The sequence below is a fragment of the Tamandua tetradactyla genome, chromosome 10, assembly GCF_023851605.1.
Source record: "Tamandua tetradactyla isolate mTamTet1 chromosome 10, mTamTet1.pri, whole genome shotgun sequence".
Lineage (NCBI taxonomy): Eukaryota > Metazoa > Chordata > Mammalia > Pilosa > Myrmecophagidae > Tamandua > Tamandua tetradactyla.
The window spans coordinates 43,707,995-43,852,173 of record NC_135336.1 but is presented as its reverse complement, the minus strand read 5'-3'; the positions used below and the strand labels follow the sequence as shown (position 1 = coordinate 43,852,173).

At 34.7% G+C, this 144,179-nt stretch overlaps 1 pseudogene; it reads left to right on the top strand.

Moving 5' to 3' along the window:
• Nucleotides 1–59,075: 59,075 nt before the first annotated feature.
• LOC143647641 (L-threonine 3-dehydrogenase, mitochondrial pseudogene) lies at nucleotides 59,076–109,422 on the top strand (annotated as a pseudogene).
• Nucleotides 109,423–144,179: the final 34,757 nt, after the last annotated feature.

The following is a 144,179-nucleotide window of genomic DNA, read 5'->3' as shown; positions in this document are numbered from 1 at the left end:
GGCTTTGTATATCCTATTAGATCTACAGATCACAGGTAAAATGAATGGCCATACATATTTTAACCTCAAGGACATTGAAAGTCTACAATTCCTTTTTGAGTCAAATGATTTATATTATAGTCACTAGATAAATGGGCATGTTAAAACTGATTCCCATTAAAATTTTGAGATTGAATGCTTTTATTACTTATTGATCTTTTTCATGAAAATGAAATATTTCCTGATGTCCCTAACTAGATATGAGCTCTACCACTTGTATTTTGCTTGCAACTATTGAAAGATTTATTTATCTCATTGAAAAGTAGCTATTTCAATGGGGTAAGGACTTCTCTTAACCCTCCTACCAAGTTGTAAGCTCATGTATTCTGCTATAGAAAGAAGGCATTGGATTTGGCAATATAAAATAAAGACTTAAATCGCTACGCTCCAATATATGCTCCTTGAGTAGCTTCTCACATAATTCACCTGAACTGTATTCTCTTTATCAGTAAAATTGGGTAATAACCAAATCAGAAGGTCCTTATAAGAATTTCATGAACTGAACTATGGAAAACATTTATGATCTATTCAAATATTCAGTTTCAATGATTACTTAGCTAGAATGGCCATAGCCTATACACCCCTAAAGAGAAGGATAGAAAGATCAAAGGTGATGATAGAGCTACACAGAGAAGATAGGATTTAACAAATGAATATAACTTCTGAATCATTAAATTGATATCTATTTTAGACTCCAATATCTTAGAGCAGCTTGAAGTAAAAACCTAAAATTGTGGAATTGTAACCCATGCCAAACTCAGAAATATGTTCTACAACTAATTGAGGTGCTGTGGTTTGAAACTTATTGCTTTTTTGTATATATGCTATTTTTCACAAAAAAAGAAAAAAAAAGTTGATTGTGATTATAAAAAATGTGCATGCCTTCTAGCCTCCTGTATTCTGAAGCAGCTAGAAGGAAAAATCTGAGAGGATTGTATGGTAACCCTGACAAACTCTGGGATCTGTTCTGTAGCTACTTGTTGAAAATATCGCTTTTGTCTTTCTTTGCTTTGCTTTGCATATATGTTCTATTACATAATAAAAAAGTGAAAATAAAAAAGGAGAAGATAGAATAAAAATCAAGGAACTAACCGTTCATCTGGAAGGATTAGAGAAAGAATAGCAAACTAACATAAATGTAAACAAAAGGAAATAAATAAAGGAAATTAGAACTGAAATAAATGAAATTGAAATTATGAAAACAATAAGGAAATGAAGAAAACCAAAAGTTGATTACTTGAGAAAATCAATAAAATCAATGGGTTCTTAGTTAGGTTAACCAAAAAAATAGAGAGACAGAGAGAGACATAGACAGAGAGACAGAGAGACAGAAACATAGACAGACAGAAACATTGACAGAGATACAGACACAGAGAGATTGCTATGCGATATGGTAACTTCCTGCTGCAAAATCAATAGAATTATCTCACTCCAATCTTTTTACCCCTTCCTGTTTTGATTGATGAAGTTTCTAGCCTAGCCTAATCACTCCAAATGTGCTAATTCTCTCTTTTAGTTAAATGAGAGGTTGGCAAAATTTTCTGTAAAAGGCTAGATAGCAAGTATTTTAGCCTTTGTGGACTATGGGAAATCTGCTACAGCTATCACTGTCACATGAAAGCAACCGTAAACGTTATGTAAAAAAGTGAGTTTGGATGAGTGCTAATAAATTTTATTTACAAAAAGGGTTGCGATCTGGATTTGGCTGTTCTCCACCTTAAATCATAAGGCTCTCTTTCTATTGGGTTATTCTTAACTGCAATAAGATGCACTATAATTTCAGCCACGTTTAAGGGCAGTTTTACAAAAGTTTGCCCAGTTAGCAATTTAAGAGTTGTAAATCAACATTAAAAAAAAAAACTGTAAAATATATATCTACTCTCTACTACTGACAAATATAGCTTCCTAAGAAGTTTGAAGGCAAAATACGAATTTAGAATTTGTGGTCATCTTGGAGTACTACAACAGAAACTGTGGTTGAGTGAGGTATTGCTATATCCATCCTCTTTCAAATCCCAGCTCCCTCTTTCTTTCTCCAGGATATAGGCTCTCCTCTGTTCATGTATAGAAGATTATGGATTTCTCTCAAGAAGACCAATCTTTGAGATGAGTATTTTACAAGATCTAGAACAGGTGAGAGAATTCCAGGCCCCAGATACCTATACTATGGTTGAGAAAATATAAGTTGGTCCCTGGATGCTCACATCCTCTTGGCCACATGATCTCCTTGTAAACCCAGACCACAGCCAGAAGTGCACCCACCAAAGCCTGGTCCAGGGCAGGGAGGCTATTGCTGGTTTCAAGGAGCATTAATTGTGACGTGTTTCAGTTCAAAGGACGGAGATTAATTTTTGTGTCCTCAAAAATTATTCTTGATAAGACTTGATAGGTGTTATTTTCCATTTAGTTTCCATTGTTTTACCCTAGTTTTTTTCTTGGCAATGTCACAAATTGTAAATATATTTTATATATTCATTTGCTAATATATCTCTAACACTGTATGTTCTAGTTTGCTAGCTGCCGGAATGCAATATACAAGAAACGGAATGGATTTTAACAAGGGGAATTTAATGAGTTGCTAGTTTACCGTTCTAAGGCTGCGAATTAAAACAAGTCTATAGAAAAATCCAATCAAAGGCATCCAGGAAAGACACCTTTGTTCAAGAAGGCCGATGAAGTTCAGGGTTTCTCCCTCAAGTGAGAAGGCACATGGTGAACACAGTCAGGGTTTCTCTGTCAGCTGGAAGGGCACATGGTGAATATGGCATCATCTGCTAGCTTTCTCTCCTGGCTTCCAGTTTCATGAAGCTCCCCGGGAGGCATTTTCCTTCTTCATCTCCAAAGGTCACTGGCTGGTGGACTCTCTGCTTTGTGGTGCTGCAGCATCCTCTGCTCTCTCTGAATCTCTCATTCTCCAAAATATTTCTTCTTTTATAGGACTCCAATAAACCAATCAAGACCCACCCAAATGGGTGGAGACATGTTGTCCCTTAATCCAGTTTAACAACCACTCTTGACAAAGTCACATAAACCAGGGAGATGATCTCATTACAGTTTCAAACATACAGTATTGAACAGAGATTATTCTACCTTTATGAAATGGGATTTATATTAAAACATGGCTTTTCTTAGGGGGCATACTTCCTTTCAAACCAGCCCACTGTATATAAGTTACATTTGGGAAGGGTCTTTGTCTGTTTGATCACCACTACCTTGACAACATATAGTAAAATGATGGGCATGACATAAAAAGCACATAGTAAATATTTGGTGAAGAATAAAAAAGGAAAGAAGAAAAGAAGGAAAAGGAAAAATTATAAGAAATCTAATCATTTATATGCCTTGACAATATTTATGTAACGCCATCCTTTGTTTCTTAGCATTTAATATATCATCCTATACCCATGAAAGCAATGGAGAGAGTAATCAATGTTAATACAACATTAAGTGAGATAGTGAATAAATAATTATCCCCAATTCCTATAATCATTTTAAATAATTCAGCATCAAGAGGGCCAGTTTCAAAGCTTAACTATTTCTACATTAACTAAATTACCAAAATGCACAACATTTTGAATTAGATAAATATCGCCAATGTCAGTACAACTACAATTCTTCATTCACTAATTCATTCATTCATTCCTTCCTTTATCTAAGGAATGTTATTTGAGGGCCTGGAATTGCTTTAGATATGTGATATACCAGTGGAAAAATAAAACACATGTCCCAGGAAGCTACATTATATGTGAGTTTGTGGAGAGTGGATAAAAAATTTAAAAGACACATTATAAATCATTAAATTAGATAATTTCAGGGTGATTAGTCATAGGGAAAATGAAAAAATAGCATAAGGTAAAGAGATAATGTGATATGGGATACACTTTTGAGTGTTTGTCAAAGTAGATTTTTTTAAAGTGACATTTGAGCAAAAGTTCAAAGGAGGTGACAGTTATTTTATATGAGGCTGAGCAGTTGAGAAAGAGAGAAGAACCAGTGGAGAGCCTGAGGTGGAAATAGTTTGGCATTTTAGAAGCAGGAGGATGGCCTGTCTGGTTGAATAGGGTAAAAATGCAGGACAGTTATGAGTGGAGTTTGGAAAGTGCTTAGATTCCTAGGCTATTCAAGCAAATATCATGCAAAGAATGACTTAAACAATGGGGCTTTAATGGCTAAGAGTTTTGAGGTCAGGAAAAAGTCCAAATCAAGGCATCATCAAGGCAATGCTTTCTCCCTGAAGACTGTGGCATTCTGGTACTGATTGCCAGTGACCACTTTCATCAAGCACATTGTAGCCTCTCCTGGCCTCTCAGTTTTCTTCTATGTTGAATTTCACTGTCTCACTTCCTGTGACTGCTTTCTGTCTGTCTGTACTTCATTCTCCTCATAAAGGGCTTCAGTGATAGGATTAAGATCCATCCTGATTGAGTTGGGCTGCACCTTAACTGAAGTGAGCTCATCAAAAGGTCTACTTACAACAGGGTCACATTCACAGCAGTGGATTAGATTTGAGAACAAATTTTTCTTCAAAATGCAATATCCGGTTACAATGTCCTGAAAGCCATTATTATCAAAATTGGTAATAATACTCAGTACAAAGTCTCATGAAAATGTGTTATGGGTCTGTTCTGCCATTTGTAGCACAATTTCTTTCTGTCTTTGGGTCTTTGAAACCAAGAGCACCAGTTATCTGCTTCCAGTACACAAAGGAGAGACAGCCACAGGATAAATATTCTCATACCAATAAGAAGACATTGGAAGAAAAACATGGGCCATGGACCCAAACACTTATGAAATCCATAAGGGTAAACTCCACTGGATTTTAAGTTCTGAGTGTCATTTATGGTTAGAGATTTTGACCTCCTCATAAAGCAGCACCCCCACCCCTTCCAAGTGCTCTTCCTGAGCACTAGGGTAAAGGCTCCACCCTCTCTGAGTACTGGGCTGGTAGCACTCTGCTTGAAAAACACAGTAGAAGGCCCACCCACTCCAATGCTGGGACAGATGACCTGCTGCCTCCAAGCACAGTGTAGGCTTGGCCTTTCGAGATACCTGTATGCACCTGCAGTCCTGGTTGTGAAGAGATATTTTCAGTCCATACCTCAGATTCAATGGTCTTCCTGTTGAAGTCATTCTTCCTTTAATTTGTACCTTCTATCATTTTCAGTCTAGGCTGGCAGTGGTTCCACTTATACACATTTTCTAAAAAATAAACTTGTCCGTTATGTATGTAGTTCACAGAGGTCCAAAACAGCAGAAAAAAAAAATTCCTGTTGATCCCTCCTGAATATCTGCATTACAATCCTGACTTCCCCTGCAATAGCTCAGCCTTATTCTTTCAGTAGTCATTCTCCAGAAGCTTATGAAGTCCTTCGTAAAGCCTTTTCTAGTCCCAGTCACAGAGTATACTATCCGGGTACTCAGAATTTGCTAAATCAAGAATTCCAGGTCTCTTTGTCTTTTGTTGTTCTACACCTCACTTGGAAATCTCCTCAGCTAAATATTCATGTTCATCACTTTCAGTTTTCTGCCTTCCATGTGGCATTAGAATTCAATTTTGCTAAGTTCCTTACCCCTTAGGGACTGCCTTTCCTTCTATTTCCAACAACTCATTCATCATTTCCTTTTAAGATCTCAACAGAAGTAACTTTAGCATCCATATTTCTATCAACGGTCTCTTCAAAGCAATCTGGGTTTTTTCTGTGAAATATCTCAAAATTATTATAGCCTCTATCCATTATGCAATTCCAAAGCTGTTTCCACATTTTAGGTATTAGCAATGCAGCACTCCACTCTCCTTTACCAATTCAGTTTTAGTTTCCTTGGTTGCTCAAGCAAATACCATGACATTGGTAAATAATGGGAAAACAATAAATAATCATTTATTAGCTCATGGCTTTGAGCCTTACAGAAAGCCCATATCAAGGCATCATGAAGGTGTTTCTTTCTTCTTAAGACTGGCATTCTGGCCTGGTTGTCAGCAATCTTTGGTAGCTGGCTTCTCTGTAACATAGCAATGCACATGGTGGCCTTTCCTGACCTCTCCCTTTTCTTCTGAGTTCCCTGACATTCAGGTCCTGGCTGCTCCCTCTCACTTTCTTCCTACTTATCTTAGTTTCCCTCTTCTTATAAAAGGATCAAGTAATATAGTTAAGTCCATGTTGGGACACACCTTAATTAAAGTAAGCTTATTGAATGATCCTACTTACAATGGGTTCATACCCACAGGAATGGATTAGGTTTAGGTTTAAAATAATGTTTTTATGGGGTAAATACAGCTTGGAACTACCACAGAAAGGTACTAGGAGTGGTGTCTGGGAGGCACATCATGCAGTGTTTTGTAGCTTTTTGAGTATTGCTGCACTTGACAGTACAAAAAATTTTGAATTAGAATATGTTTGCATTAGAGGTGTTTCAAAGATAATTTGACCCAACTCTTTACTTTACAGAGAGGTCAAGATGCATACTGAAAGTCATATGGATAATTTGATGGGTGCTGGAACTGTTCTGATACAACCATGTGACCTCCTCTATCCTAGTCAATATGTTGGTGCTAGAGCAGTGGTTCTTAATTTTAAGATGCATTAGAATCATCTCTAGGGCTTATGAAACACAGATTGCTTGGCCCCATCCCCAAGGTTTCTGTTTTAGTGAATCTTGATTAGGTTGATTGAGGCCTGAAAATCTAGATTTTTATCAAGTTTTATCAAGTTCTCAGGTTCTGGGGACAACATATTGAGAACCACCGTTCTAGAGCCATGTTATAGACATATCAGAAGTATAAGAAGTGCTATGCATTTTGATTCCTCACTAATTGCTTCTAGTTTTTTTAGATTAATCACAATTTTATGGAAATTCTGAAAATGTTCTGTCCTGTTCTACATCAATACAATATATTTTTATTTAGAATTGATATTCTACAACTTGTAGCATTGTACCTGTTTTTCCATCAATCCGGCTCCTTCAGTAACCTTTCATTTTTCTAACTATCAATCTCTAGTTCCCTATTAGAGAAACATTTTTGATCACATTGAAACATAATTGAATCAGAGATATAGAAAAGGGATATATGACTTCAGATATATGATGTTGGGCTTCAGATGTATTTTCTGTCCCCAAAGTACACCACTTCTCCCCATGCTTTATGCTTTTAAATTCTCTTGAGAGTGCATCAGGATAGTAAAAATGCAGCAGGAAAGGAAAGACTATTTTTCTACAATAGAGTATATAACACGTCTCTTCCTGAAGATTTGAATATATCCAGCTTTGTGTGGATTTTTATCTCATTATATAATACCATAGGAGCCAAACATCAACGAACATATATAGAAAAAAAAAAAGCAACAGGAGTCCTGAGAATTATACATGTGAAGAATGAGAATAATCTCAAACCAATCTGATAAAATTGTTTTCTGAGTCTCATGGGTTGATTCCAATTTTCTTGGCCAGACACTTTGGACAAATTTTCTGACTTTCTTCCATATTGAAATCTGGAGCTCTGAATACAACAAATTTTGAAAAATATTTACTTAACTGGTAACTGAAAATCACCATTGGGCTACTTATTCTTCCTCACCATTTTAAGAATGTGTTTGTTTCACTTCTTGCACATTCTTGCCTTTATCTTTTACTAGGATATTTGCAATGTTCCACCTATGGGTTCCCTTTAAACTATGACTTAAAACCATCCTTTGATTAGTTCTTAATCATATGTCCAGATTGTGCTTTTGAAACCTTTTGCCAGGAAAGATTAGAGATGAGAAGTTTTAATTTTCAATTAAGAAGTTATATATTGGGCTTCTATACTGAACTTCCTCCAAATACTGCTTGCAAACTGAATAATTCCTTCCTTATCTCTCCTTTACCATATTTTAGTATACAAACATATACACACACAAAACACACATGCACACACACACACACACACACACACACACACACTGCCTGAAAATTTCCTTAGCTGGAGCTGCAAGATAAATTTTCTACCTTCTAATTTGCCATATGCAAGAATTTAGTATTTTTCCACCACTACATATCACTGCTCTTCCAGACTAATCCCCCATTACTAACAAAAAAATTGAGATTTTTTTTAAGTTTTATTGCAGCATCCCAATTTTAAGTATGAAGGTCTCCATTAGTTTTCTCTGCAATGTTATAAACACTGGGCTCTTCTCTGATGTTTTCATATGAAGTTACTCATGCAACCACATTTAGCTGAAGGTTTGGCTGGGCTGGAAATTGCAAGGTGGTTTCTCTTACATATCTAGTTATTGGTGCTAGCTGACATGAGGAGTAACTTAGTTCTCTATGTAGCTTATAACTTTCCAGACAGAAGGAGCACTTACCTATGTGGTATTGTTTGGGAAACATTTGAAGAGGAAGAGGAGAGAAATAGCAAGACATCTTGAAGCTGGTACTCTGGAAATTGCAAACTATCACTTAAACCACAAACGATTATTCAACATGAATCACAAAGTAGCTCAAAGCTAAGAATGGAGAAATAGACTTAACCTCAGATAAAAAGAGTAGACTAGAAACTATTATAGTAGTTTATACATCTAGCATATTACAAGCTAAATAGCACACACCATATAAGAAGTTCTGCATATTTGGATTGTAAGAATACATGGCCATTAAATAATCTACCACAACCCATTAACCAAAAGAAGCTTTCCCCAGGAAAGAAGCTTACTAAAATCCTAGAAAAAACAGGAATTATGTGACTCTTTATAAAAAGCAAATTCAGCTATAGGCCAAAGTACTCTTTTTAAGGTAAGATCTAGTATTTCTGTCAGCCCTTTAGATATGAGAAAGAACTTTGTTATCAATGTTATTGCTTTCATCTCTTGCTCTGAGCTTTTATGGCACAAAACATGTTCAACCATTTCTTCTTTATAATAAAATAGTATAAAAATTGTGACTTAAAATTCAATAGTACTTCTGTAATAATATAACAGAATTTTGGATGTAAGTTAATTTTATTGTACCATTGATAACATTTACATATTTTTAGTGTTCAATCTTAAGCATTTCTTCTTGATTAGATCATTACAGAACTACATTCAAGTGTGTATGTGTATGTGTGTGTGTTTCTGTGTGTGTGAGCTCATTCATGGTGGCATAAATAAGAATATTATCTTTGTAAATCATACTGATTAATTATATGCAACTATAAAGTGATTATGAAGAGAATTCTGACTCTGTTATTAATAAGATATTTTTAAGTCATCATCCATTTTAAAACAATTTATTTGATAACAGTACATTCATCACAAAGGTAGCGTTGGCACATTAACCATTGGTATCTAAAAGAACATTTCAAAAGAAACATGACATATCTTCCTTTATATTCACCCATTTTTTATAAAAAAATATAATTCTGATTTAAATTTTTTCCTTTTAAACTATTTTATCTGTGGAATGCTCCAAAACTACTTACAAAAGCAAAAATAAAAAAAAAGAAGGAAGTAAAAACAAAGAAACATATGTTGTATAAAATGTGTTTCACTTAAGTTTTTTTGAGAACATGTTTTGTGATTTTTATGGGTAGCACTAACTGCTGAACTTACAGAGCTACATTAGGACATTGACTCCTGAGCAAAGAACATATTTTAGCTTCTTAGGCAAGTCACCAAATAAAGGGCACTCATATTTATATTAATTCTTAACATGCTTTTTTTTAATATCCAAAAGGTTCAATAGCATTTATACACCTCATATTTGAACTCTAGGATAAAATCTCCTATTCAGTTGCAACAGTTGAATTTAGATATCTCATCTTGTATTTGGTGTGTGGATTATCTCTCAAAGTGCATTGATCTTCTTTCATTCAAACATTCATGTCAATAGTGCAAGAGCTCCCCATGGGAATATGTTTTGAATCAAATTAAATCAAATAAATGAAATGCCAGTGGGTTTGAGTACAGTCTACCTAGTTTGTATAGATAGATTTTGATTCTACTTTGAAAATCAAAGTCATAAATAGCTCCTAATGGAAAAATTCAGCCGATTAAGTCGATTAAGTTTTGTCAAATATTTATCCAACAGGACATTGATAAACTGCATTGCTTTCATAAAGTTGTTCAAAGCCAAAGATTAAAATTTGAATTTGTTGTGATAAGAATTTCTACAAATTTCAGTATTGAGACTATATCATCAATTTCAGCAATATTTAGTAGAAGTCATTTACATGTCATTTAGAAAATAGATTAGGGTAGAAATGTGCAGTCTATCTTGCATTTGCTGCTATTTAGCATTTCCTGAGCACCCTCCAAAAGCTAGGGGATGTAAGAAAATATACAATAAAATGAGCTTCCATGGCTTGTGCTACATATATGTAGATAATTCAAGGAGATATATAGTGTCTAAAGAACTATTCTTTACCTGTATTTTAAAATATAATACCCTTGCATTTATTTCTTCATGGAAATTATCTATTTTGTACGTCTGTTAAACTCTTCAGTATGAGTTTGGAACTTAGTAAAAGGTAACATATGGGGCTGAAGATCAGGAAAAAGATATGAGATATAGATGTTATTATAGGCCAAGACACAGAAATAATAATAGATAAAAGTACAAGTTTTTGATCCCTTATATACTTTTTATATTTAAAGCTGCAGGGAAAATTATGATCAACATGAAAAAATATGCACAGTAATTAATAGAGCTGAGAAAAGTCTCTGAGAAATACCAGCACATAAGGGATAGAGAGAGAACTAGGATCACATAAAGGAGAATAAGATGGACAATAGCCAGAAATAGAGGATGGAGCTCAAACATACATAATATCAGTGAAGGGAGGTGAGTGAAGGAGTCAGCAATGGCTTGTACTAGGTCAAATTAGATTTTTTATAGACTCATTTTAACAGCAGAAAGTGAATGATGAATTGATATGGTTTCAATGGAGTCTTTGCCTACAGCATATTATTTAAAAGGGTGTTCTAGCTTGCTAGCTGCTGGAATGCAATATATCAGAAACAGAATGGCTTTTAAAAAGGAGAATTTAGTAAGCTGCTAGTTTAAAGTTCTAAGGTCAAGATGATATCTCAATTAAAACATGTCTATAGAAATGTCCAATCTAAGACATCCAGGTACCTTGGTTCAAGAAGGCTGATGACATTTGGGGTTTCTCTCTTGGCTGGAAGGGCACATCATGCAGTCTGGATAGCCTTCTCTTCCAGCTTCTTGTTTCATGAAGCTCCCTGGGAGTTGTTTTCCTTCATCATCTCCAAAACTTCCTGGCTTGTGGACTCTCTGCTTTGTGGTTCTGCAGCATTCTCTGCTCTCTCAGAATCTTTAGCCTTTTCTAAAAATGCTTCCTCTTTTAATGGATTCCAGTAAAGTAATCAAGACCCCCTGGAATGGGTGGAGACACATCTCCACATAACCAAATTAATACCCACACTTGATTGAGTCATGCACATCTCTGTGGAGATAATCTAATTAGCAGTCCAACCTATAGTACTGAGTAGGGTTTACTCTCACAGATTGTTTAGGATTAAAACATGGCTTTTCTAGGTGCATAAATCCTTTCAAACTGACCCCAAGGGGCATAAAGAGAAAATCAAGAGATATAAGAAATTTATGACTGAGAAAGGGTTGGAAAGGTGGAAATGCCAGCATGAGGTGTAGATTGGAGAAATTATATTTTACTTAAAATCTGCTCGGAAAAGTTTAATAGTGAAGAGTGATTGAAGACTGTATAAAAGAAATATCAAAGACTTAAAAGTGTGAAGGGAAGAGGAATCATTAAGACTTACTGATAGAGAAACAAGAAGTATTTGATAAAGCATGCTGTTTGAGTGAAGATTAATAAAGCAAGGAAGTGAATCAATTAGTTGATTAATTTCAATGATATAAGATGTTATAGTAAAACTGCTGATTGCTTATTCCATATCCATTCTCTAATTCTACCTTACTAGTAAAATCCTTGTATTATTGGGGATAACAACATGTCTATATTAAATGCATTTTCCAAACTTTTGCATGCATCTGAATGGTCAGTAAGTTGTACCCATAAGCAGTTAGTTGAGGCTTCCAGGAAGGCTTTTTAAGGAGGATAATTTAACTATGACACTTACTCCAGTTATTTTCTCCCAATCTTGCTTTTCTTTGACTGAACATGGGTAGATCTGGCAACTACATTGTGATGATGAGGATGGGAGAAACATGCTGCGATTAGATCTTAGGTTACAAGGAGTTTTGCACTTTCATATAAGTCATAGACCAAAGGAAAATGTTTCTCTTGGCTAAGTCACTTTTTAGGTTGGACTTTGTCTATAAGAAGTCCAATCTAATGTACAGAAGGAAGCATATATTTAAATTTACAATACTGAATGAGATCATTAGGTTAGTGAGTTTAAAATGTGTATATATATGTGTGTGTGTATATATATATATAATGACCTGTTTTAAAATTATTTTACAAATTGGAAAATCTGAGAAGTAATAAGTAGTCTGAAGGGAGGCAGTCTTACTGACCACAAAACTAACTGCTATCCCACTTCCTAAATATTGTATTTATGATTTCTGAATTATGTTTAGTTTGTTTTCTTTTCTTTTTGTCAGTCTCAGGAATTTGTAAGTATCAGCAAAGTGGTATGGGTTATTTGGAGCTGTAAGTACCACAGAAAAACACGTTCTTAAGTCTAATCCATTCCTGTGGGTATAAACTCACTATAAGTAGGGTGTTTTGATGAGGATACTTCAGGTCCAGTGTGACCCACCTCATTCAAGAAGGGTCTTAATCTTATTACTCAAGTTCTTTATAAGTTGAAGCAAGACAAAAAGAGAAAAACAAAGAAGCAAGAAGCTGAAATCAACAAAACCCACAAGTAAAAGGAGAGACTGACAGATGCCATTTTGTGCCAGAGGGGATGAGGATTGCTGGCAGCTGGTCTTCTGGAAGAAATATCACCTTGATGATGTCTTGATCTGGATATTTTCATGGCCTGAAAATGGTAAGCTAATAAACTGCCATTGCTTAAGCCACCCAACCCCAAGATATTTGCTTGGAACAGCCTAGAAAACTAAAACAGATTATAACAGTGAAAAAAAAAGGGGGAGGTGGGGAACAGGGAAAGGCAACATTCATAACTTATTATATATAACATTTTGTTTTGTGCCTTTTTTTCAGTATATAGATATTTCCTTTTACTTTCTAAATCTATTAAAATAGACAGAGGGAAATTCCTGAGATATCTGAACTGTAATCCAGCTTGATCTCTGATAATGGTTGTAGAGCTTTTATCTTTTTTTTTTTTTGATATTTTTAGCTAAGAAAACAAATAATAGACTTAGAACAACCAAAAATGGATATCTTGGTTAGCTTAACCATAAGCATATTTAAATAAAGTATCCAAATAATCGTTGTAAAGCTTGTGTTTGCTCAGCAAGTTTTGTATACTAATTCAAAAGTAAGGCAGTAAGAAAAAAAAATCTACAAATTCATATAGCAGAGTTTCTTACATTCTAAATATTAAAGACTAACTTAAATACTATTTTATCAGCTGTCAAAACTGTGAATGTTCTCAAAATATCAAGTAGAAAGTTAATACAAATATCTACATTGTTGTGGTAATGACCTATGTTACTAAACATTTTCCTGATTTCAAGAAAATATGAAGATACAATGTTTTTTTTTACAATTGACATGTAAAAATCTTTAGCATCTTAGTTGGCTTATTCATAAGCATATTTAAATAAAATATCTAAATAATTGTTGTAAAACTTGTTTGTATAATGTTTCATAAACCAATTGAAAATTAAAGCAAGGAGAGAAAATTTAGTTACAGATATTCTTAAGAAATTTAAGAGTTTCTTAAATTCTTTACATTGAACACTATCTTAAATAGCATGCACCATGTGTACATTCTCAAAATTTGAGTAGAAACTTATACCAATATCAACTTTATTATAGCAGTGACCTATTTTACCAATTTTCAAATTTATCATTTCAGGAATTTATTTTGTCTAATATTACAATAGCTACCTATAGTTTTATTCATTGTTTTTGTTGTTGTTGTTGTAAAACATAACATATATATATACAAAGCAAAGAAAGAAAGAAACAATAATTTTCAAAGCACACTTCAAGAAACAGCTACAGAACAGGTCCCAGAGTTTGTTAATGGGCTACCATTCCCTCATCTCAGATTTTTCCATCTAGGTGTTGCAAAACACTGGAGGCTTTACCAGAGTCATAAATGAAAGGTTTTAAAATATGAGGTAATTGAGAGAAAGTAAAGTAGACAAAAGGATTGCAAATGACGTGCTTTATTGGCTGTGCTCCCTGGTAGAGCTCGCTGAACCCAAAAGGGAATGAGGTGAGTTCGCATGTGGACTTTAGCGAGTGCAGTTTTTAAGGGCAGGGGTCAGGTGATGACATGAAAGGGGCGGCACATTAAACAAAGGATTATTATGCTAGCGGGTTGAGCAGCGGGTGGTTAGATGTCCATGAACAGATGCTTGCTGCGCAAGGACCTTGACTGTAAATGTTCACCTCTCCTCCTGGAGTGACTTCATGATTGCAGCCATAGAACCCTCCCTTATTCCCTTGACCTAATAAATAAAAGCAAAATCATTCAGTATCTGTCCTTTTTGTCTGACATGTTTCATTCAGCATCATATCCCCAAGGTTCATCAATGTTGTCATGCTTCAGGACATTATTTTGTCTAACTGCTGCATAATATTCTACTTTTAAAATTTCAAAATAAGGGGTAGTAATATTGCATGGCATTACATGTTTTATGAAAAATATGTTTAATGGTTAAATAAAATTTTCAAAATTTCATCATATGCATATATTTTTCAATTTTTACATTAAAATTAGAACTTTTGTAGAAGTGAAATTAAAGAGTGAAGATAAAATGGATTTTAAATACAAATCATTGTGAGATCAATCTGTTGTTTAATTATATAATCTATAATTCCACACACCTTTTAACATATCTTACTGGATTTTAAAAAGCTGTGAAACTTCTAAATTTGCCAAATAATTGCAGATTTTAAGGTAATTTTCCTTAAGTTTACATTGATACACTTTTTTTCTGGTTTAATGGAATTTAATACAATGCAAAATACAAATGCTTTTGGAAAAGCCAAATTCACTTTGCTTCTAGTTTTGTCAAGGGATTTCAAAACAATAGTGGTAGATTCTAGAATCTTTAACTATCATATACTCATCAGAGAAGGCAGAAAGTTTATCATTCAGAAAGCAAAACTACATTGAGGGTTCCAAGTAAAAAGATCATCAGTGAAAAGAGGATGTAGCATCTTGCATGCTTCAGAAGTCTTTCCTAATCATGTAGGTCTTCTCTGAAGGTAATTGTCACTGCCTTGATCTTCTTCAAATCCATCTACTCTACGAGTCCAGACGCAAGCCCCACATCCTGCTTTTATGTCTTTCTCTTTCTCTAGAGTCAGCATTTATTCCTGTATTTTCTGACCAGCTGTTCTTATGCATGGATACATATTTTTGGTATTATATTTTATTCTGTGCTACTTCACCTTTGGTTTGTGTAAATAATGTTCCCACCCTGAGAGTCCCTTATTAAATATTAATTTAATTTTATTTTTTCTGTCTTTTTCAAGTGTTGATGTAAAAAAAACTCTAACAATCCACAAATAATTATATTTTAAGTATATATATAAATTACTCTTTTCAAATGACAAAGAAATCAGTCATCCCTCAATGATTTTATTTTTAAAACCTTCAGTCATTGTGTGTGTGAGAGTGAAGACGTGCTTTGGGTAGGAGTATGAATGTGAGAAAGTGAAGGATTGCCCGTGACTCCATATTTTTCCAAATATGTTCCTTTGAAATGTCTCAGAACGTCATCATTATAGGATTCATTTTTTAATTTCATTTTACTTATTTCTAACCAAAATTAAAAATACCAATATCTTACTAGGCATACCAAACATTCAATCTCTTTTTCCATTTTATTAATAGTGTAGCAGTCAGTAATACTGTGCAGTATTTTGAAGTAAGGGAATATCATCTCTCAATATTTCTCTTTCATCAAATACATTAGTAGAATAATGTTCATTATTGGTTCTTTTGAATACTTTATATTAATTCTTATAGCTTATAGCTCCTATCCATCAGGTATAAATCTAATGCATCACAATTTAATTTTTTTTAAATGTTTTTTTAAATAAAGGAACCTTATTTTCTATAGTCCATTTTGCCTAATATTTCATAAACTAATTAACATAGGGATATAGTAAAATAAGTATGATAAACATTTGAAATTTCTCTATATCTATTAAAAGTATGTTTTAGTTAAACACTTAATGTTATAGCAAACTACTACCTTCTTTCATGAAATAATAAAAAGAAGGTAGGGCAGGCCATGGTGGTTCAGCAGGAGTTCTCGCCTGCCATGCTATAGACCCGAGTTTGATTCCTGGTGCCTGCCCATCCATGTGAAAAAAAAGGTACAAAATGGTACATTAATAGGATCCTGAGGTTATAAATAAAAAATGTGCATTTAAAAACTCTGCATTATGTCCTCAAGGTTCATATGTTTCAGGATATCATTTTGTCTAACTGCTATATAGTATTCCATCATATGTATATACCACATTTTTTTATCCACTCGTTGGTTGACAGGCATGTGAATTGTTTCCATCTCTTGATAATTGTGAATAGTGCCGCTATGAATGTATGCAAATGTTCATGCAAATATGTTAGTGTCACTGCCCTCAACTCTTCTATTTTGTTACCATGTATTGGTATTGATGAGTAAGAGGGCAACTCAATACTTAGTTTTCTGAGGAATTGCCAAAATGACTTCCACAATGGCTGAACCATTATACTTCCCACCAGCAGAATATATGCATTCCAATATCTCCACATCCTCTGCAACATTTATAGCTTCCTGTTCGTTTAATACCACCATTCTTATATGTGTGAGGTAATATCTCATTGTCATCTTAATCTGCATCTCCCTTATAGCCAGTGAAGATGAACATCTCTTCAGATGCTTTTTTAGCCATATGTATTTGCTTTTCAGAAAAGTGACTATTCATATCCTTTGTCCATTTGATAATTGGCTTCTTTATTCTTTTGACATTGAGCTATATATAATTTCTTTATATATATAGGATATCAAGCCTTTATCTGATATGTGGTTTCCAAATATTTTCTCCCATTGAGTTGACTGTCTCCTCACGTTTTTAATAAAGTCCTTTGAGGCACAGAAGCTCTTGACCTTAAGGAGTTGTCATTTGTCTGTTTTTCTTTTGTTGCTTGTGCTTTAGGTGTAAAGTTTAAAGAAGCTATCACCTATCATTAGATCTTGAACGTTTCCCTACATTTTCTTCTAGACGTATTAAGGTACTGGTTCTTATATTTAGGTCTTTAATCCATTTTGAATTAATTTTTGTCTAGTGTGTGAAATGGCTTTTTCATTCTTTTGGTTATCTCCTGCACCCATTTATTATAAAGACCATAATGCTGAGTGAAATAAGTCAGACAGAAAAGGACAGATACCATATGGTTTTGTTATTATGACTCTGGTAAAGCCCCCAATATTCTGGAGCATCTAAAAAGAAAATTCTGAGATAAGGGAGTGTGTGGTAACATAGGTCATTAATGCGGCCAAGTTGTTTTTGTAATAACTTTCTACTTGGTATTTTGAGACTTCATGGTTCTGACAGCTGATCAAATGGGCATTTAAGTTAGTGTTTAATATTTACAATTTAAGAAACTCTGCTATCTGAATTTTTAGATTTTTTCCTTGTTGCCTTAATCTTAAATTGGCTTATGAAAATTGCGGTGCAAACGCAGGTTTTACAGTGATTAATTGGATACTTTATTTAAATATACCTATGGATAATTTAAGATTTCCATTTTTGTTTTCTTAAATAAAAAAAAAAGCTCTGGAGGAAACTATAGTCTTCTTTGGATATTTTAAATATTTTCAGAAGATATTGGCACTACTTTTATAATAAGAAAAATATATTCATTAAAATTCCTTAAAAATTAAATAAAAACTAAAAACTGAAGGACTGTGTGGTTTGTGGAGCTCCTTGCTTTTGGAAACAGCAGTCATTGCTCCCTCTGCATCTGATTATCTGTTTGGCTTTTAAGTACAGGGCAGAATATTGAATTCTCAGAGATTAAGGTCTGGTTACATGTGCAGGTGGTACAACCCACAGAGACATTTGTTTCCTTGGACATCTTTGCTTCTACTGTTAAGACAGTGCCAACCCATTTTTTTTTTTTGCGCTAAATCCCATGAATCAATTCCCAATGATGATGTCACATATGCAAATGATTTCACTAAAAATACTGCCTCTGACTAATTATAATAAGCTCCAGTGAACCATGAGAATGCTACGCACAGAGACACACACACTCTCACATTCGTGTACTCACACGTATTGACTTAGCCTCAGCAATTTATAAACAAGGCCTTCATCTCAGGGGCACCATATGGAGTTGTAAAATGTTACTTGGGATTTGGTGAAATGAAAGTTGCATTAGGCATTCTATGAAGTGTGGCTGATTCATCTATGTAGAGAATAATCTTATTTTGACCCTATATTTTACATTTCCTTTTCTGTCTGAAAATCAGAGAGTGTGAAAAAATGCTCACAAGTATTGAAATTCAATGTAGAAAATGGTTCAGTAAATAAAACCCCTCAGTAAAATAAGAACCTGTGGACAATTTGATCATTTAGAGCACTCTTGCTAATGATTTCTAAGATTCAACATCCAAACCATGAAAAGCATTTTCCAGAGAGGTCTCTTGGCTTTGACAGTTCCTTTCCATCCCAGGCTGTCTCAGACCTAATTTCCTAGTAGTCAGGATTCATGATACACACTTTTACTTCATATAGCATTCTCTAATTAACAGGGAGAATATTCTAGATTTTAGAGTCTTGCAAGCCTGAAATTTCCTGCTCTTTTTCTTTTTCTCTACAGGAAGTCTAAAATGTATGTTCATCAAGAGCTTTAGGAAACAAATTCACTTTACAAATATTTTGGAACATCTGTTTTCGAGGTTGTTTTTCTGTTTTCATCATTAAAACAGAAATAAAATGAATAGTAGTTTTGTTTTATAAATTTCTGTTTATTTCATTTTTAATTTAATAAACTCTTCTCTACTTGAATGAGGTTATTAAATGTTATGCTTCTCTGTTGAGAGCTTTTTCAGAAATTAAATACCTCTAATTCAAAAATTTGTCACATTTAGTCTGCCAAATATCTTGGAACAATGCAGGCATTTACCTAAAACAACAGTACCCAATAGGGGAATAAAAAAGATTATATGATTTTATTATACTGAATATTTCTCTTCAAAAAGTTCAGATTTCTGCTATATTCCAAGATGTTAAGAAAATTATAAAATAGCATGAAAAGGATCCATTTGATCAAAACTTTTCATTTATATATTATAAAAATGATAAATTCTGGGATATCATAAAAATCCCCAAATAAATGTTATACTGAGCATTTAACAGTTCATGTACTGAACATGCATTTTATGTATGTTATTTTTGTTAATGCAGCTCTACCAGTGTTACTTTGATTGTGTGTTTGTGTTTTTGATAGTATTTATTGGGAATTTAAGAGTTTTACAACTTTTATTGAATTCAAATCATCACAAAGCACTATTTTACAAATAAGATCAGGGAATCACTTAATTTAAAAAAGATTTCCAAAGACACAATTGTGAATTTTAGAGATATTCCAGTCAAGATTTCTCTGACTATAATTTGTTTTTGTTTTTGTTTTGCAATCCAAGATTCTTTTAATTATTTCTGTCCTCAATATTCTTTGCCAGCATTTTAGGAGAATGTATCGATTATATGAATAAAGATCATGTTTCCTTCCAATTTATGTTAAAAAAAATGCCCAAAATAGTACTTTACACACAGTAGGTCTTCAATACAAGTTAATTAAATTCAAATTAATTTGAAGAGTTAAATGCTTAATATGATTAATTATCCCCAAAGAGACTGAGTAATAACCGCTTAATGTATACTGATAGTCCATTTCATCACCAAAGGTCATTTTGCTGGCGCTACATAGTGTGTGTGTATGGGGACAGTGTGTTCAACTTGAATACATTTTAAATTAATTTCACACAAACATACATATACTCTGATTTCCTACTCTCCTTTTATGGCACTCAGCCCATCTTCCTCGTGGCAACAACCAGCTGGCCCCTTTAGCAGAACATGTGCTCTCCAGTTCCCCACTCGTTACTGAGCCCCAACCTAGCTCGCTTCAACTATAGAATTTTGGTTACCTTTCTAGTGCGATATGCAATTGCATGGTGATGTCCTCTTGCACAATTGCATAGAGGTATTTCCAAAGCCATAACAATTAGTACAGATTTTAAAAAGTCCGCAATTATACTGTTTCAAGTTGTGATACTTTGTATTTGTGTTTAAGGAGCACGATTTTATTTTATCCCTGATATTATCAAAGTACAGTAATATCAGACTAATATTAAAGCTGATATTGATAATGGAATATTGTGCCTGGATTTCCACAGAGGTTATGGAGAAAATAAATGAGAGTAAAAAGCCTCTTAAAAGTCTTAAATTATGATTCAGCTTTTACCTGTTTTTTTAATAAAACAACTAAATGATCTGTGTTAGGGGAGGGTTTTCTTCATGAGTGGAGGACTCAGGGAATAAGACACCAAGAAGGTGATGGAAGAAGGATCACAAAATAGCAATAACTTCTTTGTTCTTCTCTAAACCACAGAACATATCAAAATTTTTCACAACATATATATTGTGATAATAATGGACGACCTCTACTATTCAGATTTCTGGTTAACACCATTTCTTAGACTTGATTCATTTTAGTTGTTTGAATAAAGATAACTTATTTTCTAGAACAGAAATTCAACATTGAATAACATTGTTTCAACTTTCACTTGAAGAGCTATATAAAACACTGTTTTATTTTTCAAATGAACTTTACTGTCTAAATATTCCAGACAGAGAAGATGATTCAAATGTTCACTTAGAAATACATAAAGTTTGAATGACAAATTTTAATAAGTGAAATGTTCCAAATTCTTAAACCTTGAAGAAAGATTAGAGGGAATTAGAAAAGTTTTTTTTTTTTTGCACTGTCACTACACAGATAAAGCACTAAGATATGTGTATGTAAAAACCAGAGAAAGCTTAATATGAAAGAGAGGAATGTTTTATGGGACTCTGTACAGCAGCTACATAGGAAGGTAGTTCTTCAGGTATTTCAAATAGCACATGTTGCATATTGCATGTTTCAGGTTTTATATGAAGTTTTTCTCTTCTCCACTGTATATCTGCAATCATTGAGACTATTAGAATGTTTAATTGATTAGAATTTATTTATAATTAATAATAATTTTGATTAAAAGATGTAGGAGTTAATCACACTATATAAAAACAATCTCCCAAACTTTGCTATTTAAATACTGTACCCTTTTTTCTTTCCTCTGGAACTGTTCTTATTGTGGTTGGAAATCTAGTGTAATGCACTAGGTAAGCTACTTCAGCTTTCTAGATTTCACTTATTTCATCAATAAATGGAAACAATCACATATTAGTAGTCTAAAACAGGTAGCCAGTTTCAGAGAATTGATGAGATCCCTCAAAAGTACAGCCTTATCCAAACTGGATTTTCAGTAATCAATGCATGAAGCCAACTTCAAGAATATGCTTTAATTCTTACCAAGCAATGGCTTCATACACATTTATGATCACTGTATTAGTCCCCCAAGAAATGATAATTTGTTTATTTCTTGATAACAAAGAAATCCATTTTTTTGAGATATCAAACCTCCTTTTTGATAAGCTGCATATAAAATTAATGTACCCTCAAAATACATTTTAGTTTCATCCTCTGATATTCTGGATAAGGGGTACTAAATTTTTCTAGGATATAGTCTTTGTGAGTGTGGTCTGTATAGAGAAGGTAGAAAGGAAAAAATCCCTACCATTTTTACAGTTTCCTTGCTCTACTAGTATCCAGTATGCACAATAATGTGGATTCCAGCTCTTCCCTGAAAAGTTTATTCATATTGTTCTAGTAATCAGAAACCTAGGGTAAATGTTACATGCAGAGAAAGGAAAACACACACACACACACACACACACACACACACACACACAAAATGATTCATAGCAGAGAGCTAAAAGTAACAAATAAATCAAAACTACTTAAATTCTAAAATTCTTCTTAAAAAACTTAAAAACTCAGAATAAAGATAATGGAGCCATTATTCCTAAGCTTCACACACTCTACAATAGTACATCCTATAGTAATTTATGGTAGAACTTAAAATCAACTTTAATAGCTCCAAAATAATGTAATATTTAATTTCCCTTGTGTAAATTATGTAGCATAAAAATAATAAAAATAATGTGATTAAAACAGGCATTATTACAAGGGAAAAATAGTAAGCCCACTTGACAGGGAGAAATCAAATTAATTTTCAAAGCCTCAGTCACTCTTTTCTTTTTCTTGTGAAAAATAACATATTCAAAAAAGAAGAAATTTCAAAGTACATTGTAACAAATAGTCATAGAACAGATTTCACTTTGGTATGGATTACAGTTCCAAATTTCATGTTTTTCCTTCTAGTTGCTCCAAGACACTGGAGACCAAAAAGAAATATCAGTGTAATGATTCAGTAGTCACACTCATTTGTTAAATCCTAAATTCTCTCATATAACTCTTCCTTCTCCTTTGATCCTCTTCCCAAACTTGAATGATATTTGGGTTATGCCCTTTCTAACTCTTTTCATGTTGAAGATGGGTGCCAACAATGTGAGATAGGGGGATGGAATTGGCTAACATCCTTGGAGAGACTGGCACCTCTGGGTTTCAAGAGGCCTAAGAACCATCTGAAGGTTTTAGGTTTCTCAAAAGCAAATTTAGTGCATGAAACTTGTAGGATCTCAGATAGAGCCCTGGGTGTTCTTTAGGGTTAACAGGAATGATGTTGGTTGGGGGTCGGCAAACTGTGGAAATTAGCAATATCTAACTGAAGCATGCATAAGAGTACTCTCCAGAATAGCCTCTCAACTCTATTTGAGCACTGTTTGCCACTGATACCTTATTTCATTACATTTCTTTCCCCCTTTTGGTCAGGAAGGCATTGTTGATCCCACAATGCCAAGACCAGACTCTTTCCTGGGAGTCATGTCCCATGATGTTAGGGAGACCCTCACCCCTGGACGTCATGTCCCATGTAGGGGGAAGCAAAATGATAACCTCAGACATTCTTATGAAACAGAACTAGAAATCAAAATTGTATGTAAATAATGTCTTTCTGTTTAGTACTCATAGCATCAATTTCATTGGTACAAAGTTTATAAAGTTTTAGTAATAAAATCATCATTTTGAATGCCTAATATTAATCTCTTCTGTTATCACCATTAAAAAACCTATATTATAATAACTTTAAAGATGAGAAAATGAGAAAAGTTTCAGTGAATTTAAAAAAGTTATCCAGGTGGCAGGTTCTATAGCTGGAATTTGAACCCAGTAGTATCTGATTATGAAGTTCATGTCACCTTCATTGATTCCAACACTGAATAATCAAATGTAGAAGATGAAGTGTAATAGGGTTTTCTAGAGAATTAAAATCAACAGGAGATATCTGTAAATATGAGATTTATTGCAGACTCCTCTGGGAAGACTGGAAGTTAGGAGGAAGCAGTTTCCTCAAGGCAGTCCAGAGATTAGGAAGCACTTTCTTCAGGGCAGGCTGGAGGTGTGGTGGCTATTTCTTCAGGACAGACCAATACAGGTCTATACAGAAAAGGTTCAGCATATTCCAGGGTTTTCATATCTCCATTGCTATCATTATCAAGCCATATTTCCCCATCCCTCATTTCATAATCCCATTCTTTTCCAATCAAATTCCTTATTTTTACAGCAGACACCCTGCAAGTTTGAGATTTTAGTTTGCATTGTAAATCTGCTACTCACACAAGGAGGCTTTGTGTCTGGTTTTCAGAGCTCTCAAGTCTGTAACCCCAGGAAATAAGATTTTCTTTAAGGGCACACATGGAAACTTTTTCATGTTTCAAATGATATCTAAGTTGCAAATTTGAAGACTTCAACTCATTCTTTTCCCTCATAACTATAGCCAGTGTATCTAACAACAACCAGCTGATATCATTATACCTATTAATTCCAAAAAACTCTGTTAAGGAGTCAAAAACACTCTCACCCAGAGCCTTGCCTTGTATAAGTACTTAGCAGAATTAAATGTTGCTATTTTGAGTATCTCTATTTGCCAACTCATACCAGGGACTGTCTGTGGCATCTTGATTATTGGAAACAAAGTCATTAGTGCCTTTGGGTGTAATCGGAGTAGAAAACCAACTGCAAAAGTCCATTTTTAAGATTCTTATTCTCCAGTACCAGCCCACTCTTGGTATGAAGCTTTATTAATCAGAGTTCTCTAGAGAAATAGAACCAACAGGAGATATCTGCAAATATGAGATTTAGCAAGGTGTCTCACACAATTGTGGGAAAGAAAGAGTCCAAAATTCATAGGGTAGGTTGTGAAGCTGGCAGCTCCAATCAGGGCTCTCATTGAATAGCATAAAAAGGCTCATTGGCTGAAGAAACAGTGAAATTCTCTCTTCCTTAAAAGTCCTCAGCTGATTGGATCAAATCCAGCAGCCTGGGTTATCTCATTTGCAGAAGCCACACCCTTAGTTGATCTATGTAATCAGACACAGCTGCAATCAACTGACTGATAATTTAATAAACTGGCCTCTTGGCTTATCACCAGGCAAAAAATATACTTGAAGCAATGGAGAGGACGGTGCTTGCCTAACCAGACATTTGGGCATCAGTACCTGGCCAAGCTGAAACCAGAACCCAACCATCACATAAAGCATCTCCAAAAGCAGAATTTCAAATTATTAAAAAAGGTAGACAAATGAGATATAGTGTAATGCAATATATGTGTGCACATAAATTCAAAGGAATACATTTATTGATATAAATAAGCATTAGTAGAATCGCAATTTGAAATTTGTAACATTTACCCAGTTTTAATTTATTTTTTCATGATTGTATTTAAGCCTCGAAATTCAGCTGTGACTAGAATTAGTTTCTTCAATTATGGGAAACTTCCTAGTGTGATGGGATCATCTGTCCCAAAGTATAATTGCTAGTAATTCAACTCTTTCTTTATATTTTAGTTCTGTCAGAAAGCAACAAAAACACTGCTTATATCAAAACGCTCCCAAGCATTTTCACATGATGTCTGCTTTGCTAGCTTTATACAACTGTTTTTGTTTTGTTAATTTCCCTAACCAATGGCAAGGAGAAATTTAGACATTTGTGTATGGAAATAATATATTTAAAGAAAAATTCAACTTTTCTCGTAATCAAACTTTCTTTTTGGTAAGCTGAACATGAAATGGGCCTATTCACTTGAGGTTCATCATCTGAGATTGTAAACTATTGAATAGCAGCTATTGAATTTATGAAGGATATTTTTATTGAGTCTAGCCTGCATGGAATAGGTAGAAAGGGACAAATCTCTTCCTTGCTGACCCATTAAGGGTAGAGGTAATTACATTTTAATCTTTGCATGCCAGTGCCTAATATGTACTCAGTAAATATTTGTGGAATAAGTGGATAAATAAATGAAAGAAACATTTTTTTTTATTTCTCCATGAAAAGAAAGATTACCACAGTATATGTTTCATAGATACTCAAAACCAAATACATCTTCAACATTTTGCTTTGTTTTCTGAAGGAAAAAAATAGTGTAAAAAATGTTTTCTTTGACCTCAAAATCTTGCAAAAAGAGACATGATATAAATACCTGCAAATTTGAATAGTGCAAAGAAAGAGAACTATATAGAGCACCTGGAAAGCAATTGAGAAATATTACATGGCAGTAAACAATTTATTGCCAATGACTGAGATTTGCTTTGATAGAAATACTCAGAAGTCTGAGTAACAAGTTCAGGCTATACTGGCATTGGGAAACATTTAAAGAGTCAGCAATAGATTACTAGTTTTGAAGAATGCATAGAGTAAATCTAAAAGAAGAGGAAGGGGAATGTCATGCCAGTTGATGGAATGGTAATCAAAAAGGCAAGGCTACAAAGTACTAGTTCTGTTTGGGAGAGTTTTAATAAATTGGTTTAAGGAATAGAGTACAGTTGTTAAGGCCAAATATAAAAATATAATCAGTTTGGGTTAAAACTTACATATAAGATTATGAACACAGTAATTTCTAATATCTTGTGCAGATAGTATCTGAATTGAGAACAAGTTTATGTGAGATTGCTATTATACAGTAAACAGACTTCATTCACATATTTATTGTGTTGCTTTGTTCCTTTCTCCTTTTCTTGATTTCTTATAAAATTGACCATGCTTTACGTCTTTTTACAAAGTAGACTTTTTAATCAGGGTTTACAGAAAAATAATCAAAAGGACATGTGTAGGGCGGGCCGCGGTGGCTCAGCGGGCGAGGTGCTTGCCTGCTGTGCCGGAGGACCTCGGTTCGATTCCCGGCCCCAGCCCATGTAACAAAAACGGAGAAACAGAATACAATAAAACAAGAAAATGTTTAAAAATGTTTCCCTTTCTTCCTTCCTTCCTTCCTTCTGTCCTTCCTTCCTTCTCTCTGTCTTTCCTTTAAAAAAAAAAAAAAAAAAAAAAAAAAAAAAAAAAAAAAAGGACATGTGTAGACAAATAAACAAAAATCGCGTACACATGGAGGGACAAAATCAGATTCCCAGAGACATATCTGAGGTACAGTATATAACATGAACAAAAACTCACAGTAAAATATTAATCTGCCTGCAATGCATAGGTTAGTAAAAAAGCAGAGAACTAAGTGATGATATCAGTTAAGAGCTTATTTATTTAGTTGAATGTGAAAAAAGCTTTCAAAGGGTAGAGGTGGAGAACAATAAATTGACCCATTATACTAGTAAAATAATGGCACACATGCCCAGATTCTTACTCCCCTTCTGTCCACACTTTTCAGTGTATCTTTGTCACATCGCCATTAGGAAATGGAACCTATTTAACCACTCTTTGAGTCTGGGCTGGGCTTGTGACTTGCATCAGAATTGAGAGTGCGTGTTGCAAAACAAGGACTCAAAAGATCTTGCATCTTTTCATGTAACCCTGCTTCTATCATACGAGCAAGGCTAAGATAACCTGCTGAAGGAAGGAAAGACTACATGTGTGGAGGCAGCCTTAGTAGCCCAGCACAGCCCTAGAGATAGGAGAGATCCAGCCAAGATTGTTAAAATTAGCCCTCAGCTAACTTACCTATTGACCATGAAACTCGATCAGGCACATCTAGAGAATGATTGATGCCAGCCCTAACTAGAAAAGAATAACTTAATTAAACTGCAGAAAAGTAAGCTAATAAATGCCTAATGTTTTGACCTGCAGAGATCTGGGGGATGGTCTATTAGATGGCATTATTATTGCAATACATAATACTAATGAATTAACACCAGGAGTTGGGTTATCTTTAGTGTTAGTTCTAGCTATATCGTTAACAGATAGGGTGACTATAAATAAAGCAGTTACCTTCTATTTATCATTTTCACAACCGTAAAAGTAACAGAAGGTCAATTCAGATGACTTCTCAATTCCCTTTCTTGTTCTCAAAGTAGAGTTCTAGGAAATTGAGGAAGTAGAATTCTAGAACATACTTGTAAACTTAACTTTTTAAACATATATTTACCATTAACTCTTCAAAACATTGATTAAAGAGACTATCTGCTTTGAACTGTATAATTTCTAAAGATCATAAATAAAAGTAATAAAAAACTGTAGCTCATAACAAGAGCATATTTGCCAAAAAATACACTTATGACCCTAAATGCAAACTTAAGTTCTTTGTTCAGTCATGGGAAGAATAAAATCAATCTTAAAAGTTGGAGGTATTATAACAGGCTATTGATGAAAAATGTTGGTATCCAGGCAAAGGATAACAAAACACCAAAAGATTTCATAAATATATTTGGCTCAGTACATGGTAAACAAATATGTAGAATTATAAAGAAAACACTGGTCTTCTAAGAGAATAGTGAAGATCCTTAATAAGTTATTTTAAGAGACACCATATTAACATAACGTCTTTTATGTTAAGGATAGAAGGGATCCATATCTTTTCTTTTTTTTTTTAACATGGGCAGGAACCATGAATCAAACTTGGGTCTCCAGCATGGCAGGCGAGAACTCTGTCTGCTGTGCCACTGTGGCCAAGGAACCCATATTTTTTAAAGTATGAGAATCACTATGTTGATTTATGCAAGTGATATTTTATTTCTTAATACTAAATCCACAACCCTCTCTAAGTGTTGATATTAAGTAAAAAGAAGAGATCTATAAGAAGTTTTGACAAAAGATTAAGTCCTTACTACAGACTTTCATTTAAGCTAAATGACAGTTCTTTATTTTTACTATTTTTACTATTTTACTCCTTATAATAAAAAAATTAAAAATATCAAAGATATTCTAAACCTTCTTCTTTAAAAATATACTGAACAGGTAAATTTAAAAGATATATTAAAACCATATCCTACTTACTACCCAGAGCGTTCTTTGGAGAACAGGAAGGCAGCAGTTTACACTATGTATCAATTAGGCCTACTGGTGTCATAGTTATATTCTGTAAATATTTTTAGTTATAATATTCTGATTAAAGATAATTTTACAAATGTTTCTGATTCAAGAATTAGAAGACATCATAGGACTAATTACATTAATCTCTTTACACACTAAAAGTCAAGAACACAGAGATATAAGGAATCTGGCTGTAAATAACTATCATAAAAAGAAAAAATATTTTGTTTTTGATTAAATGATGGCACCTAACTGATGAATTTTTTAAGCAATTAAAATTGTTCATGGCTTTCTACAATAACGTTTAAAATGATTACATTTTTACTAAATCATCAAATTGTTTAAATTCATTTAAAATTAAAATAGGATAACCACAAAATTAGATAAAAATTGCATGGAATCATGGTTATTTATCATCCTATATGTGGGTAGTTATATGGCCCACTAAAATTTATATGGTTTTAGAGAGGATCTTAAAGATCTCTGAGTTCAACTATATAATATACTAAGTGAGGAATATATGAGGAAATTGCAAACCCTAATGAATCTACTTCACAAGTTATACAGGATTTCTAGTTCATCTGAATAAAATTTCAATCTATAAACAAATATTTGCATATAGATCACCAGACAATTAAAAAAACACTCTTTTTTATTGTAATAAACCTTTTGAGGGGTTAAGACTATGTATTTGCTATTACAAATGAAGTTGAAGTGCAAATGATTCTTGGAGAAATTAAACACTGGCTAAACTCTGCACCAACTTGTAAGAGACTTATATTCAACTTTAGCCAGTTAGTAATTTTGATGGGCAAGTGAAAGCTAAGTGTGGCCACCTAAAAGAGGTCAGGTACATACATTTAAAAGAAAGAAGTCACTAGCATATATTCAATGAGTGCAAAGATAATGTGTCTTTATTTCCTAGCACAGACATTACATTGTAGGTGCTTATTTTCTGGATCCCTGAATGGTTGCAAAAAGGGATGAATGATGATCAAAAAATAATTAATTAATTAAGTAGACAAAGACATCTAAATTAAACTTTACTGGTTGACTGGAGCAATCAGAGCATTTGGCTTATCTTTGCATCATAAAAGAGATCATTTGGCTTAAATTTCCAATTTCTCAGAATAATAATATTCAGAGTAAACAATTGAATGATAGTGTCTTAATATGCCCAGTATGCAGTATCTTCATGTGAGTCCCACCCACAGACTAATGCAATGAATTATTCTTCAACAAAATAACAACAACAGTAACTTTGACAGCAATGAGAAATTGTTGTCAGCAATGATAACTCCTTCTTAGAGAAAAGAATAAGGTGAATTTGGGGGATGGTTCAGTGGCCCAATAAATCATAGAATCTCCTTCTGGGGGATCTTAGTGATTTCTATGAACACATTTTTGTAGGAAATAAAGAAAATCTGGTTAAAAATACTAATCCTTGGTGAAATATTAATCCTTATTTGCATAGTAAAAGTGGTATCACATGAAAACTCAAACATAAAAATGAAAGATTTATATTTAGCTTTAATAAGAGCAGAAAACAAACCAATTAATATTATTCACTCACTCTTCCCATCTGAATCACAACATAGGCAAGGGCGTGGGACCCACATCCCATTCTACTGAACCACACAACCTAGGGTAGGTAAGCCCTGGGCCTCTGAGGCATCCTTATTCTTTGCTCTCTCCCTCCAGGGTCTTTGATAAAACGAAGCTATCATTTTCTGCGTTCTCAGTTGGCTGGTTATCTGTGTTTGAGCCCCATCACCTAAAGAAATTCCATATAGCATCCAAAATAAGTAATAGTTACTGTAGGGAACAAAAATGGAAGTTAGAATTCTCATAGGGATTGTACTGAACCTGTAAGTCAGTTTAGATGTATTGACATCTTAAGAATATTGTCTTTCAATCCATGAACAGGAATGTCTTTATATTTTTTTAGTTATTACTTGGTTTTCTTCAATGATGTTTGTAAATTTCAGTGGGCAAGTCATGTATGTATTTTGTTAAATTTATCCAAATATCTTATTCTTTCTGATGTCATTGTAAGTGAAATTGATTTCTTTTGGGGGGATGCATGGTCCAAGAATCAAACCTGGGTCTCCCACTTGAATTCTCCCACTGAACCACCCAAGTACACCAGAATTGATTTTTAATGTCATATTTGGATTAGTCACTGCTGATAATTAGAAATACAGTTGATTTTATATTTTAATCTTTTACCTTTCAAACTTACTAAACTTGTTTGTCAGATTTTTTTCTATAGATGTCTTCAGATATAATTGTTTCATAGTGTTGTTAAAAAGTATTTTATTTCATTGTTGATTTTCTTTATAGTTGTTTGATCCTATATTGAAAATTGGGTTTTGAAATAAGGAAGTATTATTGCTGAATTGAATTGTCTGTTCTTCCCTTCAGTCCTGTCAGTTTTTAACTCATGTTTTTCCATGCTCTACAGTTGGGTCTTTTTATTTTTATAATTATGTCTTTGTGATATATTTATCCATTTCATTACAAAATATCCTTCTTTCTTTTGTAACAATTTTTGTCCTGAAGTCTATTTTTTCAGCTGTTAATATAACCCTTATAATACTCTTTTGGTTACTGTTTACATAAAATATCTATTTCCTGTAATTTTACTTTCAATGTATTTCCATCTGTGAATCTAAAGTATGTCTCCTTTAGATAGTATATAGTTGAATCGTGTATTTATTTAACCCATTCTGCTAATCTCTGTTTTTCTTATTTTATTCTGTCATGGTCAGGTTCATGTGTCAATTTGGCCAAGTGTTGGTACCTGTTTGTCTGGTTGGGCAATTGCTGGCCTGTCTGTTGCAATGAGGACATCTCATAGAATTAAATCATGATCATGTTAGTGACATCCACAGCTGATTCCATTTATAATCAGCCAAAGGGGAGTGTCTTCTGCAATAAGTGATGCTTAATCTAATCATTGGAGGCCTTTTAAGGAGGATTCAGAAGAGAGAGGCTCTCTTCCTGTTTCGGCTGCTGAGCCTCTCCTGTGGAGTTCGTCCAGACCCTTCATTGAAATTGTCGGCTTCACATTCTGCCCTGCGGATTTTGGGCTCTGTGTTTCCAGGGTCACGTGAGACATTTTTGTAAATTTTATATTTGTGAGTGTTCTCTGTTGATTCTGTTTCTCCAGAGAACCCTAACTAATACATCTTGGTACCGGGAGTGGTTCTTAAGAAACAGAATCTTAAAACTGAGATTTTATGAATGGTTTTCTACTCTGACTGGAATCAAAGACCTTAAGGACTCTGATTCCCATAATCAGAGTCCCACTCCCAATCCATGGAGTGAGTTGGTAGAAGAGATAGTCAAAATATCACCATTCGATTCTCCTAATGCTTCACTGGTATGAAGGCAGGCCACAGGGGATAATGTGTTTGACACTTTTATAGAATTTTGTAGAAATAAAAGTATAGACGTGTTGACTGGTTGTTGTTAGATACATTGGCTACATTAAGTAGTGAAAGGGATGGGCTTAAGGCTTCAAATGAGAAGCTTAAGCACCATCTGACAAATGTAGACATTTCTATGAGTATCCTGAAGGAAAATCTTATTTCCTGTAGCCGTAGACTTGAGATCTCTGAAAATCAGACTCAGAATCTTATTGTTAGAGTGGCCACTTTACAATGTAAACTGAAATACCACTGTTGCATGCTGTCTGCCCATAAAGTGGAGGGATTGATTGGAAAGGAGTGGGACCCTGAAAAATGGGATGGTGACATATGGATTGATAATGATGTCGGGGGTGAGGGTGAAACCCTAGATCATGCTGAGTCTTCTCTAGATAGCCCTGTAATAGTTTGCCCTGAGGACAATACTGCCCCACCTCCAGCCTGCCTTGAAGAGCTGGCCACTCAATCTCCTTCTGAAAGGATTAGCACTAGAGGGATTAATCCTGTTTCATCAGATGAAACTACAAATGAAGGCCCTGAAGCAAATGGCTTGGAAGATATTTCTAATTCTTTTCATGACCCACCCCCACCACCCCTGATTTCTTCCAGATCTATAACTAGACTAAAGTCCCAACAGGACCCTAAAGGTGAGTACAAAGTAGCACACATGAGGAGGTATGTTATATTCCAAAAGAACTGTGTGAGTTTTCCAATTTATATAGACAGAAATCAGGGGAATGTGTGTGGAAATGGATTTTAAGGGTGTGGGATAATGGTGGGGGGAATATAAGGCTGGATAAGGCTGAATATATTGATATGGGTCCACTAAGCAGAGATTCTGCATTCAGTGTTATAGCTTGAGGGGTTAGAAAAGGTATTAACAGTTTGTTTGGATGGTTGGTTGAAACATGGATCAAAAGGTGGCCAACATTACCTGAGGTTGAAATACCAGAACAGCTCTGGTATAATGTAGATGAGGGGATCCAGAGGCTTAGAGAATTGGAATGTTAGAATGGATTTATCATGCAAAGCCTGCTGTTATGCCCCAGGAATGTCAGGAGGATTCACCTTTTACCAGAACAGTGAGAAATAAATTTGTGAGACTAGCACCATCATCCCTGAAGAGCTCTGTGGTTGCACTTCTCTGTATGTCAGATATTACTGTAGGAACTGCTGTCACTGAGCTACAGTCCTTGACACAATGGGGATGACCAGATCCTGAATTGGCAGAAGCCAGGTGGCAGCACATAATCACCAAAGACAGGGTAGAACTGGCTATTATAATAGACAGCAAACTCAAAGCAGAAGTCAAAATTATATGACTCGCCGAGATATGTGGCATTGACTAGTAACTCATGGGGTACCTAGAAATACAATAGAAGGGCAGTCTACTAAATTCTTGTTCTAGCTGTATCAACAAAAGAATTCTAGGTCAGGTGAGCAGAAGTCTAACCTGAATTAGAACATGACAAAAGCACAGAGTCATGGTCCTTTGATCAATTCCAGACTTGAGACAATTTATAGACCCAGAGCCTGTTTAATGAAGGGGAGGCTAGGTCCCTTTGGGGGAAAACCCTGTTACACTGCCACAAATTTATACCATTAATCTTCCTCCAAGCCTTCCCCAAGGAGACCGACAGTGTTTTACCAGGGTAGGAAATGATCAGATATTCTGGGAATTATTAAACACTGGTTTAGAAGTGACATTAATTCCAGGGGACCCAAAACGTCATTCTGGTCAGAGTGGGGGCTTATGGAGGCCAAGTGATCAATGGAGTTTTAGCTCAGATCCATCTCACAGTGGGTCCAGTGGGCCTCCAGACCCATTCTGTAGTCATTTCCCCAGTTTCAGAATGTATAATTAGAAAAGACATACTGAGCAACTGACAGAATCCCCACATTGGCCCTCTAACTCATGCAGTGAGGGCTATTATGGTGGGAAAGGCCAAGTGGAAGCCACTAGAACTGCCCCTACTGAGCAAAATAGTAAATCAGAAGCAATACTGGATTCCTGGAGGGATTGCAGAGATTACTGCCACTCTTAAGGACTTGAAAGATGCAGGGGTGGTGATTCCCACCACATCCCAATTCAACTCTCCTATTTGGCCTGTGCAGAAAACAGATGGGTCTTGGAGGATAACAGTGGATTATTGTAGGCTCCACCAGGTGGTAACTCCAATTGCAGCTGGTGTTCCAGATGTGGTATCATTGCTTGAGCAAATCAATACATCCCCTGGTACCTGGTATGTAGCTATTGATCTGGCAAAGGTTTTTTTCTCAATAGCTGTTAGTAAGGACCACCAGAAACAGTTTGCTTTCAGCTGGCAAGGTCAGCAATATATTTTCACTGTCTTACCTCAGGGGTATATCAACTCTCTAGCCCTATGTCATAATCTTGTCTGCAGAGACCTTGATTATTTCTGCCTCCCACAAGATATCACACTGATCCATTGTATTGATGATATCATGTTGATTGGACCTAATGAGCAAGAAGTAGCAACTACTCTAGACCTACTGGTAAGGCATTTGCATGTCAGAGGATGGGAGATAAATTCAACGAAAATACAGGGGCCTTCCACCTCAGTGAAATTTCTAGGTATCCAGTGGTGTGGGGCATGTTGAGATATCCCTTCTAAGGTGAAGGATAAGTTGCTGTATCTGGCCCCTTCTATAACCAAAAAAGAGGCACAATGCCTAGTTGGTCTCTTTGGATTTTTATGACAACATATTCCTCATTTGGGTGTGCTACTCCAGCCCATTTATCAAGTGACCAGAAAAGCTGCTAATTTTTGAGTCAAGATTTGAACAAGAGGAGGCTCTGCAAAAGGTCCAGGCTGCTGTACAAGCTGCTCTGCCCCTTGGGCCATATGATCCAGCAGATCCAACAGTGCTGGAAGTGTCAGTGGCAAATAGAGATGCTGTCTAGAGCCTTTCGCAGGCCCCTATAGGAGAATCACAACACAGACCCTTAGGATTTTGGAGCAAAGCCTTATGATCTGCTGCATATAAATACTCTCCCTTTGAGAAACAGCTTTTGGTCTGCTACTGGACTTTAGTAGCTACTGAATGCTTAACCATGAGTAACCAAGTTACCATGAGACCTGAGTCACCTATCATGAGCTGAGTTTGTCTGACCCACCAAGCCATAAAGTTTGGTGTGCACAGCAGCACTCCATTGTAAAATGGAAATGGTATATATGAGATAGGGCCAGAACAGGCCCTGAAGGCACAGATAAGTTACATGAAGAAGTTGCCCAAATGCCCATGGTCTCCACTCCTGCCACATTACCTTCTCTTTCCCTGACCAGAGCTTTGGCCTCTTAGGGAGTTCCTTACAGTGAATTGACTGCGGAAGAGAAAACTTGGACCTCATTTACAAATGGTTCAGCACGATATGCAGGTACCACCCGAAAGTGGACAGCTGCAGCATTACAACCCCTTTCTGGGGTGTCTTTAAAGGACAGTGGTGAGGGGAAATCCTCCCAGTGGGCAGAACTTCGAGCAGTGCACCTGGTTGTTCATTTTGCTTGGAAGGAAAACTGGCCAGAGGTGCGTTTGTATACTGACTCATGGGCTGTTGCTAATGGTTTGACTGGATGGTCAGGGACTTGGAAAGACTATGAATGGAAAATTAGTGACAAAGTGGTCTGGGGAAGAAGTATGTGGCTAGATCTTTCTGAGTGGGCTAAAAACATGAACATATTAGTGTCCCATGTGAATGCACACCAGAGGGTGACTTCAGCTGAGGAAGGTTTTAATCATCAAGTGGGTAAGATCTTTTCTCTGGATATCAGTCAGCCTCATTCCCCAGCAACTCCTGTCATTTCCCAATGGGCTCATGAGCAAAGTGGTCATGGTAGTAGGAATGGAGGTTATGCATGGGCTCAGCAACATGGACTTCCACTCACCAAGGCTGACTTGGCTACAGCCACTGCTGAGTGCCCTGTCTGCCAGCAGCAGAGACCTATACTCAGCCCCCAATATTGCACCATTCCCTGAGGTCACCAGCCAGCTATATGGGGGTAGGTTGATTACATTGGACCACTCCCTTCATGGAAGGGACAGAGATTTGTTCTAACTGAAATAGACATATACTCTGGATATGGGTTTCCTTTCCATGCATGCAATGCTTCTGCCCAAACTACCATCTGGGGGCTTACAGAATGCCTTATCCATCATCATGGTATTCCACATTGCATCGCTTCTGATCAAGGAACACATTTCACAGCAAATAAATTGCAGGAATCGGTACATGCTCATGGAATTATCTAGTCTTACCATGTTCCCCATCATCCAGAAGCAGCTATATTGATAGAACGGTGGAATGGCCTTTTGAAAACTCAATTACAGTGCCAACTAGGTGGCAATACCTTGAAAGGCTGGGATAATGTTCTCTAGGAAGATGTATATGCTCTGAATCAGTGTCCACTGTATGGTGTATTTCTCCCATAAGCAAGATCCATGGGTCCAGGAACCAGGGTGGAAATGGGAGTGGTACCACTCACTATTACCCCTGATGATCCACTAGGAAATTTTTTTTTTAACCTGGGCAGGTACCAGGAATTGAACCCAGGTCCTCTGGCATGGCAGGCAAGCATTCTTTCCTGCTGAGCCACCATGGTCCATCCCCACTAGGACAATTTTTGCATCCTGTCCCTGTTACCCTGAGCTCTGCTGGTCTACAGGTTTTAGTTCCAAAATGGGAGTGCTTCCACCAGGAAAAACAACAATGATTCCATTGAACTGGAATCTAAGACCACCACCTGGTCAGTTTGGGCTACTTATGCCACTGGATCAACAAGCCAAGAAGGGGATTACACTATTGTCTGAGGTGATTGACCCTGACTATCAGGGAGAAGTAGGACTACAACTACATAATGGAGGTAAAGAGGAGTTTTCTTAGAATATAGGAGATCCCCTAGGATGTATTTTAGTACTACCATGCCCTGTGATTAAAATCAGTGGAAAACTGTAACACTCAATCCAGGCAGAACTACCAATGGCTCTGAAACTTGAGGAAGGAAGGTTTGTGTCAACCCACCAGGCAAAGAACCACGGCCAGCTGAAGTGTTGCTGAGGGTAGAGGGAACATGGAATGGGTAGTGGAAGAAGTTAGTGATATATATGAACTTCAATCATGTGATCAGTTACAGAAATGAGGGCTGTAATTCTGTTTTGTTCATGTTATACTATTTAAGTTGTAAGATATCAAGTTTAAGAATAAATATTACCCAAGGATTTGCTCCCTATTTTGGAGAGATTTAATGCATTTCCATTTATATGCAGGGCAGTTGAGAATTGCTTGGTGAAAGAAAAAAATGTGCATTTTATTGTTTTTTATTTAAAAATTAGGAATGGTTTAAGGTGGTATGTATAGCTGTCAAGTTGACAAGGGGTGGACTGTCATGGTCAGGTTCATGTGTCAACTTGGCCAAGTGGTGGTACCTGTTTGAATGGTTGGGCAATTGCTGGCTTGTCTGTTGCAATTTGGACATTTCATAGAATTAAATCATGATCATGTCAGCGGCATCCACAGCTGATTCAATTTTTAATCAGCCAAAGGGGAGTGTCTTCTGCAATGAATGATGCTTAATCTAATCATTGAAATCCTTTTAAGGAGGATTCAGAAAAGACAGGCTCTCCTCTGCTTCAGCTGGCAAGCCTCTCCTGTGGAGTTCATCTAGATCCTCCATCAGAATCGTTGGCTTCACAGCCTGACCTTAGGATTTTGGACACTGTGTTCCTGTGGTCACGTGAGACACTTTTATAAATTTTATTTATCTGAGTGTTCCCTGTTGATTTTGTTTCTCTAGAGAACCCTAACTTATACAGATACTTTAGTCCATTTACATTTGATTCAATTACTGATAAGGTAAGTTTATATCTGTTATTTTACTATTTGCATATTTTTTTGTTTTGCATTCATAAATCTCTCCATCATTGCCTTCTTTTGTGTTAAAAAATACTTTCTATACTGCCATTTTAATTGCATTATTATCTTACTATTTTTAAAAAATATTTCTTAGGGATTTTTCTAGAGATTAGGATTTACCGTTGTAAACTATCTATTTCTGATTAATACCAAATTAATTTCAACATTACATAGAACTTTGTTTCCTCCTCCTTTTTTATGCTATTATTGTCTTAAGATTACATATTTAAACATTCTAAGCCTAATAGCAGATTGTTAGAATTGTTACTTTATGCAGTTCTCTTTTAAATTTGATGGGAGAAGAAGAGTTACAAGAAAATATACTATTAAGCTGTCTTTTATATCTACTTATATATTCACCTTATCATTCTTCTTATTTTGGGTTGTATAGTTTCTAATGACTATGTAGTGACCCTTCATTTTAGACTGAAGGAATTCCTTTAATATTTCTTGAAAGGAAATTCTTCTAGCAATGAATTCTCTCAAGATTTTTTTATTTAGGGATGCTTTAATTTGTCCTTCATTTTAGAAATATACTTTTGCATGATATAGAATTATTGGTTGACAATTTTTTTCTCCCATAGTTTTGAATATGTCATTCTGACCTCCATGATTCCTGATAAGAAATTGACCATTAAACTTTTTGAAGAATATTTTATATGATGAGTCAGTTCTCTCAAGCTGATTTCAAGATTCTCTGTCTTTGGGTTTCCATAGTTGAACTCTGATATATCTAAGTATGGATGTCTCTGAGATAATCTTTGCAGTTATTTCTTCAAATATTATTTCTTCCCTTTTCTCTTTCTCATTTCATTATCGGAATTCAATTATGCATAATGGGTATATTTGATAGTGTCCCACGTGTGTCTCAGGCTCTGTTCATTTTTCTTCATTCTAGTTCTTTCATCCTGCAGATTGAATGATACAAACCCCCTTATCTTTAAATTGGCTACTTTATTCTTCTGATAGTTGAAATCTGCTGTTAAGCCCCCATATTGAAATTTTCATTTCAATTACTGCATTTTTCAACTCTAGAATTTGTTGTTGGTTCTTTATTATAGTTTATATTTCTTTTTGATATTCTTTATTTGGTAGAACATCATTTTAATGTTTTCCTTTATTTTTTCAGGCATGATTTTTTAGATCTTGAACATAGTTATAATCACCAGTTAAAATATGTATCTAATAACTGCAAATCTTGGCTTCCCAAGGGACAATTTCTACTGTTTATTTATTCCTCTGCAATCCTTTCATCTTTCCTGCATTTCTCACATTTTTTTAACTGGGCATTTTAATTTTTAAAATGTATCTGGCCATGTCAGAGACCCAGGTTCAATTCCCAGTGCCTGCCCATGCAAAGAAGAAAAAAAAAAAAGGAAAAGAAAAAATGTATCTAGAAACAAGATGCCCCTTCTTTCACCAGAACTTTTTAAATTTTTCTCTGTGTTGATGTTGTTGCTGCTGTTTATTTAGTCACTTTCTTAAGCTCACTTTGTAAAATCTGTATTATGTGTCATATGCAGCCATTGAAGTTAGGTTAGTTTGGTGCTAAGCTAGTAATTACGTAGAGACTGCCATAAATACCTTAAACTTCTGTCTCCCACACTTTGTCAAATGGATCCATGTTGAGGTTGGGGCATACCTTCAATAGTCCAGCAGTTTCTAACTTTGCCTTAGCCTTAACTTTCTGTTATCAGCATCTCAATTTCAGTCAGTGAAGAGATCAGGACATTCTGTAGTCTTTACTAAACATGCACACATCTGTGCATGTATGTGTGGCGTTCCAATGCCCAGTCTGTCCAATTAAGACATGCCTGTAAATGGAATGTTCCCTGATTGTTGGCAGTTAGGACAAATTGTGACAATTCTATGTGAATTGGCTATTTTGTAAATTCCAAACTCATTGTGCTCCTTCAAACAACTGTTAATCTGTTGGTTTTCATAGGCAACAATGATTGTGAGGCTTCTGGTTTTCACAGCTTCCAACGAGCCGGTGAGAAGGAAAATTGCAAGTTTGAATGTCACAGAACTTGGTGTTCTTACTGAGATTCTGACATATATCTTGAATAAATTCTGTCAGTGTGTTGAAATCCATTGGTTAATTTCATGTAAATTAATTTCTGAAAATTGAAACTTAATATTTGTGAGTATTCTTGCTACCTTTCAGGCGAAGAGTTTTTTTCTGAGTAGGAACTCAGGACACACCACAGTTTTTCAAGTGCTTCTCCTAACATATTTTTAAAAACCCACATCTGGTTATTACCATCATCATCATCATCTATTATTTTTCTATTTTTGAGTCTCTCCCTTATATGTGCAGATACATTTACATACTCCTATACCTGCACACTGTATTCATTAAGTTCTTAAATAGCATAATATCTCATTATAACTAATTCCATGAAAACTCTATTTTTGCTTTACATCAATGTATTTTAGTCTTCATTCAGTTCTGGTAAACATCCCTGTCTCTGCCCACTTATAACCTCTTTCCTGTACTTGAATTATTTTCCCAATTTCTCCTCCTGTATTTTAATTTTCTTTCAGGTAGCAGCATAATTATTTCTCATGGAAGAGTGCCATCATTTTTCTTTTTGGTGCTGCCTCAATTCACTAATTAAGTACAACTAAATATCCTAGGACTTCAAATTAATAAAATATAAAAGAGTTAGAAATGTTACATTTAGTTATGTGGTTCGTTAATTAATTGTTCTTACCCCAGTAAAATAGAAGATTCCTGAGTGTAGAAACCTTGTGTTTGGTATAGTGATTGGTTTGATTGTTTATGGCATTGTATCCAAACACTACTATAGTGCATGACTTATAATATATGCTTAATAAATATGGCTTGTATAAATAAATAATGTGTTGTGTGGCTATCTCAGCTTCCTTTTGTATTTAGTGTTCATGTGTTTCTTTCATGGAGATTTTCCTTATGATTCTTCAAACTAGGTCTAATTTACCATTGTCAATCTTTTAAAAGCCATTAGCAATCTTCAATGCACTGTCACATTAAAAATAGATTTGTTGTTTTGTGTTATTCTTTAATGCCTATCTCCCACACTACATTCTGTAGTGAGTCTTAGTAATATACATTCCATGAGATCAGAGACCATATAGATGCTGTTTTGCACTATGAACCTAAATACCTAGCAAAGTGTCTGCTCCATAGAGAGATATTAATAAATGTGAATGTTAAGATGGAATTATGGGGAAAAATAGACAAAAATGAAGGAAGAATTACAAAAACTAAAGAAAGAAGGAAAAATGAAAGATCAGATATTGGTTGTAAATAATCAGAGCTGGATTGAATTTTCTCTGTTTTTTCAAATACTAGCTATATATCTTTAGGCAATTTGCTTACTAACTTTGTGCTGATTTTCAAAACATTGTTAGAAGTTAAGTTACTTAATATCAATTCCTCTTTCATTATTCTTAATCATAATATTTAGTTCCAGAAAGACACTATACATATATGTTTTTATTTCCATGAACAACTCTTCATTTTGACAGGAAGATAGTTCTCAGAAGTTAATGCAACTGTTGTTTTCATATTGAACTACTACCAACAACATATTCAATATTAAATATTAAATCAATTTATGGTGGGAGCAGGAAGGAAAAAGAGAAGGAGAGAAATATGGGGAAAGATGCATTCTTAAGGTTGACAAACTTAGAGAAGTACCTCAATCTGATGTCATGGGTAGGTGAGATGAATTAAATGCTGAGAAACTACTGGAAATAAAGAGGGTGAATTATGTGGATTAGCTCACCATTTTAACTAGATCTTTTTTCTTCAAGCTATTACCTTGTGCTCTCTACTGCAAGTTATAATCATTTGTGCTCTCTTCTTTTCAGACATATATATGTATATATTTATTTTTATTTATTTATTTATTTATTTATTTATATATTTTTGCATAGCCAGGCACCAGGAATTGAGCCCAGGTCTCTGGCATGGCAAGCAAGAACTCTGCAGATATATATTTATTCTCAGCCTTTATTCTGGCACCCTTTTGTCCCATGAACATCTCTCAATGACACATACACACACAGACATACACACATATACTCAAGCACACTTTTTTTGTGTGTGTGAACAGAAAGCTATGCGAAATATTGACATGTTCAAGAATTTAAAATTATGATTATGCTTCCTTCAGTATTTATCATCCCAATTCTCACTAGCACTTTTATCTTCCTAATTCTCACTAGCACTGCTCCTGCTGAGTCCAATATGTTAGAATTAATTCTTTCCATATCAGTTGTTCTCTGGCATGGAAGCCTGTTATAGCCATTATAGCACTTTGCTTGGTATCAAATGCTTTGTTCCTATAAGTCTTCACTAATAGATTTAATATCCTTGATTGTAGAAACTACGGCATGTTAATTCTACCATCCCCCAAAATTCTGGGACCTTTACCCTTGATTTGTAGACACATTTGTAGAAAAATTACTAGTATTAGAAGTAGTGAGTGTGCAGTGATTAATAAAATGTTCAGACTTCCTTAACATTACTTTGGGAAGTGTGCTCTAGTTTGCTAGCTGTGGGGACATGGTATACCAGAAATGGAATGACTTTTAAAAGGGGGAATTAGTTAAGTTGCAAGTTTACATTTATATGGCTGTGAAAATCACCAAATTAAAGCAAGTCTATAAAAATGTTCAAATTATGGCACCAACATGAGGTTACTTTCACTCAAGAAAGGTCGATGTACTCCAAGTTGATTCTCGAATGTCGGTTCACATCAGTGGGACCATACAGTATTTGTAGTCCAGGCTTTCTCTCTCAATTGGAAAGGCACATGGCGGACATGGTGACGTCTCCTAGCCTTCTCTCCGGGCTTCTTGTTACATGAAGCCTTCCCGGGGGCATAGTCCTTCTTCATCTCCAAAGGTCTTTGGCTGCCTTATCTTTCGTGGTTCTCATGGCTCTGAAGATTTTTCCAAAATGTTTCTTCTTTTAAAGGATTCTGGTAAACTAATCAAGACCCACCTGGAATGGGTAGAGTCACTTCTCCCTCTAATCGAAAGTTAATGCCCACCTAATCAAGTTTGCAATATACAGTGCTGAATAGGGATTAAAAGAAACAGCTACCTCTACAAGATGGATCAGGATTAAAACATAACTTTTCTAGGTTTCATAATCCTTTAAAACTGGCACAAAGTATGTATCTTAAAACTCTGCATCATTAAAGTATATAGTTTTCCAAAACCATGAACCCATTTTACGTGATCCAAAAAAAGTAGGTTAGAGGCAATATCTGAGAGAATAAATAAGGGTTTAAGGTGATCAGAGTAGATCAGTGAGTATGAAATGAAGATATATGTCTAAGAACCAGAGTAGGGAATAACCTGGAGTAGAAGGCAGTCTATGCACTAGTATTGTTATCTTAAAAAAATGATCTTCATTGGTGAGTTGTAGCGATAAATAGCTGAAGTTATTAATTTCAATATTGCAGCCTCTTTGTTGAATTACTAAATACAACATCTACCTTTCATCTGCAAAGGCATCCATATGATAGCTCAGGTCATAGATAAAAGCCTCTCATACCCAATGAACCCATATTGTCCATGGTTCTGAGACTGCCTTCCATTCTATTTGATTGTGTGCATACACATTTATGCATACACACCAGTATTTGTGCATTACTTTAACAGAAACATTTAAGTTTAGGAAATCAGAAACATATATTCAGGAAATTAAAATAATATTAAGGATCTTGGTCACCATATGTCACAATGTAGCAACAGTTTTACTGTTCAGATCAGTGAGATAGTAACAGGATTCCCTTGACTCTTAAGAAGAGAGAATTCTGAAGGTTAGAACTGGGATCAAATTTTTTCTGTAGTGGAGGCAAACATAAGAAAAAATATATTTTTTTATGTTGAAGTGATTGTAAGGTGAATTTAATATTTTAAGCAACCACAGTATCAAGTTATAAATTGATAAACACTGAATCAGTGAAATGTAGGGTCTTTTTCCTTAGCAAAATAAAATTGAAATGTGAGAAAGTTATTACTTAAAGTAAACATTTGCAAAAAATATTTAAATAGTTCCAGAGAAATATTTTGATATTGGCTTTATATTCCTCAATCAATTTAAATACAGACTTGAATATACTTTATTAATATGACAAAACAACTCTAATGACTAGTTTTCTTCCTCTAGTTGTGAAAATGTCTCACGTGAGGTTCAAGATATTTGCAAATGTGTGCAAATTATCCATTCAAACCTAATTTATGTTCAAAGTGAGCAGGTGTTCACTTATCTGGAGGCTGAGGTTTCTGTAGCACCGGAATGCTGTCTTTTTGATTTGACATCTGTCTTCTCTTCGAAATGATCATAAGTGTTGTGTAGTTATCATGCCCCTCAAACCTCACTCCAGGTTTGGTATTATGTTTATTTACTCAGCGAAATGACGTTCTTCAGTGTGTGCAAGTCTACAAAGATTTGCCTTCAAAGATTTATGTCAAGTTACTGAAACAGTGAAGTGAAAGAAGATGATTAACTGGGCAGTGGCATTTCTAAACAAAAGGGAGGAATTGGAAATGTGTGAGGTGATATTGCTAAGTAATATCCTTGTCAAGACTTGTACCTTTACCTTAAAAGAATAAAAAGTACAATGTTTATCAGAGCTAATCAATAACAATTAAGAGATTTCCACTACACCTTTGCAAATAGCTTGAATTCATGAACTAAATATAAACTTGAAGTGTTCAAATTGTATGGACGTTATTAAAATATGATGTTTCATTTAAGTTAAATATCCAATAGGAGGTTTCATAAATATTCCCTCAGAGTTTTAAGCAGATATCCCAAAATTCACTTTTTCAATAAGCAAAAATAAATACTTAAGGAAAAATAAATGCATTAAATATATCGTAAAGCACCCAGTGAAAGGAAACAGAGCTTAAGAGATGAAATGAGTAGTTTTCAGAATTCAAGTCTGTTGAAGACAGTGGGCAGATCATGGCTGAATTCTCCAGAGGAGCCAATGTAGGAAATAAAAGGTCTCTTTGTTTTTGGGTGGTGATGTTAAATGAACTAGACTGGGAAAGAATGAACTGAACACATTGAACATGTTGCTGTTCATTGTATATTAAGGTCCAATTTGAATTGTTAAAATATATTAAGTCAACTTGAGCACCATGATTCTTTTCGGTGTAGAAAATGGAACTTCTATCCTTACTCTTGAGTATAATTCAAAGAGATGCTGTGATGCACATCCTGTAAATGGTTAATTGGAAGCTCTACCCCACAAAAACAATCTTTGAAGAGACCAGATTAGCACCAGCATGACCCACATATTTTCTTTTTTTCCATTATGCTTGCCATGAATTCATTAAGATACAATTAATTCATAGTTGGGGTAAAAGAATAGGGAAGAAATAAATCGTTGTACTAATGATAATAACAACTGTTATGTGTTAGTCACAGTGTGAATTATTCACATGCATTCTCTGACTTCATACTCAAATACCACATCATATTGGATTTCACCTTGATGTATTTATCATTTATTGTCACTATTTTTCCTATGAGGAGTTACTGACTTAGAAAGTTTGATTATTTAAGGTCATACAATGTTTGAACCTAAACTGTCTGACTCCAGAGCTGCTTCATATTTGTTTATTAAACTTTTAAAGAAGAAATACCATGCTTATGTAAAAATATCAATGAGTAAAAGATTATTTTATTTACCTTTTGCAAATAGTTATTTCTTGATAATATATATCTTTTAAAAATTCCATGCCATTATTTTAATTAATGGTAACATTTCATTTTATTATTTATCATAACTTAATTTACTTTTATTTGCACATTAAACAGTGTTTTTCTACTTTGAAGAAAACTTTTAGTATTAAACATAATTGCAGATATACCTTGGTGCAGTAATGAAAGTACATTTAAGTGTAACTACCTATAAGTGGAATTTCTGAATAAAACATTGGGGAATTTCATTTTTTAAATGATTTCTAAATTGTAATCTACAGACATTTATTCATTTTTCACCCCTTAATAAATGATTTTTGTTTTCACACCCTCATCAAATAAATTATCATGACATTTAATGTTTTGTTTGAATTAATATGGTTTAAATTTATTTGATAACTTTATCTCTTGTCATGGACCCTATTTTACTCTTCTGATTTACCTTTTCCTTCTCTTCCAAGTAATTCTATAAGTTTTAGTTTTTCATAGTGATTAAAAATTTGCAAAATATAAAGGATGACTCTGTATGGACAGTATTCAGAAATAATTTAAAATTATAAACTTAAATATTATTCTTAAATATTATCATTTCTTGAAACATAAATGTCCACTAATAAAATATATTTCCTAATCTTGTAGTATAATATTTATTATTTTTATAATAGTTGAAAAGAAAAAGGAAGAACACTCTCAATGCTCAATGTATTCCATTCAATCAACATCCTATTTTATATTTTGACACACTATTCTAATCCATTATAATTATTACGTATAATAAATGGTGATTTTTAAGATTTAAAAATTTTAATCGATACTAAGAAATATAATGTCCCAGAGATTTTACTAACACATTTATTTTTCAATAATTATCATATCTCCCATTTTGGGTCTCCAATTCCTTAGCTCTATTTTTTATTATATGTACTTCTCATTATTCATAGTGAGATTTTGCATGTTTAGTTTAATCTTTAAATAAATTTAATACATTTAATACATTTCATCTCTTTCATGCCCAGCAGAAAATACCTTTGCACAATTGAAGATGCCTCTCTTTACTGGCAGAAAAACACAAAAACTCTAATGAAATTATTTTTCTCCTCTTCAAAGCTGTATATATGTTTTCAATGTTTTGGAAAAGAATGTTAATATGGCAAAGACTGAGTTCAAAGTGATGTTTTGATTGGCGGCTTCCTTGCTTTATTTCATTTGTTGATTTTATTTTTGTTATTTGTTTGTTTCTTTTATTAACTGTAGTAACTTAAGAAGATATATTTCAGCATAAAGTACTGTGCATGAATTTTTCTGTAGTTTGATATACCTCTTCAATAAACAGTCAATTTGATAATTTGCCTTCAATGTTTTATTTTTTAATTTTTTTTCCTCTTTGTTCTATTTTCTGTTTAAGGATCACATATCACCTCAGTGTTGAATTTCACTGGGCATCTTTTTGAATTTCATTGGGCATCTCATGGGAAGCTGTTTAACATAGAGCTGCATGGACTCTTGTGAAAGTTTTGTGGGCACTCGATGATATCTCTATGACTTACTTGCTTTGTATCCACAGGATAAATTAGTTAATCTCTCTGAAGCTCAGTTTATCCATCTATACGGTAGAAATAATAATAGCATTTTTAATCAGATTTTAATGATGACCAAACAAGTTGATGAAGTGCTTAGAACAGAGCCAAGAACATGATGATAGATAATACTACTTAATTCTGCTCTATGCTTCATCATTTATTTTCTCTTTAATGAGTTTTCTGCTCTTCTCTTTTTCTCTATATTCTAATTATCTCTCAAAATATCTTCACATCAATAGCTCAATATATTAGTCTTTATTGTACTTCAATATTTTAAAATTTATGTAATGATTGTATGATTTGTTTTTAATTTGCTTAAATCTGCTAATTAAATGTACTTTTTTTCAGTTAAATTGTTATCTTTTTTTTTAACTTCTTGTTGTTTTTTGTTTTTGTCTATGGGCTCCCTGTGAAAACAATTTGTGTTTTTACTGATTTGAATTGTTGAAAAATGCTTGCCTAAAATATTCATATGCTTCTAAAGATTGAATCCACGTCCCATCCCATAATGCTCCTTTAATATATATGTCTTGCCATGGCTGTCAACTTATTCAAATTTGAATTTGGGAAATTTTACTTGTTTTTATTTGTTTGTTTGCTTGATTGCTTTGGTTTGGCTTGTTTTGTTTGTCGTATTTGATAATAAAGTGGATGTAAGTAAGGACCATTGATCAATTACCTGAGAGTAGAAAAACTAGTATCATGTCTCATAATTCTTTTAAATCAGATCAGGTCTTGATGGTTGATCTGGTGTTGAGACAGAACTGATAACTTGGATAAAAGTTAGGCGTAGTTCAATTCATGTCTCTCACCAGTCAGGACTTTTGCTTAGTAATTACAGATTTCTTTATCTAATTCAGATGACTTCAGGTAGCCGCATTCAAAACTGGCATACTTTAGCATTCATTCTCTTTAGTGCCTCATTTCCAGCAATTATGTCTTTAGAATTCTCCAGGTCTTGGATGAGCACAGTTTTCCTGTCAGTTGTGTATTCAGCGTCACCCTGTGTTGAGGAAGAAGGACAATACGGAAGGACAAGAGGCCTTACTTGACAATCCACAACCTGTCTTTCTAGTTTGATAATCCTCTGCAAATTTCTTAAGAACCTTCCATTTGTTTTCAGAGAAACATAGGTGGTATATGTAAGCTGTAGAAACCTATATCAGCTTTTGAGGCTTTTCTTGATTCAGTCAAAAATATACTTGAAATGCTATTTTTAATAAACTCATTTACCTAAAAGAGCGCCTCCATTCTGTAATTACAAATAGAATGTTTTTCCTTACCTGCTTCTTTTCTTTTCTTTTTTAATTAGAGCATGTGTGGGTTTACAGAAAATCATGCAGAAAGCACTTTCTTTATTCTCCCTCCCAACACACAACGTTATTATTAACATTTTGTATTAGTGTGATGCCTTTGTTACAAACAATGTAACAAAATTAGTATAATTAAACAGTTAATTATATCTCAGGGTATATAATAGGGTTGCCTCTTAGTGTTGTACAGTTTTATGTTTGTTTTTATTTTTCCTGGCAAATTATATACAATCCAAAAATCACATTTTTTCCATTTTGAAATATACAGTTCAGTAGTGTTAATTACAGTCACAAACTTTTGCTTCAATTACCATCATCAAACAACAAAACATTTCCAGCATCCCAAAGAGAAAATTTGTACCAAATAAATACCAGCTACCCATTCCTCATTCCCATCCAGCTCCTGGTACCTTGTATTGTATTTCCTTACTTTTTGAATCTGCATATTCTGTTTATTTCAAATAAATAAGATCATAGTAATTTGTCCCTTGGTATCAGGTTTATTTTACTCAATATGATGTCTTCAAGGCTTGTTCATATTGTCACGTATACCAGAACATCATTTTTTTTAATGGCCAAATAATATTATATTGCATAATCAAAATTTATGGAATGTCGCAAAGACAGTGCCGAGAGGGTTATTTCTCAAAAAAATTTTGCGTTAGCTACTTATATTAAAAAAGAAGAAGAAACAAGTATTGAGCACTTAACTTCTCACCTGGAGGAAATGGAGAAGAAACAGTAAACTAGCCCCCAAATCAAGTAGAAGAAGAGAAAGAGCAAAGATTAAAGCACAATTAAATGAATTGAAGAACACAAAAACAATAAAAAATAAGTAAAACTGAAAGTTGGCTCTTTGAGGAAATCAGTAAAATGGATGGACCCCTAGCTAGGCTGAAAAAGAAAAAAAAAGAAAGAGGATTCAAACAAACGGAATAAAAAATTGAGAGGGATCTCATTACCATGGACATTGAAGAAGTAAAAAAAAAAAATTCATTAGAGGATACTTTCAACACTTTATGCCAACAAAGTAGGCAACTTAATTGAAATGGACAAATTCTTAGAAACACATGAACAACCTACACTGAATCAAAGAGAAGTAGATCTCAACAAACCAATCATAAGAGATTCCATTGGTCACCAAAAATATCCCTACAAAGAAAAACCTAGAGTGAGGTAGCTTCATAAGGGAACTTTATGAAACATTTCAAAAAGAATTAACACCAATCCTCCTCAAACTCTTCAAAAAATTGAAGACCAAAACTCATTTTATGAAGCTAGCATCACTCTAATACCAAAATGAGATAAATTTACTATAAGTAAAGAAAACTACAAGCTAATCTCCTTAATGAATATAGATGCAAAAATTCTCAACAAAATACTAGCAAATTTAATACAACTACACATTCCAAGAATTATACACCATGACCAAGTGAGGTTTATGCCAGATGTACAAGGATGGTTCAACAAGAAAATCAATCAGTACAATAAAACACATTAAGAAAACGACAGGGAGAAATTATATTATCATCTAAATTGATGCTGAAAAAACCTTTAAAAAAGTCAGCATCCTTATCCACTAAAAATACTTCAAAAAGTAGGAATCAAAGGAAAATTCCTCAATATAATAAAGGATATATATGAAAAACCCATAGCCAGCATTGTACTCGATGGTGAGAGACTGAAGGTCTTGCCTGCTAAGATCAGGAATGAGGCAAGTTTGCCCTCTATGGCCACTCTTATGTAACATTGTACTAGAAGTTCTAGCTAGACAGTCGGGTAGGAAAAAGTAATAAAAGGCATCTAAATCAGAAAGGAAGACGTAAAAGTTTCATTATCTGCAGATGACATGATATAATACTTGGAAAATCCAGAGAAATCTACAATGAAACTATTTGATCTAAAAAACAAATTCAGCAAAGTGTCATGATACAATATTAATATGCAATGTTTCTACTGATGACATAATTGAGGAGACAATTAAGAAAAAAATGCCATTCCAAATAGCAACTGAAATAATCAAGAATTTAAGAATAAAGTTAATCAGGGATGTGAACAACCAAGAAAGTTATAATGGAAACTATTTGAGTTAAAAAACAAATTCAGCAAAGTGTCATGATACAAGATTAATGTGCGATATTTCTACTGATGACATTACTGAGGATAAAATTAAGAAAAAAAATGCCATTCCAAATAGCAACTAAAATAATCAAGGATCTAAGAATAAACTTAACCAGGGATGTAAACAACCTAACACGGACAACTACAAAACTTTGCTAAAAGAAATCAACGATGATCTAAATAAGTGGAAAGACATTCTCTGCTCATGGATAAATGTTAAGATATCAATTCTACTGAAATTGATCCACAGATTCAATGCAATACCAATCAAAGTGCCAACAATCTACTTTGAAGACTTGGAAAACTAGTTATCAAATTTATTTAGAAGGGAAAGAGACCTTGATTAGCACAAATTATCCTAAAAAAAGAAAAACAAGGTGGGGAAAAGCAACACTTCCTGACTTAAAAGATTACTATTAGTCACAGTGATCAAAGCAGCATAGTGCTGTCACAAAGACAGATATATTGGGCAGTGAAATTGAATTGTGACTGCTGAAATAGACTGCCAAATCTATGGCCAGTTGATTGTCAACAAGACCCTCAAATCCACTGAACTAGGACAAAATAATCTTTTCAATAAATGGGCCTGGGAGAATGGGATACAATACCCTATCATACACCCTACACAAAAATGAACTCAAAATGGATCAAAGACCTTAATATGAGAGCCAGTACCATAAGATTCCTAGAAGAAAATACAGGGAAACCTCTTCAGGACCTAGTAATAGTTAGAATTGCCTAGAGTGGACAATGATGGTGATTAATTGTGCATATATAAGGTTGTTTTTTGTATAAGTGAGAACAAATGAATGTCAGCTTTGCAAGGTGCTGAAAATGAGATGGTATACAGGAAAAAATATAACCAATGCATGCTTGGGTCTATAGTCAGCATCAACATTGAAATTTGCTTCCATTGATTTTAACAAAGGCAATATGCCAAAACTAAATGTCAGTAAATGGGGGTTATGGGGAGAGGTATAGGATTCTTTGCAGGAGAAAAGGAGATCTCATATAAGTTGAGATGGGGAATGCACAGATATGTGATTACTGGGAACCACTGATATTTTACTGGTTGGATTGCATGATAGGTGAATAAAACTGTTTAAAAATGAAGAGAGAGAGATAAGTGCTGGATAAAATGTGGAGAAAGAGATATGCTTATTCACTGTTTTTAGGAAAGCAGAGAGCTGCAGCCCCTCCAGCAGGCAGGGTGGTGGTTCCGCAGGAGGCTACGGTTTGAGTAGCCATATGGTCCTGCATCCCTACTGCTAGGTGTATATTTGGAGGAACTGAAAGTGGAGACACAGGTGGACATTTGCACAGGTTTCAGTGTTCATGTGTGGCAATGAATGGAGGTGGCTTAAGGGTACATTGCCTGAGGAAGGGGTGGGGGAACTTACAATGGACTCCTGAATAGCTGCAAGAAAGAATGAAGTTGTGAGGCATGCAACTAGGTGAATGGACCTTGAGGCAATATGTGAATGAAATGTCAGAAACAAAAAGAAAAATATCATACCTCACTCATATGGACTAACTATAATGTACAAAATTGGAGCATTGAAGCTGACAGCATGGGATATCAGGTTGGGCCTAATGTAAAGGTTTCTAGATTGTAAGCTCTTCCATCAGTCACTTATACTCCAGAGTTGTAATGGTTATTTCTAAATTCTGAAATGCTGAGCTATTTGTGTATAACCTGATTGTTCCCTGGAATTTAGGTATTTGTGTGACAACTGAGACTCAAATCTAGAGCCCTGAAGCTATGAAAGTCTGCATTATCCTGTACAAAAACTGTTAGAAAGTTGAAAAAGTGATGAGATTTCAACTACAGCTGTGGATGAAACTGATCTGGATAGGTCTAATGTAAATCAGAACACAGGTAAAGGATGATATGGTCTATATTTTAAAACTTCAACTTCTGTGTGAGCTCAAAAGAAGAGATGTTCATTTGGTGCAAAATCTGTATGTTGGGTAGTGCTTTATCTAATTTAATTTGTATCATCAGCTTATTTGAATACCATAACTACATGGAATCTTAAACAGGGAGTGAGATCTTGTTGGTTTTACAGGTCATTGTGATGATATGAAATATCCCAGAGTAATTTGGGCAGAGAATAAAAACTTCCCCTTCAAATTCCTGATATTGTCACAAGTAGAGGGAATTCCTGATATTCTCACAAATAGGGTCAACAGCCAATTCTAGGCTGAGCCCTTAATCTTGGGAATCACTCAATGAAGCATTCCTAGAAAGAGAAAATAAGCCTACTTATAATTATGTCTAAGATTCACTCCCAGAGAACCTCTTTTATTGCTCAAATGTGGCCATTCTTTCTAAGCCAACACAGGTGGTGAACTCTTTACCCTCCCTGCTACATGGGACATGACTGCCAGGGTTGTTAGTCTCCCTGGCAATGTAGAACATGACCCCCAAGGATTGGCCAGGACCCAGTATCATGTGATTGAGAAAACCTTCTTGACCAAAAGGGATAAGAGAGAAATGAGATAAAATAAAGTTTACGTGCCTGGGAGATTTCAAACAGAGTCAAGAGGTGCTGTTATGCCTTATATAGATATCCCTTTTTAGTTTATTGTGTATTGGAGTGGCTAGAGGGAAGTGCATGAAAATTTTGAACTGTATTCCAATAGTGTTGCTTCTTAAAAAGATTGTATAACTATATAGCTTTTAAATGTGATTGTGTGATTGTGAAAACCTTGTGGCTGACACTACTTTTATTCAGGGTATGGACAGATGAGTAAAGATCTAAGGACAAAAATAAATAAATAATGGGGAGGCTAAAGGTAAAAAAATGGGGGTTAGATAAAAATATTATTGGTCAATGAGAGGGAGTGGTAAGATGTATAGGATGTGTGCTTTTTATTTTCTTTTTATTTGTCTTTGTGGAGTAATACAAATGTCTTAAAAATGATCATGGTGATGAATACATAACTATGTTATGATCTTGTGAGCCATTGATTATATACTTTGGATGGACTAAATGGTATGTGAAAATTTTTTTTCTAAAAAAGATGCAGTAATAGGAGGAAGCATCTTAAACTTTACACCCAAAGCACAAGCTATGAAATAAAAAATTGAAAAATGGAAACTCCTCAAAATCAAATTCTTCTGCCCTGTTCTAGTTTGCTAGCTACTGGAATGCAACACACCAGAAATGGATTGGCCTTTAATAAAAGGGAATTTACTTTGTTAGTTCTTCAAAGGAAAAGCAGCTAACTTTCCACTGACGTTCTTTCTTATGTGGGAAGGCACAAGATGGTCTCTGCTGGCCTTCTCTCCAGGCCTCTGGGTCCCAACAGCTTTCCCTGGGGTGACTTCTTTCTGCATCTCCAAAGACCTGGGCTGAGCTGCAAGTGCTGAGATGAGGAATACCAAGCTGTTTAGACTGTGCTACATTGTGCTGTGTCATTTAAGCACCAGCCAGTTAAGTCAAACATCATTCATTGCAACAGGCCTGCCTCCTTGCCGACTGCACATGTAATTAGCAACAGATGAGGTTCACATCCATTGGCTCAAGTCCACAGCAACCGAACTAGGTACCTTCACCTGGCCAAGTTGACAACTGAATCTAACTACCACATGCCCTCAAAGGACTTTGTCAAAAAGGTGGAGTGGCCATTAAAACAAAGGGAGAAAATATCTGGAAACCATATATTAGATAAGGGTTTGCTATCCAGAATATACAAAGAAATCATGCAACTCAACAACAAAAGAACTAATGACCTAATTTTAATAGGCAAAAAATGATGAATAGACATTTTTCCTAAAAGCAAATACAAATGACTAAAAATGTATGAAAAGATGTCCATCTTCATTAGCTACAAGGGAATACAAATCAAAATTACAATGAGCTCCCCCTCACACCTATAAGAATGGCTGCTATTAAACAAACAGGAAACTACAAATGCTAAAGAGGATGTGGAGAAATTTTAACACTTATGCATTGCTGATGGGAATTTATAATGGTATAGCTCCTGTGGAAGACAGCTTGGCAATTCCTTAGGAAACTTCATATTGCATTTCCCTACAGCTCAACAATAGGGCCACTAGGGAGATACCCAGAAGAGCTGAAAACATGATATGCATAGACATTTCCACATAGATGCTTCTAACAACATTATTCTCAGTTGTTAAAAGATGGAAACAATCCAAGTTTCCATCAACAAATGAACGGATAAACAAAATGAGATGTACACAAACAATGGAATATTATGCATTGTAAGATGAAATGAGGTCCATTCATCGTGAATGGATGAACCTTGAGAACATGATGTTGCATGAAATAAGCCAGACACAAAAAGGATAGCTCCTATATGATTTTTGTAATATAGAGACATTTGTTTCCCCTGCCTGATTGCTGTAGCTAGAACTTCTAGGAAAATGTTGAATGAGTGTGGCCACAGAGGGCATCTTTGCTTTTTCCAAATCTTAGGGGAAAAGCTTTCAGTCCCTGTATATTGAGTATGATGTTGACTATGGGCTTTTCTTATGCCATTTATCATTTTGAGGAAGTTACTTTTGATTCCTAACTTTTGAAGTGTTTTTATCAGAAAAGGATGTTGAATTTTGTCAAATGCTTTTTCAGCATCCATTTTAATGATCATGTGATTTTTCCCTTTCAACTGTTAATGTGCTGAATTACATTAATTGATTTTCTTGTGTTGAACTAACCTTGCATTCCTGTTATAAACCACACTTGGTCATCGTGTATAATTATTTTAACATGCTGTTGGATTCAGTTTGCTAACATTTTTGCTGAAAATTTTTGCATCTTTGTTCATTAGGGAGGTTGGTCTGTAGTTTTCCTTTCTTGTAACATCTTTACCCCATTTTAGTATTAAGGTGATGTCAGCTTCATAAAATGATTTAGGTAGAGTTCTTTTTTCTTCATTTTTTTGGAAAAGTTTAAGCAGGAGTGGTGTTAGTTATTTTCTGAATCTTTGATAAAATTCTGCTGTGAAACCATCTGCCTTTACTTTGCAGGAAGGTTTCTGATGAGTGTGATTGAATATGTTTACTTGAGATTGGTTTGTTGAGCTTTTCCTTTTTTTCTGCTGCAATGTAGTTTGTCTGTTTCCAGAAATTTGTCTATTTCATCTAAGTTGTGGGGTTTCTTAGCATATAGTTGTTCATAGTATCTTCTTAATATTTTTTAATCTCTTCAGGATCTGTGGTAATGCCCCCCCATCATTTATGATATTGTTTATTTGTATCCTCTCTCTTTTATTCTTTGTCAGCCTTGCTACTGGTTTATTGATATTATTGACTTCCTCATAGAACCAACTTTTGGTTTTATTTTCTTTCTATTGTTTTTTTTGTTGTTGTTCATTTTTTTGTTCTCCCATTCATTTAACTCTGCTTTAATCTTTGTTATTTCTCTTCTTCTAATTGCTTTGGGGTTAGTTTGCTGTTCTTTTTCAAGTTTCTCCAGCTAAGCAGTTAAGTCTTCAATCTTTGCTCTTTTTTCTTTTTTAATATAGACACTTAGGCAATAAATTTCCCTCTCTGAACAGCCTTTCCCACATCCCATAAGTTCTGAAACATTGTATTCTCATTTTCATTTGTCTCCCCATAGCTACCTATTTCTCTAGCAATTTCTTCTTTGACACACTGGTTGTTTAAGAGTGTGTTATTTAATCTGCATATTTTTGTGAAAGCTCATGGTCTTTGATGGTTATTGATTTCCAGCTTCATTCCATCATGATCAGAGAAAGTACTTCGAGTAATTTCAGTGTTTTTAAAGTTATAAGACCTGTTTTACACTCCAGCATATGATCTCTTGGAGAATGTTCCATGAGCAATAGAGAAGAAAGTATATCCTGGTATTTTAGGGTGTACCAATACACATATATATGTGTGTTAGGTCTAATTCACTTATAAAGTTGTTTAATAGTTCTATTTTCTTGATGACCCTCTGTCTAGTTGTTCTACCTATAGAGGAGTGTGATGTATTGAAGTCTCCTCTTACTATTGTTAAGACGTATATCACTTCCTTCAGTTCCGTCAATGTTTGTCTCATGCACTTTGGAGCTCCTGGATTCAGAGCATAAAACTTATGATTGTTATATCTTCTTGGTGAATTGGCCTTTTATTTATTATATAGTGTCCTTCTTTGTCTCTTATGATGTTTTTACATTAAAAGTCTATTTTTTATGTTAGTATAACTACTGATTTCTTTTGGTTACAGCTTGCATGGAATACTGTTTTCCATCCTTTCACTTCAATCTGTATGTATCCTTATTTCTAAGATGAGTCTGTTGTAAGCAGCATATAGTTGGATTATATTTCTTAATCCATTCTGACAATCTGTATCTTTTAATTGATAAAATTATACCATTAACATTTAAAGTTATTATAGTAAAGACATTTTTTTAATCCACCATCTTATCATTTGGGTTTTATTTGTCAGATCTATATAATCTTTTCCATCTTTCTCTTTTTATCTTTTTAAGTTATCCATACTAGCACTCTTCAATTCTGTGCCCTCACCCAGACCTCCCTCTCCTGTCTGTTTTTTTTTTTTTTTTTTTTTTTTGCCAGCAGAACTTCCTTTAGTAATTCTTGTAGGGCCTGTCTCTTGTTAACAAATTATTTCAGCATTTGTTTTTCTGTGAAAATTATAATCTCTTCCTCCATTTTGAAGGACAATTTGTCTGGGTACAAAATTTTTGACTGAAAGTCTTTTCCTTTCAGCGTCTTAAATATAGTCTACCACTGCTGTGTCACCTCTATATTGCCAGTTGGTTAGTCCAAACTTAGTCTTTTATGGTTTCCCTTGTATGTAATATATTGTTTTTCTCTTGGCTGCATTCAGGATTTTCTACTTCTCTTCAACATTTGATAGACTGATTTGTGTGTATTTGGGGATGGGCCTATTTGGATTTATTCTATTTTGAGTTCATTGGGCTCCTTTGATTTGCATAATTTTTATAAGGATTTGAAGATTTCTCCATTATCTCCTCGACTAGTCTTCCTAGCCCTTTACTCTTCTCCTCTCATTCTGGAACACCAATGATTCCTATATTTGTGCACTTTATTTTGCCTATTATTTCCCAGAGATCAAAGTAAATTTTTTTCATCTTTTTTTGCAATTTGTGCTTTTGCACATTCAAAACCAGTTGCCCTGTCCGGTAGTTTGCATATTCTTTCTTCTGCCTCTTCAAATCTGCTTTTGTGTGTCATTAGTGCATTTTCTATTTGGTCTAAGCATTTTTAATCTTTGCAATATCTGGCTGTTTTCTATTTATTCTTTCAAATTGCTCTTTATGCTCTTCTAGTGTCTTCTTGATCTACTTTATGTCATTAGACATCCAACTGATTTTATTTAGTGGATTTATATGAACCTCTTTGATTAGTTGTTCCAAATTCTGTGCTCCCTTGGGCATTTTAACTTGGTCATTAGCCTTGGGTATATATGTCTGCAACTTGATATGCTTAGTAATTTTCAGTTGCCTTTGAGGCATGTAAATGTCTTGATAGGGTTATTTTGGGATTTCATTTCCTTCAGTTGTCTAAAGCTTTGTATTTACAAGATGGATATGGAGAAAGTTGCAGGGTACAACAGTGTGGTGTTAGGTTGTAGTGCAAGAATAAGTACAGGTAGGGGATGCTACACTGGTGTCTATGAACCTGGGATAGGAGGTGTGGAGTTTTGATGGCATGCAGCTAGGCAGGCCTTAGAGCACAGGAGCATGGTACAGCATGGAAGTCATAGATGTAGGGTGCGGCAAGAGTGAAGGAGGTATGCTGAGCAGATAGCTAGGATGTGGGGGGCACATGAAATGTAAGGGTCATGGGTATCAGGGTGTGGGATAGGTGGCATAATGGTCAGGGCACAGGGAAGGTAGGGTGAGGTGTGTCCTTGTGTACTGGGACATATTCAGGGGGCTCAGGATGCAGATATGCAAGTACACACTTGAGGTGGAGCAAAGGTTATGGGGGTTGTAGGATGTGGGTCAGGAGGGGTGATATTGGGTGGGCAAGGCCCTGGTGTGGATGTGCAAGTGTGGGAGGATTGAGGCAAGGATGCACACGTGTGCAAAAGGGCAGCTTCATAACAGAGATGTGCATGTAAGCACCTGCAAGTTGTGGGAGCCGCGTACTTGTGCTGAGGGGCAAGGTTGTGCACATGTGTGGGACAGGGGGTTGGGTTAGAAGTTCAATGAATGGATGCATGTGTGCCCAGTGAGGAGAGTGTGGCTGTGTGAGTGTGAGAGTCTGTGGGGTGGGACCCTGGTCTGTGTGTGTGCACAGAGCTCAGGGGCAGCACGACAGGGTTGTGCTGGTGTGGGCTGGGAGTGGGTGTGAACCAGATATGAAGGTTAGTCCTTGCTCAGAATGGAGTATGTGGCAAGGTTGCACATGTGTGCCTATCTAGGAGGGCCTTACACTGATGTACATGTGCAAAGAGCTCAGGAGAAGCAGATTGGTGTTGTGCTAGTGTGGGCTAGGAACAAGTGTGGCTCAGATATGAAGGTAAGTGCCTATAGAGGGAAGAAAGAGGCAGATGAGGGTCAAGGGACTGAGCACCAGTGAGGATCTATGGAGGGGTGGGATAAGGCAAGACTCTGGGAGCTGGGACAGGAAAGATGGGTTGGACTGGGGCAGATGTGCATGGCCCGTGCAGGGCAAAGATGCATGGAATGGTGGGGGTGGGTTGGAGCAAGGTTACTTGGAACAGAGCTAGAGAGGCAAGTGATGGGGTTCAGGTGTGTTAGGTGTGGGGGAAGTCTCAGGTCATGGGGTGGGGGCCTCATGTATGAGGGAAGTGCACACAAGGAACATGCTTGACTTATTTCCTAGTCACTGCCTCTGTCTGTGCACTCTTGAGGGCTCTGGGCTTCCATTTTGAAAGGGGTGCATTAGGTGTTTGCACCAGCTGGATGGTGTCAGGTTCCCTGCAACACAATTCTTCAACATTTCCAATCAGTGCTTCCCTATGTGATGTAGAAGACCCTCCCAAGTTGCTTACAACCTGGAATTGCCATCCCATTTTCCTTCCCATACCTTCTCTAGCTGTTCTATAGACCTATCCCATTCTGCTATCTTCCCAGAACTCCAGATTGTTTATTTTGTACATTTTGTACATTACCCATGATGCCCAATGGATGGAGGTGGTCAAGGGATACAATGATTGAGAAGCAGAAAGGCAAGTGATAGTATATATATATGGAATGTTGTGGCTACAGAAGTGAGCCATGCCATAAGGTGAATGAAACTTGAGAACATTTTATTTTACAAAGTAACATAATGATTAGCCAAAAACAAAAGTACTAATATTGTATCATCTCTTTTAGAGAATACCTGCAATAAATTTAGGACTACATTTAACCTGTCATAATATTCACATTTATTTCTGAGCTTTAAGTGCTATTTCTAGATTCTGAGATGCTGTGGTATATGTGTATAAGCTGATATTTCCCCAGAACATTGAGTACCTGTGTGACACCTAAGACTCAGATTTGGATTTCTGGGTCTCTCAAATTAAGCATTCCTACATACAGCACATGTTAAAGAAGCTAAGAAAGGGATCAGGCTTCACTTAGAGATAAGAATGAAACTGATCTTGCTGGGACCAAAGTAAATCAAAATACAGGGTAAAGGATGACAGTGTCTGTATTTTAGAACTTCACCTACTGGGTGAGACTAAAGTAAGAGAACTTTTTTTTTTCTAAATCTAAATTTTTTGTAGCATACAATTCACCTCAACCTGTCTGGATAGCTTATTAAACAACTCAGATTCTCAGATTCATGGAGCCCAGATTGGAAATGAATGCTTATAATTCTGTATAGCTTAATGTAATACCCAGAAACATCCCAGAGTATGTAGGGCAGGTAATTACAAAGTATTGTCAAAGTCCTTTGAGGGACTGAAGAAAAAATATGGAACCGTTAAATGTTTCCACCTGAGAAACCCCTGATATTCTCTCAAACACTAGGGACTCCCAATGGGCCAAGCCCTTGATCTTGAGACTTACTCTTATGAAACTTGTATCTAACAGAGAAGGTAAGATTTCCTATAATTTTGTCTAAGAATAACTTCCAGAGAACCTCCTTTGTTGCTCAGTTGTGGCCTCTCTGTAAGCCCAATTCTGCAAGTAAAATAATCTCCCTTTGCACTATGTGGAACATGATGTCCCAGGGATGAGCCTGGCCCTGGCACCATGGAATTGACAATGCCTTCCTGACCAAAAAGGGAAAAAGAAATGTAACAAAGTAAGGTATCATTGGTTAAGAGATTTCAAATAGAGTTGAAAGGCCATTCTATAGATTACTCTTCAACTAGATATTGCAAGTTTCAGCTAGATACTGCAAGTTTCAGCCAGATGCTATTAATTGCCATGGTTTGCCAAATTGCAACCAACATCATTTCTGTTAACCCTAAAGAACACTGAGGGCACTATCTGAGATCCTACAAAAGTTTCTTGTGCTAAATTTGCTTTTCAGAAACTTAAAACCTTCAGATGGTTCCTAGGCTACATGTCTTGAACTCCAGAGGTGTCAGTCTCTCCAAGAATATCAACCAATTCCACCCCCCTATTCCATATTGTTGACAATTCTTTTCAACATGATATGAAAGCTAGAATGGGCATAGTGCATATATCCCTAAAGATTGGGAGAAGGATCAAAGTAGAATGAGGAGTTATAACAGAGAAGCTATGGTTTAACAGATGAATATGACTACTGAATCTTTACATTGATATTTATCTTTTGTCCCCAGTATCTTGGAGCAGATAGAAGGAAAACTTGAAATTGTGGAAATGTAATCCATACCACACTTTGAAATCTGTTCCATAATTACTTGTTAAAGTGTACTATGACATTTCTTGATTTTTGTGTATATGTTATATTTCACAACAAAAACTGCTATAAAAACATTGCATGTGTGTATGACATTTTGTTTATCACATCATCAGTGAGTAGACCCTTGGGTTGTCTTTGCCCTTTGATTATTTTGAATATTGGAATGAAAATATCTGCTTGAGTTTCTGCTTTCTATTATATTGGGTATATACCAAGAAGTGGGATTGTCAGATTACATGCTAATTCTATATTTAACTTTCTGAAGAATTGCCAAAGTGTTTTTCACAATGGTTATGCAATGTTGCATTCCATCCAGCAATGAATGAGTGTTATTGCTCATGCTTTTCAACATTTGTTTTCCTTTTCTATGAAAATAGTAGCCATTCTAATGAGTGTGAAATAGTGTTGCATTGGGGTTTTGATTTGAAATTCCATGATGGCTAATGACAGTGAGTATCTTTTCAAGTGTTTAATGGCCATTTACTTGTCTTCTCTGGAGAAATGTCTATTAAAATATTTTCCTATTTTTTAATTTAGGTTGGTTGTATTTCTTGTGGTTGTTTTAGGAGTTCTTTATGTACTCTGGATGTTAAATACTCATCAGATATATTGTTTCCAAATAGTTCTCCCATTCTTTATATTATCTTTTTACTTGCTTGAGAAAGTCTTCATATGCACAAAATATTTGAATTTTGATGAAGTCCTATTTATTATTTTTCTTTTTCTGCTTGTACTTTTGGTGTCAAAATAAAAAAAAAATGTTACCTAACACAAGGTCCTGAAGATGTTTCCCTGTTTTGTTCAGGAATTTAACACTTTTGGCTCTTAAATTTAGGTCTTTGGTCCACGTTGAGTTTTTGTTTTTTGTTTTTTGGGTTTTTTTTTTGGCCTATGTGTGTGTGAATGGTGTAAGTGGTGTAAGGTAAGCGTCCACCTTCATTTTTTCTGTATATGGATATCCACTTTCCCAATATCATTTCTTGAAAAGACTATTCTTTCCCCACTGAGTGGAATTTGTCACCTCTGGCAAAAATCAGTTTACCATACATGAGAGGGTTTTTTCCAAACTCTCAATTTGATTCCATTGATTTATATATTGGTCCTTGTGCCAGTACTACACTGTTTTGATTACTGTAGCTTTGTTATAATTTCTAAAATCAGAAATAGCAAATCTCCAAGACTCTTCTCTTTTTAAAGGTGGCTCGAGCTATTCAGGGACTCTTCCCTTCTGCATAAATTGGATGATTGGTTTTTCCATATCTGTGAAAGTCTGTTGGAATTTTAGATTGTGTTGAATCTGTAAATCACATTGGGTCGACTTGACATCTTCCCAATACTCAGTCTTTCAATTCATGAACATGCAATATCCTTTCATTTATTTAGATCTTCTTTAATGTCTTAAAGCAAAGTTTTACAGTGCCCTGTATACAGTTCCTTTACATCCTTGGTTAAGTTTATTCTCATATATTTGATTATTTTACTTGCTATTGCAAACTAATTTTTTCTTTATTTTCTCTTTGAATTATTTATTATTTGTGTATAGAAAGACCACTATTTTTGTATGTTGATATTTTATACCCTGACACTTTGATAAATTTATTAGCTGTAGTAGCTTCATTATTGATATTTTAGAATTTTCTAGGTATAGGATCATGACATCTGCGAACAAGGAAAGCTTTATTTTTCCCTTAACAATTTGGATGCCTGTTTTTCTTTTTCTTGTCTAAGACCCCTGACTAGAACTTCCAGTAATGGTGAATAACAATGGTAACAATGGTGCTCCTGATTTGAGTGGGAAAGACTTTAAACTTTCAGTATTGATTGTAATAGCTGTGGGCCTTTCATGTATGCCCATGTTAAGTACATTCCCTAAAGATGTTAAGGATGTTTCTTTCCATTCCTAGTTTTCTGAGCATTTTTATTAAGAAAGGGAGCTAGATTTTGTCAAATGCCTTTTCTGTGTCAGTTGAGATGATCATGCCATTTTTTCCAACTTCATTCTATTAATTGAACCAGCCCTGCACGCTGGGATAAATCCTCTTTAATCATGATATATAATTCTTTAAATGTTCTCTCAGATTTTGTTTGCTAGTATTTTCTTGAGTATTGTTCAATATTCATGAGGGTTATTGGGCTGCAATTTTCTTTCTTAGTGATATACTTATCTGTATTTGGGATAAAAGTGGTACTGGACTCATAGAATAGTTGACAAGTGTTCCCAACTTTTCTGATTTTTTGAAAGAGTTTGCATAGTACTGCTCTCAATTCTTTTCTAATTGTTTGATAAACGTCACCAGTGAAGTGATCTGGCACTCCTCTTTATTAAGAGGTTTTGGATTAATGATTGAATGTCTTTCTTATTATTGGTCTTTTGAGAGTTTCTCTTTCTTCTTGAGTCATTATGGTAGTTTGTGTGCCTCTAGCAATTTGTCCATTAAATCTAGGTTATCCACATTATTGGCATACAATTTTCATATTATCCTCTTATTTTTGTTGGGCTTGTAGTAATGTCCCATCAGTCAATATTGACTTTCGTCAGTTGCATCTTCTTTCTCTTTTTCTTTCAGTCTAGCTAAAAGCTTGTTAATTGTATTGACTTTTTTCAAAGAAACAACTTTGGGTTGGGTTGATTTTCTGCTGATTTTAATCTCTTTATCATTAATTTCTATAAATTTTTGTTATTGCCTTCCTTCTGCTCAGTTTGGGTTTAGATTGCTCTTCTTTTATACTTCCTTCTAGTTTAAGGTTAGTTTCTAATTAGAGATATTTCTTCTATTTTGATGTAAGCATTTAGAGCTATACATTACCATCAGAGCACTACTTTTGTCATGTCCAATCGATTTCAGAATATAGTGTTTTTGTTTAATTCATCTCGAAATATTTCCTGGTTTCCTTTGTGATTTTTTCTTTGACCTGGGGATTGTTTAAGAGTGTGTTGTCTAACTTCCAGATATTTGTTTTTCCCTATATATTATTGATATTTAGCTTCATTCATTGTGTCTGGATAAGCAGCTTTGTATAATATCAATTTTTCAAATATGAGATTTCTTTTATTCCTTAACATGTAGCTTATTCTGGAAAATGATCCATGTGCCTTGGGAAGTATAGATATTCTGATGTTTTGGTGTCCAGTGTTCCATAAGTGTTTGTTAGGTCAACTTCATTTATACTACTGTTTACCTTCTCCATTTCTATGTTGGCTTTCTGTCTTGATATTCTATCCATTGATGAAAGTGGTTTTGTGCTGGTTCAAAGCCATTATGTACCCCAGAAAAGTCATGTCCTTTAATCCTCATTCAATATTGTTGGGTGGAATAATTTTTTATTGTTTCCATGGGGATATGACTCACCCATTCAAGATGAGGTTGCTTACTGGAGCCCTTTAAGAGGGAACCATTTTTGAAAAAACATGAGAGCCTCCAGAACCAAAAGAGCCCACACAGGCAGAGATCTTTTGCAATGAAGAAGGAAAATGTCTCCTGGGGAGCTCCATGAAACAGGAAGCCAGGAGAGAAAGGTAGCAGACATCAGTTGCCATGTGTCCTCCCATCTGAGAGGAAAACCCTGAACTCCATCAGCCATTCTTGAGTGAAGGTAGCTTCATATTGGTGCCTTAATTTGAACATTTGCATTGCCTTAGAACTGTAAACTTGCAACATAATAAATTCCTCTTTTTAAAAGCCATTCTATTTCTGGTATCTCACATTCTGACAGCTTACTAACTAACTAAAAGAGTTGTATTGGCATCTCCTGCTGTTAATGAAGAATGTCAATGTTTGTCTCATATATTTTGGAGCATTGTACAAAAATGTTATGATTGTTACACTTTCCTGCTGGCATGACCTGTTTATGAATATATACTGCCATTCTTTGTCTCTTGTATTAGTTTTTTACTTGAACTCTAATTTACCTGTTATTCTATAGCTATCTCAGCTTTCTTTTGGGTACTATTTGCATGGACTATATTTTTTCCCATCCTTTCAACCTATTTGCATCTTTGGGTCTGAGGTGAGTCTCTTGTTAATGACATACAGTTGGAGTATGCTTTTTGACCATTCTTCTAATCTATGTCTTTTCATTACATTACATTAATTGTCTTCATTGTAACTATTATCTGTTTCATATATCTTTTGTGTTCCATCTTCCCTATATTGAACATTGTTTTGTGTATAGTTTGTGTTTTGTAATGCAACTGATTGATTCCTTTCTCATTTCTGTTCTGTACATTTTTAAATAACTTCATGTTGACCTGGGGTTGTACTAAACAACTTAAGTCTATAACCTACTAGTTCAAAATAATAGTGGTAATTTTAATAGCACACACTATCAATGCTTCTATACCCCTCCACTTCCCATCTTTATATCGTGTTTGACACTCGTTATCTCTTTTTAGTTTGAATGTCCATAACATAGAAATATGATTATTCTTGTTCAGTTATATTCCAATTCATAAAAATATGGAGCAGAGTTGCTGAAGATACCATATTACTTTGTCATGCATTTATCTATGTAGTTACCTTTACTGGAGATTTTTATTTCTTCATACTGCTCTAAGAGACTGTCCTCTGCCTTTCCTAGCAAACTAAAGAACTGCCTTTCATATTTCCTTTAGAGCAGGAAACTCAATGTCAAATTCTTCACTTTCATTTAACTGCAAATGTTTTAAATTGTCACTCATTTTTGAAGACCAGTTTTGAAAGATAGAGAATTATTTTGTGGCAGTTTTTTTTATCTTTCATTAACTTAAATAAGTTATACCACTGCCTTTTCGCCTCCATGGTTTCTGATGAGAAATTGACACATGGTCTTATTGCAGATGACTTGCTGCTTTCAGAATACTCTTTTAATCTTTGGCATTCAATATTTTTATTAGGATATGTCTTAGTTTAATGCTGTTGGTGTTTATCTGTTTTGGAATTCATTATGGCTCTTGGATCTGTATATTCAAATATTTTGTCAGATTTGAGAAATTTGGGGCCATTATTTCCTCAAATATTCTACTTATCCCTTTTTCCTTCTCCTCTCTTTCTGGTACTCCCATAATATGTATGTTTATATATTTCAACTTATTGCACAGGTCCTTCACCTCTACTCACTTTCTTCATTCTTTCTTCAACCTGCTCTTCAGGCTGTATGATTTTTCAAATTTAGAGACAAGTTCATTTGCACATAGCCTAAATTATCAAAAAGATAAGAGCTGGAATTTTCAAAAAAATAAAAAAAATAATAATAACTTCTTTCAGGCTTTAAAAGCATTATTTTTAAACATGATTTGAAATAAGAATAGTGAATTAAAACACAATTAATAAAGAAGGCATTAATTTTAAACAACAAATTTGCATGATTCCTTTAAAAGAAAGCTTAATAAAGATATATATTTATAAACTGTACTTTTTAAAGCAGATTTTATTCTTACACAGGAAGATTTCAACCATCAAGTTTCTAGACTATTATTAGGTTTGTAAATGGGTTGATGTCTGTATATTGACTTAGATTTTTTTATTCATTCTTCAATTTTTTTTTCTAACACTGAACATATACCATGTTTTTGAAGTAAATGAATGATGTTATTTCTGTTTTACCTTCTTAGCTTATAGTTGAACAGAATCACTAAGTTATTATTTATTGGGGACAAATGACAACTCATTTTAATTTTAATAGCAACTTTCATAAAGAATTATATGTACCAAAGAATATTTTTTGAAGACCAATAAGCCTTTTACATTTCTTGCTCTTCAGGAGCTACAGTTATACTTGGTGGAAGTTCTGTATGTGCATTTATTCACCTGATTCAGTGTAGGACAAGCTCCAATGTAACTGTTAGGAAAATACAGTTTTATATCTTATTGCAAGGCAAATATGTAGCTCTGGATTCATTCATCATTTATTTCCATCTAAAAATAATGCCATATCATTGCATGATATTATATCCAAAAAGATAAACAGAGCTGGTCAAAATAATTTAAAAAAATAAGAAGCAAAGGATCGACATCATCAAGATGAGCGTGTAAGTCATCTCTGGAATAATTCCAATTAAAGTAAGGTGAATAAAAGTGTGGAATCAACTCTCTTGGGACTCTGAAGGATAATCAAGCCTAGAGAACAACACTAGAAACTCTGAATTAATGGGGTAAGTGGTGAAGAGTCAACTATAAAAGGCAGGAGAGTAGTGAGGCAGATTTCCCCGTCTCTCCATAATCAGATCCTATGGTTTAAAGAGATACACAGAGACAGTGCTCTGGCCCTAGCATTTCTGGCTGTGGTTGCTTTGTACCTAGGCACCCCTGGCAATAGCTTAAAATTCCAAGCACATTCGGGCATGGGAATCCAAGACCACTTAGACCAACAGTACATCCCTTGTAGTTGATACATGCATGCATTTAAAGCAGCAGCCTGGAAACCAGAGTGACCCAGGGGAGAACTTTTGGCAAGCCATGTATACTTTCAACCTGGAATGTAATTTCTGGTGCACCTAAAAGATAAAACTGGATGTCTTTGAAAATTGATACATCTGGCTGTACAGGTTTAGGTCCACTAAAGTGGGAATTCAAATTTTGATTTTTTAACACCATATTATACTGGCAAGGAATAGGGAGAACAATAAAAATTTATTGCTGATTGCTTTTGTTTTTGCCATATTAATTGTTCATTACTGTATGTTTCAGTTTGCTAATGTCACTGGAATGTAATATAGCAGAAATGGATTGACTTTTACAAAGGAGATCTTTATTAGGTTACAAATTTAAAGTTCTAAGTCCATGAAAGTGTTCGAATTAAGGTATCAACAAGAGGATACTTTCACTGAAGAAGGGCCAATCACATCCAGAATTCTCTAACACATGAAAAGGCATATGGCAGCGTCTGCTGGTCCTTTGTTCCCAGGTTTCATTGCTTTCACCTGGAGGTTCCAGTGGCCTCTTTTCTGAGCTTCTGTCTCCAGGCATTTTCATACACCTGTCTCTGTGTTGGCTCTCTCATCATGATCTTTAAGGACTAATTAAGACCACCTTGAGTGTGTGGAATCATATCTCCATGGAAGTAATCTAATCAAAAGGCTCCAACCCACAATTGGGTGGATCACATCTCCATGGAAACAATCTAATAAAATAATCTGATCCACAATAAGTCTGCATCCACAAGATTGAATTAAAACATTATGGGTTTTCTGGGATACATACAAGTTACTAAACAGCACATTCCATACTGTGGACCCCCCAAAAGACATTTTCTTTCCATATACAAAATATAATCATTCTGTCACAATATCACAAAAGCCTTAAACCGTTTCAGTAACAATACAAATACAATACAAAGTCAAATACAGTGCAAAATCTCATTAAAATCAGTTACAGGCATGCTATGTCCTAAGACAAAATTCTCCTCTGGCTGTTGACCTGTGAAACTTAGGACAAATTATTTGCTGTCAATGTAAAAAGGAGGGACAGTCATAGGATAAACATTCCCATTTCTATAGGGAAAAAAAAATAAAAGGAAAAAGAAGGTCAAAAGTCCCAAACCCAGTTCCCAAAACCTACAGGGAAAACTCAAAGTCTTAGGGTCACTTAACCTTAAGGCTTGAGAGAGCAGTGGACCTGCCTTCTCCAATGGCTTATGCCATGGACCCACACTCTTCAAACACTGGGCTGAGAGTTGCAATATTGGGAATATTGGGGAGACCACCCTTCACAACCTTACTTTCTTCAAGCATCAGGGAAGCACCAGGACTCTCTGCCATTTCTGGGGCACATGCTCAACACCTTCATAAGAATGGGGTGAAGACCAAGCTCTTTCCATGGGGAACATGCTCCACCCTCTCTGAGGCTTGGGGCAGCAAAACACTCCCTGAACAGTGAAGTGAAAGGCTCACTTCTGCTTCTGGAGCAAACTTACCTATTCTACATTCATGAATGGATCTTCTATGCTGGCCTGAAATTTCCTGACTCCAGACCTTAGCTTCCATGTTTCTGCCTTTGAAGTCATTTTTCCTTAAATCTGTGCCTTTTCCATCCTTTTAAATCCAGACTGGCAGTGGTTCCATTCAAACGGATCTCACAACACTCTTTTTTGTTTTCCGTGAAATATACAGTGATCACAACCATCAGACAATAGGGTTTTTTACAAATCTTTTCCAGATAACACATCTCTAATCCTGGTTTGTCCTGTAATGGCCAACTTATTCCACGTTTGGTTAAATTTTTATGTGGGGCAGTTTTCTCTGGTGTCCCAGTTTCTGAAAGGCCAGAATTTTCCAGACTGTCAATTTCTGGTTTTCTTGTACCCAAGTGTTCATTTCTAAGCTAATCTCTTTCTTCTCACTTTTTACTATAAGCTGCAAGGAAAAACCAGGATGCATTTTCCACATTTACTTTGGAAATTTCCTCAGCTAGAAAGTTCATCACTTTCGTATTCTGCTTCCATCCAACACCAGTATTCAGTTTTGCCAAATTCTCTGTCACTTTAAGAGAAGGATCACCTTCCTTCCAATTTATAATAATACATGCAATATTTTGTCTAAGCCCTCATCAGTTGCATCTTTAGAGTCCATATTTCTACCAACAGTCTTTTCAAAACAATCTGGGCTTTCTCTACCAATCATCTCACAATTCTTCTAGAATCTTTCCCTCAATCATTTAAAATGTATTACAGCATTTTTGCATTTGCATCTCACAATACCCCACTTCTCTTGTACCAAAATCTGTTCTGGTTTAATGCTGCCAGAATGTAATATACCAGTTATTGATTCACTTTTACAAAAATGACTTATTAGGTTAAAAAGTAACATTTCTAAGGCCATGAAAATGTCTGCATTAGGGTATCACCAAGAAGACACTTTCACTCAAGAAAGGCCAATCACATCCAGTATTTCACTGTCACATGTTAATACCTGCTGTTTTCATCTGCTGTTTCCAGTGGTCTTCTCTCTGTGCTTCTATCTCCAATCATCTCCCAATGTCTGTGTCTATGTTAGCTCTCTTTCAACTCTTTTAAGGACTCCAATAAACTAATTTAGACCCACCTTGAATGAGCAGTGCCACATCTCTGTAAAATTAATTATATTTGTCCTTAAGTCAGAGAAGCATTCTCATTCCATATTTTGGTGCCATAGGTATTTGTATATAAAGTCACTCAAAATGTCTGTCATTTGGCTCTTCTAAGTTTTCCAACTATTTCACTGGTCTATTCAGAGCATGAAGTATTATAACACTCTGTTTCCTTGTCAAGCCTTACATTGTGATGAACTATAGTCTATATGATGAACATTCCTTTAAGTCCCTTTTATATAACACTTATGTCCCTACAGTAAATGCATGAACGTTGTATGCCACAATCTGCATTTTAAAGACTGTGTAATAAGACACAGATCGGTTAATTACTTTCCCAAGTTCACTGAGATAGAAATAGATAGAAGAATGAAACATACCCAAGTCCTTTGGTGGAGAGTCACTGTTCTTACCACTTTACTCTAGTCTTTCTGAACCCCAAGATATCCATGAAAAAATTATTAGTAACTGCTTATATTTTATCTGAAAAGGCTTCTGAGTTACAGTAAAGTATCATAAGATGCAAAAAATTGCAATATATATATAGATACCTAGATGCCTAAAAAGATAAAATTTTATACACATTTAGTAGGGAAATGCAAAATAGAACACCAGAGAGATACTGTGTCATACCAAACACAAGATCAGTAAACTTGTTCAAAATTGTATAACATCCATTGATGGCAACCTTTGTGGTAAAATCGGAATATTTACATCTTTTTCACATGGGTTTAAAATATATAAACCCCTTGAAATAAATAATTTGGGTCAACTATTAAAATTGGTCATTCATGCATCCTTTAGCCCATCAATCTCACTCCTAGATACACTGCCTATAGAAATTGTTGCATTTGTTAGAATTATTTTCCAGCTCTTCTATAAAATTTCCAATCTATTAAAATTCAGAAGAGATGATTTTTGTCCTTTGGGAGGCTGCCAGAAATGTTCCTTTTCAAAGTCCAGGTGGCATTTTCTGGAAGACAGATTGTGGTTCGCCTTCCTAACATGTACAGGAAGACTGCTAACAGCCTCGTTATTTCCTGATGTTGTGTTTGGACGTTTGACTTATTCTGTGGCAGAGAAGCTTCTGGTTCCTAAATCAGGAAATTTTCTCTAACAACAGCATTCTGCTTAACCTTGACAAAAATTCTGTCACTCTAAACTCTGCTCTTATTCCTATTCTTTTTAAAAATGTCTTCCTATGACTTTATATATAAGACAGCCTACTTACAATATCAAAAAAAAGCTGGCTCCATGGAAAAGGGGAAATTTATAGAAATGTTTGGTAAAGATTACCTAATAACTCCATGCAATGGCTCATTAAAAATTATTATATAAAATATTTAAATAGAAACTTTTGTGTGCAAAGTTTCCATCATTTTTTGAGAAACCTATGAATTTTTATAGTAGTAGTATGAACTAGGATACAAAATCAAGATATAGAGTGAAAGGGATGGCACTTTACACAAAGTGGGGAATAAATATCACACCTATTGGATTTTATTTTACTCTATCAAATTTGTGGACAGTAGGGTATAAAGAAAGAGCTGAGAATTTGGAATCAAGAAATCATTTAGGCTGTGGTTTTATGCTTGGGCATTTCTGAGCCAACACCATAAAATGGGAGCAAAGAAACCAACCATATGAGGTGAGTAACAATTCAAGTTAGCATAAATAAGCTAAATATATTTGTAAATTGGAAGTACTATATAATTATAAAAATTATTAGCCAAGCAAGAACATGCTATATATGCTGAAGGAGTGTTTGCTTTTGATTCACAATTTTTTATAATTTATTTTGCTTGGCATAGGCTATTAGCAGGCTTATGCTTTAAAATATGTATTCTACAATGCATGAAAATTGGAATTAGTAAACATAGCATTGAATTAATGTAACATATGCTATACATAATTCAGAAATTTAATCTTGCATTGATCTAATCGTCAAATATTGCAGGTGTGAATAAATTGATTTTTATTTCATGTAGATAATTTTTTATTGAAGCATATCATTAATGGTGTAACAATAATAGACAAAAACTTTTATGTTATTGATGCTAATTGAATATGTTTACTATTTTTTTCCTCCCAGATATAACAGTACATTTTAGTTAAATTTTTCCATAGCTGTATCAACCAACAATACAGGCCAGTTGAAAATACATTTCAATGGTCCAAAATAGATATCAGAAGACATTGAACATTTCCAAACATTCACATATCCATTCATTTAGGATGCATTTAATGACAAGAAATTGTGTTACAACCCAACCATTTCTATAACCTTTTAGAAAACATAATTTAGAATAACGTAATTATTAGAGAAAACTCAAACACTTTGCATTTACTGAAAAGAAACAAAAGTGTCTTTTGACTTTTTAAATTGTGAAATGAGTAGGTTCACTTTATTACAAAATAAACATACATCTACCTTATGGCCCGGCAATTCAATTTCTAGCTTTTTATATAAAATAACTGTAAATATATACCCAAAATATTATAGCAGCTTTGATCATATTAGCCAAAATCTAGTGAGAGCAATTTTCCATCAATATGAAAAGAGATGAGCAATCTGTAGCATATTCATACAGCAGAATACTTCTCAAGAATAAAAATGGACAAACTCTTTTTGCACACGCCCATGTGAAAAACCTTATAAAATATGATTCCTAATGAAAGAAGTCTGACAGAAATGCATATTTACTATATGCAATAATATGTCAAGTTCTGGAACAGCTCAGGCTGATCTATGGTTGAACAGGAATCAGAACAATAATTTCCTCTGAAGTGGTGAGAGTGGGATTTACTGAGATAGGACATAAGGCAACTTTCAGGGTTGATTGTAATGATGTGGATCTTAATAAAGCTGAGGTTTTTTTGCTGGAATTTATAGGCTGATACACTTAATATTTCTACATTTCATATTATAAATTTTAGCTCAAAGGGAAATAAAATCATAAACAAATTTTGAGCTCATGATTTGCATGCAATGCATTTAGGTGCAAATTAATTGCCTTCCACAGCTTACTTAGCATGTGTCAAAAATATGATGGTATGATGGGTGGTAGAGGGATGGATCGATGTCTGATAAAATAAGTAAGGCAAAATCTATATACTAGATATGTCAATTATCATTATCAAACTATTTCAACTTTTCCGCATGTTTGAACATTTCCACTGTAAAATATTGGGGATAAAAGGAATAAATGGCACTTATGAAGAGTTAAATTGCTTTTGTCTGACTAAGAACCTGAAAGATGACTTGCTTAGAGAGTGGCTGAAAGAACAGGTGCTGACATGGAGTGGCCTTCTTTTCAGTCATTAGGATAAAAAATAAAAATTAATGTATGTCTTTTATATTCTGGATACCTGTGAAAAAAATCACAGATAATATAAGCCCTCCTTGGATATGTGCTAAGGCACAGACATTTTGAACTGTGTGAATTTGTAAGTAGAATCATAAAGAAATTCTTTCACATAGACTACTTGAGGCTTTTGCAGTCATGAATTAATCCATGTTCTGTCTATTTTAAGGATTCTTTTCCCATTTTAAAGATGCATACATTATACACTTTCATTTATTGTCCTATAAATGATCCCTGCAAATTAAAATCGGAATTTTTTGCTTATAGCCTATAATTATATCAGGAGTTTCAACTTACATTTTGCCTAAAATCATAAATACAATCATATCTTCTGAAAATAAACAAATGATAATAATCTAAATAAAAGAAAAAAATAAAAATGAAAGAAGTAAGGAAGGGAGGAAAAAAGAGAAATGTTAGTTTCTTCGTAGAATGCACGTAACAGACAAACTTCAGTAATGTTTAACAGATGGAAATTTTAACCATTTTCTTTTGTATAAAGATAATTCATTTTTAAAGTTCACATCCTGTGTTAAGGACCATTCTCCTTTTCACCTTTTTCTTTAAAAGATGATTTTAAAATGTTGATTTTTGGTTATCAGGCAAAACATGTATATTCTTCAGTGTTGGGTTAAGTGCTCTGGCTTCCAAGTGATTCTTTTATTATCTCAGACTATTCTCTGGTTGAGTGCTGCCTCATGCTACTTGAAGTCTTTGTATAAATTTCTGACCTAGCTTTTAAAATATTGACAATGGTTGGAACTGTTCTTTTGGCAATCTCAGGCTTTAATTTTTTGGTCTTCCTTTCTAAACCCAACCTTGTTAAAGTAGATTAGATTTCCTTCCTTCATAGTGATGAAGAGATTATGTGACCCAAGCATGTGTTTCATCCCATTGCCTGGCTTAAGAAGTGCATCCTGAAATTATTATACCTCCTACCAAGGCCACTATATGTCAGGTACGCATGTTTTCAATTATTGAGGACATTTTATATATAGTATGGCAGCACTCCTATGCAGATCTAAATATCTGACAAATGCAACCTACCATTATTCCTACTGTGCCAGTCTGTGATCTGGTTTGTCTTAGTTTTCCAGAGCTGCAATCACAAAATCACACAAGGGGTTTGCTGAAAAACAAGTATTTATTGGCCCACAGATTCATACACCAGAAGTTCAATATCAAGATAATGGAAAGGCTTGCTTTCTCCCCAAAGACTTCTGCGTCTGGTGCTGGCTCGGCATCCCTTTGGTTCTTTGACTCTCTTGTTACATGATGATCACCTTTTCTTTCTTCTATTCTGCATTACTTTCTCATCAATGAAAATGTTACAGTTTAAATTAAAATATCAACTTATTAAAATAATGACTTGCCCTATAATTTAGCAATTCAATTCCTAGAGTTGTGCCCACCAAAATGGGTCCATGTATTGAGCAAAATAAATCTACAAGAATTTTCATATCAGCTTTATTCCTAATAGCTAAAATGGAAAACAACCCATATATGGATCGATAAGTGAATGATAAAAAGTTCTTGTGTATGCTACATTGGTGAATCTTTCAGATAGTTTTGTTGAAAAAAATCCATTTATATGAAGTTCTAAAATGGGAATCAATATATGTTGTTTCTGAATTGCCATAACAAAGAGCACCAGTAAAATTTTGGGTGCTACCTATGTTTCATGTCTTGATCTAGGTGGTAAATAAAAGAATATCTACATTGGTGAAAATACTTAGATAATTAAAGATTAATGCATTATATATTTTGTATAATTCACTGTATCAATATATTAACCTTGCCTCAAAAATAAGAAAAAAAAACAAGCAATCAAGTTTAATCTGAGGTGTTTTTTTTTTCTGGAATAAAGGCAAATTATGCGATTATGCCATTATCTGAATATCATGCCAAAAAATACATTGTGATTAGTACATTAGGTCATTATTGAATGAGTAGTGACATGATAGACTAAAATTTTAAAATCCTTAATTAATTAAATAGCTCCTTTTTCTATCCACATCTACTTTCAGGCAAAATATTAAAATTAAGACATAGTAGAGATATGTGTTAACAAAGTATTAACTTCTTTTCTGTATAAAAATAACTAGCATTCATAGCGTATTTTATTAGTGCCTTTCTCTTTTCTTTTAGGTACAATTAATGCCAAGAAACAAACATGTAAGGCTTAATAACTCGCAGTGTTTAATTAACTCAACAGCAGAGCATATGGATATTGCAGGGTCATTGTGGTTAGTGGACTTGTAGTCAAGAGCTTGCTCTTCCATGTTCCAGCTGTGTGAACTTGAAGCCGGTTGAGTATCGTTTATCTTTCTTATCTGTAAAAAAAATAGATCATTAGAATACCTATCCTACAAGGTTCTTTGAATTAAAACAAATAATCAATCAAATGATACCTACAAAATCATGTGATAAAAATGCATCGTTTAAAATTTAATTAGTGCTGTATTATTTTTTAATACTGTCTCTACATATTATTAGACACAAGTGAGGTTGTGGGGTGTGCTGGTTTGAAATTTTTATGTACTTCAGAAAAGTCTTGTTCTTCTAATCCTCATCCAATATAAAATAGTTGGACCCTTTGATTAGGTTGTTTCTATGGAAATACAATCACTCAGTTGTGCGTGCTTTTCTTATTAGATGGGGCTGCAACTCTGTCCATTTAAGTCGGGTCTTGATTAGTTTACTGGAGTTCTTTAGAGGGGAAACATTCTGCAGGAAATGCAGATGCTTGAAGAACAGTTGCTTGTGAGCCAACACATGACTCAGGCTTTTAGAGATGCAGAAAGTAAATGCCCACAGAGAAGCTGTTGGAAACTAGAAGCCAAAGATCCCAGTTTAGATGCCAGTCATGTGTCTTCCCAGCTGACAGAGGTATTCTGGACCCACCAGCCTTCCCTGAACCAAGTTATCTTTGTCTGAATGTCTTAGTTTAGACATTTTTACAGCCTTAGAACTATAAGCTTGTAACATAATAAATTCAGTTTTTAATGGCGGTTTCATTTCTGGTATACTGCATTCCAAGTGGGGGTGGGAATGAGAGTAGATAGAAATATAAATGAGGAGTCATGTCCATTGTACATTTGCAATCAATCATAGTAAAATAAGTACATATATGCCTGTAAATTAAGAAACAGTGAGATAATTATAGAAGGGGCACTACAGAGTAGTATGAAGAATTAAATGTAGGGTAGCTTCTCTTCTTGGGTCATCAGGAAAGACCATCTGAATGACATTCAATTGAGACAGTTTATTTAAATATTAGAGGTGTTGAGTTGTTCAGAGAGTACATGCACAGCATGCATATAGGAATATATTTTAGTGTCCCAGCTGCTAAATAAATTCCAGACAAAAAATACCTGGCTTAAACAACTGGCATTTATTGGCTCGTGATTTTGAAGCTAGGAGAAGTAAAAATATAAGTAAATAAAAAAACTGTTAATAAGGTGATGATTTCTCCCAGAAGACTTCTTCTGAAGCTGGGTATTGATGATGTTTGGGTCCTTGGCTTTTCCATCACAAAACAAGGCCCATGTTGGCATATTCTCCTTTCTCTTCCAGATGCTGTTGACTTCTTGCTGCTCCTTCACATGGCTTTCAACATGGATTTCATTTTGCTTATAAGGGACTCTGTAATCTAGTTAAAGCCCAACATGATTTAGTTGACAGCAACTTAACTAAAAATATCATTCTCAAAGGAACCATATCGATGAATTCTCACCCACAGGAATGGATTATGATTAAGAACAGGTTTTTCAGGAGCTCGTAATTCAATCTGCCACAGAAAGTAACACATCTCTAGAAAACATAAAGTTATTTCACATTTAGTAAAAACGTTTATTATATACAATTAGTACAAGAAGGTAGAGTGGAATGTATGGGTCACAGGAATATTGTAAAAAATAAGAATAAATAAATGCATGCTATTGTAAGAAATCACCTAGTAAAAGTAATTATTATAATTTACTCTCATTCACTATGGAATCTATGCCGAGGAAGTTACATAAAATACAGAAATATATTAATACCAGTAATGAGAATGTATGTAAAGGGATGGAAAAGAAGCCCTTTTTTTAACGTCATAAGAACACAAGCTATTTACCCAGTTAGAAACACAAGTAAAGCACCCTTTCTGTCTCTCTTCTTAAACAGATTTCTTCATTTTTGTATTCAGGCAAATACTGAACTGGCTATGGATACAATCTGATGGGGGTGGGGAACAAGTAACTGAGATATATTGACTGTCAGAAACTACCCTTACACCCTGTTAAATATGAGATTCAATTTTTTTCCTAGATCCTATTTATTAAAGAGAAAGTGGGGGTAAAAAATCACATAACTCATATTCAGATTGACTAGATTCTTCATTCCTCTGGCATCTCCAGAACAATAATAACAGGATCTTAATTTAGCAGTTAAGAACTGTCTTCTCTTCTCTCTTAGCTATGTCTTCTTCCCTCTTGCATTAGTTTCTACTTTACTCCCATTCTCTCTCTTCCTCCATTCCTGTTATTACCCATATGCACACATGCACACACACATATACACACATGGAGAGAGCAAAATCACCTATTTTTGTTTCATTGGATGCTCAAGCAATTGCCATACAATAGGTAGGCTTAACAATGGGAATTTACTAGCACCCGGTGTTGAGGCTAAGAAAAGTCCAAATCAAGGTGTCATCAAGGCAGTGATTTCTTCCTGAAGACTAGGGTTCTAGGGCTGGTGATCCCTATCCTGGACTCGTGTGTCTCATGGCAATGCACATGGTGGCCTCTTTGTTTCATTGACCTTCAGGTTTTTGCTTCCCTTGGCTTTTTTCTGTCTATATCTCTGAATTTCATTCTGCTTAAAAAGGACTCCAGTAATAGGATGAAGATCCATCCTGATTGAGTTGGTCCACACCTTAGCTGAAGTAGCTTTCCTAGTAAAAAAAAGTGCTACTTATAATGACTTCACACCCACAGGAATGGAATAGATTTAAGTACATGTTTTTCTGGGGTGCTACGGATCCAATCTACTATACCACCATTTGCTGTTTGCTCAACGCATCTAAAAATACAGTTTAATATCACACATTAAATTTTACTTTTAGAGTCATTTTGCTGATAGAAGAGTTGCCATTGTGTTTCTCAAGGTTAGTAATCCACTTTTTAGAATATTGACTTATGAAGAAATGATACAGAACAACAACATTAGATGTATGAATAGTGCTGGTGCAATTCAACTGTTTGTGAACAATTCCTGATCAACTTTTCTGTCTGATAGAAAAGAAATTACAGAACTCATTTTCTTTCTTACAGAAAGACTGAAAACATATTGCAGAAAACCTTGCAGATGAGTGACTTGAAACTGCTCTAATAACATGGAGATAAGCTAATATTAAGGAAAAGAAGCATAAGGAGTTGACAAAGAAAAAAACAATATCTTTGATAATACTGCGTGTTATATTAATCTCAGCCATAATTTCCCCCAGGGTGCACTGACATTTCCCAGGCCACGAAATCTATACATATCATGGGTGCTCTTTAAGAATATAAAATTACAAATATAAAATTAGATATATGGATTAAAAAAGGATCAGTGCAAGATCTTGAAGTATAAGTTTTGTTCATTCAAGGCAAATCCATTCCAGTGTCACATCAAGAATGTGAGTAGCTTTTTGTGACCACATACAAGACTGTGCCAAGTTTTTTTTTTTAAGATTTCTCCTAATTACATATTTTTGAAGAAGCCTGAATGTAAATTTCTAGCTCACCCCATTTTTCTATATAGGATTCCTGATCACTCTATGAATTTGACTCTAAAATGTTAAGGTAAGAGGTACTTGTTCAATGTTTAGCCTAGCCTTATGCAATCTGTGTTCTTACACTTAATTCCTTTTTATTTGAATAATTTCAATAAGCACAAAAGTGTATTTCTTTTTTATTTAAAAGTGTATTTCTTTTAAGTGACTGCTTATTTATTATTCTTAGACTTATATGAACTGTATTTATTATCATTTTCATTGAAAATGTCATATTTTCCTTCTCTCTCTTAACACATAGCACATACATCTATTTGTCCAATTGAATGACATATGACCTATTGACCTTATACAAAACAAGATTTCTAGATGTATTACTTGCCTTCATTACACAAGTATATGTGTGTGGGGGGAAGAGGAAATAACTTATGCAATTCTAATTGATTTTAGAATCTTGTTTGCTTGCTTGTCAATCTTTTCTATACTCAATAACATCTTCATTCTTTGGATGAACACTACTTCATATCAAACCCAGGAAAAAGCTTTTTCATGAATTGAAATTTAAATGAGTTCTTCTGCTTGTTTGTATTTCAATACTTCACTCAAAATTACTCTGAAGAGAGGATTTTGTGAGTTTCCTTAGCTTTTTATTGGCAAACTGTAATTTTATTTTGCTTTCTTCTGTTTTTTTTCCTCTTTCAAATCTTTTTTCCAAATGATATTTAAGAGTGCCTTATAATTGGAAATTTAGGTAATCCCTCCCTTACATGTTAGCGAGGGACTTTTCATTACTCCCTCTTCGTGAATACTATTCCATTATTCACCGAATTAATGATTGCAACAAGAATAATAATGTCTGTAAATAATTTTTCATGAGACAATGAATTGAAGGTCTCCATGTGATTATATATATGAATATATATAAAAGTACTAGTAAGAACTGAGATCTTATTATATTGACCCAATTTCCTGAGAGTAAAACATGTTTCAGCAGTAATTGATTCTAATTATTCACTTTAAATGCAGCATTAACTTTAATATAGTAACTTTTTAAAAACTTAAGGTACATGTAATAGTTTATATTAAAAATCCATGGCACTATCATTCTCTGTGCATAAACAGCAACATTTAATAATGATGACTTAGTTTCCTTTGGTAAAAGGCAAATTATATTGGTCTCATTTCAACTTATTTTAATGCAATTCAATGAGTATAATTAAGCATTATTTATTTCATTGGATTGGATAATCCCTAAAAGGCTGAGTCTTTGTTATTAAGGAGATTATTATATATTGAGGACATAGGTTGTATCACTCAAAAAGAAAATATATCTTGAAGAATATTGTAATGATGCTTCAAAAGCATACATTTTTCAAAATCACTTGTTCACAAGATTTGAGAACACTACACAATGAAAATGTGAGTGAGCTTTCAAAGATACCAATATGAGAAATGTTCTAAATATATATGTTAAAATACTAAGGTCATCTTTGGTCCTAAAAAGTATTTCAATGCATGCATGTAACCTATCAATTTTAATTTTAAAGCGAATTTTAATGCCATCATGTTTCCTGTTGAAGTTGTTTATTTTTAAACATGGGGTTTTTTTTTTTCCCAATTGCTAAAAATATGACCATTACATGAAATGTCTGGGCATAAATTCAATACAGTAGAAGATTTGATATAACTAAATAAGGCTATGATTTCTCCATGTGGCTTTAAAATTTCAATTCAGCTTTCAACATTTACTGACACTTAAAAATCTGAAGGATTTCAAAAGGTAAAAATATTCTAAATTTGAAAGACTTTTCCAGACTCTAAAAAAACTTAGATTATTAGACCATGAGTATTATGAAATCATGAGACTTAAACTGATAATGCATTTGCCAAAACTGATGTGTGGCCTTTTAAACACCATGTCTATATATAATCTCAATAAGACATCAGGAAGGAAGCTTTATAATTAAAAAAACTAAATTCCAAAAATGGAGCATCAAAAATAAAAATTTTATCTCTACATGCATTATGTTCAAATTGTGAGGAAACATGATTTAAGCCTATTAAAGCTATCGGAAAATCCTTCACTGGTAAGATTATCAATGATTTCCAAAAAGGCATTATACTATAATAGTATTTATTATTGTACATGACAACTTGTTTAACATACTGTTAAATTCAACGTAATAACATGGGTTTCTTGATATATTTTATATAACAAGCTTATTTTACTGTGTACTTTTGATCATTTTTCTTTTTCTTTTATCTTAAAGTTTTATACTAGTACAATATAAAAACTTACATTTTTCCCATTAATAACATTCAGATATATATTCTGTGCTGTTCATTATGTTCAGAATGTTGCGATATCACTGTTCATGGACGTAACATATATACAACTCAAAATTTTCCATTTTAACCACTTCCAAGTATACAATTCAATGGTAATAATTATATTGGCAACATTGTGCTAACACCACCAAAATCCATTATGCAAAATGTCATATCACCCTGAACAGAAACTGCACCCATTAAACAATAACATCCCTCTACTCTCCTCCTTACCCCTTGGTAACCTAAATCTATTATCTGTCTCTATAGATTTGCTTATTCTAGATATTTCACGTAAGCAAAATCATACAATATTTATCTTTATGCATCTGTCTTGTTTCCCTCAATATGATTTCTTCAAAGTCCATCCATGTTGTAGCATGCATCACTTTTAAAGCTGAATAATATCCCATTGTCTGTATACACATTTCATTTATCCATTCACCTGTTTTTGCACACTTGGGATGCTTCTACCCTTTGCCTTGTGCATAATACTGCTATGAACATTGGTGTACGAATATCTGTTTGGGTGGGTGTTTTAAATTCCTTTGTTCATATACCTAGTAGAGGGATTGCGAGGTCATATAGTAATTCTATATTCGTTTGTTAGAGGAACTTCAAACTGATTTCCTCAGTGGCTGCATTTGAAATGGGTAATTTCTTAAGACAGAGAAAATGTATGGGTCATGGTGTTATACCAGACTGGGATATTTATTTTAGGTTTTAGGTTCTGATAGACTTACAATAGATCTGGATCTGAAAGGTAGAAAAATTGCTCCAAGAAACTTCCTAAAACATATAAATAAACAAACAAAAATTCAACAAGTGGCGCTGCAATGACTGGCTACTCACATGGGGAAAGAATGAAATGTGACCTCTGCCATGCAGCATACAAAAAAAATGTTTAATAATAAACTTTATTTTGGAACAGTTTTAGTTTTATAGAAAAGTTGCAAGGAAAGTACAGAGAGTTACCATATATACTCTCCCTCATATATGTAGTTTCCTCTACCATTAACTTCTTAATTTGGTGTGGTATATTTGTTACAATTAAAGAACCAATATTGATACATTCTTAGTAACTAACATCTACAGTCTCCATTGGTGTTCACTCTGTGTGTTGTACAGATCTATGAGAATTACAAATACATAATATAGAATATCTACCATAATGATATCATACAGAGTAATTTAATAGTTTCACTGCCATAAAACTAACCTGTCCATCCCAGTTTTCATTTCTGAATCCATCGCAAACAGTGACTTTTTTACTGGCTTTTTAGTTTTGCTTTTTCTAAACTATCATATAGTTAGAAACATGTAATATGTAGCCAATTAAGTTTGGTTTCTTTCACTTAAGACATTTAAGAAAACGTGTATTTTTCTGATTTAATAGCTTGTTTCTTTTTATTGATGAATAATATTTCATTGTATTGATATGTTATACAATTGTATATTCATTCACCAATTGAAAGACATCTTGTTTGCTTCCAATTTTTTACAATTATGTATAAAGATGTTATAAACATTTGCATTCTGGTTTTTGTATGGATGTAAGTTTTCCAATCCTTTGGGTAAATACCTTTAAACATATGGTGTTTTGGAACTATGTATTCAAGAAAACGTTTTTACATTTAATCTCTTCCTATTGGTGTGAGCGCATTGCAAGTAGGACATTTTAATGAGGTTATTTTAGTTAAAGTGTGGCCCAACTCAGTCAGAATGGATCTTAATCTTCCTGCTGGAGTCCTTTATAAGCAGAATGGAATTCAAATAGAGAGAAATCCATGGGAAGTAAAAAGCTGAAGGTGAATGAACTACAGAAGTGAAGGGAGAGACCAGAAGAGGCTGCGATGGTACATTACCATCTTATAGGGGAGAAGCAAGGATCAACTGCAGTCAGCCCTAGAATGCCAGTCTATGGGAAGAAGGTGTGCCTTGTGACACCTTGATTTGGGCTTATCCTAACCTCAGCTGTGAGCTAATAAATTCCCATTGCTTAAGCAAGCCTATTGCATGGTATTTGCCTGAGCAGCCAAGGAAACTAAAACAGAGTACAACTGCTGGATCCTATAGTAGACTTATATTTAACTTTGTAAGAACTGTAAAATTTTTGCCCAAAATGGCTGACCATTTTGCATTCCCACCAATAAGAAATTAGACTTCTTGTTGTTTTACATCATCACCAGCATTTGGTGATGTTGGTATTTTGGATTATATCCATTCTAATAGGTGAGCAGTAGTAACTCATTTTTAATTTTCAGTTCCCTAATGATATATGATGCTGAGCAGCTTTTCATATCTTGTTTACCTCTGTATATCTTGTTTGGTGAGGTGTCTCTTCAGCTCTTTTGACCATGTTTTAATTGAGTTCTTTTTTCCTATTGGGTTTTAAGAGTTCCTTGTATATTTTGGATATAAGTCCTCTGTTAGATATGTATTTTACAAATATTTCCTCCCAGCCTGTGGCTTGTTTTTTCATTCTCTTAGCAGTGCCCTCACAGTGTGTACATTCTTAGTTTTAATGAAATATAACCTATCAATTTTTTCTTTCCTTGATCAAGATTTTGGAGTTTCATCTATGAAATCATCATCAAGCTCAGGGTGACTGAAATTTTCTCCTATATTATCCTCTAGAGGTTTGATAGTTTTGCATTTTATGTTTTGATCTATAATCCAGTTAAGTTGATTTTTGTGAAAGTTGTAAATCTGAATCTATATTCAGTTTTTGCACATTAATTTCAAGTTGTTCTAGCACCATTTGTTGGAAACATTATTCTGTTTTTTTTTTATTGAATTGCCTTTTCTTCTTTGGCAAATGCCAGCTGACCATATTTATGGGGTCTACTTCTGCTCTTTCTTTCTATTTGGTGTCCTGCCCCCAAGTCAATTACTCAAACATTAATGTCTTTGAACAGGAACAACAACCAAAAAATATATATATATATATATATGTCATATTAATAATCTGTGCAACAATGTATTAGTTATCACAGGAATGCATCCATTTAATGTAGGATAAAAGAGGACAACACTTGACAGAATGGCAACAAAAATAATTACGGAGTTTCAGAATTTAAATAAAATTTGATAAATTTCATGTAAGTTGCAAAACCTATACATGTTGCTTCATCTTAGGAATACCTTAGTACTTAGTCAAGGTTCTGTGCCATGGGTTTTTTGACAAATCATCCAAGGGCATTTGATTTCATTACCTGACATCCATCACCAAGTCAGTGCTTTGTGATTCTTGAATACTGACAGTAACTACTATATGGTCAAGACTATGAGAAAGTCACTCACAATCATTAATTCTGGTTTAGTGCATGGCTTTGGAAATCCTTCAAGTTGCATGTTTTCCATCCTTTCTTATTAGCCTGGTCATTATTCTCATCTCAAAATTTAATTATGATGATATAAAAAATTCAGTGATGCAACTGAACTTAGGTGGGGCTTGGATACTTTCATTAGCATGAACTGTTTCAAACAGTTATGAAAATGTAATGTTTGCCTTCAATACCTTCCAGCCTCCACTTTCATATCCTGTATCCCCTCTTCACTATGTGAAGTGCCTCTAGCCTACCCTGTCATCCCACGGGAATTTCCAATTAATAAAGGATTTGATAAACTAATTTATGTTAGGAAGTTAATGATTTTTAAATGGATAATTATGTTCTTACTTTTGAATACTTATACCTTAATCAAAAGGGATGTCTTAAATATATCTTTACATTTTTTTCTGAAAATATATTTTTAAAACCCTTCACATCACTTTAGTGGTTTTAACAATAATGTGCTTTATTATCACTTAGAAGACATCTTAAAAATAGAGACAATGAGAATCATCCAGATAATATGATGTAGTACATCTGGGGTAGCCAGGAGTCTGTGTTCATGAAGCATTGCCAGGTTTGGGAAGAGCTGATTAAATCATCCTGTTGAACATCAGCTTATTATGTATGAATTTAAGACTTCTGAGTAATTGGATTCATTTCTTCCAATGGAGTTTGATATGAATTTGTTTATTGCATATTTTGTTAAAGTAGTGAGATTCTACCACCTGAATTACCAGTGGGTAAGAAGGGACAATATATTATTGGCTCATATATATCATGCTACATCACTGATCTATGATTTCATCCCTTTGATTTTACCAAAGTCCAAGGATTCCTCTTGAAAAAAATCTTTGTCATTGTATTGTTGCAGAAAAGTAGATGCCTGTAAGAAGCTTAATATATGTTTGTTTTTGTTTTTAAGAAAAGCTTTCTTACAATGAAAATATAAGATTCCCGGGTAATGGTAGATGTGGTTTTAGTGAGGCATCAAACTGGGAAAAATTTGACAAACTTTCAAACAGGTTTTATTGTATTCATTAGAAGAGCATCCACATGCATTTTTAAACAATGCTGCATATTTGTGAGATATTCAACCCAAGTACAGAAAAATGTTTGTATATATTCTCTAGAGGGGAAGTGGTAAAAACCTGTCCCTTCTCCCATTCTCCACTTTAATTCAACATGTTATGGAAATCTCTGCCACCAAGGTTAACTAGACCACAAAAAGCTTATATAGATATGCTTATACTGATCAATGTGCATGAAAAAAGAGAAAAGTCAGACTCCAAGTTACAGATGGTATCCTGAATTGAGGAAGGTGCAGTGGTTTAGGAGAAGTGTTTTATTTAACATTCAGTGTACCTGATCTTAGAAGATGCATGCAATTTTTTCTGTTGATGTTTTAATTTTGCTTCACAGTTGAGGATCATTGAATTATTTTTCAAGGGTTCAGTTTGTTCTCACTGCTCATCTGTATCATGCTTAACTATTTTCTGTAACTAGAGAAATCTCAAAGCAGGTGTTTAAAAATGCTGTTATTTTCCATTTGGCTCACAAAGAGAGAACAATACAAACAGCCATTTCCCTCAGCTTCGTTCTGCACCAGTGAGAAAGTACCATAACAAAGCAATCACTCAGAGAGAAAGTAACAAGTATTCTGTCTTTGGGGAAAGCTACAGAGCAACTGAAAGATGATTGTTTCATGGAAATTGCATAATGAAAAGGGAATCATCAGAATCCAGCTGTAACAGACGTAAGGAATAAGGAACAGATGGATATACACTTAAGTGCGTGTATATCAATATTAATATATGAATGTTTAGATGACCCCATCTTCAGAGGATCATTATGTCTTTTGTCCTTTGTGTATCAGTCAAAAAAGAAGGTCACCCTTTATCTCCTGCACCCAATCACTGTATGTCCCCTTAAATACCCTGTTTTGATTCCTTATCTCACCTCTTTCAGCTCCCCAAATCCTTCTTCTTTGCCTTTTGATGTTCAGGTCTGTTATCTTCACAATGTTTTCTAATCATCCTCATGATATTCTTACTCTAAAAGAAATATTGTTCCCCTCTGAAGGTACTTTTGTTCCTTGCAGTTCTCTCAAATGCTGGTAGCTCTTATTTTGGCTCCCATTCCTCTCACAGTACTGAGCCTAGAGGTAAGATAGTTAATCTCCTTGTATTCTTCTTTCATGCTTAGTCCTTACCAAGTTACTAAAACTGATGTCAAGTAAACAATGCATTCACAGTTGATTAGTCCAGTGATAAATCTCATGTCTTGGTCTTCATCTCCACTCACCTAATGGTTAAATTTTACCATAGATGTGCATTTTCAGCTGTTAGATATAACATACAGTGGCACTCCCCTATTGTCAACATGTCCCACCTGGATTATAGAAAAAGGCACAGAACTGGTCTATTTGCTCTTATTTTGTCTCTAATTAGTTAGGGATTGATAGAAAAGACAAACAGGAAATGACGTGCTTACAAAATGCTTCAAAAAAAGAGTTTCAGTAACCGCCTTAATTTTTAGATTTATATCATAAAACAGAGCTGCTTCTGCCCAGAGTTACTGGAAGAAATAACAGACAACATCAAAACTTCTCTGCAACACTTAGGTGAAATAACTGCAACTTGCAGAATGTTAAACTTTGCATCTGGAAAGCTCACGCCTCTATTCATGGTTATCAATAGAGGAAAAATGGAAAAGCAGATCTACCTCTTCTTCACTTTCTAAATGTAAAACATAAGGTCACTCTAACACAGTAAATATTAACCTATTATATGGCATTTCCTCCGCTGACTTCTCATTTCCTCTGTTGACTTCTATTCTACAGTTCAGGTATTTAATAAGAGATACTTTTTTACTTTGAAAATATTTGAATTTATTTTCCATATAATTTGCAGAATGATAACTGGAAAGAGATAATCATTAAACCTGATCTCAGGGTATAACATCATAAGAATTGTGCTGTCATAATGAAAATCATCTTTAAGTTCATAATCTAACTAGTAATTATAAATAATTATAGCTTTGATACTATATAAGGTTAACATAGATTGCTAGAGACACATACAGTTGGAGCAAGCATATTTAAATGTCCTTAAAATTATGCAGCACATGTCTGTACTGCATTACAAACACTTGACTTATCTGAAATGTGTTGGTCCCCTACCACTTTACTGGATTTTATAAAATGACAGAAAAAAAAGAGTTCATTGCAAAAAATCCAAACCTACGAATTTTTTTTCTTTTTTTTTTAGGTGCATGGCCAGGTAATCGAACCCAGGTCTTCCACATGGAAGGTGAGAATTCTACCACTGAACCACCCTAAGGATTTTATAAACAAGAAATTGTAATAATATGACTTCACTCTCTGAAGTCCTAACTCTCTGATATTAAAAGTGTTTATAGTTTGATGTGCCTTAATCTAAACAATTTTCTGTGTTTATATAAAATATTTAATTTAAACAAATGCATACTATGCCTTCTTTAAAATAAAAATTAAATCAAATTAATTGCAGTACTATAAACATTGTTTTTTTAAATTTAACAACAATTCATAGATATATCTCTGACAAATATATCACAGCGTGTTTTAGTCAATAATTCCTTTATTACAGATCATTCACTTTTTTCCAGGTTTTGCACATTCAAAAAATGTCATCATAAATATAAATGAATAAATAGCCATTTAGAAAGACAGACAATTATCTGAGATATAGATAGTCATATAGATATTTTCCTAGTTCCTTCTCTATCATGGCTTCTATTTATTTGAATTTATATGAAATATTTCATAGACATCTTTATTTCCATTTTAATAGTTTGAACGTGATTAACATTTTCCCATTCTATCATACTATAATTGACTTGTTTAATGTGAGACTATCAATACCATCATTACTTAAACTTTATTTCTATTAAGTGAAATATGTTTATGAAATCTCTTTCATATGAAAAAAATTAGCAAAGAAAGTTAACCTACTATCTGACCCCCTAAAAATGTTGGACAAAGTGAAAAGTCTAATTTCCTTTTAGATATCAGCACATACAAACAAAATAAAACTGAGCACTCAGTCCAATCCCTAAATAATAGTTTCAAAGAACAGAAGTTACCAAAGAAGAAGTAATTAAAACTTATTTTAATCTTTATACCATTTCTTGAGAACATGGATGTCAGAGTGAAAACAATTTTAATGCATTGAAAAACATCCTGAAAATTTTTCTCAAAATCTTATCCACTCTGAATTTTCTCAACATGGTGACAATTTATCCTCATATAAAGCAATCTTTGTTATCCAATTCATATGCATTTTCTCTTTCTTTCCATAGCATTTTTTCTAGCTCCCTTCTAAATTATTCCCATTCTATTCTGAAGCCAGCTTCCTGCTTTGCAACCTCTTCTTATTGTTCATATTTAGCATCACTAAGTCTCTGAGAATGAAGTTTGGAAGAGAGGTGGACACTAAGAAAACTCATAGGTTAATAATATTTGACCCAATCATATTGCTTATTAGAAGTTAGACCTTTAATAGTAATTCTCATACTTCAGTTAATCTTCCCATGGACAACTCATTAGGAAGGTGATAACTTAGGAAATTATTCAATCATTTTCCTCTGTTCAAATAATTTATCTGTTGACACTCTTAGCTACATAGAAGTTCACTAATTTCATGAATTAAACATAATATACATGTCTTTATAAATTGTATTATATTAATAAAATGTAGTATAAGATATTATGACAGAATGCTCATCAGATGTTTGTAAATTTGGGAAAAAACAGCGCATCAATTATTTAGTAATTTTACTTTATATTTCTATTGTAAAAAAAGATAAAAATATTTAAAGTAAAATCTTATTTATTTATAAGTGCAAATGTAAAAACGTTGCCAAAGATAGAAAGCCTCCCGTGAAATATTTTCACAAACAAAAATGACTAATCAATTTGGAATCCTCTTATTTTAGTAAATAGATTAATTGTAGTATAAATTGACATTAGTTTGAAAATACTTGCAACACACATACTCTGTTAAGGCACAATGAAGTATTTTTATCATTGTTAGACATAAAACTCTTTGAGAGAATCTGTTTATCATATTCAATATTTCATATACACCACTCAAGCTATTAAAAAATTAGTAGATGGATCAATCATGACCTTAAAATAAGGTTTCAAAATGTATTAAAGTCTAAGATAACTGGATCTAACCAAACCAATATTATTCTCTAAAGTGTATGAGAAAATTACATAATAAAATAAAAACATATTTTCTTCATTTCATTAATTCCTAAAGAATTTAACTGGTAAGTTAATTGCCCAATTAATTAATATTGTTTCTGGATCATGTTAGATAAATGAGACAATCTTACAAAAGTGTAAGTACTAGATGAAATAAAAGGTCATTAAATAAGTCAAGCTTGATGAATGGGATCCTCCCTTAGAAATTCAATAGTTTTCTGCTCCTGGTGATTTACTTCATTTTAAACGAAACTGCTCTGTATGAGTAAATTGTTAAAGAATAGAGTCAATAAAATTGGGGTTTAGAAAATACAATTCAGCAAATATTTATTGAGTATATTTTTAAGGCTCTCTGTTAGACTCTCCACAATATTTTAATTTTTTATTTTTATTTTTTGCATTAGCAGGAACCAGAAGTGAACCCAGGTCTCTGGCATGACAGGTAGAAACTCTATCTGCTGAGCCACCATGGCCCCAGTATCTTTTTGTACAAACAAAATTCTAAACAACAACCTTTTAAAATTGTTGCAATGATGTGAGGAGAACCAATGGGTCATAATGTACACAGATACAACAAAATATTTTTATAAGAATGATAAATATGTAATTTATACATAATTGAGACAATGTTTTGTGTGTTTATGGCTAATTTTCTTAATTTCTGTTGTTCAGGTTTTCCTAGGTAATGCATGTTATTCCCCAAATGTAACCTGATTTTTCCTATGCCATTTGGTTGTTTTCAACTAGGGATTCTATTACAAGCCATTTGGTCCATAATATAATTTAGAAAACCAGTGGAGATGACATGGGATTGATGTTGTCATTGTGGTTAAGTGATATTAAGAAGTAGCATGAATAAAATGCAACCACAACATCCTTGTTGTGGAGTGTGGGATGGTAGTTCATCTTTCAAATTTGTGCCACCTGTCAGCACTGACTTTACTCATTGTAGCTTGCGCTATCCATTAAACATCATTAAAATAAATTCTGTGAAAAAGCACATTCATCTTTGCCTCTGATTACAAAGATGAAGACTGTATATCAATGCAGATTTTGAATATTTGGATCATAATTGAACACAAGCTGCTCTGAACATCTGCTTGTTATCAAGAACAAGAATGACGTAAAGTCTTGCTCTAGATTTGTTTAATGGACAAATTCTGCAATTATATTCACAATATGCTGAGACTTTGAACCAGGCCCTCCTTTTCATACATGAAGGAGTTGCTGGAACTTGATAAGAGAGAAAGAAAAATGCTGTCTTTAGCAGATATATACGACTTTAACAAAGGTATTGTTTTGAAGAAATTTTGATTTTGCGATCTGTTAGTGAGAATTATAATATACATAGTCACTAAAACTATGTTGGCATCAACTCTGAAGTGCACAGCCACTTGCCATTATTATCTTCGGCATTTATTAAAGTTGCCATTAGAAATAGCATATTATTGTTTATTTCTTATCATTTTTTCAAACGTCTCTAGTAAGCATTTGTTTTTCATTACTCTCACAATTCATCACTTGTCATTTAAGAGCCAGATAATCAAAATACCTTAAAAGCCCTAACTTTTTTGCTGTAAACAGATTTACCCCACTATCTAGTGCTGTTTGGGGATTTGTGAAGAATAGTACTTTAAAGTATGTGATAATTTATTCATTCACTTAGACAATATTCACTGAACATTTGTTTAATAGATAAGCATGGAAAAGACATTGCTGGGTAGAGATATGGCCCTGAGTATATAGGGGAAAGAGAGAAATTAATCAAATAGTTACTAAGTGATGGATCAATACAAATTGCCATAAATCTTACAAAGGAAAAGGCCTCTGTCTATGGGGAAAGATAAATTTTATTGACCTCTTTTGGGAGATCAGGAGAGACATCCCTACATGATTAAAATTTAAGTTGAGGTCTGAAGGAGCTGGGCAAAGGGAAAGGGAAAGAGGTGTAGGTGGTAATAAGAGTTTTCAGATGTAGAACAAAATGTGTTTTAGTTTGCTAATGCTGCCAGAATGCAATATATCAGAAATGTACTGGCTTTTATAAAGGGGACTTGTTTCATTACAAATTCACAATTCTTCTGAGGAAAGGCAGCTAGCTTTCCTCTGGCTTTCTCTGTTACATGGCACACGCTAATGTCTGTTGGCCTTCTCTCCCAGCTTCTGGGTTCCAACTGCTTTCTACAAGACATTTCCTCTTTGCAGCTCCAAACATCTGGCTCTGAACCGGTTCTGAACTCTAAGCTGAGTTGTCCTAGGCTTTGCTGAGCTGTGTTGAGCTGCTTCCATCTCTTCTGAGTCCTCCTTCAAAGCCTCTGCTAATTAAATTAAACATCATTCATTGTGGAAGACACTCCCCTTAGCCAAGCACAGATGTTATTAGCCATAGATGAATTTCACAGGCTTTAACTCCACAGCAGCAGAAGACTTGTGCACTATCACCTGGACAAGTTGACACCTGAACCTAGCTACTACAATGTGTAATGACCGTATGAAAGAATGGAACTTGGCACATTATAGGGAAAAAATCAGGCCCATTGTGACAGGAACACAGAATACTAAAAGGGACATGCTGAGAGATGAAGAAAATGGAGTTGTAAACAGGACTATAACTATGGTCATGTTAAAGATTGGGCCTTTGTTTATCAGAGCAGAAGATATTTCAGAGCTTTAAAGTAGAGATATGGCTTTGTCATATATAAACTTTGAAAATATTACCCTGAAGAAAGCAATCCTTGGAGGTTAAACAAGTAGATACCTGGAGAACAATTATGTGCCACCAAATGTGATGGTGGATAAGGAAAATGAAGAACCATGTTTGACTTTAATAGCTGTTGGGCCCCTTTTCTGCCAGTGCTACCACCTCATCTATTTTCTAACTTAAATCCTGAAATTTCAGAATGAGTATATACTGAGATTGGGAGAACAAGTGGAAATAAACTAAAATAATTTCCAGTACGCTTCCTAGAGATAATAGATGTTCTATAGTACACTGTAGGTTTATGCTTTGACCAAAGAGATTTGTTACATTAAGTAGTCTGGCATCATCACAACACTGTCCTTGGAGCACTTTATTAGATTAGCAAATCTCTATAATCCTTAATTTATTTCTAGTTGTGTCCTTCAGGAGCATACCAACCATGGATAATTAAAATGTATTTTAAGAATCTTTACCAAAGAGAGAAAACATTTCTTATAAAATTCACGGCAACACCCTGGGTGTTATGTTGTATTATGTTCTATAGTGATCTCTTATCATTAATTTGGATTGTATCATATTTACAAAGCATTCACTGTGTAGTTTCAGTGGAACTTTGAGTTCATATTGGGTAATTATGTCATGGTACATGTTATATCTGGCAAATTGCATAGATTTTCTATTTAATGGCAAAGGTCCCAAGGTAGACAAGTCTGATGAGAGCTATAGGACCCTGTGGCTGACATATCTGCATGAGAAAGGGACAAAGAAATGCCTACTATCTCTGTTGAGAAAATATGAGTAATGAAAAATAAATTTAAAAAGAGAGCAGAACAATTATAAGAACAGGTGTCAATGAACTCCTTATGCTGATAATCATCTATATTCTTATACTAATTTCAGGGGCAAATTGATCAATTGCTGACTGTTCTCTAACTCTGCTATCAAGAAACAGAAAATCGAAAGACTAAAAGCCTTTACAGGTCTGGACTGCAAGGTGTCTCTGCATCACGTGAGAAATTTTGGAAATAGCCAAGACCTCCAATTTCATTTTTTTTTCCAAGATGATGCCTGGAGTAAGCATGTATCAATAGACCATTTAGATTCTACACAAAAGAGCACCTGCATTGGTGCTCTCAACACCATTAACTTATCTGTTTAACTTCTCAAAGTGTTCATGATATGTGAAATTCTGTCCATCTCATACAATCATGCTCATTTGTATGGTTGAGATGGGTCAATATTACTGATGGACAAGTGAGGCATTCCACTGTGCTTCATAGGAATCAGACTGTATCTGGGTTAAATCCAGTAACAATGAGCTAGCATATCCAGAAAAAGCAGTTGTTCATGCAGTTTCCTCACTTGACAAAGAATAACTTTTAGAAATGTAATGAATAGAAAATATTCCCTGAGCCTCTTCTGCCCCTGTATTTAATCTCTCATTTATTATATCTTAGCACAACAATACTTGGCTGGATTTTATGCCCTTTGAGCCAAGAACCTCAATATATTCTAATCTTACCCCAACTTTTAGGGACTCAAGCAAAAATTATTCTAGAACATATTACATAGTGGCAGCAGAAAGATTATTATCCCAGTGTTGAGGACAATGTCTATACATGGAAACTGTGCTCTGAGTTTCATAGTGTCCTTCATATTTCACCATTTTACAAAATTCACTCCCTAATTTAATACTGATTGATGATTTATAGAAAAGGTGTTATTGATTCCATACTTCCATGTGTTCAATATAGAGAGAAAACCAAGACTTCAAATCCGTGAATCCCAATACCCCTCTGAAACCGATAATTGCTCTGTAGTTTTGCTTAGTTTGAAAGTTGTTTTTTTTTTTTTAATTTTTATGAATGACACAAGGGCATAACCCCAGATCCACTTTATCTATGGCCACAAGGATGACATGTGCTGTTTCGTCTAGATGAGAAATTTACCACAGTCGTGTGACTTTCTCAAATGGTCAGGGATCACTATGCTCAGGCACACAGCAAAGTGAACAAACAAAAACAGCATAGGAGAAGCAGGTTTCTCTAAAATAAATGAAAAGTTATGCATATTTCATAGCTCATAAGTGATAAATAAGTTACTTGAATTATTACAAATCCCCAGTCTACCATCAAACCACAAGTCATACTCATAATTATTAAATTCACTCCTTTATAGTTCCTTGGTGATAATTCTTGTCATGTAGGCAATTCTTGCCACAAAAATACACACACATATACACATAATGGCACATACAACTTTAAAGCATTATCTGCTTCCAGGTTATACTTGTCTTTCTACAATAGGAATAATTGCAGTTACTGACTATAACTGGGATCAGGGTTAAAGAATCTTCTTAAATTCTAAGCTGCGAAGGAAGAGAGACAGAAGCACCAACTGCATTTTCCAGCTGAATTTTAATATTGTGCTTCCTTAAAAAATTTAAAAGAAATAATTAGCCCTTCTTTCCACAATGGCATAATTCACCTCAGCAAATGCAAATATCACCTCAATTGTCACCCAGTAAACTCTCTTTGTGCTCTTCAGGTAGAGTTGAATTATATGGCCTGTCATTGGAAAGGCTAGCACAATACTTGGATGAAGCTGTACCTTCTCTATCCCTGACATTTGCTGGGCTTGGGCTTGGACCATTTTGAATTCTAATAGGGAATGAGAGAAACAAAAATTATAATCCTTGGTCCAGGTAAGCTTTGCTGCTTTGATTTTATCCTATGCTCCAATTTTTCTTTCTTTAAGATAATTGCTAGGAATACCACTATTTGTCACTGTCACACACTTAAATATAACTTGACTATTAATGTTATTATTATAGTAATGTTTTATTTCCTCAATCTAAAGAAAAATTTTGAAGAATGACTAGGTTTAAGGAAACATCTGTGCTTAAGAGTTCCATATGCATTTAAATTATGGCTAGTCACATTTTTAAAGGAAATACCAAAATATTGATAATTTTAAGCATCCACCCCTATTACAAGTAGGAGTTGAGTGCAAAGATTCAACTAAATTAAACATTTTTTTTTAAAAAAGCCATAGTGAAAAGGTATTATTTTTAAACAGGGAAAGGACCTTATGGCAATAATCAGACATTCCCTCATTTATATTTGAGAAGAATGAAGCTGCTAAAAAATAATCTGAAGTCACACAACTAGTTGACACAAAATTCCCATCTATAGCCTAGTTTACCAAACTACAAAGTGAAGGCTATTTACAAGGTTCAAAGAATAGCTTTTTGGGCAAGCATACTGTGGTAGTTAGATTCAGTTGTCAACTTGGCCAGGTGAAGGTGCCTAGTTCTGTTGTTGTGGATATGAGCCAATGGTATGCTCACTGGCTGGTGCTTAAATGAGAGAGCTCAATGTAGCACAGCCCAAGCACCTCAGCATACTTCGTCTCAGCACTCACAGCTCAGCCCAGGCCTTTGGAGATGCAGAAAGGAATCACCCTATGGAAAGTTGTAGGAACCCAGAGGCCTGGAGCGAAGGCCAGCAGAGATCACCCTGTGCCTTCCCGCTTAAGAAAGAACTTCAGTTGAAAATTAGCTGCCTTTCCTCTGAAGAACTATATGCTAATTAAATAAATCTCCTTTTATTGAAAGCAAATCCACCTCTGGTGTGTTGCATTCTGACAGCTAGCAAACTAGAACAGATTTTGGTACTGGTGAGTGGGTTGCTGCTGCAGTTTGCAAATGCCAGATATGTTGGAATGGTTTTTTTGGATGGCTAAGGGGAAGATTTTGGAGGAACTGTGAAGAGAATGATGGAGAAGTCCTGGAGTGCTTGAAGAAACTGTTGGTGCAAACAGAACCACTGCCAGTCTGGACAAAATGGGACACAAAGGGACAAATTGGAGTTTGCAGAGTAAGAACCATGGAAGCTGGGCTCTGAAGCCAAGAAGCCTTGGCCAGGAGAGTGGATCCACCCATATACATGGAGAGTGTGAGTTTACCCTGAGGTTAGAGGATGAGTCTCCCATCTTGTAGTGAAAGAGTTGTGCCGCCTCAGGCCTTTGAACAGGTACAGCACGCTACTTGGGGACTGGGGAGAGCCTGGCTGCCACCACATGGAGGGGTTGAGCGTGTCCCCTGGAAATGGCAGAGAGCCCGGGTGTGGCCCCGATGCCTGGAGAGAATGGAGCTGAGAAAACAGTAGTCTCCTCAATGTTCCCTGAGGTTGATTTGGAAAGAGGCAGGCCACTGCATAGGCCCTTGGAGAAGGTGCGACTGCTACTTTTTAAAGCTGAAGGATAAATGACTTTCAGACTTTGAAATCCAATGGTATTTGCCCTGCAGGTTTTACATCTGTGTTTCTTCTGATTTCTCCCTATGGAAATGAAAACCTGTATCCTGTGAATATCCTCCTTTGCATATTGGCACCAGATAACTTGTTTTGAGATTCTTAGGTCCACTGCTACAAGAGAATTTTTTGCACCTTAATATTGTTTAAGGTGATATGTGTAGTTGCCAAGTTGACAAGAGGTGGATGTGTAGTAGTTAGAATCAGTTGTCAACTTGGTCAGATGAAGGTTCCTAGTTCTGTTGTTGTGGACATGAGCCAATGGTAAATGAACCTCATCTGTTGCTCATTACATCTGCAGTTGGCTAGGAGATGTGCCTGCTGCAATGAATGATGTTTGATTTAATTGGCTGGTGCTTAAATAAGAGAACTCAACGTAACACAGCCCAAGTACCTCAGCATACCTCATCTCAGCATTCGCAGCTCAGCCCAGGCACTTGGAGATGCAGAAAGGAATCACCCTAGGGAAAGTTGTTGGAACCCAGAGGCCTAGAGAGAAGGCTAGCAGAGATCACCGTGTGCCTTCCCACTTAAGAAAGAACCTCAGTTGAAAGCTAGTTGCCTTTCCTCTGAAGAACTATACGTTAACTAAATAAATCCCCTTTTATTGAAAGCCAAACCACTTCTGGTGTGTTGCATTCCAGCAGCTAGCAAACTAGAACACATACCATGAAATTGAGTCTTAAAGGCAAAAATTAAGTATAAATTATATTATTTAAATCTTATGATGATTGATGTCTTTAAAATTTCGCAAACCATCAATTAGGTTATTGAAAAATATCCTCTTATTAGTTAGCATATTTCTCCATTAAATAGATTATATCTTTGTCAGAAATTTTTTCCAGTTAAAAAGAACAGAAGTACATTCAGCCTACCTAAAGTAAAACAGAGGAATTGTTATAAGGATGCATATGTATATTATAGCACCAAAGACAGAAGTAGAAGCAGAAGCTGAAATACCTATAGGTACTAAAAGAGTATTCCCTTTCCCAGATGATCTGAGCAGCAACCTGTTTTTCTCATTAAATTCTCATTGAATTTTTCTTTATGAAAATCAGCTTTCTCTTCTTTTCTGTACCCAGGATTAAGATAGCCATATCAATATTTCCATGTTTACATTCCCTCTGCTCAATTGACAATATAGGCTAAATAGCATCTAAAATTCAATTCTGGGTGCTTTGGAGACAACTTAGTTGGTCTAGATGAGGTCAGGTATCCACCTCTGGAACAAGGAGCTATAGATGGCCCTATAGTAAAAATGTGATTTTCCCTCAGAAATAGGACTTTCTGAAGACCTAGATGCCAGAAACAGTCTATAAAGAGGTAAGGTCAAGCACCATTCAGAAAGAAATTACTGTAACTTTGGTTGACACATCTCATAATTGTTTGAACAATTTTAAAGTTACTATATTTACTCTTCCTAAGAATTCAGATTAATTTATTTCCATGAGGCAAAAGCTTTGAGGTAAGGATTTCTTTTCAAATAATGCATCCAAAGATAGCTTGGTATATGAAGCATATATTATTGGAACTCAGTGAATATCTAGTCTAATACTTTTGAAGTAAATTTTTCAGTATTAAGTACATCAATGTATTATTTATAACATAAAATAGAGTAGTTTATAATTTTTTCTGACACTTTTTTCTGTTACAAGTTATGAGTATTAGGAAAGACCAATAGACAGTTAGATTTTAGTTCATAAATAGTTATATAAATTTCATGATAGTAACTATATAATCTTAAAGACAGATATATCAAAAGAAGGGCAATAAATAGAGAGATGACATGATCAAATTTGCCCTTAGAAATGTCAGTCTGAACGCAATATAGAGCTATAGCAGGATGAAAAAACTACTAAAAATAAGTATGGCAATCAATACACCATTTATGAAAGAAGAATTATTTTATGTTTTGTTTGCCTATCTTTCTGAAACTAATTATATTTACATTTACTGTTCCAGCACAGTTCTAAGTGTTTTGTCTGCATTACTATCATTTCATTTCACATAAATCTAAGGCATTTTACTAAGGAAATTTCTAAAGAAATCCCAAGTACAAGGATTAAGTAATTTGGCCAACATCATCAAACAGTAAGCTCTAGTTTCAGAATTTGAATCCAGGCCATCAGATTCTCAATCCCATTCTCAATTTCTGCTCTACTCAAAATGAGAAAAGATTTCTGATATTTGTCTTTAAGGGTCTCCTTATAAGGCCAACAGGAGAAGGATACTTTTCATATTGGCATAATACTATATTTATCTAAATTCCAGTAACATTTCCAAAGTGCATATTATTTTTAAATGATAAAGTGCTATGTCATGGGCAACTGAGACTTCAATTGATGGTTTTGTTATCTATAGATAGATATCAGTTACACAGAAACACTTTTCTTATAGGTTTGACAAAGTTTATGTCAAAATAGTGTTTAAAATATCAAATTGGAAGTGTTACTGTGATATGTCATTTATTAAGAGTGCTATCTATTTTTCAGGAAAGATAAAAGAACAATAATGAGAGAAAACAAAACAAAGCAAAATACACTTGTACTACCAAATATTAAAACATAGTAGATAGTTTACGTTCTTGATGATACTTTAAAGCACAGTGATGTCTGACATATAATGAGGCAGGCAAAGTATCAGGAGAATGTGACCTATAGTCAATTAGATTAAACTGATACCAAGATTACCTAAATTTAGCTAAATCCCTGCCACCTGACCCTCATAAGCTACCTCTCTGGCTAATGTACTACAATGAAATTCTCATCCCTGGGGATTAGCAGTAGTCGCTCAGAACCATTGTTCTGTTGTCTTTTCTTTCCCTAGTACATATTTATATTTGTGGATCATTTTAGTGAATGTTGGGTGCAAACTTTATAAAATATAGTTGTACCAGTTTAAAAGAATCTTTTCTCAAGGTGTACAGCTATGAGTTCATTCAAGGGGCCAAGTTCTATGAAGTCCTTCCATATCTAAGCATATGAATGGACTCCATGACCATCCATTGAAGTGACTAAATTTGGGACTCTCTTTAGAAGTTGTTAGAAATTTCATTTTAGTTTTTTCAGTTTTAAAATCAAGTATGAGCTCAGTAGGTTTTTCAACTATTTCAGTCCTAGAGAAAATATGATAAATTAGGTAATAACAAAGATCACTGGGTGTAAAAGTGACCTTATCGTCACTGCTTTCCTTGGCAACTTATTAAGGTAATTAGACTCACATAATTCCTGGCAGTGAAGGGTTCTCCTTATGTCCATTATTTTTTGATCATATAATCCCTATTATAATCATGGATCATATCTCAATATTCAAATTTGTATCTTTGTTCCTTTCTTGCAGAGGATAATCATGGCAATAATGCCCTGGTGGAGGGCATATCTTTTCTGTCTTTTTGAAGATATAATTATAAAAAAAAAATGAACACATGACAAATGCCTACAGCATTGACCTCAGCTTGTCTTTATGAGCTTTCTTTTCATTGTACCAATGATTTCTAGCGTCTCCACTAAGTGTAGTACACCGGCGAGTACAGGTTCCAGCCAAACAGCTGAGCAATTTGTTAGAATTCTCCCCAATATCTGTGGGAAGGATAACCATAACTAATGTACTTCCTTTAATTTAAAGTTATATCCTGCTTTTTCTACCCTATTAAAATCTGTACTCCTACATAATTGTCAAGTTATGATTCTCATATTCTATGAGTTAGAAAAATCTTACAACTACTCTGTAGAGGGTAAACTTTTTCCTTCTGGGTCAAATTTTCTACCTGTACTTTTAGTGTATGCTCAAATCTGAGTAGTTATTGGTATGAGGTGGCCAAACTTAGCCAACAAGAAAATTGGTATCAACTTGCTGAAATAAAATAAATAACAACAGCAACAGCAAAAAACTACATCAAGTGAGGTCATTTTAAGATTGCAAAGCAAGTCAGGAATCAATTCATCAAAAAAGAAATTAGGAAATTTGCCTAGTAAGTAGTGTTCAGTGTTTCTTGGGAGATTAGAATGTTCAGAATCATTTGATTTCACCGAGTTGTCTTCATTACCATTGTCACATTATTTCCAAATCAGTACTTTAAATTTCACATAGATAATCAAAAAATGGTGAGAATTTCACTTACACCATAATTCAGCAAGTTTTATGATCACATTCTGTTTCTGATATTTTGGCTTTGTTAACTGCAGCTGTAAAAATCAGAAGAGAGAGAGAGAATGTGTGTGTGTGTGTGTGTGTGTGTGTGTGTGTGTGTGTTAGTAGCCACAGAAGTTCTCTGATATTCTGAGCATAGCTCAATCTGAGAACTTAAAACCTGACATCTTTTTTCTTCCTTAAAATGTCCAGTGCTTCAGCTATCTCTTCTTCTTGTATTTGCTATTCACGTCATACGGTCTTTTATAACATTCACCCGGTCTAACAAAATTCTTTATTCTTGATAAACTTGGGAGTTAATTTAAGTAACAATTTTTCCCCTATAAGCAATATACTAATCCTATTCCATTTTCAAGGATAAGGAAATGCCACCTATCTTCACACACGAGCAAACCAGATTCCAATCTTTGAAGGTTAGCACCAACTTACCAAATACTTTTTCAGTCAAGGTACATTGTAAGAAATAGTAACCATATTAGTTATTTTTATCTAGATGAAAGAAAGAGCATTAGATTTTTACAAAATCATTCAAAGGACTAGAAAAGTGGGTCTTAGTGTCAACCTTCAGTAATGCTTACTGGATCTGATCCACCGGGAGAGCTATTCTGGCCACCAGAATATTGAATTCAAGTATGAACTTCATGGCCCTAACTGAAATACAGACCTTAGAAACCTGATATCAGGTACCAGCTGGGGAGAAACGCTGAAATGTGGCTGCAAAAATTCTTGATATTAGTGGAACTTTCCTTGCCAGAACTTAAAAATAGCCAAAAAGCCTAAGCAGATGGCTTGGTCTTCTCCTTTGCCACTACCTTATTTATTTTTTGCAAATTGTATTTAATAGAAGGAGCCTAATTTACTTCATAAACTGAGCTCTATAGTGTTTAGGAGGTGTAGTTTCTAACTTCCCTGTCTTTGGAATATGGAAGGGCACTTTTTATAAAAGAATGGAATAAAGGGTAGTTTAATAAATCCACAGTATCCACCACACTGTACAAGATAAATTGAAGCACTCAATTGGGATATTTTCCTATGATATAGAATAATTGAAATACATAGATATACACATGGTTGTATGTATGAATATACATGTTCAGTTTTCCAATTCATAACAATGCAATATAATGTTAAAATATAGGTTTACAAAGTTATTTTTGGGAGTTATAAATTATTTGCATATAAATGTAAGAAAGCTATTATAATATTCCTTTGAAATATGACAACGGAATCTGTATTTCACTAAAGAGAAGACAGGAGGGTAAGTACTTGCCACATACTTATAACTGTGCCTAATGTTGTTCTGGGGTATTTGTCTTCCACCTTACTGTAGGAAGGTCAATTTAATTTTTTTTATACTGAAAAAATTGCACAGCAGGGAACAAATAAGCCATAATCACATCATATCTAGGGTGAATTATAAAATATTGTCATTTTTCTTCCTCCTAAGAGGGCCTAGATTTGGTAACACACATACACACCAAACCTCACATATGTAGAGGCAGATTTACTTTGAAGGTTGCTCTAGTTTGCTAGCTGCCAGAATTCAACACACAAGAGACAGATTGGCTTTTAATAAAATAGGATCTATTTCATTAGTTCTTCAGAGGAAAGGCAGCTAACTTTTAACTGAGGTTCTTTCTTATGTGGGAAGGCACAGGGTGATCTCTGCTGGCCTTCTCTCCATGCCTCTGGGTTCCAAAAACTTTCCCCAGGGTGATTTCTTTCTGCCTCTCCAAAGGCCTGTGCCAAGCTGCAAGTGCTGAGATGAGGTATGCTGAGGTGCTTGGGCTGTGCTACGTTGAGCTCTCTCATTTAAGCACCAGCCAATTAAATCAAACATCATTCATTGCAGCAGGCATGCCTCCTAGCTGACTGCAGATGTAATCAACAACAGATGAGGTTCGCATGCCATTGGCTTGTTTCCACAGCAATAGAGTAGGCACCTTCACCTAGCCAGGTTGATACCAGAATCTAACTACCACAAAGGTGAAAGATTGAAGTTCAGTGTTTATCATGTGTGCAGGCTCACTCCAAACATCTCTACCAAATATCATGTTTATCATTTTTGTTGCTTTCCATTTTTGCCACTCCCCAAATGGAATCCCTTTCTGTGTATGTGTGTATTTGCATATAGAAATTTTATAGTATTTTATCTCAGTTCAAACTAGAAAGATGACTTATGTTCGCTTATTACTTCCCTCCCTAGGATCTGCAGTGCTTGACTCCCTGAGGACCATATCTTACTCATCACTGCTTCCAGAGCCCATCACAGAACCTGGCATAGAGCAAGAGCTACAAATACGTGTTAATGAAAGAGAGAAAAGAAGATAGGATGGTCAGAAATAGAAACATTTTCTCAGAAATGGAGATGCCTATAGCTTCTTAAATTAACAAATAAAAAAGAACAGTTGCAAGGCTGCAACAGCATCCTTGAAAAGTAAAGGTTCAAACGTGGTATTTAGATAAGCTCTCATTATGAATGAAGGTTATATACTGTCATTTATGATGTTGAGGTGTTAAATTGTTCACTTCTAATAAGTAGGGAAGAAGCAATGTACTGAATTTGTTTTATTCAGTTACTACTATTTCATATTTATATATATATTAGGCAGACTTTATTGAAGTACTTATTAAAAATCAATTTTTATGTGTCTTTCTAAAATGATAGAACTCCAGGCAAGAGTTAAAGATACCTACCAGCTTCTTCACTGCTGCTTGCTTCTGTGTGTAGTCTATTTGATTTTGGCATCAGTACAGAAAACATCAAAGGGACATAGATCTAAATTCAGGAGATCATTAATGGAAACCCAAACATGGCTTACCATGTTACGGCCATAAAACTTCTGGGCAAATTACAGCTACAACCCTTTTGATTCAACTAATAAGTTAGATGAGGAGACAACCACATAGCTCAGCCTTGAGAGAGCTCATATTTTCTGAAGCATAATAAAGAGCAGACGTGGAAACAGAATATTAACTGCCAAAAAATGACTGAAAAAAATTGGCTACTCTCTGAAAATGTAACTGGAAAGCATGCAAGGACTTTATATTGTGAGGATATTAGCTTCCATTTCCCGGTCTTTCTTGATAAGCAAAAAAAAAAATCTCCAAAGCTTTATTTCTGGTGTCCTATAAAGTATGGCATGTTTGAGGGTTGGGAGAGAGTGAAATCTTAATTTATGAACATCTGGAAACAAAGATGGGAATGGAGAGTGTCCACAGTGCTATAGGACTATGCTAGGAATTTTTCTTATTACTGCTTTTGATATTTAGGGTGATAAGGAGGAGAGAGATGGTCATTAGATTCTTTACTTATTTTAGTTAATAAGTCTATGATCCAGATTTCATGGTATAAAACGTTGTGGTCACATATGTAATTTTTTTATATCCTAGGCCTGAGCTTCACTTTCAAAAGAAGCTGAAGTAGATGATCTCTAAGTAATTATATTTATTTCTTTCCTACCATTAGAGAACTTCACAGCCGCATTTGCAGGTTGCAGACAATGTGGTTATCCAACAAATTCCTAATTGGGAAAAAACGCTCACAGGGCTGGATTTGGCTTTTACACATATAGAAGTGAATTACACATCAGCATACTCACCTATAAACACAAACCTTATTTTCTTTTAATGTTTTCTTTGTCTTTTCATAATTAGAATTGTCTATGTTATATAATGGTGGACATTTTTGATAATCACCAAATTATCTGCCAAATTTCAAAAGTTTAGTGTGATAGTGTTAGAATACAGGTCATGAGCTTATCATTAGAAAAGAGAGGCACATCATTACATCAGTCTACAGGCTACACTATGGTATGGCTGGCTATTAGAGAAGCATGGAATAAGGGCTACCAAAAAATTGTTAAAGTGAGTTACAACCAAAGTGTTAGGTTATATCAAATGAAATAGATTTGGGCAAGTAATTGAGTATGTTAACCTAGCTGAACATTCAATCTTTCCAGGGACTGGGCAGAAAAACATAGGAGGAGCAAGTGTCAAAATATGGAAATAAGAATAAAGGTAAGTTAAATAAAGATTATGACTCCTAGAAATAGATTTTATTTTACATTGAATTTGAGCCACATCATCAAGATTATTCTTTCTGAAGATATATCTGTACAACTTTACTACCTTTGATATATGAAAATATCTTTTCTTTAAATCTTAAACCTGAGTTGTCTGTCTTAATAGACAAAAAACAGTATGGACTGATTTAATTAGCTCTAAGTAAGTTTGCATAGTACACAGAGCAAATTCGAAAATTTTCAGATCACTGCAATAAGATAGTTTCTTAGAAAATCCTTTCTAAAACAAATTATATCTTTTATGAAAGACAGTGCACTTTGGAGAACACATTTAAAAATATATTTTCATTCCATAAGTAATACATCATGGTACAGAATAAGTGAACTTTAATGGCAATTTAAACAAAATTTTTCAAGAATCAAACTATCATTATCTGACAAAAATTAATTCAGACCATGTGAATAAAATTAACACTTATGGATGGTGAAGCTATTAATAATACATTAAAGAACAAAAAGTGTTAATGATATTCCCATATATTACGTATTTCAAATCAAGTGTATCACCTCACCTTATTTACTTATCTAACCCAGTTATTTGAATGCTATGCTTGACATAGTAATATTCTTCTCTCTTATCCTTTGCTTATCAGCTATAGAGAGGATCAAAAATAAAACACAGTGAAGATCTATCTTAGAAATTTTCTTCACAAGTCTTTCACATCTACTCTCTCATTTCACCTTATCAGTAAATCTCATCTTTTATTTTATTTGGTTTTTGTATAGGAGTAACAGTATCTATGACAGATAAAGAAAGTAATAGCAACCTCACTTGATAGATTAGGCTAGGATAACTGATTTTAAAAAAAGTTTACAGTTCCTATGTGGATAATCTCCCTAACATGGAAAAATGATTACAAATTTTAGAAGAGTATTAATTTAGATGGAAATTCTTAGTAACACCAGTATGTATGCATCATAAACTTTGTTTCTCAAGATATTTGCTGTTGTGAAAATATCTTTTACTTGTGAAGGCTAAAATCTAGAGAATTCAAAATTTAAGATAGAAAATTTTAGCATATTATATAAAATTTACTATTCTTCTATTACAAAAGACATCATTTATGCTATTATTTACTAAATCATTGAGTATTAAAAATTGAACAAGTGTTCATGGAGAATATATGATCATGTTTTAATGCAAAAATGAATATTTTATGCCTAGCTGAAAATGAACATTACACAATTTCAATCCATGTGTATAATTACATGCTTTTGTGGTTCTGACAGAGTGTGTCAACTTTGAGCCATTATTCCCATAAAATTTTTGCTCTAGCTAAAATAGGTAGGGCTTTTGGAATAAAATTTGTCACACTATAACAAGCAATAGAGCATTTCTCATTAATTGTCTTCAAGTGCTCAAATTCGATAAAGGCAATTATAGTTTGAGCAATAGTAATCATTTCCTATCTAATAAAACACAGTGAGTGAACATTACAACTCAACAACAATTTATAGCATTGGGCATAATCTGTGAGGTCAGATACAGGGGACATTTGTAATTCATAATGATTGAATATTTAGCTTGAGTCAAGAAATATAATTTTTTAGAGCCAAGTTCAGGCAAATATGTGAATGCCATGAAAATTGAATCTTTCTTATATTTTGTGTTGTGCTTAATAGTTTCAAAGGACTCAACTGGGCAGTACTTCAGTAATGAACAAATAATGTATTATACTTTGTATAGGTTAGGATACCTCGTTCATGGTTTAAAAAGTGATCATTTTAAACTTAATAGATACTTCCACAAGCTACATTAGAAAGTAGAGGTTTAGTGGTGCACACAAAAGCAATTTTATCAGTCTGTAAATTGGTATGAATTATTTCCTAAGGGCATAAAGTTGTGCACATAGCAATGGTTTTATTTTACAGAAATAGTATGGCCCTGTATACTCTAAGATATTAGCATTGAAATATGATGATGTCAGTTTATTTATATCCAATGCCCATATGTTGACTGCATTCTAGAGAAATTCTAAGCTTTTGAAAATTAACTTTAAACTGCTTTTGTGCATAGTTATCTAAGCTGATTTGGTTTCTAACTTGCTTGTTCATTAGCTGGCTTGGTGCCTGTATTCCTTCAGCAGGATCTTCTGTATTCTAGAAAGTTTCATATTTGCCTATTATCTCTTTTGAGTCTCACAACCAATGTGGGAAGGGATATATTATAACAGCTATTAGGTTTGTAGGTACTGGACCTGCAATAACCTGAACCCAATTTTTAGGTATTAAATTCTTAGGAAATGAATGATGAAACCTGTGCATTCTCAGCAAATCAGAAAGCAGAGGAGAAATGCACATCAAAGCTCTAGCATACCCTGTATGAACATAATAGGTTAGATTTTGTTGTATTGAAAGAAAATCGCCCCCTCCCCCATAAATGTCTTACAACAGCAAAGGCTAGTTTTCACTCCCAAAAGAATATCCAAGACAACTGGAATGTGGAGGTGGTGGTGGTGGTGGCGGCGGCGGCTCATTGTTTTATTTGGTGAATTAGGTACCCAGGTTAATGGAGACCCTTTTTCAAAATATGCTTCTAAGCTCTATTTTTTCTGATCATTAGTCACATGCAGCCGCAAGTGTGCACTGCTACAGAAGAGTTTTTGAAAAGAAAATGTGGTTACCGGAGTGCTGATTAAAGTTACTGGCCAGATGTGGCAAAGCCAACTTGTGGCTTCTGGCAGTGTGTTGTGCAAGTCCAGTTTCTGGGCCTCTTGGTTGGCAAATCCCAGCAGATGCCAGCTTCCACTCTATTTCTTTGCCTGAAAGAGACGATGCATCTTAGTTACTGGAGGTATTGTATAGCTTGGAGTGGGGTTTGCTACTATTTTGAGGAAACGATTTGGAAAACACAGTGTGATCTTATCAGACATAAGGAATCCCTGATCACATCTTCCAGAGTGGCCCATTTATTTCTACTATAAATAGGTCACTCTTATTTGGATTACAAGAATCTTCCAAGATAGTGGAAAACGACCCCATCACCTGACTGTTTCATCATCGTGCTTTGCTCGATGCACTGTTGGAGAAACAAACGTATCTTTGGCTAAAGCTATGAATATAAATGGTGGCATGTTCTGGATGTTGGTACAGAAAACAGTTTTGTGATCATTTGTGCCAAACACCACTGGAGTCTTTGAATCTACTTCTCCCTGGAATCCATCCACCAATTTCTGTATTCAAAGACCCAGTGCCATTTATGGTGTGTCCAAAGTCCATGCAGAGCTGATCTGAGGATATTATTATTGTCCTTATGGTTTAGAGTTCTGATGTTTCCGGTATACTGGAATCATTTTAGCCGACTTCCAACCTGGAGGAGAAACAACTGACTGTGCAGTCTAGATTTTTCGTGATGCTGCAAAGAATGGTGGCAATTTTGAGTGCAAACTGAAACTCAGCACAAGGCTCCCAGTGACATATTGAGACTACCTTCGGGGAACTCTGGAAGTCATGTAGTCCCCAGCAGATTCTCTGTCCATGACAACTTACAATGCCAGTAATGAGATATATATTTTTTTGATGGAAAGGGGCTTTGTTGAGATGCATTTCACATGACATAAAATTCACCCATTTGAAGTTTATAGTTTGGTAGTTTTGGTGCAATCACAGAGTTACTGCCTCCATCTAATTTTCGGCCACTTTACCACCCCACAGAAAAGCTCTATATCCATTAGCAGTCATTCTTTATTCCCCTCTCCCTTCTGGCCTAGGCAACCATTAATTTACTTCCCTTCTTTGTGCATTTTCTTTTCTGGACATCTTACGTGAAAGGAATCATATATGATTTTTTGTGACCAACTTCTCTCACTTACCATATTTTTAAGGTTAATCCATGTTGTACTTAGTATATATCAGTGCTTCATTATTTTTTATTGCTGTATAATATTCTATTATATGGAAACACTACCTTTTGTTTAGCCATTCATCAGGTTATGGACATTTTGGTTGTCTGTACTATTTGGCTGTTGTGAAGAATACTGCCATGAAAATTTGTATAGATAATTGGGATTTTGAAGCTACTTTGTTTCTTATTGTTCATGGTTGGAAAACAAGATCATTTGTGTCAAATGTTGGAAAACAGTTGTTTAGTTCTCAATTTATTCTAAATAATTTTCAAGGAACAATAAATTATTTCTGACTCTGAGAAGGGAAAAAAAATGACCCATTTTTTAATGACCCATTAGTACCTAGTTTTCAACATCTCCATGGGTTACTTGGATAACTTTTTAACTGGAGACTTTGTAGGGATTTGTTTCTGGAATAGTTTCCCTTAATGTTTCTAAATCCATATGTACTTGGGGGAGAATCTCAATGAAGAGTAAAACGAATAATAAATCCTTCAAATTACAAAAAAAAATATTCTTATTCACTGATATCTTTGTATTCCAAGATGAATATTAGAGTCACATTTTGTATCTAAGCACTCTATTTGCTGTACATCTTGGGGTCTCAGGAGATGACTCAATATTATATTACAAAAAACTTTCTTTTCAGGTAAAAGATTTTCTGTAGTTAATTAAGAAATTATTTTTAAGATTTACTTAACTGGAGAACAGCATTTGCTTTACCACACAGATACATGCAAAAAAATAAAAAAATAAAAAATAAAAACCTTTTTGACTTTAGTTTTTAAAAGGGGAAGAGGATAATACAAATGTTAACATTGATTTGATGTTTTTCATCTTGAAGATTTCCCCCAGACTACAAATCTGGTTATTAGTTCAATATGTTTCCATTAAGAATTCAAACAACTAAAATATATACTGAAAAACATGCTTCCAGGCTTGTTGTAGCATAGGAAAGAACATAGTTAGAAGTAATATCTTCTGTAATCGAATATTTCAGGAGGGAAGTGATTTACATAATTTCAGCCATAATTCCTATGCAAGAACTAGTCATACGTAATGTGAAAAAGATTGGGGAAAGTACTATACTCAGTTGTGCCTAGAGGGAGAGAGAAGACACATAACAGGGAGCAGTTACAATATGCCATAGACTTAAAGTGAGGTTAGTCTCATCTTGTGGCATGTACTGTGAAAAGCTCCAAGTTAGATACATGTGCAGAATCTGAGAGGCAAAAGAGGTCTAGAATATGTTGTGGCTAGTCTCAGCCACTGGAGACATTTCTTCTTAGATACTCTTTTTGAATTCTCCTTGAATATTTTCAGTAATAGAGTGCTGAATATCTGATCCAGTAGTCATTATTCTGCTAGATGATTCTACCATCAAAGCTTATTTAGATTTACCCAAGCCAATGTATCTCAAAACTGAAACTCTCACTTATCAAACTTTGTTCTACCTTCTGAGCATTTAGCAAAAATACAAACGGATTGGAAAAAATTTCAGGACACTATTTGTTCTAGTTTGCTAGCTGCCTGAATGCAACATGCTAGAGGCAGACTGGCTTTCAATACAAGGAGATTTATTTAGTTAACATATAGTTCTTCAGAAGAAAGGCAGTTAACTTTCAACTGAGAAGGCACAGGGTGATCTCTCCTGGCCTTCTCTCCAGGCCTCTGGGTTCCAACAACTTTCCCCGGGGTGATTCCTTTCTGCATCTCCAAAGGCCTGAGCTGAGCTGGGAGTGCTAAAATGAGGTATGCTGAGCTTCTTGGGCTGTGCTACATTGAGCTCTCTCATTTAAGCACCAGCCAAATAAATCAAACCCCATTCATTGCAGCAGGCACGCCTCCTAGCCTACTGCAGATGTAATCAGGAACAGATGAGGTTCACATGTCATTGGCTCATTTTCCACAGCAATAGACTAGGCACCTTCACCTAGCCAAGTTGTAAACTGAATCTAACTACCACACTATTTAAAGTATTATTTAAAAAGCTGCAGATGATAGAGCTAAACCTTGACTCCCAGAGGAAACATGTCCTGCAAAATTACAACTGGTTCTTAAGACATTATCTTGTTTCTGACAAGAGGTGATCTGCATTCCTCATGCTGTTAATTGCACAAAGGAACGCTGAGTTTGGAACTACAATGGTCGTTTTAATTCTTTGTAAAAATACAAGACCATTTCAGCCTGAAAGATTTTACTCAGAAACTTAAGTAGAAAATTTCCCAAGACACATACACATCTTTGACGCACATGTGCCACATATATATGCAATCAAATAAAGGTTAGAAAATGTAATTCCAAGGATACTCAATCTGATCAAGGATATACTAAGGACCACCTATGCCTGTACCACCACAATATGCAAATAGCTATTATAGGATCTGCTCATCTTATGATGTTGTTAAATTGCTAGCACATGCCTAAAATGATAGCAGGATGTTCTAATTTGCTAGCTGCTGGAATGCAATATACAAGAAACGGAATGGCTTTTAAAAAGGGGAATTTAATGAGTTGCTAGTTTACAGTTCTAAGGCTGAGAAAATGTCCCAATTAAAACAAGTCTAAAGAAATGTCCAATCAAAGGCATCAAGGGAAAGATACCTTTGTTCAAGAAGGCCGATGAAGTTCAGGGTTTCTCTTTCAAGTGAGAAGGCACATGGTGAACACAGTCAGGGCTTCTCTCTCAGCTGGAAGGGCACATGGCGAACACGGCATCATCTGCTAGCTTTCTCTCCTGGCTTCCTATTTCATGAAGCTCCCCAGAAGGTGTCTTCCTTCTTCATCTCCAAAGGTCGCTGGGTGGTGGACTCTCTGCTTTGTAGTGTTGCTCTCTCTGAATCTCTCGGAATCTCTCATTCTCCAAAATGTTTCCTCTTTTATAGGACTTCAGAAACTAATCAAGACCCACTCAAATGGGTGGAGACATGTCATCCCCTAATCCAGTTTAACAACCATTCTTAACTAAATCACATCAACCAGGGAGATGATCTGATTACAGTTTCAAATCTACAGTATTGAATAGGAATTATTCTACCTTTAAGAAATGGGATTTATAGTAAAACATGGCTTTTCTTAGGGGGCATACTTCCTTTCAAACCAGCACACAGGAGGAGTTTTATTTTTAAGTGTCTTTATTTGAGAGTTACCCAGTCTCAAATATATTTTTATATTAAGACCCTACTTGAACTTTATTCCAACTGAAAAATATGTCCTCACATAAATAATGCTTCACCTCAAGACTCAACTACAATCATTAATGCCCTATTTCCTGACTTGACTGACATGAGCCCCAGTTATATATGTTCATTCCCAAAACAATATACTTCTTGGATTTTTTATTGCATCAAGACTTAGGAATCCAAGATATGAAACAACCTGCAATTATCTGCCCAAACAGAGGATAAATGTCGCATGTGACCCCAATTTGCTCTCAGTTCTGGTTTTCACTTTCAAACTCCAGTTGCTTGGTATTTTTGGATCTGTGCCTGATCCAAGTTTGATTATTCTTGGAAGGAAATCAAATTTGTTCCATCCTAAAACATATGAGTAAGAAAAAAATCCACACGGTAAAGAGATGCTGTAGTAAACTGAAGTCCCAAAGTCAGCCCCAAATGATGTAAGTATAAAATGGAAGTTTAGAGACGGGTGAGCAAGATGAATTTGGACTATGGTCACAAAGGTTAAAACTTGAGCAGCGGTCTCTTGCATTCTTGATAAAGGAGTAAGTTTAGGAAAAGAAGGTTATAGACCTGGATATGAATTAATGGATAGAGAATTAGTTAGGGTCCTCCAGAGAAACCGAGCCAACAGTATATGTATAGCATGTATACGTATTTATATGCATGGAGGGATGTATTATATTTATTTAAGAGATTTTTTACAAAGAACTGGCTCATGTAATTGTAGACACTAGCAAGTCTGAATTCACAGGACAGACTAAAGGCTAGAAATCCAGATGAGAATGACTGTTGGGGATTGAATCATTTTCCCCACAAAGACATAATCATTAACCCACTAATTCAGTCCTGTGGGTTTGAACGAATTTGTAGGTAGGGTCTTTGAAGATATAATTATTAGTTAAGCTGTGGACTCATTTGTGGATATGATAATAAAATATCCTGTTCAGATGAAGCCAAAATGAATCAGAGTGAGACTTAATTAAATCAGGAGAATTCCTTATAAAGAAGAGGACATTTAGACACAGTCATTTGAGAAAGCCAAAGGACGCCACCAAGGAGACCGATCACCATGTGACAGAGGCAGAGATGCAAGCGAAGGAACATCAAGGATTGTGGCAAGCCAACACCAGAGTGTTACAGACTCCAAGAGAAAATATGGCCTGTTAAGACCTTGATTTTGAACTCTAGCCACCAAAGCCATGTGATCATAAATTCCTATTATATAAGCCAACTATATGCCATAGAAACCCTGGCAAACTCAGTGATGTGGAATTCTTGAGTCTGAATTCCTTAGGCTGGAAGTTCAGGAGGTGGAAGGTACAGTCTTGAAGGAGAATTCCTTCTTCCTGGAACCCTCACTTCTTGATGTTAAGACCTCTAACTTATGGGATGAGGCCTACCAACATTATGGAGGCAATATCTTATGCTTAAGGTAAAGTGATTATAGATGTAAAAACACTAAACACCATACCCTAGTCAAGTTACAAAATTAGCCATCACAGAGAATATTTGGTATTAGGTCTGTTTAATGAGGGATTTCTGACTAAAGAGATTTTACTTTATTAGTTATTTTTCTTCCGCTTTCCATTATCTTTTCACTTTCTCCTCCCCACTTTTACTCACCTTTCTTCAATTTCTTAATTTCTTATTTTATCCTATAATCTTTACTTCTTTCTTTTTTTAGTATCCCTTTTACTGTATTTGCTTTCACCTGTCTTTTTGCATTACTTATTCCTTGTCTCAATTTTGCATGATATTTTAGATATTCTACTCTTTTTTTCTCTACCAACCCAAATCCATGATGATAGATGATTTTGTTTTTCTCTCCTCTGTCCATTACCCTATTTAGTCCTTAGTATTCTATCTTAATTCACCACAAATATGGCTATTTTAATAAGGCTTTAGTTTGACCTAATTTCTTACTATCTATAGTTACCTACTTTAGTAAGTGCATTTTTCAGTTTCATGTTAAAGAAAAAATGGTCTTTTTTTCTTTCAAAAGTGTTAGTCCTTTTTGTCTATGTGCAAGTTCATAATAGGGGATCAGGAAATTCAATTTAAGTGAATACATTCTGTTTCTGTTTTCTATGGCTGCTGTAACAAATCACCTTAAAACAACTTAAATTTACTAACTTATAGCACTTTAGGTCAGGAATCTGACATATGTTTCACCAGATTAAAGGCTGCATTCCTTTCTGCTCAAAGGGAGAATCCATTTTCTTGCTCATTCAGATGGTAGGCAGAATTTATTCCCAGTGTTCATAGAATTGAAGCTCCAGTTTTCTTGCTGGTGTTCCTAACTTTTAGAAGTCATCCATATTCCTTTGCTCAAAGGTTCTTTCTTTATCTTGAAAGCCACCAATGGTAGGTTGAAACTCTCCAGCATCATTCTGTCATTCAATTTCCATCAATATTAAATCTCTGTAACAGAATCTTCTACCTTCCACTTTTACTTCTAAAGACTCATATAATAAGACTAGCCACACACATATAACCTTGGAAATCTTTAAGGCTTTCCCTTAAATATTACAGCTTTTTTTTCTATTCTATAGAATAGAATATTTCTATTCTATAGAAAAAAAACTATATATTTTCATCATTACTTTTTTTCTAAGAAGATACATATTTTCAAAAAATTATGAAAATAATCAGACCTGGGAGCATCAGTATTGTCTCAGTCAGTGACCCAGGAATTTTGGAAAGAAACAGTCAAAGAAAACCAACAAGAAATACACCCAGGTTTTAGCAACATAGGAAACCCATTATCACCCAAGACTTGGTGAGGAAGCAGAGAAAATATGTTAGTGGAGCCTTGAGCAAGCTGGAGGCATGGAAGAGGGTTTTCCAAACCTGAGCTATAGTTGTAGATAAGCACAGCAACTCTCAGAAACATGACAACAGCGAACTCTGGGAGTAGGGGGATATATCATCATCTCTCTCTTCTCCAGCACTGTGATCCTACTAATTTATTCCATTGGCCACCTCTTACAGGAAATTGGAAATAATAAAATCCAATGAAGGGTTTTATCCTCTACCCAAGGCATGGACCAGTGTTGTAAAGGATGGGGACTGGATAATGGTGAGGGCTGTGATATGAGGAACAAATGAGAATAGTGAGCACAGTGGTTTAGGTCAAAGTCAGCAATGGTGTTTTATAAAGGCTCAGATAGTAAATATTTTAATCTCAATTACATCTGCCATGCCTCTGTGGGGAGAAAGCAACTACCGATAATATGTAAATAAATAGTCATGGCAAAGTTCCCATGTAATTTTATTTACAGGATCAGGTGGCTAACAGATTTCTTCTGTGGAGCATAGTTTGTTGTCTTCTGCTTCACAGAACAGGTCTGAATCAAGTAGAAAGTTTTAATCTTTACTTCATAAATGCATACTTCAGATTGCTAGTTCAACCTAAGTATATGTGTTCTCCTTCTGTCATGTTAAGATGACATTTCTCAACCTCTTTCATAGCTAGGAATAGCTCTGTGGCTAAGTCCTAGCCAATGGAGTGAATTAAAGTGACATATGTGACTTCCAGATTGTGCCCTTAAATGGAAGGTGTATACATACCTTTATTTCTACTTTCTTCTTTCTTATTTGTTTGAACTTTATCCTAGTGGATGTGGTAGTGATACTTCTTTGACAAATGTGATAAAAGTAACATCCTAGAGGATAGTGGGAAAATAGGACATAGGTAGTCTTTTTCTCAAGCAACATGGAGCAACTGTACTAACCCTTTGCTGTTCATTCTGATTTTGAGAAATCTAAATTTGACTATTATTCATCTCTTATTCTCACAAATCTTGATTTAGTAGTTGAACTTCTATAATTTGAGTGGTTTCTAAATTTGGTTTATTCTCTTATAAAATATGTATATTATAGTATTACAGGGTATTTGTAGAGCCTAACTGATCTCATTAAATCAACTAGAAAATAATAGGCATTCAGCAAAATATTCAGGAAAGCAACATTAACAAAAGTCCATTATTTTAGAAATTGTGAGAAATACAACAGTCTACTCTAATTTGAACAAATTTTCTTTATTTGTTCATTCTTGTGCTGTAAAAAATGGTCCTTATAAGATATTTAGAAATTAGGCATAGAGAACATATAATTAGCAATTAAATTTAAATACATATTTTATGAAGTATCCTTATTTTTCTTCACTATAGGGTCCTGGGAAGTATGTTCCAGAGGAGATTATAACAAATTAAATCATTCCAGCAAAAGAGCAGTTGAGTTTTTTATCACTGCCAAGAACTAAGAATAAAATAAATCATAAATGGGATCAACACATTTATTTCTTAAAATATAGCTCTAGATTTGTAATGTAAGCATTTTACAGGAATTAAACAAATTCTTCAAATCAAAGCCTCCCTATACATCAGAAATCTAGTCCAGACTCCCAGCCTCACAAGTGAGGAAGCACATCTGGAAAGGTTGATAAACTTATAAATTTTCCAGCTGCGTATCGTCTCTCACTTAGAGCAAGAGAAAAATTCCATAAACTGAATTTCCAATAGAAGGTTCAGGCAAAGGAATACCTGAGGCAACTGCCCCACAGGTTGGTGAGAGAAATTTATCTCTTCTCAGTTCTAGAGAGTATTTTGTAGTTAATTGCAACTTTACTTACTTTCAACTGCCTTCTTCCTTAATCTTACCATTTATATTGAAATTGATATCTAAAAAGTGACTTTTAATTATTTAAGTTTTCCCCATAGCCTGTAATAGGAAAGCAAATCCTTTTCTTTTCTATCCAAGCATACTGTGAAACACTCCATATTCATTTTATTATACCCCTTCTCTTTCCACAGCCCACAGCCCAATTTGGTCATTCAAAAATGCACAGTTTTCTGAATATTCCTTGTTTTTCATGCCACCAAACCTTTTGTAATGATGTCCTACTACCTAAAATGGTTTTGCTTTCATTATTTTCCTGACTCACTCCTGTCTGCTGTTCAGATATCTTTTTCTGGTTCTCTACTTTTAACTAGTTGGTTAAGTGCCCTTACATGTTCTAATATATCAAAACACCACATTTTAGATAATTACGTTTTCTGCTTGTCTTCCTCATCATCTTTATCTGAGGCTTCCAAAATAAGTAATTAATTCTTAAGCAATTTTCTTCACATATACACTTAAGTATTAGAACCTAGGTCTCTTCAATGTCAATATAGTTCACTTTTTTACTCTAGCATTTCATCTTATGTAAGTCCTATAAAATAGACAAATGATTTCTTAAGGCAATTCAGATGATGTGTGCACTTAGTACAAATCTATTTAATTTTGCTTCTTATATATTTTTATGCTAGCTATAACAAATGATAACTTTGCTTGCCTTGTCTTGGGCAGAAATTTTGGTAAATGCCCAGTATGATGCTGCCCCTTAAGAAAACAAAAAACAAAGGAGAGGGATATGAACTTACATATTATTTTTATTAAGAAATTTGCATATAGCAAGTGAGTTTATTAAAGCTTTTTTCTCATCATTTCACAAGGCTTCCCCAAGGGTATCTTCTGTATCTTCAAAGCTGTCTAGTGTGTGGGCTCTGTCAGCATGAGGTCTCAGATGCTTTTTTCAAAATGGTTCTCTCTCTCTCTCTCTCTCTCTCTCTTTTTTTAAATGGTTCTCTCTTAAAGAGCTCCAGTAAGCAACCCCACTTTGAATGGATGGGGACACATCTCCATGGAAACCATCTAACCAGAAGTTACCACCCACAATTGGATGAGTTACAACTCCATGGAAACAATTAAAAGATCCCACCCAGCAATTTGGAATGAGGATTAAAGAGTGTGGCTTTTATAGGGTACCTGATTGTTTCAAATTGGCATACTTCCTCCAGACATCCCTCTCCTGTCTTTTTATTTTTCAGCCAGTACTTCCTTTAGTATTTCTTGTAGGACAGGTGTCTTGTTGGAAAATTCTGCTAGCTTTTGTTTGTCTGTGAAGATTTTAATCTTTCCCTTAATTTTGCAGGACAACTTGGCAGGATAAAGTATTCTTAGCTGGACATTTTTCTCAGTAAGAATCTTAAATATATCACGCCAATGCCTTTCCACCTCCATGGTGCCTGTTGAGTAGTCAGAGCTCAGGTTATGCAGTTTCACTTGTATGTAGTGAATCTCTTTTCTCTTGCTACTTTCATGATTTTTTGCTTCTCTTCAAGACTTTACATTCTGATTAGTATGTGTCTTGGAGTATGCCTATTTGGATTTATTCTATTTAGAGTTCATTGGGCTTGTTTGATTTACATGTTAATGTCTTTTATAAGGGTTGGGAAGTTTTCCCCTATAAACTCTTCAACTAGCTTTCCTATCTCTTTACTCTTCTTTTCTTCTTCTGGGATACAGATAGTTCTTATATTTGTGCACTTCATGTTTTGTATCATTTCTCTGAGCTCCAGATCCATTTTTCCATCTTTATTGCCATTTGTTCTTTTGTGCAATTGAGTTCAATTATCCTATCTTCTAATTTGCTCATTCTTTCTTTTGCCTCTTCATATCTGCTATTGTATATTTCTAGTGCACTTTTGATTTAGTCTACAGTATCTTTCATCTTGGTGACATCCCTTATTTTCCTATTTATTCTTTCAAATTCATCTTTGTGCTCTTCCAGTGTCTTCTTGATATCTTTTATGTTGCTTTAAACATCCTTGATTAGTTGTTCTAAATTCTATGACCCCTCCCATGAATTAATTTTGTCATTTGGCTGAATCTTCATATGCTTTGTGATCTTTTGTAGATGGGGCATTTGGTTATTCTAATAACATTTTTTGCAAGTTTATTTCCATCACTCATCTAAGGTTTTTGTATCTATTTGGGTTTACAGTGAAAATCCCCTTTGAAATTTGGTTTGTGTGTTCTTCCCTGCCAAACCAAGTCCCAGTTGTCTTGGGGGGATTGGAATTCTACGTAAAGTTCTATTGAAAGCTTGACAGATAGGCAATTTGCCAGACTGAACTTTCCACTTCTTCCCAGCAGATTGCGCTCTTGAGCCACCTCTTCTCAGGCCCAGTTCTCCCTGACTGCAGGAGCCAGCTGAGCTAAATAGGGACGCGATGTTAATTCCAGTCAGGTGCTGGTCTCACTGCTCATTGAAAGCCGCCAATCCCAGAGCTGGGGAATGGGCATTGTGCACCTCAGCATAAACCCTGCTTAGTGCCCAATAGATCTGGTGGCCTCCAGACTCCCACTCGGGGTGATATTTGGCTGAGGGCCTGGGTATTTCAGGTTCCTCTGCCCACAGCCAATCAGAAAATGTCTGATGGCTGGTTGTGGTGTTCAACTCTGCCAGCTTCGTCAGAGTTGCTTCTCTGTCTCCACACACCTGAGGCTGCCAGGCCTCCGTGGGGGAAGGGAAGCAAAACTGGGACCCAAACATGGTTGGTTTTCACTGGTTGGCTGTCTAACTGGCACCACACTGCATCTCCCCCTCTCCCTGGGGGAGGGCACCCCGGTCTCCACCAAAAAAGACTAGGTAACCACAGCAGCCAAATCAAGATTAGGAAACAGGCTCTGTACCCTGGCCAAATGGTCTCTGTGTGCAGGCAGAGCAAGTCTGCCTGTTTCTGAGTTTCCCACAGGAGCTCACAGCTGCGGAACTGGGAGTGAAGATCTCCCAAGCCAGCTGCAGGGTAGGTTAGAATCATGACCAAGCACATTCACCCCATTCACTCCATCCCAATTTCTGCACTTTTTCATCCAAGGCCTCCCTATACAGGGTAAAATATTCTCTCTGGTCAGCTACCTGGAGTCACTATCCCAGTCATTTTTTCTATACTGTCTCTCCTTGTTGCCCATAGCCAGGGTGAACACAGTCCCTCCTCTTCTGCCATCTCCTGGAAGTCCTCTCTGCTATTTACTTTTGCTTTTTTTTATTAGAGAAGTTGCAGATTTAAAAAAGAATCCTGTATAAAAGACAGAATTCCCATATACCACCCTGTTACTAATATGCTGCATTGGGACAAAAAATTTGTTACAATTTATGAAAGCACATTTTAATAATTGCACTATTAACTACAGTCCAAGGTTTAACTTAGAGTTCACTGTGTAGTGTAGTTTCATGGAATATTCTTTAAACTTTTATTGTGACCATATATGCAATCTAACATTTCCCCCCTTTTAAAACCACATTAAGATATATAATTCAGTGGTATTAATTAAATTGATAATGTTGTGCTACTATCACCACCATCCATTACCAAAACATTTCCATCATTCTAAATTGGAATCCTATACATTTTAAGCCTTAACTTCCCATTCCATTAAAAGCGTCCCATTTTAAGCTTTAACCCCACCTCATCACCTAGTAACCTATATTCTAGATTCTGATTCTATGAGTTTGTTTATTCTCATTTTTTCATATCACTGAGCCCATACCATATTTGTCCTTTTGCATCTGGCTTATTTCACTCAACATGATATCTTCTGGAAATGCAAATCAAAGCTACCAGAGAAATGCAAATAAAGACATCAGGGAAATGAAATTCAGAACCACAAGGAGATACCATTTCACACCCACTAGAATGGCTGCTATTAGAAAAAAAATTGCTAGAGTTGGAGGGGATGTGGAGAAATAGAAACACTCATTCATTGCTGACGGGAATGTAAAGTGGTGGTGTAGTTGCAGTGGAAGATAGCTTGGCAGTTCCTCAGAAAGTTAAGAAACCTAAGAATAGATTTGCCAAGTGATATAGCAGTCATACTACTAGGTACATACCAAAAAAAATTGAAAGTAGAAACTCGAACAGATATTTGCACACTGATGTTCATAGAGGCATCATTCCTAACTGCAAAGAGATGGAAGCAACCCAAATGCCCATCAACCTATGAATGGATAAACAAACTGTGGTATATACATACAATGTAACATTATTCAACCACATAAAGGAATGAAGTCCTGATACACGTGACAACATGGATGAGTCTATTCAGTTTTGAGAGGTAACAAAGGGTAGATAATTTCCAGAGAGTTTGGTGATTGCAAAAGAAATGAGGAGAGAAAGAAGAAAGGTGAAAACTGAGAAGTAAGAAAATGTCATTTTTGATGCATATTTGCTCTGAGAAATTTTTAAATTATTTTGGTAAATGGTGTGGCACTATATTTTCAATCAATCAATTAACTTACTGAGGGTCTTCATGGCGGGGCCTATGTCAGATTTGGCATTTTATCATATCTGCTAATGGGGCTAATGTGGTTGCCACACTGCCCTTCAGAAGGCAAATGCTATCAGTTTATTTCTCCCTTTCTCTCCAGCTATTTCCCAATTTCTCTAAATTTATGGAATTGCCTTTGAGTCAAATCTTTCATTTGCATTAGAAGATAAGCAGTGATATCTTTGCTCCCAGAGATGGTAGGTTGTGCATTAATCTTGCCTGAGAGAAAACCTGAGAGGCTTTTTTTTTTTTTTTTCAGAATACTGTCTTTAAGATCAGACTGAGAATCAAGGAAAATAGGCAGCACAATTCATTTGAAATTACTGTGGAGCTGAGGTACACAATTCTCCGAACTCTATTTAACTTGTATTTAGTGAGTATCTAATATAAGCTAGCACTGTGCCTGATGAAGAAATGGAGAAGAGGGGAAATAATGCAGCATCCATGTTTCAATGACTTTACAATTTAAAGTTTAATGATAAGGCAGTTAACTGGAATGGCTTCAAGCTTCAAACTTAGCACTTAATTTCACTCCATGCTTCAGCTGACCCAGTAGAACGCCACTAGCAAGAAAAAAAATGCTATTGGTCATAAGGTGGCATCTATGTTGCAGAGTTTTTGGCTCAGTGTTACAGAAGATATTTTTGATGAAGTGATAGACGAATATATATGCATCTCTGAGTAAGAGACCAACTTCTAATTAACTTTGGCACACAGTAATGCAAAAATCAATCACACTTTTTAGCCTGGTTAAAAAAAAATCATATAATCACATATATATATATATATCCAGCTGGGAGACAGGAGACTGAGTATGTAATCCTAGGCCTTCCCTTGACTCCATGGGAGATTTGGCATGAACTTTAGCTTCTTCACATGTAAAATGATAGGCAATTAGCTATAAGAATTCCTATCTTTTTCTGTTCAAGAATTCCATAAGTCTTAGAGTTTTTTCCATAGTATTATATTTCTCAAATGTTCTCTTCCATTTATGAATGCATAAAACATTTGTAGCCTGTGTTAACATAGCAGTTTATTTTATGCATATTGAGGATGGAAAAAGTTTTGTGTTTAAGAATATAGCAGAAGTATTCAGAGACTGCTCTATCCATACTGCTCATTGAGTGAAATCAGAAAATAGAGGATATTATAAAAGGGTAAAGAGGATACAGGGAAAATTTTAAAAAATAAATCATTGAGTGTCCTGACTCACCAATAATACAATAAGAGATAAAGGTCAGGGAACCTGGCTTTTACTCCCCTTTATTCTACACAGTGATGAGCCCACTAATGAAACCAACTGAATGTCAGTAAAGAATGCAGCTATTTCATAACATTAAGAAATATTAAAGATTACCCTAATTAAAGGAGCAGAAGGTGAACCCTTAATGAAATAAAGTTTTTTTTTTAATGTCATATACCTTTTAACTATCTCTGAAGTCTGAAGTGCCAGAAGACTGCTACTATGATAAAATTTTCTTCACTCCGCAGTTGGAAATACTTTCATCAGAGCTTTTAATATATTTCAAAATGGATAATTAAAGAATGCAAATAAATATAAAATATACATTTTATCTTGCTCTAATTAATATTCTGTATGTTGGAACCTATTCGGTAAGGGTTATTTGGAACATATATATGCTTAACTTTAAAATCTTTTAAATCTCATACAACCAAATATGCTTGTTGATATACAAGAATATACAGGCTGTATTTATTGTTATCAGCTTGTGTTTCCTATCACATACAACCAAATATGCTTGTTGATATACAAGAATAGACAGGCTGTATTTATTGTTATCAGCTTGTGTTTCCTATCATGATATCTAGCAAGTAAATTCCATTGTGCAATCACCTTTTGAAGCACAAGAAATGGAATGTTAGGGCAGAAGCTGTACCCAGGGCTCTAGGGTATTCAACCCAGTGACAGGAGAAACTCATTGAAAACTGAGTGGCTTTGTTTTCTTCCCATGTGTGCTTTGTAGTCATTATTAAATGCTGAACTAAAAGAGAGTTGTTTCAACCAAACCACTGGATTCAAGCTCAATTTTCAGTAGAATACATGTCAATTTGGAGATTAAAAGAGAAATTTCATTTATACTAGAACAACATTATGCAGCCTGTCAAAGGCAGATCCAGATAAATTCCAAATGACCTTTTTGCTCCTGAACTTGCCAATCCACATGATGCCATGATTAAATTTTATAAAGAGTTCAATTTAAATATTACATTAATGCAACATTAAGGTTGACATTTTAAATCATTAATGGTTTCAAGCCAAGTGATTCATAGTTACTTCCACAGCCACTGTCACCATGATAATTTTTTTCCTTACTTATTTTTCTAATAAATTCAACACAAAAATTCAACCTATGCACTCAAACCATAACAGTTTTTCCCTCAAGAATCATGTAATTATTGGGACACTTTTTATATAGTACTAAATAAAGTGACAACTGCACAATTATCAGGCTCATTTGATGAACATAAATAAATCCAAAAACAGACATTCGGGTCTCGATTTAATTTATTAAATTTGTTAAATACTGTATAACATTTTCCATTATTTTAGTAGGCCAGATTTACTTAGCTACAGTGACAGAGGTTAAGCACCCATGTTCTGATTCATTAGCAGTTGTCTGAGTAGGGTTCTTAAACGGCCCAGATTTTTACTTGAAACATGAGGTGATTGTATAAGTTTATAATCTATTTATGAAACCCCTCTACAGAATATTAAGGCTACTGGGAAGTTAATATCTTTGTTCTTTCTGATTGGTCATGAGTTTGTTTTCAAGTTATTTGAAACATCCTATTGTCAATATACTGAATATTATTGCTACTTATATATGATCCATTTTCTCCATAAATGTTCTTTGATATATACTTGATTATCTACTCCTCTCCCAAGCAACCTATATTCTTTAGACCCACACTATCTAATACATTAGTCACTATCCACATGTGGCTATTTAAATTCATATTGGTGAAAACTGATTAAACTAAGGTTCTAGGCACATTTCAAAAACTCATTACCTACATGTGACTGGTTGCTAGCATATGGAAGCATAAAGCCAACTCCAAGAGAAAAACCAGATTCAATTGAATCAGTTCATTCCCCTGACTCTAATATTTGTCTATGGTGAGCATATGACTTAATTCACACTAATGTTGAGGTGAATTCTTGGATTCTGATTCGGAGTGCCGGAAGTCCTTGATTATATCAATTAGTCTTCTGGACCAGTAAGTCCTGAAGCTTATACAGCTGCAGAAATTTCCTGTTCTGTGAACAAATTCAATCCCCATATTGTTTAAGATAATTTGGATTTTTTAATGACCTTCAGTACTTAAAGTTGTAGTGATATAGTGTAGAAATACTTCTGTAGTACCCATGTTTTATTATCATTGTACTAAGTAGTATGAGGAAAATTACAATGTAAGATAGGCATAAATCTACCTTCAAAGAGTTTTCCCTTTATCTGTGAAGAAACATATAATCTGTATTTAGATATTAAATTGTTTAGAACAGGCTATGGATATATTTGAAATTCATAGAGACAGAAGGTCAGTGAGGGCTGGAGTGTTCATGAATACCAAATAAGGGAGGATGACACCCTTGAAAGATGACATGGATTTACTAGGGGCAAAGGAACTCATTCTAGCCTACTCCAAGTTAACAGTTCTGGCTGATAATAAAATGAGTTGTGATGAGTTTCCTAACAAAAAGCATTACTTACATACTCACTAAATTCCAATTTCAAAAATATGAAATGTATTAGGTAATTTTTCACCTTCATGTTAAATATCAGTGTGCCATTAAACATGAAAACAGGAAGAGAAGAAAAGTTTAAAAGTGGAGAAAATGCATATAATTTCACATTTGCTGTCATCACTTTTTCATCAATGAAGAATTTAACATAAACCCTAGTCTGTGAAGGACAGGCATATAGTCATAGCAATAGTATTGATACTAATATAATACCACTACTACCCAATATGCAATAATAGATTTTATTAGTGTTCAGCGCTTAATAAATGTTGTATGTTTCAATAATCAAAACATCCATAGTAAAATATTAAAAATACGGTGACCAGAACTCAATTTAATATTTTGACAGGGACTGCGCCTTTAGTAAGTGACTCAAAGTCTTAATCCAGATGTGTCTGACCTCAAGATCAACATACCTAACTATTACGCTTTCAAAATGCAGATATATCATGTCAGGGTTATAAATGTTAAAAAGTTACATATCAATGGAAAAGTAATTTCACCAGTGGAAATAAAAATTCAGGCATTGAAGGCTTTTCTTGCTACTAAGCACATTCTTGAATAAAAACAGTTTTACTTCTCAGAAAAGCAATTTGAAAATTACAATTTTTAGTTCTTAAAAGTTTACCCAGGACTTTTACCTAGGTTTCAGTGGCATACATACATTACGACTACCCCAGGGATACTGGTCTCTTGTTATTCACATTCATGAAGCAATGTCTCTTTGAGCACTGGCATGCCTAGAAACTTGTCCCTAATTAATATAATATGGCAAAGGTGATGGGGAAGTCACTTCTGTCTTGCTGAACTCTCTCCCTTGTTGGGTTTGATGAAGAAAGCTATCATTTGGAAAGGCCCCCATAACAAGGAACTGAGGTCAGCTTCTACTGAAGACAGGGCACAGAACTGAAGCGATCAGTCAGAGAGCCTGCAAGGAACTGAATTCCTGCCAACCAACATATTAGCTTGGAAGTGGGCCCTCCCCCAGTTGAATTTTCATATGAAATTCCAGCCCTAGACAACCCTTTCATTGCAACTTTGTTAACGACCTTGAAGCAGGGACCCAGAAAGGCCATGCCCGAATTCTTGACTCATAGCAAGTATGAGATAATATTTTATGTGTATGTTTTTTTAAGCCACTAAACTTGTTTGGTAAGTTGTTAGGCAGCAACAAATAACTAACACAAATGCCATATTTTAATGATATGGGAGGCAGGTAAATAAATACTTCGTTTCTATTTTGCACAAGAAAAAAACAAGTTTCAGAAAAGTTATATAAATTGTCCATCATGTCGAAGATGGACTTTTGATTAAATCCAGGGTTATTTTGAATATATTAATCTGCTTCTGCCAAATTAGACAATGCCTTGCCATGGAGCACAACTTTTTACCTTACTTACTGTCAAAAAAATATTTCTGCATGGTCTGGATAGTAAATGCAAAGTTTTAAATTTGAGTATATGATCTTGGCTTTGAATTGACTCATCATACCATTTATTCCAATGTCCAATCTCAGTGATTGGACGGTCACATCAACATACTTGCAAGGTTTAAAATTGATTTATTAGATAGTTCTGACTACTTTTGTTGCATTTCTCCACCTCATCTCTTCAGGAAGCTAGCCTCATTATAATGGGTTTAGGCCCATTATATAGAGATCCAGATCTTGCACTTACATGAAAGTGGGTGAATAGTAGTGTACAAAGTTCAGTGGATGGCAGCCTGGATGCCATATTTGTGCTGTCGAGAGATAGGAATGCCAGCTAGTGATGATTTCATCTCTATTAGCTTTAGGAAAAAGCCCTGGCTAGGTGGCAGAGGCAAAACCAGATAATCCATATTAAACAACCAACCAACTCATTTACTTTAATGGTTAGTTGGATGAAGTGGCTGGATAGTTACCTGAACGCTTCACTGGATGATGGTGTTGTGACATCATGCTCTAGTTATGGTGACCAGAACACTATATCAAATGTAGTTTGGGAAATATCATTTTCTTTTCACTGAGAATGTATTAACACTGATGCTCAATAATAATGCTCAATAATGTATATGCTGCCACACATTTTATATCTGAGAAAGTTTTAATAATTATCTGATAAATATAATACTTTTTATATTTTCCATTTTCACAGAGTTTAACATGTTCACACTGTGATGGGTGAGTGGTCAAAGTCTAGTGATTATAATTTGAATCAAATTTTTTTCCACTAGTCTTAGTGCCCTGTTTTAATCTGATTCAGCCTATAAAGGTGAGATATTGATTTCATTATCCATCTTCCCTTTTAAGAAAGTGCAGTGATATAAGTCTCCTTGAATCCTTAGTGCAATCAGAAGTCATCTCTAATTACATTTACTTGCTTGTTTGTTTTACTTAAGTGCTTGTTCATTTTTGCATCTGCCCTTGTTCTTTAAATGAACATCCTGTGGCAATGATGCTACTTGCCCCTGAATGTATGAAGGAGAGTTGATTAATAACAAAAAGGGACATATGGTCATAAAAATTCAAAATATTTTACCGTGTTTTGGAGCTGACTCTAACCACTTACTATCTGTCTGCCTTTAGGTATACATTTGCTGCACTGCTTTAAATGCTTCAATTGTAAAATGGAACTTAAAATTCAATGAGCCTATGAAAAATATTTCTTTCAGTAATACATAAGCCCTTCACAGTAAAGACTTTTAGTCAAATTTGCATATACTTATATAGTTTGTGTGGTTATAATCACCAGTGCTAGTTAAAATGTATGCTTTGATCAGTGTAATTATGTAGTATAACTTGGTTAATATACATGCCTATGCAGAGAGAAAATGCAATTAAGAAACAGTTTTTTTCCCTAAATAGTCTTAGTGTAGGAATATGTAATAATTTTTGTTCTCCACATTTGCTAACATGAACTGGTGTCTTCAATTATCAACAGCCACAAAACAAAACTTACATATATATATATATATATATATACATATTTTGGTTTAAGATCTAAACAACTATGACTGTGAGTGCATTTTCTCTCCCACTAACGTATGCTCAGTGCCCTGGGATGACTTTTGGAAATTGCACACTAACTAAGAGAAGCATTGTTCATAAATCTCAATATTTTATATTTGAGCAGAGAAGGCAGTTAAATAATAGTTACTTTCATGAACATTGAATAATATAAATGGGAAAAAAATGTCACAATTTTCTATAGGATCATTAAAATGGAAAACAATGAAATAATAAAACAACTATTTTACTAAAGACAGATAGCATTGTAGTTTGAGCTGCTTATATAAGATTTAGGAAAAATATATGCTGCATATCAGTGTATTCATATACAAAGTTTAGTGAGAAAGAATAGAAAGATGGGACAACTTTTCAATTACCTGATTAATAGAATTTAGTCCAAAGCAGCATTTTCCATTGATGAAATTAAGCAAGCAATTTCCAAATCCAGGATATATATATGAGTCAAGCTGCATCAATATTCATGAATAATTTATATATTAACATATGCTTCCATACATAAATGTTTAAGTTTATGACATTTTAAAAACAGTAGATAATTTCTGTGGCTTAAATACCCACTTAATTAAATCCACACAACTGAATTAAAAAGTTCCCCCAAAATCTCCTGTGGACACAGAACTATTGATTTCCTTTTCTCATCATTGTGAATTATTTCTGTGTTCTGTTGAAAACTACTAGATGAGCACTCAGGAATGAAATTTTAGTTTTCAAAGATATTTTTGATTACTAATATTGAAAGAGACCATGAGGGCGGGTCACGGTGGCTCAGCAGGCAAGAATGCTCGCCTGCCATGCTAGAGGACCCGGGTTCGATTCCCGGTGCCGGCCCATGTGGAAAAAAAAAAAAAAAAGAGAGAGAGACCATGATATATAATAACTGGTCAGTTATTTGAGTTTTTCATTGTTTATTGCTCAACAATTTCTAAATTCAGAATTATTTTATTTTATTGTATATAGTGGAGTTAATCCCAGTTATGCTCTTGTTTTGTGTTCCTTTGAGCATTTAGGAGTTCACTGTACAGTGGGAGTACTAGCTCTATTCCACAGAAGCAGAGAGAATGGGACCAGGGAATCACAATCAGAATGAAATAACAGGTTTCTCACACTTAATTTTGACAACAGTATTTTGGACTAGAAATTCAATTATAATGGAACACTAATAGTACTGAAGACAGATACAACATGGTAACAATCTCGGTCTTCATTGCCAAGTCAAATTTATGCTCTTTGCTTTCTCTATTACTCATAAAAGCAGAAGGAATCCTTGGGGACGAAATGGTAGAAGAGGATAACAGTTTTCTTTAAATATAAAAACTTTGGGGATGAGTTTCCTTTATTTAATCCCATGCTAGTGCTAATAGATATGCTAGAAAGGTCCCAGGAGCCTGACTACAGAAAATTAGGTGAAACAAACTTTCAGGCAATTCATTTCCCCCTGAATTTCTAATTCAAGATACTATGGTCACCTGTGTTCTTAACTCATTAGTGTTAGCTCATGTTAGTGAGAACATACAGTATTTGTCCTTTTGTTTCAGGGTGATTTCACTCTGTAATGTCCTCAAAGTTCATCCACGTTGTTACACACTTCATGACTTTATTCTGTCTTACAGCTGCATAATATACCATCATATATATACACCACAGCTTGTTTAACCACTCGACTATTGAACACAGATTATCAGGAGATAGAAATAAGGTAGAGATCGGGCAATTGGTGCTGAAGGAATACAGATTGTGCATCAGGACCTGAGTGTAAAAATTCAGAATTGAAAAACAAAATACTACCTGATTGTAACATAACAGTGTAAGTACATTGAATGAAGCTGAATGTATGATTAAAAGAAAAGGGCTGGGGACCCATATGAAACCAGATGGAAAGATAGATATGGTATAATAATTTAGGAATGGATAGAGTAAACAATGATAGTGATTAAACGTACAAATAAAAAAACATTTTTGCATGAGGGAGAACAAATTAATGTCAATATTGCAATGTATTGAAAATAGATTGTATATAAGAAAAAGTACAGTCAAAGCAAACTAGGATCTATAGTCAACAGTAACAATTTAATATACTTCCACTGAATGAAACAAAGACATTATGCCAAAACTAAATGTCAACAGTCAGGGGCATGGGGAAAGAGTATGGATTCTTTGTGGAAGAAAAGGAAATTTCTTCATATAGATTATGTTGGTGAAGGCATGTCTACACACTTAGGTTGGAATGTATGATGTGTGAACAAAACTGTTTAAAAATTCACAGAGAGAAACAAGTGCTAGAGAAAATGTGGAGAAAGAGCTATTCACTGTCTATAAGGAAACAGAATGGAGACAAAATAAAGTTTCAGTGGCTGAGAGATTTCTAAAAGAGGCAAGAGTTTATTCTGGATGTTATTCTTAAGCATTATATAGATATCCCTTTTTAGTTTATGGTATATTGGTGTGGCTGGAGGGAAGTACCTGAAACTTGTTGAGCTGTGTTCCAGTAGCCTTGATTCTTGAAGACGATTGCATAAAGATATAACTTTTACAATATGAATGTGTAATTGTGAAAACCTTGTGTTTGATGCTCCTTTTATCCAGGGTATTGAAATGAATAAAAAAATACAAAGATAATCAGGGGAACAAAAGGTAAAATAAATTGGGTAGATGGAAATACTAGTGGTCAATGAGAGGAAGGGATAAGGGATATAGTATGTATGAGTTTTTTCTTTTTTCTTTTTATTTATTTTTCTGGAGTGATGCAAATGTTTGAAAAAAATGATCATTGTGTTGAATACACAACTATGTGATGATATTGTGATCCATTAATTTTATACCATGAATAGAATGTAAATATGTTGAAGATTTCTCAATAAAAGTAATTTTTGGAAAAGAGGAGGGGGAGTTATAACAGAGAAAATAGGATTGTACAAATATGTATTACTGATTAAACATTATATTGATATTTCTTTTAGCCTCCATTATTTTGGAGCAGTTAGAGAGAAAGATCTGAGATGGTAGAAGGGTAACCTTTGGAAAACTTTGAGATCTGTTCTGTGACTTCTTGTTGAAGTATGCATAGAAAAGTATTGCTTTTTCTTTCTTTTCTTTGTACATGTTATATTTCACATTAAAAACATGTTGAGAAGTATAGTAATTACAATATAGTTAAATGGAGTATTAAGAAAAGGTACTATAATCAAATTTATTCGCGAGCTTTGGAAGAATTTTTTAACCCTGAATTCCTTATTCGTTCACTTTTTATTTATGTAGTATTTCAAGAGTCCTCCAATTAGGTTTTGTTTTGTTTTTAGTTTCTTAGGTCTACCTTAACAGAGTCTGCAAACTGGGTGCCTTTTTTAAAGAAAATTAGTCATATTAGATTGTGGGCTGACCCTACTCCATTATTATCTCATTTAACTTGACTAATTCCATCTATAAAAATACTATTTTCAAATAAAGTCACATGCTGAGATATTGGGGATTAGTACGTAAAAAAAAATTATGGAGTGATTCAATTCAATCCATTACAGGCTAAATTTAGTCAAGTAAATAAAACCAAGCCAAATCAAACATAATCAGTTCATTGGAAAGGTTGTGAGATCCCTTCATTCAATAACACTTGAATTACTTTCTAGTAATTGCATCAGTGTCCTCTACGATATATATGCATATACACATAAGTGTGTTCAAAAAAAAAAAGAAACTCTGACATGAAAAGTTCCTAATATTCAAGAAATTAGAGAGTTTGGGCTTCTAGTGTAATAATCTCTTAAATATTATAACATTTAGACACTACAAATATGGGAAATATATCTTTCCTGGGTATCTCTGATGAACAAAATAGCAATGCAGCACTAGGTTTTAGAATAGCTTCAGTGTGTACCCAAAGCTATTCATTTACTTTTTTCTTTTTTTTTTTTAAATGGAATGAGGGAAATTGATAGAACTTGAACTAATGTTCTCACTCTTGCTTGATTTAGTGTGATTTATGTTGACTAAAGACCACCATAGATTTGTTCAATTGACCTTGATGGATGTTTCCAATCATTGTTTTTTCCCAGCTATATCAAGGCTGAGGTCCATCAGATGTCAGCACAATATAAATAATCAAAATTGTTTTATTTAAAAGCCAAATACAGAAAACAAAAAGGAAATCACCATAATACAAAGCCATTTCATTGAATTTTATAATATTTACCTATACCAAATAAAATGGGACTTACTGGAAAACTGTTCAGTATTATCTTTAATATGATTTTTTAAATGATTCCAATTGCCTATATTAGCATTAATACAATCTGATAAAGCTGTTCTTGTATTTCTCCTTCTTGTTTCATTATCATTCAGTTGTTGTATTTTTCAATACACTTCTTTTTTCACTGATGCATTAACATTTTCACATTACTTTTTTCTTTTGATTATTTTTACACTCTGAAAAAAAACAAATTCCAATCTTGAGAGCAGTGGATTCCCTGACAAGTTTCTTTACTTGATCACAGTTAAACTAAAGGTTAATGTGTGTAATACCTGCTGACAATGAGTTGGCCTCATGAATATTAAGAAATGCTGATTTTTTTTTCAAATATTTTTGAAAATATAATTTTAGTTGCTGATGAAAGTGTTGTTGTTCATTTTCCTCATTACCCCCTCACATACACTTTTAATAAAGAAAAAAACAAGCTCCAATAGGAGTGAGAGAAAATTATAGCTTAATACATTTTTGTCTCCTGTAGCTGATGGTTTCTTTGTGTGGAAATGGCTATGGGAGAATGTTTTCTCCAACTTCTTATGGTCAAAGGAGCTGTCTTTCTGTTACAGATTTAACTTCTTTCTTTCCAAATTACAGCACTCAAGAAACTCGCTTGCTTCATCTTCCTAATCCTAATATCAATGACTTATTCTACCTAATGTGAACATTGTATAGTATACAGTGGTGAAATATATATTTAAGGGTGTCATACTCTCAACTTGTACTATGATGATTTTCCCAACCTGAGAATTTAGTGTCATGAACACCCGTCTTCAGCCACTATTTTATCCTTGCACTTTCAACTCAAAAGCTATCCTGCCTGTTCTTATCATTCTTTCTTCCAGCCTATGTATGTCCTCAAATATGTCTTTATATCTCCTTTCATACCAGATATTCATTCATTCCTTTATTTAAATAAAATGATTAAATGCCTGTTTTGTATGCCGAATTCCCTGCAGGTTCTGGGATCAAGGAGGCAGAATCAGGAGCTCCAGAGCTCTGATCCCACAGAAGTTTTGAACAACCACGAGTGACTGGCAGAAACATCTTTCACAGACCTCCAGAAAGTAGTTAAGAATTGCAATAATAAGACCATTGCTGAATCAAGAAAAAGGTGACTTAAAAATGGTAAGATCTGCTGGTGCACTTTCAGGGCCCTCCCTCATCCCTTCACCAGCTTAGTAAGGAGCCAGGCCATGCTCCCAGTGCAAGTCTCTTGTCCTGGTTCCAGAGAGTGCGGAGTAACCTTAATGTTTATACAGAGGACAAATATATCTGGGTCAATCTATCAGGTGGCAGGCTGAGGGACTGGAATAGGATGCATCGTAGTCTCATCATCCTAAAATGTGCCTTGTGTGTAGAACAGCTCATGGAAATTTCCTACAGAATTTTGTAGGAGAGTAGTCAAGACATCATTGCCTAGAGCAAGGGTTTGCTGGCTGTGGGACATATGGTTTAGTGTCAGACACCATGAGGACACTGTATTCTAAGGAAGAGGGGACATTATAACTATATAAACAGAGGGATTCCTAAGGCCAAATGCACATGACCAAGAAAAGTTGCATGAACAGAAAGGGCCTGGAACTCCCTATACATTGGTCTTGAGCTGTTCTCTGAACTCATTTTAGAGATTAGATCTGAAGGAGAGTCCTAGCACAGATCAATCCAAAAAGACTGTGGGAAGTGCTCAAGCAGATACCATGAAATGGGTTGGCTTAAACAATGGGAATTTTTAGCTTATAGCTTATAGCCTTGAGAATGACTGAATTATGAAATCATCAAGGTCGTGTTTTCTTCCCAAAGACCACTTGTCAGTGATCCTTGAATTCTCTGTCAAATGGCATGACAATATCTCTGGCCTCACCTGTCTCTTCTAGGTTCATTTTACTTCCATGGGTTTATCTCTCTGTATTTATTACATTTATAAAGGGCTCTAAAAATAAGAGTAAGTCTTATATTGAATGAGGTGGATCATGCCTTAACTGAAGTAGTGTCATCAAAAGATTCTACTTACAAAAGGTTTGCATCCACAAGAATGGATTAAATTAAAGGACATGTTTTTCTGGGATACATACTATGTCAAACCACCACACTATGTATACATTGTGAGTCCCCGAAGGAGAAGAAGAAAGATAAAGAGGCAGAAGGAAAATTCAAAGACAAAATTACAGAAAACTTCCTAAATTTCACAAAAGACATCACAAAATATACATCTGAGAAATTGAATGAAATCCAAATGGGATAACACAAAATAGACCCACACTATGACACAATTAACTGATAAAAACTAAGAAAAAAGAGCCATAAGGAAGAATCAAAGTGATGTATACAAATGATCATCAATAAAATTAATTGCCAATTTTTCAGTGGAAATCGAGGAGTTATGAAGTCAATGGGATGTCATATTTAAATTACTCAAAGCAAACATTACCAACCAAGAGGCCTGTGTCTAGCAAAAAAAAAATTCACGAATGAGGGAGAAATTAAAACATTTCCACATAAGCAAAAGTTGAAGGAATTTATCACACTTGGACTGCCTTACAAGAGATGCTAAAGGGAGTTCTTCAGGTGGAAAGGAAAAGACAATTGACCATAGATCAAGTTGCATGAAGAAATAAATATCTCTGGTAAGAACTACAACATGGGTAAACATAAATGCTAGTGCTGTTGTATATTTTTTGGTTTGTAACTCCACTTTTTCCCTCCAATATTATCTAAAGGAAAATGCATAAAATGCTATGATAAATAAGTGGCTTGGGACTCATAATGTATAAACATGCAATTTGAGACAAGAACTCCATAAAGTTGGGAAATAGAGAGGTATAGGAAAATAGTCTGTGTATATTATTAAAGTTAAGTTGGTGTCAAAGCAAACCAGATTGCAATAGATTTAGGATATCAAACTTAAGCTCCAGAATACCTACAAAGAAAAGTCAGAGAATGTACAAACTCAAAAAGACAGAAATTAGAGTACAGGGACAAGGGGGAATGGTGACTTAAAGCATATTGGATATAGGTTGTTGGTCTGGGGAGATGGGAAAATTTTAGTAATGGAAAGTAGTGGGTGTACTATAATATTGTGAGTGTGATTAATTCCACTGAATGATATGTTTGGGAGTGGCTGAGGTAGGAAAGTTTATGATAAATTTAGAGTCCCACAACTGAGCAACTACAGATAGTGAATATTAATACAATATGTGATTGTGAATAGAATCTATTAAGGTAAGAGAGAAAGCTCCAATGGATATTATTCTAACATATGAAAAATTGAATATAGCCTGAAAACTTTTTTCTCAACGTTAAATTTCTTGACCTTGATAATTGCACTTAAAGTGGTTACACAAGTGAATATCTCTGTTCTTGGGAAATGTGCATGGAAATATTAAGTGTGTATATACATATATATATTAATACACTTAATGTATATGTGTGTGTATATACATATATGCACAAAGTATCTATAAATATATTACCAAATATTCAGAAGATAGACAGATATATAATTGTTAGATAAATTAATACAGTGAATGTCATTAAATGTTAAATTTGGTGGAACTGGATATCTGGGGTTGCTGGTTGTATGTTAATGTTCTCTGTACAGGCTTTATATTAATTTATATTAACTTTACAATGACCTGTATGTTTGAATTTATTTCAAAATAAAACGTTAAAAATGTAATACAATTATGTTAAAACACTGAATGAACTACATGTGAGAATGATAGAGGGAAGAGGGCTGGGGGCATAAATGAAATCAGAAAGAAAGATAGATGTTAAAAATTGAGATGGCATAATCTAGGAATACCTACAGTATATAATAATAGTGACTAAATGTACAATTTTTAAAAATGTTTCTGTGTGAGGAAGAACAAAGGAATGTCATTATTGCAGGGTGCTGAAAATAGATGGTAATTAATATTTTAAAATCTCACCTTATGTGTGAGACTAAAGCAAAAAATGTTTATTTGGTACAAAATTTATATTTTGACTAGTGCATTTCTTAATATAACTTATGTAGATAGCTTGATTGAACACCATAAGTACTTGGAATCTTGATAGGACATGAGTTTTTGTTGGTTTGTCCAGAGTGATGCCCCGATGAATCCTAGAGTGATTCAATCAGTGAGTGGAACAGCATTTGCAGAGTCCCCTTTAGGGGAATGGTGAGAATGGGGAGAAATTCAACTTCCCCAAGTTGAATTCTTGATATTTTCACAAGCAGTGTGGACAACCAAAGCTATAGGCTGAGCCCCCAGTCTTGGGGTTTGTTCATTTGAAACTTAACCCCACAAAGGATAGGTCAATTCTACTTAAAATTTAGGCCAAAGACTCACACCCAAGAGAGCCTCTTTTGTTGCTCAGATGTGGCCTCTCTCTCCAGCCAACACAGCAAGGAAACTCACCACCCTCCCCCTGTCTACATAGGACATGACTGCCAGGGGTGTGGACATTCCTGGCAATGTGGGACAGAAATCCTAGAATGAGCTGAGACTCAGCATCAAGGGATTGAGAAAACCTTCTGGACCAAAAGGGGGAAGAGTGAAATGAGACAAAGTGTCAATGGCTGAGAGATGCCAGAGTTGAGAGGTTATCCTGGAGGTTATTCTTACGCATTAAGTAGATATCACCTTGTTATTCAAGATGTAATAGAGAGGCTGGAGGGAACTGCCTGAAAATGTAGAGCTGTGTTCCAGTAGCCATGTTTCTTGATGATGATTGAATAATGATACAGCTTTCACAATGTGACTGCGTGATTGGGAAAACCTTGTATCTGAGTCTCCTTGTCAAGAGACGAGTAGAACATATGGAATAAAAATAAGTAATAGGGAGAACAAATGTTAAAATAAATTTAGTTTGAAATGCTAGTGATCAATGAAAGTGAGGAGTAAGGGGTATGGTATGTATAACATTTTTTTTCTTTTTGTTTTATTTCTTTTTCTGTTGTCTTTTTATTTCTTTTTCTGAATCGATGCAAATGTTCTAAGAAATGATGAATATGCAATTAAGTGATGATATTGTGAATTACTGATTATATATGTAGAACAAAATGATCACATGTTAATGTTTTAGTTCGTTTGTTGTTAATTTGTTTAAATTAATGAATAAATAAATTAAAATCAAATTAGAAAAAATTAAAAATACCAACTAAAAACCAAAAAAAAAAGCATTCCTGCAGTTCATGAGTTTATTACCTAATCAAAGGAATCAGACATAACCAAAGAAATGAAAGAGCCTGCTGGAGCTGTTGGGCTATAATTCTCTATAGAAAAGAGTAAATTGCAGATTCCTGGGACCCAGGCACGGCCTCCACAGGAAGGACCATTGTTTCATTCCCTCTGGCCCTTTGTCAAAGGCTCCCATGGCTCTTGAACTACTCAGTCCATATTCACAACCTCGCTTCTACATATCAGATTTACATTCCCAGTTGGAGCAAAAAGAGAAACTAGAGAATGAATTGAATTTTTCCAAAACCAGTATTCAAGAAGGAAACATGAGCTTCAAAAGCAACAACAAAAATGCTATTCATCCCACACACCTACAGGAAAGGAGCATCTGCTGTCACATCACTGCTCTGGCCTTACACATTACCCTAGAACTCCCATTAGAGAGAAACCATATGAATGCCATTTATGTGGGAAAGCCTTCAATAAAATTTATAACCTTAGTCCATATGAGAGAATTTACAGTGGAGAGAAACCCTATGACTGTCATGTATGTGGGAAATCTTTCACTCAATAGTCTGCCCTGAGACAACACACATGAACTCACACTGGAGAAAAAACTTATGAATGTTATTTATGTAGTTAACTCAATTTTCTTCCTTGAGTTAACATGAGAAAACTCACACTAGAGAGAAACCATATGAATGTCATATATATGGGAAGACCTTCAATAGAATTTATAGGTTTAGTGTACATGAGACAATTCACAATGGAGAGAAACCCCATGAATGTCATCTTTTTTGGGAATGCCTTCACTCATTGTTCTGGCAGTAGAAGACATGAGAAAATTCCAATTGGAGAGATACTATAAGAACTCCATCTCTATGGGGAAAGCTTATTTTATTTTTATAAAGTCAGACATGAGAGAACTCAAACTGGACAGAAACCATATGAATTCTATATATGTCATCCTGCCTACTTCATCAATCTAAACAAATTCATACTTGAGAGAATCAATATGAATGTCACCTATGTAGCAAAACTTTTAGTAGCTGGTCTGATATGCAACATGAGAGAACTCATACTATACATACAATGAAAGTGGGACAGTTTTCATACACTGATGCACCTGATAGAAAGACAAGCTCTACCAGAGGATTATGCCCCTTAAAGGACTGCCAGATAATTCATAGTGGAAATGTTATTCATGATAAATCACACAAAATCATTTATTGGTATGAAACCACTTGTAGGCAGGTAGAAATCACACTCTATAAAGGCATGTCTTCAGTGATCACCCATTGCTTAGCATTACAATTGTTATGCTTAGGAGAAAATAATCCTAAAGTCAATTTAAGAAAATATTCAGCTGGATTTCACATCAGAGCATTTATAGTGGAATATAAAGTACTTTAAATTGACCATTTACCACACGATTGCACAAAATAAGACTATTGAAATGAAATAGAACAGCAGTGTAGGACTTTGAAGTGTCACAGGTTCACTGAATGAGGAATTTTGTAAGGAGTAATATGAAGTGAGGTTAATTGACTAGACAATATTTGTATATATGTAAGCAACAGGTATTATTGCTGGAAATCTAATACATTTGCCACATTCTTACTTTCTTTTATGCAGTTCTAAATGCACATATTTGAGTTAATCGAATTAACTTTGAATGTTAACTCAAATGCTTAGAGCACAAAATTATGATTCCCAACCACTGTCTTAGTGGTTTCAATATTGTAATAAATATATATTTATACATATGATGAAAACAAGCATAAATAAGCATACTTTAATAATAAAAAAAGAGTAAGTTGCCAAATGTAAATGGTTCAGATCTGCCTGAGAGGACTATAGAACTTTTCATGAAAGAAGGTACTTAAGTGGAATCTTATAATTTTGATTCTTAAATATAGAAGGGTGTGAGTTTGTTACTGAGAAGGGAGGCAGTTTACTTTTTGTCTATCTCCTATTATCTTGAAACTATACGTTTTTCAGAAAAACTCAAATTAGCCAAGAAAGATTTATAAGAAACCCTGGAGATACACAATGTTTTGTGATAATTAAAATGGTACAGAGACGGTCAAGGTATCTGTGGAGGGAAGGGAATTGTTGAAAGGAAATAATGAATGATTGGATGTGAAATTGCCAGTAAAGTCTCTTATAGCTTATTTTCTCCCTCTTTACCTTAAGTTGTTGTTATATCAATTTAGAAAATATTTTCTTATTGAGACATTAATTTACCTGGGGCTTGCATCTACACCAGTGGTAGCCAAACTTGATATTTTATCAAAATCTCATTGGATTTCCATTTTAAACAGCATGGCAGAATCAGCATCTGGAGAAATCTCTATACAAGACAAAAAATGCTGGATAAAATATACAGCATCTTTTTAAAAAAATATGTATGGCTATGCATACATCTAAAGGAAAATTGTCCTAAGGATAAAAAATGAAATAAAATAAGGAAAATGGATGCCAAAAAATTCCAAAACCAGTTTTCTCCCTGGGGTCAAACCCAGAGGGCCTTGAGTTCCTACCATGATGATTACACAAGGTGTGGAGAAAGAAGAAAATTCTCAAGACCTACCTAAGGTGGAAAATTCAGAAGAAAATTGCATAAAAATAGGAATCCAATGCTACACCATAAATTTAATTCTGAATTAGAAATAATACCAACTGTGCAAAAGGGTACAAAAAAGACACCTGAAAGTCTTGTCCATGGTGCCTGTTATGTGTGTGTCTGGGAAGAAGGGAGGACAAATTCCTCAAGACTCATATTCACAAGGTAGCAACTAGAACCTCTTATCATGTGGTAGCTGATTTCAGCTGTAGGAATTTCAGCTGATTTCAGGTCAGGCAGTCAAATTAACGATCCATTGTTTGATAGAAATGATTTATTTGGGATTGAGTTTAGGTGGCTCCAGAAGTTAGGAATTAAGTGGAATTTCAGACTCTTATCTCATCTATTTGTTTTACTGACACATTTCCCTCAACTGACAACTACAACTTTATTACTGGTGCTCTACAACCATTTGTAAGAACTCAGGGTAGGTTTCGTGACGGAGTCATACAATATGTTGGGACTAGCTAAAATGGTCAATTGCTGATTATACCTCACCTAAAAGCATCAGTAGAGAGGACAGGAGAGATCTCCCAAATCAGTAGAGTTGCAACAGCACTTTAAATCATACATTTTTAAAAAGGGAGAAGTGGCTCAAAGTGCAGATATACATAAACCTCTCAGCAATGTCAAATAGTTTGACTGGTTGGACAAGCACCTAGAAACAAGGAGATGGCAAACTCAGAGATGAAGAAATTTGAGGAAGGGAAATGGGAAATGATTCATGAAAATTGGCTCCCAGAAATCAATTAGAGCAGAGAACTCATTCTGTGAATGTCAGTGCATCTCTCCCTTCCCAGACGTACTGTTCTGCAATCACATTGTGCACAGAATGCTAATGGTGACAGGGATAGAGAATATATATGGGCCAGGCATTATAACCTTGGTGAGGCTTTCTCTCAACAAGATGGATTTAGCTATTAGCAATGCTGAAGGTTTTCTGCCAGCAGCAGAAACTGAAATGGAATCCTTGTTATGGCACCATCATTCAAGACCAACCAACCACATGGTAGCAGGCAAATTAAATTAGAAATCCATAATGGTATGGATTACTGTAATCCATACCATTTTCAGATATGGGCTTTTCTTCTCTGCCTGTTCAGCTTTGAACAGTATGACTTTTGGAGGGCTTACAAGTTACCTGATCTATCTACTCCAAAATATTATCTCATACCATGGTACTCATTTAATAAAGGAGATTCTTGGAACAGGTTTTTGAAGGGCACAAACTCTGAGATACAGCTTTGTGAGCAAGAAGGGTTGGGTGGAGTGCTATCTGTAACACCTATGAGGGCATGAAGCAAACAGGATTGTACAATGGGAGATGTAGAATGATGATATAGTCATAGGCTTTAATGAATGCCATGAAGAATTCTGGAAAGGGTCTGGCCTTTGATTCGTAGCTTCCTATCAACCAGTGTTTGGATGTGAACTTTTCCCAGGGGATTGTTAGTAATATTGGGCAAGGAACTTTCCTTCAGCTAGGGGCAATTTCTGGGATGGGACTCAATTGTGAACCATAAAGAGCCAGCAATCCTAGCATCTGAGTTTCTTTGTTTTGTGTGGGTGATTGAGCAACAAAACAAAGACTGCAAGATCACACTACCCAGAAATAAACACACTAATAGGACTTGGACGGTCTCAGCTAAAAATCCAGCTCCCAGTTAATAGCTGCAGTATTAGTGTGCTGCCTTCCATGATGTGGACCCTGTACTGAGCCAACAGTCAACATATGATGCATTTTCCAAGGTTTAAGGACTGAGTGAAGGAGTGAGATGGATCTCTCTCATCTTTACACCCAATGAAATGATTTTATAATACTTTCCTCTTATCTTCACAATCTTTGATTCATTCAGAATAGTTATTATTGTTCTCAATGAGCAGAGAGGCATTTTCATCAGAGGACACAAAAAATTGTCACTGAACCTAAAACTATAAATGCTATTTGGTAATTTTGGACTCCTCCTGCTTGTAGTAATATTTCAAACAAATAAACAAACAAAAGGCTTACTTTACTGACATAGGAAATTAAGTCTGATTAACACAAAAACTAGGGGTTCTCCTTAAATTAGAAGTAGATGAGTATATCCGGAAAATACCAGCAATCACAGCCCAAAACAAGATAAGTCTCAGCCACTTGAGGGATGAAGATTTGGGTCACTGAATCAGTAAAGCAATCCAAACTAACCCAACAGTCATGGCCAAATATGAAGGAAATAAAATATGAACTTAGACACACATTTTCTAAGCAAAATACAAACAAACTAAATAGTCTAAACAGAAAGACAAAAAGGTAATGAACAAAAAAGATAATACTTTGCATTCATACATCTTAAAAAATGGAGAAATGCATTATGATTATCTAAATAGATTGAACAAGTTGATTCAGTATAAGACAATATTCTTTTATGAGTTTTAAAATTATAGCAAATTAAAGTAGAAGAGAACTTTCTAAACCTTAATAAAGGCATATAAAAACAAACAAAAGCTATATCATGGGTTCAAATCCTATCCCAAATATCAGAAAAAATAATAGACCTAGAAGCTTTTTCAAAATTGTACTTGGAAGATCTATGAAAATCTGTTTAAAGTGGTCCTGGGATTTCTCTGGGGCAAAATTTTTATAGGGGATATTTAGTTTTATTTCTACCCCCAACTTCTCATGTCACTTTTTGACCTTCACAACTTGCTCAATAGACCTCTGTCATTTTTTTTTTTCAACTCCTTTGGCAGTCACTATCTTTCCTAGGGTTGAACCTCTGTTATGTCTGCTGTGATAGGCAATACAGGAGCTCTTATACCGAGAATTGACCTAAGTATTTTGGCTTCCCTTGCTATCTCTGGAATATGAATTACCATAAAACAAGGCATAGAGGCTGACATTCTCCCAAGGTTTCCTGGAGATGCCTCACAAAACCAATCAAAAGATTTTTGTTTCCTCATACACTATGTCCTAGGAAACCTAAATTAAATTAATTCTAAGCCAGTGCAATAAGACAAGGGACCAAATTAAATGGGAAATGACTGGAATAGAAATCACACTGTTGATGATTTTTTATTTAAGATTATCTAGACAAACAACTCAAAGGAAGCTAAAATTAAGTATAGGGATTTAAAAAAGGAGTCAAGCATGACCACTGAATAAAATTTTACTATGTGAAAATAGCCATGGGCAGTGAAATGAATTAACTCATTTTAACATATAGAATGGAATACTTTGTCAGTAGATCTGAATAAATTGCAGTTCATCAGTATGCCTACATCTAAAAAGTTCAATGCTGTCAGAAATAATCAAGTAATAGAAAAACACATGAAGTGCATTTCCACT